Here is a 118,078-nt window from a genome sequence, read left to right on the forward strand (position 1 = left end):
TTACCATTAAAGATCTGAAGACCTGTTCTCCAGCTCTTTTCCTTTCTGGTCCCTCCCACATCTCTGCAAAATTGTATAGAAAATACAGCTTTGCTAATCCAGTGGCTTTCTCCTCTGAGTCTGCAGGACTCTAAGTATGAAACAGAAGCAAGGCAAAACCCAATTATCACATTGATTAAAATCATGGCCCAGTCTCACTGTGTTTACTCATGTGATTAAAATTTCATTGAAATAAGAGAACAGGGGTCAACCAAGGAGTTATCCCACCAATTTCAGTATGTTGTGGATTTTTGCATGGGTATTTACAACTAAACTATGGTTTAACCCCACTGGAACTGGCTGGTCTTATGTACATGTAAATGCAAAAGATGAAATTACAAAAGCAGCAACAACTTGGCCAAATAACTTGGGCCAAAGCAGGAGTGAGGTGTTTTCTAATCCTGCTCGATGGATGAGCAGTGCAGCAAGACATGCTGTGTGTATGGCAAACAGGAGCACAGCCCCAAGCTGGGGGTAGAGGAAGTGTGTACCTGTGGGAGAACCTGCGTGTGTTGTAAATACATTTATTTCCTGACCTAGCAGCAAAACTATGTGTCACCCCACTCTAATGAATACTAGGCAAGCAGTGAAGAAACATATTGCTAATTGTGAAAAAAAACCTTTCACAAAGCAGCAAGTCAGCCATGAGAGGTAAGGGTCCTCAGGCTGAGGGTAAGAAAGGGCAATGACTGGCAACAGTGGCATGGGAAATGCATACCTGATGTGGGGGTTCAGAGCACTGTGACAAAAAATCCTATTATAAAACTCACTTTTTGTCCTAAAGGAGGAAAGAAAAAGGAGTATCTGCCATTTAGAAGCATATTCATTTTAGTAGCCTTCATGCTTTTCAGACATGCCCAATCATTGTGTGGAAATCCTGATGGTATTTTCAGCCCAGAATGAAGCTACAACACACAAAGGAACCAGGCAAACAGGATGCCAGCAAGCCTTGCTAAAGGAAACACCATGTAAATCAGGGAGAGGAGGTCACAATGACTATAGGATGTATTACTTCCATAGCAGGGGCCAGTTCAACCTTTGGCTTGAGAACAAGATTAAGTCTAAGCAACTGTGTTAAATGACATTGTGTAGGGAGGATGTCGTGGGCTAGCCTTCACACATCAAAGGTTACCATCCAAGTCACAGCACAGGAACACAGATCTTTTTACATATCTGACCCATGCCCCAGTTAACCCAATCCCCTGCTCTCAGATGTAGCCCATGACTTAATGCTTGAAGCATTAAGGTTAGGGTTAGGGTTAGTGTTAGGGTTAGGATTAGGATTAGAAAAGGAGGGTCCCCCCTGGTTTCAGCTCACTGACAGTGCAGTGCCAGACTTGATGAAGCGTCTTAGCTAGTTCCCACATTTGTTCATCTAATTAGGGCCACTGGACATCAGAGCATTACATGCACAGGTAGCAGCATGGCAAACCATGAGTCACGCAATGTGTTTGCAGCACTGTAGTATGGAAAACAAACCCAGGAGCATGGTGGAATTATTCGTTGATCCTGTGTGTTGGCAGACTCTTTCAAATAGTTTCTCTTCACTATCAAGTAATAACTCCAAAAAATAAAACAAGATATTCCTATTGGTTGATAATTTTTTTTCCTTCTGTTCAGCCCTGGTCTGTCTGAGTGGCTCTGTCAGACAGAGACCTCATCACTGCCGCTCCCACAGCAACGTCATGGATATCTGACAGCAGCAAAGTTTCCAGCCCTGTCCCATAAACAAGCGGAGTTTTCCAAGCCCTTCCCTGCTTGCACTATGTTCTGAAACAAATCCATAACCAGCAAAGGAAACAATGGCATTGGAGTGGAATCCCTTGGCTTTTACTTCATTTTCTGATGTAAATGGAGCCAGAGGTGTTGAATTGGGTCCCTCTATGATGCTTCCCATGGGATAATGCACAGTTTGCATTTCTCCAAAGCACAACGATTTGGAATAACAGTTGTCAAGGAATTTATTTTGAATGCCCTTTTGAAAACAAATTCCAAAGTGTTGGGGTTTTATTTTTTGGAGGCTGCTGAGTTCTTTTTTAATAAGATTTTTTAACTCTAAGGGCTACAGTTGTAACAAGTTGGTTTTGATCTGTTTACAAATGGGCTTACCTGCTAGAAAAGGCTGTTTCAGTGGAGCACTGACATTCAGGGCCCCTTTGAAAGACACCAGGGACCTAAAGACCATTGATGCTGTCAGATTTCCAAGACTGAATTCCTCCCTATAATATCCAGGCTTGCAGCCAATTTAGCTGGCTTGGAACAGTTGTAGCTTTAAAACATGCTTGATGTGTATTCAGATTTCAAAAAGGAAAAAAAAAAGCCAAACAAACCCAGCATTGCAGTGATTCAGAAAGATACACAGATGATGGAGTGGAGCAACAAAGTCACAGGCAAAGCCAACACAAGCAGAGATGACCTTTCTAAATTCCACAGCACTAATTCTGCTCCTTGGAAAGAGTGCCTGAACCTTTGTACCCCAGCCCAATACAACTATTTCCTTTCTCCATATCTGATTCCCTACATGGCTGCTGTGATACCATAAAAAAACTAGTTTGAAAACACAGTGGGCTATTTATGATTCTTTTTTTTATGAAGACTCACTGTTCTTCAGAAACTGATCATTCATGGATGTTTCTTGGGCAGGAGGCAAAGAGGAGGGAAGATGATTCTCTGGTTAAGTTTGCTCAAAAATTTAGGAGAAATGTTCCCATTGTTACTGACACATTTTTCTGATCTATAGCACACAGAATCCTGAATCCCCTTGCTCATGCAGTGGAGATAAAGGAACACAGCTGAAGTCCTCCCACTACCAGTGGGCATGTAATAAGCTTAGAGGCTCTAAAGCATTTTTATTTAGTATAATGAGTGTTGTTAAACTCAGAATTCAGAGGAACTTAAAACTGCAGGGGAAACATCTTCCGCACATAGATTAGGAAATAGGTACTTTGGACAGAAAAGATCAAGAAGTTTTATCCATGGGAATCCTTTGGAAAAGGCTGTGCCATTTTAATTGTATTGTTGCTACAACAGTAAGCAGAACCATATTGAGACTCTGGGCACTAGACATGGAAAAATATGGATGAAAAGCACTAACAAGCAGTAGTCTTGACTGCAGTCTTAAATTAGTCTGTCCCAGTGGTACCTTTTCACTTACAGGAAATGCCTCCTGAGGTATTTCCCAGGAGAATGAGAGCTGATGGGGAGGGACTGCATAGTTTGTAATGCTCCATGAATGTGTGCGGGGAGGCGGGGGGGGGGGGGGGGAGGCGGGAAGGAGGAAGGGAAGGAGGGGACTGGCTGCCTTTTTTTGTATTTTTAAAGGCAAATCACTACTCTTTCATTTTCCGAAAATGTCTCTTATATATCTTACATTCAAAATTACTTGTAAGGGTTGTTTAAAGACAGAGGAGATGTCATCCCCAAAATTTCACAACTTGTCAAATCTTGTATGCAGAGAGAAAATAAAGATCAGACCACAGAGTACCAGATGGCAAATACAGTACTCCTCATATTTCTTCATAGTTTTAAAAAATCTTTTGACCTTCCAAGACAGTCTGTATGACTGAGATGTGGTGCACTCTCGTCTTCTAAACACATTTATTTAACACTTTGAGTAGTCGTTTGCAGGACTGAACCTGTGACGTGAAAGAGATCAAAATATCTTAATCTGGTTTAGAGTACATTTTCCTCATGTAATATATCCCTTTCAGCACATCTCCAGAGAGGGCTTTATAGGACAGATATTTCTCAAAGTGACAGAACTGTGAAAGTACATGTACTCCTTGGTACATGCTTACCTTGGAATGGTCTCTCAAGAGGATTCTTTCTCAACACAGACTTCTCCATAGACATAAAATTTCTCTACTGTGCAGACAGAAAACTTTCTAAAGAAAACTTCCTACACAACAACTAAAACCTACAAATGGGGGTAGAAAGAGAATGCATTTGGGCCCCTGTTGCTTTTCCTGCCTTCTCTATGATAACTGCTCCTAGAAGCCCCACCATCCCAGCCCACTCCCTGGGTAGACCCCACTCTAGGCAGCACCATTAATGGAGCGCAGCAGGAGCTCGGGCCAGTCTCTGAGGGCTGTTACACACCACTCTGCTCTCTCTGGTATGGCAAAAATCCCCATGAGAGGAGCCTTAAAAGTCTTGGAGTGGGAAACAGAGCGCTCAGGTGCCCTGGTGTGCAGGAAGAGCGGCCTTCCAGAACACACGTGCCCGGCTGTCCCGGCTCCTGTCACTTCTTGGCTCTCCCACCGCGTTTGTCCAGAAAATCGATCTCGTAGCGTCACTTTCTGGGTCGCTCTTTTTCCGTACTAGCTCCGGGCTCCCGGGTAGCGCCCACCGTGGTCATCGCGGCCATTGCGAGCTGGGGCAGGGGCAGCTCCGGGGCGGCCTCAGAACCCCTTCATGTGCCCGAAGGGGGGTCCCGCGGGGCTCCGAGGCTCGGCCGTCCGGCCGCCAGAGCCGCGCTCGGGGCGGGGGCGCCGCGGCCCCGCCCGGCCCTGCCCCGCCCGGCCCCGCTCCGCCCCTCCCCGCGCTCACTCGCCGCCGCTGCTCCGGGACCGAGCGTGGGGCCGCCGCCGCCGGCAGCCACCGGCCAGCAGCCACCGGCCACTGGCCATGGGCCGCGCCGCGCCCCTGCCGCGGGCATGATAGCGCGGCCGCGCCCCGAGCTGCGCCGCGGGCTCCGCGCGGAGCCAGGCAAGTACCGCGGGCGGGACGGGACGCGACGGGACGGGGGCGGGTGTGCCACCGCCGGGGTGGCTGCGCTGCGGGTCGGTGGCGGAGACGTTCAGCTGTCGACGCCGGGGCCGCGGGAGGCTCCGCGGAGGCGGATCGGGAGGCGCTGGATGGGCCGGGGGCGGCGGAGGTGGGGTCCGGTGTGTGCGGAGCCGGGGTCGTGCCTGCGGTCGGGACGGGACTCACGCGGGACTTTGGGAGCGCCGGTGCGGTGAAGCGCGTTCTCAGAATCCCTGCTGCATCCCGCCGCTGATCCAAGGGAGCTGTCGGGAGTGCGTTATGTGTGCTCGTGTCGGGACAGAAGGACAGGCGCGGTACCCTGCCATCGCTGTCTCATCCCTCTGCCTCCCCGGCAGCAGCTGCAGCCGCCCCTGAGGGCAGCTGGCGGCACCGGCTGCGGCCGGACGGGAGTGCCCGGGCTTTACAGAACCGCAACTGTCCTTGGTGATTTTTCAGCTCAACAGAACAAACAACAAAATATCATATTAGCACTAAGGTTAGCCTGAAATAATGGAAAGCGAGAGGGAAAGCTGTAAGCATTTTCTAAAGTGCCAGTTTGAAATTCTCAAATGATTCATCCAACACAAACAGTGTCTGAGTGGAACAATTTTCTTTGCAGGGAGTTTCCACTGGAACAAATAGCAAGTTCTGTTTAAAAAAAAAAAAAAAAAAAATTAAAAATTTGCAGCTAGTTGTAATACTTGTAATGCTTTCCAGGGGCTGGAGTGTGCCCACAGCCAGGTAAATCCTTGTGATCCAGAGTGATGGTTCATCGCAGCTTTTGCTGCCAGTTCTTTAGAGCCACTTGCAGTTTTTACCTATGAGCCCTACCTAAGACAGTGGTGGCTGGGTTTCCGTTTACCTTCTGACGTTATTCCATATTTACAATATTCCTTAACATTCTTTTTGCTAAGCAGACCCCTGCCTATTGATCCCTTTGTGTAACCCGGAGTGTTGCTGTGATGTGGCAACTCTGCATTATCTGCAGACGATGGAAAATGAGGGCATTTAACAGGGTGCTCTTTGCCTCAGCATCACAGCCAGTGTCTCACTTGCACAGCCTGACCACTAGGGCCATGAACACCTCTTCTGCAGGAGCATGAAGCTCTATATAGATTGTATTCCCCAGATGCACAAAGGAGGACCAGGCACTGAACCTCAGCCTTCCACTGATGCCGTTAAGGACCTGGTCATCAGTTTGTCGAGCATGACTTTCAGCTCATTAAGCCACGGGTACTTGATGGGTTATGTACAAATGGGAATGTTCCTGATCATCAGCTGCCAATGCCTCGCCGAGAGCTGGCTCATGCGCAGCTGCAGGGAAGTTCTTGGGTAAACTTCTTGGGCCCCTGGACTGATGCTTTCCTGTGCACAGCTAAAGAGAAGTAAAGTATTTAGTCTGTGAGCCAGAGAGAGGTGTTCAGGACGCTGTTTTGGTCTGCACAGACCTTTTAAACCTACCCCCCGAGACTGCAGCTGACCAGTTTTCTCCAAGATCTCACTGCCTGCACAGGCAATAGCTTTGTTGAAGCACATCTATTTATCGCCCTCTAGTGAGGTTTTAAAAATTAACATAGATTCCTTCCATGAGGAAAATAAATATTAGAGTTTATCGGTTTAAGTAGATTTGGATTTTTTGAGAGTCAGTGGCTTCACGGAATCCCTCTCAAACATGATACCACACTTTGGATGGGTGGATAGCCTAATTTTGGATAGGCATGGAGATGTAATGATAGTGTGTGTGTCTCCCCTGCAGTCACTGGGTTCTCAGCAAAGGTCTTTGCATCAACAGCACTGGATACAGTTCCTTTCTTTTTACCTGTCTTTAAGTGCTGTTGCACTTTAGATTTTGGCTGAACCCAAATGTAGATCACTTGACATGGCTCTGGTCTAGGTGATTGCTTATGCTTCTTGGTGCTCCACCTTTCTTAATTATAATTCAACTGGGCTAGCCCCAGACTTGGGAAGTGGTCTTTTCTTTGCAGAGGAGCTAGCTCCAGGGCTGGAACTCTTTTAGGTTGTAACCCGGGGATGTGATTCAATCACCTCTGCAGTCAGACTGGTTTTACTTCACAGGTATGGGAGATGATGAGAAATGTACCATGAATATGGTTTCTCTTAATTAGCCTGAAGATGTAGCGGGTGCTTGTTCTTCATGACCAGCCATGAGGGTTCTCAGATCCTCTCCTGCTTGTAATGCATAAGGTTCTGATTTGCAGCTCTGATGCAGAGATCCTTGTGGATCCTTTCCTGGTCCCTTGTGGACAGCATTACATCAGCAGCACAGTGTACTCCATCTTCCTGCCTGCCCCAGGTTCACCACCCCTCTGTCACACCAGCACCCTCCAAAACACCCCCAGATTCCTGTATTTGTTCTGTTCACTTTCATCAATATACTACACACTCCTCCACTCTTGCCAGCTGACACCATTCAGCTCTTGCTGGAGCAACAGCTCCCAGCAGATCTGAATACAAACACCTCTGAGAATGCCCCCAGCAGCACTCAGCCACTCAGGCTGTTGCTCACCTGTGTCCTGCATCACCTGTGTGCAGTCACATCTGTGTCACATGCACCTGTCTCAAATGAACACCCTCAGCAGCCTCTGGAGCACCAGCAGTGCATTGGCTGTTGGCAGCACTGCTCAGGGGACACCCTGCAGTGTGTCTGACTGGCGGCTGGCACACACAAGTCACTCAGGGGCCGTACTGAAGTGTGGTGCTGTGGTGCACACTGAGCTACGTCGATGGCTTCTCAGCTAAGTCAGGAAATCTGCCGTGGCAGCTCCCCACCCCTCTGTGTGCTGCTAGTGTGGGACTGACATCTCCTCAAGGCAGTGTCAGCACTGTGGGTGCTGACATCTGACAGAGCAAACAGCCAGTCTGCTTAACAGCACCTTCTCCACTTCAGCCAGAGGCTGGGAGTGTGACAGTCACTGTGGTTTAAAGCAAAGCTAAAAACCAATAGACCCCACTTCTTCTCATCTTCCACTTCTCTGTGTTTCCTCCTGAGGTATCTTAGAGCTGTGGGAAGAGGAACTGGCACAGGGATAGGTGCTCAGCGCCCCTGCACTAGGGATCAGCCCTTCTTTGCTTGTGCACAGTGCTGCCCTCCTCATGTCCCCACAGACCAAATGGCAGGACAGATAAGGACATGAAAGTTTCCAAAACCAGGCATCCATAGTTAGCCCCTCGGAAAACAGCTAGGGTGGCGCCCAGTTTGTGGTATGTGAGAGAGAAACTGAAGCAAAACAGGATGCTTTTGTGATTTAAAACTTATTTTTCATAATTCCTATTTAAAGGCTTGTTTTGGTTTGGTTTTGAAGTTGTCTGCTACATTTATTGGGAAATTTATAACCAAAAGAGCTTTGTGCATGTGTATGTGTGTATGCAGATGTGTATGTGCACATGTCCTTGTGTAGGGATTGCACATGAAGAGGCTGCTATTCAACCTCAGGAAAATTTTCCTCTTGAAAATTAGTAAAACTACTAGATACTAACAGCTAAGTAATGGCAAATATAAATTATATCTATGTAGCTTGTCTGTAAATCTTGCTGGATAATTGTTTTTTGCTCTGAACACCTCAAAATTGGAAAGATTATGTCAAATTATAAAGTGTTTACCAAAGACCCATGAAAATACTCATGACTGGATATATTAGTTTATTCATAAACATGTTAAGATCAAGTAATGGGAAATGGGGCACAACAGACAGATTCTAGGAAGCCTTTGGGGTCATCTGTACTCCATAGTATGTCCTGTATTTAGCCTAGTTTCAGCTGATGCAGTTTTCACACTGTAGATGCTAAGGCAAAAGTGAAAAAGAAATGCTGTGAGAAATTAAAGCAGGGAATAATATATGAATAGAGTAATTGTCTTTAAATTGAATGTTTCTTGGAGTTTTCCACTGCCTGCCCCTTCAGGCTGTACTGGAAATGGAGGCACAGAGAACAACATCTCCAAAAAGCCCCATGGCCACTCTCCAGGTGCTCCTGGGGGCAGGTGAACCTCCATGCTTCTGTGCCTCTGTGCTGCCCCTCTGTCACACAGATCCAACCCCCACAACCCCACCCTGTGCCCTTGCACAGGGCATGAGGGGTCATTATGCTGCTTTAGCCTTACTGGCTGCCAGGGGATGATATACCCACTCTCACCACCCCCATCCTCTGCAGAACACTGGCATTTTATTACTGCCTTCAAGGGAACAAGATTTTCTGCCTTTGTTGTTTCTTTTCCTTGGATCATCTCGGAGTTTCTGCAGTGCCTTGCAGCAGTTGCTGCTGTGGAATAATTATAACAGCCTTGTGCAAGGAACTTTATGTGCATAGAAGTGATTCCACTGTTTGTATTTTCCTACCTCTCATGCCATCAAAGAATGGGACATGTTCTTTAAAGCCACACAACCTGACTTGCATTGGTTCATAGCAAGAGCTTTGTAGTAAAAGAATGTGCATATTTCTTTGCTAGCCTTGGCAAACTCTCCCCTGGCCTCCAGGTTATTTGATCTTCGAGCTTCTCATCAGCTCTGATCAGCTTCTCTCCTCCCCTTTCCCAGTCCACTGGCAGCTCTTCAGGCTGTGTTTTCAAACCTCTCCTTTGCACCTTCTGTTTCACATGGGCTCAGTTCACATAATGCTGCTCCCTTCTGCCTTCCCTTTCTTGACCTTTTCTCAGCAGCTGAGCAATGTCTCCCTCTTGGCCTCTATCACTGCTCAACCCTTAATGCCTTCCTGCAACTCCAAAAACTGGCAAAAAAGTGTGATTGTTCAAGCCAAAATCTACTTTTATTTGCCCAGCTCATGTAACGTTAGACTCTCAGCTCCACTGAAATTCATGATCTTGGGATCCTCATTTGAGGGTAGGATGCCTATTTTTCATTTCAATCAAATGCAGAATTCTGTGGAGTTAAATCCTGCAATTCAGCACAAACCTATCCTGGGGTCTGATAAGAAGTTTGACAGAAAATGCTACTATGAGTGTACCCACAGTGATGCTGATAGGCAGATGAGCAAGCAGCAGAAGGAGGAAAATGCCTTTCATGGTGTGTGCTAGCAGAGATGCTGTTGATTAACCCATTTTTCAGCCAGTCAGCTCTGCGAATGCCATTTAACAACCGCCGAGTCTGTATAATGCTAACGGGATGCTTATAAGGCATAAAGGGATTAATGTTCAGCTCTAATGAAATCCAGATGCACAGAGCTGCCTCTTCTCAAAGCCCTTTCTCTGGCCAAGCTGCAAATAAAATGATTTAATCATTGTAAATAGATGAGAAGCACCATCACTCAACATGAAGCAACATTCACTCAGTACTTAAGCTCACAGGCTCCGAAGGCTGCTGGCAGTGGCCTGGTGGAGGGGCCCACTGACCCTCTGCCTGCAGCAGCATCAGTCATGTGGGGGGAACATGGGACCTTCCTTGGGGAGCACAATTCCTGCAAGTTTGCATGAGGGCTGGGGGAAGCTGGCTTGGAAACCAGCCTCATTCTATCCCTGAGCAAAATCCAGGGCAGTTCTAAAGGTGGTGAGTCTCTGGTCAGTCTCCCAGGGGTGCTGTGGGCCACTGGCACCTTGGCACCTTGCCCTGGGTGTGTGCCTGGGAGAGGTGAGGATTTGTACCAGTGTCAAGTGGAGCTGTACTGTCTGCTCAGGAGACCTGAAGCATTTCTGCCTTGTAAACTGTTTGTGGTTTGCACTTTCTCTTCCTTGTGCAGTTTATATTTTCCTTTATCACGCGCAGACTTGGGTAGTCTGCATTTCAAGCACTGGGAGGTAATCTCAGCCCTGGCAGGGTCTGGACCACCATACTCATGCTCAGAAGCCCTGCATGGAAAGGCTGAAGTAATTCTGCAGCTGAGCAGACCCAGCTGTCTATGAGTTTTTAATTTTTCATGTGGCAGGAGGAGGGGTTTTGAACCAAGAGGCAGAGGGAAAAGGAGTTATTTTAAAGACACTAAGGAATGTGTTACATTTTTCTGTTCCTCAGATTTGGCTTCTCTGCAAGTTTTTCATTTTGCCAAAGCTCAATTCAGTGAACTGTTTATTTGCATTTTTAAAGAAAGAGCATGATTCTTAATTTACTTTGGCCTCATTGATGAATTTTTATCCTGTGAAACCCAGCAAGTTCCCTTCCAATGTTATATATACAACTTCACAACATAAACTTCTACCCCAAAGTACCAACATAAATTAAATGGTCCAAAGGGCTTTATAAAAGTGTACTCCCACTGATTTCCCATGTGAGTAGTATCTGTAGTCACCTTTTATTCACTGATGTCATGCTCATCGTCAGAGCATGCCTCAGCTTAAGGCCAGAGACCATAAATGTGTGTAGAGGTGTGTAGAGATTTTCTTTAGAATTCCTTGTGAGATGTTCCTGGGGTAGCTTTCAGCATTGGTTCAAAGGAAGGAAAGGAATGAGGGAAGAGTCCTGCTATAAAATTATATCAAAACATGTAGGGGCAATCTGTTGTGATGGGTTTTCAGCATATGAAGAAGAATTTCAGGAAAATCCCAACAGATGCCAGATGTTTGGTCTAATCCATTATCAACACATATTTCAAATTTACTTGGCCCCGGACATAAGAATTGTGACAAAACTGTCTGGACTTCGAAGAAAAGGGAAGAAATTTTATAAAACAAGGTTTTACTTTTCCCAGTGCTTTCAATCTCCCTTGCCAGTACTAGAAGGGGGAGGAAGCACTTCATCTAGCATCTGTTCATGTCTTGCCAGGCCAAATGCTCAAAATTCAGAAGTATTTCTGAATCAACATCAATATTTATTGATCTCTTCAATTTCCATCAATTAGTGATTTGCTGTGCTGTGCTAGTGACAGAAAGAGACTTGCATTTGTGTTGTTCAAAGTTTTTCAAATTGATATTGATGCAAAAAATACTTTGTCCAAGTGTATCCTTTGGATGTTCAGGGCGTATTCCTGCTGCAGGTGATATCTAAGAATGACCCTCACCAGCAGTAAACATTGTTCTTGCAGTGCTTTTTTTCCTGTTGTTCCAGAATATACAAACACCCCTCTCCTGCTGAACCTTAAGATTTGCAGAGAAAAGACCGCCTGTGGATGTTCTCAGCAGAGGCTGCCTCTAACTTTTAGAGATTCTGTCCACCAACAGTGTATCAGGGTTGAGAGGCTTGGAAATAGCAGGATATATTTTTATTTTTGTATTCATCAGTTTTCACTTCTCTGTCCGGTTCTGGGACCTCAGGGAACACAGAGCTGCAGGTGGGCACCATGTTTTTTACAGAGGCACAGTTGATGGATGACACCTGTGTTTTGTCTTCCTGCTTAAAGCTTTTGGGCCCCACCTTGCCTGTCTTTGAGTGACAGTTGAGAGTTTTGCTCTTCTTTGGGACCGCGAGCAGTGCTGTGTCATGGGACTGAACATTTGTGCTGTTCTCCAGGCATGGGCATTGCTGGCAAGGCTGTGTTCAGTAGCCAGAAACACAGCCCCAAGCCATGACAAGTTCCAAGTGTCCTTATTTGGGTTCCAGCCCAGTGCCACTTAAGAATATCCCCATTACACCAGCTGCTCAGAAAGACCTGCTTCAGTCAGGAAGACTGGTGCTCTGTGTGGTGACAGTCCCTTCCACACTTTGCAGGATATCCTCCCTCATTGCCATCCACTGCTGGCATTGCTCCAGACTCCGAGGAAGGCACAAGTAATCCATGGCAGCAGGGAAAAAATGTGGCATGGAACAGATTAGTGTGAATTAAGCTAATCCCCAGCCACCTCCCTTTCCACCTCCAAGTGGAAAACCCACTTGGCCTTTGGCAGGCAAGAATTGTTTCTCTCAGTCCCACTTATATGGGACATTTTAAAATAAACCAGCAGGGTTCCATTTCTTGGAAGGAAAAGGAAATGTTTCAAAGTGTGTCCTTGCAAACTGGTTTACTGCCACCAGGCTCTGCATATTTTAAGAAATGTTTTAGTTTGTTTGGAGCTGTGTATTAGCAGTAAGAGCGAGGGAAGCAGTTAGTGAAACATGACAGGAAGATGAAGTTGTGTAAAATGGCTCAGATAAATATTTACACCCAAGTTTCTTAGCTCTGAGTTCACATCAAACCATGGTTCATACAGAGCATGTATTTTGGAGGGTCTTCTCCATTTTGGAGCCTTTTCCCTGTCGGGTCATGCTGGCCTGCCTGCCTGGCGGTGAGCTGGAAGGAAGCTGGTTAGCAATGCCTAGTCATGACCACTATCATGGGAGTATATCTCTGCTATACATGGCATCTTCACAGAATCACAGAATGGGTAAGGCTGGAAGGGACCACATTGGGTCATCTGGTCCATCCTCCCTGCTCAAGCAGGTCATCCTAGAGCACAATGCACAGGATTGTGTGCAGACAGTTCTGGAATATCTCCAGAGAGGGAGACTCCACACCCTCTCGGGGCAATCTGTTCCAGTGCGCACAGAACCTGCACAGTAAAGTTCTTCCTCATGTTCAGATGGAGCTTCCTGTCTTCCAGTTTCTGCCCATTGCCTCTTGTCCTACTGCTCAGCACCACCGAGCAGAGCCTGGGTCCAGCCTCTGACACCCTCCCTTCAGATACTGACAGACATTGATGAGGTCACCTCTCAGTTGTCTCTTCTCAAGGCTGAACAAGCCCGAGTCCCTCAGCCAGTCCTTGTAAATGAGATGATCCAATCTTCTCCCCCTGGCTGAGAACTGTGCAAAGAGGGGGAAGCCAGTGTAGGAAACAAATCACAGCCCAGGGTTTTGTCTTGGTCCTAGAACTCCAAATATTCACCTTTAAGAGACACTTGGAGAAGTGGAGTGTTTTTATCTTATTCTGAGCTGGGCAGGAAACCAAGGCTGAGAAGAAAACACATCTCCTCCAAGGAGGTGACGGCATGATGTAGGAAGGAGTGTAGCTTTTCAAGCCAGTATCAGCCAAGACCAGGCTGGCAGAGTGGCACAGCACCCTGATGAGACTCAAGGCAGGCAACCACAGCGTGCCTGCCTCCCAGTGGGTGCCCTGTGATGGATTTCCCATTTGAGGCAAGGGGGAATGGCTGCAAGACAACAGCTGCTGGAGCCCCTGCTAAAACTGTTCCAGCTTGAGGGGTCATGTTCAAACTGTACAGTTTGCTGAGTGGCAGATGAAGTCTGGGAGCAGGAGTGAAGGAGACAGCAGTCGTGCGGGTGCACTCTTCCCTAAACTCACTTTAAGTCCACATACAATGGCAAGCCAAGGTTTTTTTCAGTTCATGTAACCTAATGCCTGATTCCATTTTATGCACTGAACAATTTCCTCTTCTGTGTCGTTATCTTTCTCTGATGGCATTTTCTAACTAGAAATGCAACAGCAGTCTGACATGGGTACATGGTAGAGCATCCAGTGCTCACATGAACAGAGCAGGAGGCAGCAGTGTCCCACATTATCTCATTAAGAGACTTTCGTAGGCATGCCTCTGCTAATGTAAACTCATTATCGGCTAGAACAGCAGCAGTTGCTTTCACATGGATGGATCCAAGTCCAAGTGATGAATTGTTTCTGTACTCTTAACTGGGTTCTTAAATATTTTTTGAATGCTGCCTGAGAACTAAGTGGCCATGTCCTACATTTATACAGTAACTTTTGCCCTGTTCTAGTAGACCACTGACAACTGTGCTCAGCTGATTACTGGCAGTGATCTGCTATCTGCTCTGACAGCACATGCTGATACTGTGAGGGGAGTATTTGTAGGAACAAAATGTTTCACAACATCCATCCAAGAATAAGAATAATGTTGATGTTGCAGGCTCTGAACAATCTGTGATGCTTCAAATAATCAACGACATTGTGACCCATGTTTTACTCTCTCTCACTGTGTCTTTAGCAACATAAGCCTCCCTAACAGATAAGAATGTCAGCATGAAATGGACTCTGAGTACATGGTTATAAAAATTGGGGTGGTTTTTTTGAAGAGTATATGATACCCTTTCATCACCTTTGCAGCAAAGAAGTGGACTATTTGTCTAATGAGGGGAGAGTGACACTGACAGCTTAATGTTCCACATAAAAGAGTAACAGAGCCTGGCAGCTAAGAGCGTTGGGAGCAGCAAATTTCCCTTGGAAGTGTGAGCTGGGTGCTGCAACCCCACCTTGAAACACTGGAGTTGAAGAAAGCACGGGGTAGTTTCAAAGAAACAGTGTATCAATATTTCTGAAACAAATATTTCAATTTATGTTGTGCAGAAAAATCCCTGTTAAACAATTTTTTTTCATTTCTGAATGGCAACTAAACCAAACAGTGTCATTCCAGAGCTACAGGCATTGCAAACTTTGACCAGCTATTGACAGAAGGAAAACCCACCCTGTGCTAAGCAGGTGTCATTATTTTTCAGCTCCATCCCACCTTAACTATCTGGAGAACAACATTCAAGTGCAGAGGCCAGTGGGGGAAAAAAACCCCACTGCTGCTGGCCAGCTGAGCCGATAGCATAGACCATACATGGATTTGGAATGAAGGGCATTAGACTCACAACCTCCCTGGTGCCAAGAAATACACAGCTAAAATCAGCAGCTCAGAGATGAGTAATGCACAAACATGGTCCAGAGTGTTAGAAGTGTTCAAGCACTTCCAGAGTATGTTGGGTAAATGAGTATCTGTTTCCATGGCACCAAAACAGCACAGAGATCACGCCATGTCCTTCAGCGGTTCTCTGATTCCGTGCCCAGTGAATGAGAGCAAAGCTGACCTCCAGGAAAACACTCCCTAGCTCCTGCATGGAGGAGCACAACGAGGTGCCCTCTTCATCTAGAAACAATGTTCGTGGGCAAGAGCTGCCCAACGCTGCTGGCAGCCAGGTGAGCCTGGCTGGGAGCCACCAGCCCCCCCCTTGGATCCCAGCCAGCTCTGCTTGAGCCCAGCCTTTGGGCAGGAGGATGAAGAGGCTCCAACATCAGACAGAGGACTTGTAATGCTGCTTCTGTGTAGTGAGATGGGAGGGGTTTTTTTGCAAGAAAACCATAGAACTGTAGAGCTTAGAAGCATGCAGGATTCAGAGCACATTTACATGGCACTGGGAGAACACTCAAGGTGTTAGGAGACTCTGTCCTTGTCCAGCTGCCTCTTAAGAAAATGTCACTTACATGGACTGGCCCATACGCAAACTGTTTAAAATGGGGTATACACCTAGGTTCTCCCATGTGGAGAGGGAGCACACAAGCAACTGTTCTACTTTGTATGCCTACTGAAACCAAAGGCAGAACAATTTATTATTCCTTTATTAAATATGCAAATTAAGTATGTTACCCCTGAAATTGTGCCAATTAGTTGTGTCCAATTCCCTCAGTCCAATGCTACTTTCAGAGTGGCCAAAATGATTGCCTTACCTACAGTAAGGGGATTCCGTCATCTCAGTGATGTCCTGCCAAAGGGACGTGACTGGCTAGATTCAAAGAGACTTTGGCTGAGGTCTTGGAAGGCAGTTTTTTGGTTTGCCTAGAGTCTGTTTGGGGTCAGGCAGCTGGACCTCTGGACAGCTGATGATCTCAGCTTTTTTTTGGAGAGATCAAGTATGGGGAGTACCTTGTGTCCTGTAGTCACAGCATTTCACTGGAAACTCACAGTTCTGTCTTTGTTAGACGTCCAGGGGTAGCCCAGTGCCTGCTGGAAGTGGTGCTCTGGGACAGGTCCTCAGACCTCTCAGGAGAGGTGAGGTGTGTGGGCAAAGACAAGGCTGCTTGGAAGGCACTGCTGCCACCATTCAGATACAGTCTGAAACCCTTGCCAGTGGTCAGAAGAAGAGATCCACCAGTACTGACTCCCTGAAATTTATTCTGGGATAAATGCCCTCCTACACTAAAATTCCACCATGTATGTCTTTAGTACCACTTGTACCCCAGAAGAGAGTGGTTTTGGAGTGGACAAAATGATTGCCCTACCTACAGCAAGGTACTGTGTGCCGTGGGATTTGTTGGCACAGAAAATACTATCACAAGCAAGGGTTTATTACAATGCCATTGAAGACGCTGCTGCAATCTGCAATGTCCCTGGCACAGAGGTGCACCAGCTCACCCTGTCTTCATCCGTGACCGCTGCAGCTGGCAGCTGCTGGCGTTTGCCCCCAGGCATCCACACCCATCCTCACTTCCCACCTTAAGATAGTGCATGACTGATGCTTTGCTGCATTATGTTTGTAGGAACATTTTATTCTATTAAGGCACCTCCAGAAGCCAGATGTTCTGTTTTAGTAGGAACTTCCTTTTTTAAAAACAAGCATTTCTGAGCTGATGTTATTTTTATTCAGTTCTCCCTGTGAAACTTCCAAAGACAGATTTTCGCTTGGCAATGTCATAGCAGGGTATGAGGGAGAAATTGCCATCCATCTGCCTCTGTCTACATATGTATATGTACCCAGGGAACCTACTCAGGGAACACTGCTGATACTGCAAAGTGAATATTCATATATTAGGAAATTGCTTTACTAAATCACACTTGCAGGCCCACTCCAGCTCAAGTTACATAATCACACATGCTTTTTCACAAGGTCATCTGTGTTTTGGAGGCTTCTGTTGGACCTGATCAGGCATGGAGTAAGGAGTCTGTGTTGTAGAAAGCTCTAGCCTGTAGGATTCCCACATCTTTTGTTGCAGAAGTCAAAAGGTATAAACTAAATGGGAGATGAAGACGGTGTCCCTTCCCTGACAGCTGGACTCCACACCAGCCTCTGCCATGGATTTCCTTTCTGAACTGTGTTACATCACGTAACCAACTTTTATTTTCTCACACAAACCCCTGGAGACAGACCTGCAGCCATGCTGAGCTTCTGTAGCTCCAGGGAGGGTAAACAGAAGCAAGTACTTCAAACCAGCCCCAGCCAGCCTTCCAGTTTGCTCTGAAAAACCAGACACAATGTGGTGAACACCAGTCATGCAAATTGACTGAAATGGCTCTGTCCTTTGCATTTCTATCACTGATATGAGGATAATACCTTCCTCTGACATCACAAGAATATTAATGTTGTCATAAGGTGCCAAGCTGTAATAGCCTTGTGTCCTCAAAGATGGAACCAGTGAGCTCACATGCAATGAATGTCTTCTGTGTTCAGCACAGACCTTGAAAAGTATACAATTAACAAAAGGAACAAATTTTCCCCATAGGGCCTCTCCCTCATCAACCAGCAATCATGATTTCTTTTATTCTTAGAATTTTTCATATTTTGTAACATTCAGAAGTCAAAAGATCAGTAAGTCTCAATATGCTCTGAACTCCCTGGCACTTAAAGCTCTAACATAGGCAAATGCTGAAATTAGAAATGAGCCATGGGACAGATTTTCCCATGCTTACTAATCAAGAGTCACTGATGTAAGGATTTCTCTCCCAGGCTAAAATCTGTCATCTTTCTCCGGCACAAAATTTATTTAGCAAATAAAAGGAGACCTGTGACCTCTGTATATGTTGACTTGGATAGTTATCATTTCTAACTCTCAGGTCTCACCATTACAGTCACCCCACTTCTGTGTTATATAAGATGCTGTGGCTGTTAAAAAAGACACAAATGTCTTGAGGTTAGGCTGCCTGGAGAGGGGCCTAGTAACAGCCTGTTTGCTGAGCCTGTGAGTCATGGAAAATGAAAATAGAGAAAAATCTACTAAGGAGCCTCATCCATTCCTCCAGCTGATGAAGTATGACTCCCTAGAGTATTACATGCTCTTCATATCTTTGTCTGGTCCAGTTTTAAATTGTATTTCTATACCTTTCCCTAACAAACTATTCCATGGTATGAATGTTTGGAAGTTTTTCTTGAACTTCGTACTTTGGGTTTTTTCCTCTGTTTATTCATATAATTACTTTGAGATTTGGCTGTGAAAACATAAATGTGAGAGTTGAGCAGTGTTTTAATGATCAGGAAGGGAAGGGAGGTGTCTGACAGCACAGATCATGGCTTTCAGTGCTGAGGTTTCATGACTATTAGCTAGACAAAAAGAAAATTTGTAGAGTGCAATGAGCAGCAGGTCTGTTTCCAAGGTGGCCAGGCTAACTTGAATATCTTTTTGTCTTGCAGAAGATGAAGCCCATTGTCCAAAGAAGACGATCTACCTCATCTGCCATTACCAAAGCCCTTGGCAAATCAAAGTCCCATTCCAGGTAGAGGAAATACCTTTCTGACTCCTGTTTCCATCTTTCTGCCTATACAGACTGAAATCAAACTGGTTTTCAAATTCATTTAACAATGTTGAGGGCAATTTGGTCCTGCAGCAGAGGCAGGCGGGGGCAGGTGGAGAGGGACGAAGCACCAGACAGACGTGGTGGGTTGCAGGACATGGGCTGCATTTAGCACCCCTGAGGAGCATCCTGGCATTCCACCTCAGCATTTCCCTGTGCAGCCACCCCCAGCTTACTTACTGCCAGAGCCCTCTGCAGCCCTTGCTCCATCTGCTGGACTGCCAGGGGGAGGGACAGCCCTGAGAATTGCCTCTGGCTCAGCTACAGGTACACCTGGGCAGGTTAGGGGGCTGGAGCTGCTTCTGGAGGTGGAGGGAGTGGTGGGAGGCATGCCCAGACCCTGATAGCCCTGTGCAGGATGGCATCAGCTCAGGATGTTTGTTGGAAGAGCCGCCAGACCCAGACATGCTCCAGGACAGCCATGTCCTTGTCAGAGGACAGCAGCTTTCCCTTACAACCAGCTGGGGTAGTGGAAAGCTGCCTTCCTTGCCTGCATCTCCATCGAGTCTCTGCTGATGCTTTGCTCCTGCAGTGTGAAGCACTGGGAATGTCAGCAGTCAGGGAGCCACATGCCAGACATGTACATCTTCTGCTGAAACTCTTAAGTGTGCTTACTTAGCCCTGAGCTGAGCACCTCAGTTCCAACAGTGGGAGCTGAGTCCTCCTCGACCTCATCCCCTCTTCCTCCTGCAGCACTGTGTCGCTGCTAGAGACAAATAAGGGGATACCATGGTCCTTTCTGCCTTGCTCTGATAGCAGTCTTGTAAATAACATTTCCTGAGGGATTTTTTTAGTTTGATTTTTTTCTTTCTTTGTAAGAAAGAGATGATAAAGCTGAACTGATTGACATTTTGATCTGGACCAGCCCTCCCGAAGAATATCCCTTTTGTATCACACCATTGGTGATCGATGCACAGTACATCCTGCTTCTCTGGAATGAGTGGGGGGGGTCAGTTGAGACTGGATCATTTAATATAAAGGGCAGGACTGATTTTCATTTGGTTGTCATTTGACAAAGTTATGTGACTTTTTTGTCCTTCCTCCCACCCACTCTAAATTGCACTAGGGGAAAAAAAAAGTGAGGAAGAGAAACAAATTCTTGACTTTATTTGGCTGGAGAACATCCTTGTGAGGGAGGGAAGCTTTAAATGTTTCTTGTGATGTATTGCTATGGAGGGAGCTGGTCCAATGCCATCTTTGCTTAGGCCACCAGAGCATCAGTGAGATTTTTTTGCTATCCTGCTGTTGTGTTTATAAAGCTGGGTAATCTTCCAGCTTTAGGAAATCCACTGCTAGGATTGTAAGATGCCATGGCTCCCATTGCTCAGCTGATAGACATGGAGACCTTTTAATACCATATCTGAAGGTTATTTAGCTTCTCACTTGTTACTCCACAGCTGCATAAGCCAAGGATTCACTTGTTGGTGGCTGTGGAGAGGTGAGGAGGAAAGAGGTAATTTCTGTTTGCCAGAGTGCAGGTGTTCCTGTGACTGGGGGATGATTTTAGTAAAGCAACTACTGGCTCGTTTTAACCTCACTCCTGTGAAATCAAATGAGTTCAGTTATGATGCCAGTGGAAACTGAGTTAAGACCAACAATGTCAAAAATACTACGCTTAGAGCTCGTGTGGTTTTTTGTTTGTGTAGAGTGCCCTCAGACTAGAGAGTAGAGCAGTAGAGGGTAGAGCAGAATTGCTGAGGGGTGAAGGGAAGGCAAGTATTCTTGCCTGCAAGCAAGATACACATTTTTGTCTGTGTGTAGAGACAGGAGGATCTCTGTTAGTTTTTTTCTGTGTCAATCTAAGGCTAGGTTCACTAATTAAATCTAATTAAATCAGGGTTAGGTACATGAACACACTGTGTGAACATGAACATGAACTCTTCCATGTTCACGCAGCACATCCCACGTGCTGAGACCCAGAAATGGCTGTGGGAGCTGTTGTGTGCCAGCTGACCTGAGCCCAGAGCAGTGCTCAGGAGGTGCTCAGTGGGGGTGCTGAGGTACAAGCGAGGAGATTGCGCTTGGCAGAGCTCTTCCAGCTGAGGACAGTATAGGGAGAGGGTCTGGTTCAGTCCCCATTGTTGACTGCAGTCAACATGCAAAAACCCTCAGGGTTTTCTGGAAATGGTGAGCACCTGCATGAATCCCAGTGGAAACAAGAAGCTGGATGGCAGCCAGGCAAGCCAGAATCAGATGTCTGGAATTAGAGGAGTACATGCAGTTCATTTTCTTTATGCTGCAACTCTTGTGCTGACAAATTGTTCCGTTTGGATGGAAAACATGCGCAGTAAGGGCAGTGCCCCCCACGCCCAGCTGAGCCACGCCATGAGCTTTCCATGTTCAAGTTGTAGCTCACACACATGTGCAGGAAGTAAGTCTTTTACCTGAGTGAGAAATTACTCACAAACTACTATTTCAGCAGCTTAACATCACAAGATTTGGTGTGGGCATTTAGGCAATTTTCCATCTGTCTGAGGCTGGTAAAGTTAATTGTGCAGAGTTAGGTGAATGTGGGTCATAATAGAGAGCAGTAGGGGCTGGGAGAAGCACGGGGCTATCAGGCTCCTCCAAAACAGATGCCTGTGTCCAATCACAAACCCTTCTATGAAAAGCTTCTGACAAAGTCTTGTGATTTTTCTTACTCCTCCAGGGAAACTATTCTTTCCTCCTCCCATTCAGACAATGGGCTGCCAAGTGGGGTGTTCAGCAGCCCAGGCTCCGCCTTCATCCTGGACGAGCGAGTACAGCTAACCGTGGGCCTGCAGACCCAGGAAAGACACCTGATTTTGTTCAGTGATATGCTGGTCATTGCCAAGTCCAAGTAAGAGGAATTCCCACTCATTCCTTTTCCCAAGTAGGTGCTGTTGAAGCTAGGCTCAGTACATGGTGGGATTTCTGGGGCTGTCCTGTGCAGAGCCAGGTGTTGGACTCAATGATCATGTGGGTACCTTCCAAGTTTTGAGATTCTGTGATTCTATGAGACTCTGATCTATTTGTGGAGCACCTAGCAGCCTCCAAAACAATGCTTCTTTAGAAATGTGAATCTGAAATGTGGCATTTCCCTCTTCCACTTTTACAAATTCTTCTTGGTATTAGTGTTTCACTCCATTTGTCTGAAGGGAAAGGTTGTGTAATCAGTTTTGCCCTTTCCCTTATTAAGTTGCTTGAAGATACATCATGAGGGCAAGAGGTAGAAGGACAAAACTGATTGTCAGTCTGACTCCTTCTGCCACGTATAGATGAAGAGCTGTCACTGCAAGACTGGAAGGGTGCATGATCAGACTCTGGAGGTCTAGATGTTGGTCTCTGGCCTAAGGAATTAATAATTTCCATTGTAGATCCTCCTCCAGCCTGAAGCTGAAAAAGCAAGTGCATCTGAGTGAAGTGTGGACCGGCACCTGTCTCAGTGAAGTGACAGAGAAAAAGATGAGTCCCGAGAACTCATTTGTCATCGGCTGGCCTATCACCAACTATGTTGTCACCTTCAGGTATCTTATCAGACATCAGACCTCCCTCTGCATCCCAGTAGCTACTCAGGTCTCCCATGTGTCAAGTGAAACAATGACTGAGGCTAAAGGGCCCATTTCCTTTTCCATTTCCTTACCTTGAAACCTGGGTAACCTGTGCTGGCAGCAAAAGCTTCTAGGAATGGCAGACATTGGGAAGGAAATACTAGGAGAAAGAAAATAGCAATTAGAGGTCACTGCAAAAATAACGAGGTGAGATAACTCCAACTTCACAGAAAGGGATTTGTCCCTTATCTGGACACTCACCAGTATGACAGGAAACGTGGTCCATTTTGTTGCTGGGATTTTTTTGTTACTATTATTTTTATTATTTGTTGAAATAGAACAGAAGAAGGGAAGGACTGTGCTTTTGTTCCAGGGCTTTGCAGGAAACAACTTTGACTTACAGCCATATATAAACGAAATTGGGTAGAGTTTCAGAAGGCTGTTACCCATTCAGCACTTGTTTGATGATCTGCCTCCCTTTTTGTCTTCAGCTCAGCTGATGTGAAGGAACGATGGCTGTCAGTGTTACTGTGGTAAGTGATCCTCCTTTCACCCTCCTTCTGGGTGGTTCCTCTATAGGCCTTAGAGAAATTTGCATGTCAAATTGTGCTCTGATTTTCAGCATGTTAAGTATCTAAGTACTGTTTGAAAAATCCACCTTTGAAACCTGAATATAGATGCCCCTGGGAGAGTGCAAAATTGGTGTTAACAGTTGGGAAAAAAGGGGTCCATCAGAAGATAATATTGTTGGAGCATCCTTTTTCCTTTGGAATTGGAGGTTGACTTTGCTAATCACTGTGGAACTGTCAAAAGTGTTACTGATTCTTCAGATGTTTTTTGATTTGAACTAAAATTTTTATTACATTGTATCTAGAGGCTACAGTTCTTTCTTTTTCCTTTTATGTTTTGTATGTTGCTTCCACTAACACCCAGACAAAAGTGCTTATATAGGAACAAAGAGGGGAAGAAATCTTCTGATTTATGGAGAGCAGTAGTGATCTTGAGGGAACACTGGAAGGTACTATGCAGGACACATCTATCTGCACTGAAGTACTGCATGTGGGGGGAGTGTTAGTCTTTGGGCTGCAGGTGGATAAAGAAGTCAGTAAGAGAGTGTGACTGCACTATGAACATTACATTCATATATGTCATAATTAATCTGTATTTATTACAGTGCCAAGGAGGATGTCCCATCCAAATTTTAGGGTCCTTCTCAAATTTGGTTGGGAAATTATATGCCTTCCCCTTTTCTTTGACTTTCAGGCATATCAATGAGGTAAAACAAAATGAGTATCTGAAGAATCTGACCCTTCAGATCTTTGTGCTGGATGATGACAACTGTTCTTCCGTAAGTAAGGCAAAGAACCTGCTCATCAGATCAGGAGTACACAGGGGTCTGTGGAGTAGGGGAGGGAAGGCAGGGCTGTGCTGGTATTCCAGTTTTAAATTCAAGTCCCACCTAAAAAGATTTAGAGGGTGTGCATCTGGGTATCCGCATCCTTCCCACTGGAAGCCCATTTGGAGGGTTTGAGAAATGAGGAGGTAGCCACACCCTTACCAAAGAGCACTGAATTCTTAAGATTATTCTTCACCTCTGACTTCTTTTCTCTTTTCTTTTTGCTTCACTTCAAAATTCATGACAGTTTGTGGCTGAGTGCCCAGTCAATTCCTATTTCCAGTGCTATGAGTTGAGGATATTGATCACGGAGTCACTGGTGTGTTGTCCTGAACTAATTTACTGGAATGTGTCCCAGTCTAGCATACATTTCTTGGCTTTGTGCCGAGCTTGGTGGGCCACATTTGCCTCCTGGGTATTCTTCCCTCAAAGAGTGACCCTGGACACTCATGGTTGATGAGCATTACCATGTTCAATATTCACCTTTTTGAGTGACAGTGGCACTGTAATCAGTCAAACACTGATGGGATCAAATACAGCATTTGAGCACCATCCGCCTCCTGTGATTTCTGCTGGATGAAATCTTTGGATGGTATAATAGACCCATGACAGAAGAAGTAGTGGAGAATAGCTTTTGTGTTGTATAGCCATCATCCTTTCTGGTGTAGTTCAAATTCATACAGCTCATCCAACCATCATCATTTAGTAAAGGCAGTCATTAGACAGAGATGTGACATTTTCCCCAGATTTTCAAGCTACGAGAAACTATAACCAAACTTCTCACCTTTGTATTAGCTTCCTGTATTTTCTCGGTTTGCCTTTCTAGACTACTGCAGTCAATGTGTCCAATGTGGAAACTGCAGAGAGTGTGATGAAGAAGACCCTTCTACAGCTTGGGCTCCCTGTAAGTGGCAGTTGCCAGATCTTAGCTAAAGATGCTGGCAGCATCTGGTTTACAGGATAGTGTGGTGTGGACAAGCCTAGATTTGCTGTCTTTTGCTTTCTGAGTGGAGGGCAACCTCATGGACCCTCACTCTGGCCCCTCTCAACTAACATTTTTCTCTTCTCTGTTCCTTATCCAACAGGGCAGGACCAGTGAACACCACCTTTGGGTGGTCTCAGGAAAAGATGAGCCTGCTTACCCTCTCATTGGTAAGAGCCCTCCCATATTGAGCATCATTTTGGTACTTAATACTGGCACCAGAGGGACAAGTGATAAATGATACTTTGTGTGTGGCAGAGAAACATCACAAACATTGCACTCTTCACTTAAAAAGCAATGGTAGGGACATTGTTGCTGATGGGAGGTGTGACACCAAGCTGCTCTGAGATGTCACTTGGCTTTTATGGTGTCAGCATCCACATTTAATCAAAGCACGGTGACATCTTTGAAAGACTTCACACTTACCTCCGTTTTCCACGCAAATCTGTGCATTTCTGGGTGGGAGCCCATCACACTTTTCAGCAGATGCTCCAAGTAAATAGGAGATCTTTAGGCTGGTCTAAGAAGTACCTTCTTTGCAGCAGATATGAAGCAGGGGTAGGACATGCCTCAAAGCCTGATTCAAACCCTCTGGCTGCTGGTATGAGCTTGCAGGGCTACAGGCTTGGAAGGCTGGTCATACTGTCCTGCTCAGCTTTGCAGTTATCTCCTCACAGGCAGAGCAGGAGGTCAGGGGCAGCCTCATCCCATCTTTTCTGTCTGTGATAGAGGTGTCCACTGATGTCTGTCAGAGCATCTCCTGGCACTTCCCAAGCCCTTTGCCTTTGGGCTCTGTCAGAACCAAACAAATTGCTGCAGTCATTCAGCAAGAGTGTGTTAGATCTAGAGGAAAGCACTTCAGCAACTGAAAGAAGCAGAATTTTTAGATGGTCTATTGGTGACTTACAAGTCTTTAGTTAGGAAGCTAACATGTTTATCCTACTTTTTTGGTACTTACGTATTTTTCATTGCATTTCAGTTCACAAATAATGAGACTGCTTTCCACACAAAACGTTGCATCATATTGAAAACCCAGTTTGTTGCATATGGGTTGTTATCTTCTGAACTGCTACCTTAATCCAATACTAAACTGACCTCACAAACACATGGCCCACTAGCATCAATGCCTTTGCAGGCTGTTTATTTGTAAACTTTATTTTTTAACAATTTGTGTTTAGGTTTTAGAAACTCCTCAGGCTTGAGGGAGAGTAGGTGTGTATATGGGGGACTTGAGGACAATAAAAATAGAGAAGAGTGCTAGAGATCTGTAGGGGATGATTTCAGAAACAGAAGAAACAGTTTAAAATAAACCACTGAATTTTGTCTGTTAAATGCTAAGCGTTCATCATGGTGATCATCAGTGCTGGAATTTTCCAATAACAATAAGAGTTTTTAGCATAGCTCTGCATCTTTGCTTGCTCTTTACACAACTCTGCTCAACAGGGCACGAGCATCCCTTCAGCATCGCCTTGAGCTGTCTCCGGGACTCTGCTGACCAGCAACAAAGAACCAACAATAACACTCTCCTGGCTGATGGGACAGAGGCTTCCTTCCTTACTCAGCTCCCAAAGGAAAAACAGTGTCAATTTGTCCTGAAACCCAGACTCCAAGCTCTGATGCAGCTGAGGAGAGGTAGGGGCTGCAGGAGTGTGATATAGGCAGATAGAGACTTTACTGCTCTCCAGTGCAGTGCTGAACTCTTCCTGGCATCACACACGTATCCCAGAGTTGCTCTCATACCTGAATGTAATGTAAAGAGGAGGAGATTGCAGAGAGGTGACATTTCTCTGAGCAAATGTTCAGACTTAGCTTTCAGTCTTTCATTAGTCTTTAACTGCAAGTCATTGTAATAGAATCATAGAAAATGCTGAGTTGGAAGAGAACCATCAGTATCATTGAGTCCTGGCCCTGGACAGGACACCCCAAAAACCCCACCATCTGCCTGAGCGCTTATTGAAGTCAGAGAGCCTTGATGCTGTGACCACTTCCCTGGAGAGCCTGTTCCAGTGTTCAACCACCCTCTGGGTAAAGAACCTTTCCCTGAGATCTAACCTAAACCTCCCTGACTCAGCTTCATGCCATTTTTTCAAGTCCTTTCACTGGTCACAAGAGTGAAGAAATTCTTACACTGCAGAGACAGCGAGGTTCCCTGAAGAATGATGATTGAGAGTTTTGCTGATGGTTGAGAGATGAACAAGTGGTTTCACTGCCATATGTTGTCTAACCATCCCCATTAAGAGTGCAGTTAATAAACAGGTGAGGGTAGAAAGTCCTTGTTTTGCTGGGAACTCTGCCTCCACTCTAGATTACTCACTGGCCAGCAGGAGGACAGACAGGCCTGTAATGAAAGTCTGTGTTTTCTTTCAGAGTCACTGCAGAAACACACCAAGAGGAAGAAGTCCTTGATTGACTGGGCCCTGCGCCGCAGCACCAGCACCCCCACGGGCAGCCCTCCGTCACAGTCCCCTACCACACCACGGAAGCTCTTCGGCCTGTCCCTGTCTTCTGTCTGTCCTGACGGAATCCTTCCCAAGCCAATCATGGTAAGCAGCAGCCTGGACTGCTTGTCTTGACATAAACTTGATGTGTTTAACCCAAAATTTAAAGCCACTTGCCATATTTATGAGGACTGAATGAGGAAGAGGACCATTGTTTACTTGTGATTCAGATTCAGCTCAGTAACAAGGTTGGGAACAACCCTCTCCTGGGTAATCCCTATCACTTCATTCACAGATGTCTGTCCTGTTTCAATGGGTGTCTCCAACCAGGTCATCTCCAGCTGACAAGGGTAATGTCAGTGGATCCTGCCATGCTACATAGCCTAGACCTCACTCACTGCAAGAGTCCCCTGGGCTCACACTTGTCACAGGATAAGCATGTCCACATGAACTGTATCTGCAACTTGGCTGTCAGGTTCTTGTCCCTGATTAGATCAGGATAAATCTCTTGTATTGTTTTCTTCCCGTTACTGACTTGGTCTTATGCTAATTACATTACAAGACATGATGTATAATATACACAAACAAGAGGGTAAAGTGTTAGGCTCTTAAGTACAACTGGGTTTTCTCCTAGGATATGCTGCTCCTCTTGTACCATGAAGGTCCTTCTACTAGGGGCATTTTCAGACGTTCTGCCAATGCCAAGACTTGCAAGGAATTGAAAGAGAAGCTGAACTCTGGAGATGATGTTCAGGTAGATGGAGAGTCAGTCTTTGTGGCTGCAGCAGTCATCACGGTATGTTTGGCCAAGTAACTCAGCTGTCTGGGCTAATGGTACCTTCCTTCTTTAAGGAAGCAATGAGTCTTTATGGGTAGAGAGGATTTCAGGGGAACAGAAAGCATTTTCCAGCAAGGAATGTTTTCACCTGATGGCTTGGGGTGTCTTTGTACACAGAGGTATCTGCCCAACACAGTGATGCTGGTTTTCACATGCAGACATGTGCAGCCCCTCAGGATGGGGCTTCCTTTGGCACCTCCCTGTACCAAACCACCTCCAGCAGGAAATACAGTGATGTCCACCTGTAAGATAGCCATGATGTCTGTACAGTGCCAAATAACCTGAGAGATGCTGCACTGACATATGCATAAAACCCTTTGGTGGCAGCAGCACAGATGTTCTCTGTCATTTCTGAATGCAGAGAAGACGCTGCAGAAGGTTTGGGAGGACTCGTACCATTTGAGTGCAGATGCTCTGCAACCCCCAAAAACAGGTCAAAGGAGCTGACCTGTGCTCTCTGGACCCCAAGCCTTCACCCTCTGATCAACCAGCAGGCACAAAGGAAAGCAGCTGCTAAATCCAAGCAGAGGGGTTGTGGGTGGGGGATGAAGCTTGTGATAAGCCCCATGTTTCAGTAAGGAAAAGCCTGTATTTTGCACTGGCAATTAAATCTGGTCAGAATAATTTAGGCACCAAAGTATCCAAAAAACATCTCCTTGTTCTTGCTGGCCTGATATTCAGGCACTTTCCAACACAAGACATACATTGAGTTGTTGAATGGTCCCCTGAGAAAAACCAGCAGTCCTCCTAGCTGAGAAATGTTTCAGAGAGATCTGTGCGGAGCCTCAGGGCTGAGTCCTCTGCTGGAGTGGAGGTCAGTCCTACTCTGGAGAAGGGGCAAAACAGGAGGACTGCCTGTTCATCCTGCAGTGCTGCCATGGAAGAGTCTGAGGAGGACAGCTTGGTGGGCGTGGCATGGGAGAATAAACATGTTTGTGTCATGTCTTGTTTTATCTTGTGTTTTATATGAATAAACAGTGACTATATGCATTGTGAAACTGAAACCAGGAATTCAAAACTGACCAGACTGCTCTACATATATATATTTAATTCAGGATTTTCTCCGAAATATACCTGACAGTGTTCTATCCTCAGACATGCACGGACTGTGGATGGAAGCTGTGGACACAGAAAATCGGGCACATAAGATTGAAGCTATAAAAAGGTTTGTAAAAGACTTTGTTAAAGTTTCTTTTGGTGGGAAAAGGGGGAGCATATGACGCTAAGAATAGCCTTCGTTTTCTGGGAGATTACTGGAAATGCTCCAGGCCACAGTGGAGGAGCTATTGCTGATTGCCATTGTCACTGATCAGAAAATTTTCTTTTCAAGGGTCTGTTTTGAACATCATTAACATTTCTGACCCCAGAAAAGTCATTAAAAAATTCTTTTCTGATGATTAGTTCAAATTACCAGAACAAGTAAACTGAAAAAGCACAGTAATTCAGCCACCAGGAGTGCATCAATGGTAGCAGAATTAGATCTTCAATGACAGTAACTTTATTCTTATGTGCACAAAATGAGGCTGATCATCATATTGGCAGTTAGAAGAAACAGCCCTGTCAAGGTGGTGACCAGGACCTTGAAAACAGCTTTACTGCCTTGAAACTGCTGCCACGAGCAAGAACAGTTTATCAGCCTCCTGTTGGATATCCAGTATATTCAACCACAGCTCAGCTCAGTTTTTGAACCTTACTGTTTAGCCTGGGCCTTCTTTCTCCATGGTCTCCATAGCACAGGACACGGCAGTGGCATGGTCTGGCACGCTGCTGGCCTGGAGCTGTCTCCTGTCTCCTCTGGGCAGTCCCTGTTTTTTCAAGGCATTGTGGGTTCCCTCCCATGTGCTCTGAACCCAAGTCCTTTGTCCCTCTAGCTCTGTGACCAGAGCAGGTGGGCAATATGGATGCAGAGTTGTGGCTCTCACATGAGTTGGTAGAGGGGAGTGACACAGACTCACCTTATTATCAAATGGGGATGTCTCAGGCTGGGTACAAAGGGGCAGAAGGGAGCAAAGCTTTGGGATGTAACTTCTGGTATTCAAAGAGCAGATGTTTGTGAACAGCACTGTTTTCCTTTGTTCCCACCCCCTGAATAGTCTAGTCAACCAGCTTCCAGAGGCCAACCTCATCTTACTCAGACACCTCTTTGGAGTCCTCCATCATATTGAGCAGAATTCCGGAGTGAATCAGATGAATGCCTTTAACCTGGCTCTTTGCATAGCACCCAATATGCTGTGGCTACCAAGTCCCACTGGGCCTGAAGAGGAGAGCCGGTCCACAAAGAAGGTAATCTTCCATAGGTTTGGCCTCACCTCTGTGTGCCCCTTTCACTGCTTTTTATGGGCACTGCCTTTTGTTGTCTAAGGAAGGCATAGGGCCAGTGACAGTGCTGGCTGAGTGGCATCCAGGCCCCATCCTTTCCCCTGTGCAGCTGTGCCCATGCCGGGAGGGGTTTAGCTCCTCAGACTGTCCAGGGTGAACAGGGAAGTGGTGGTTGCTTTACCAGATGAACTGCCTATATGGTCAAGCAAGCACAAGAAAATTGGAGCAGTTGAAGTTGGACACTGCCACCTCAGCTGGGACAAAGTAAGCAATGAGCATGACAGTGCACCAGAAAGGAGGAAGGCTTGCTTGTAGCTTCTGAGGTGTAAGCAATAGTGAGGAAAATTGTAGAATGTGCTATACCTGGCTCACAGTACCAGTTCACATAGTTCATATTCTTGCCTCAGGTGTTCATACAGATGCACTACCACATTAATAACAGCTTCTTGAGGAAATTACACCTTTGAAAAAAAATGAGAACAATCTGGGTATGATTTTACTTGCTGTAAATGGCTGGCTCTACTTTCATGAAACTGAATCTGTGAATTCCTGTCTTTGCCAGGTGGCCTTGTTAGTGCAGTTTCTGATTGAAAACTCGGGAGAGATTTTTGGGGGTGATATTGCTTCCTTGTTCCAAAGACCTGACAAAAAGAAGTCCAAAAACTCAGCAGAATCTCTGGGTAAGTTGGTGGTAGCAAATCTTCCAGAAATATTTAAAATCTTTTAATAGGTAAAGTCCTCAGACAAAAGAGTTTGCTTTACCTTCATGTTTCTTCTAAGGAAAAGCACTGAAAACCAGTTGTGTTTTCAAGCATAGGCAGGAAGAGATAGCAAAGCAGAAGGCTGAGGTGCAGAACCTCCAGTGTGTCCCCAGGGACTGCTGTCTTTCTCTGTGGCTGCTGTTAAACCTACTCTAGCCATTGCAAGAATTTCGTGTAGCCATAGCACTGCCATGTCCCAGCAGTCTTTTTATTTTCCAGGTTAGTTCTGTAAAGCTAAACCACATGGTTTGTATGGAGAGTTGTCTCTGTTATCTATCCTGTGAATACAGGCCAGTGGTGAAAACTTAGGTCATCAAGCCAGCCAGAATTTTTTTATTATTGCCTGTGAGAATAATGGATCATCTTTGTTTTTCCATGGGCTTGATACAATTTCCCTGTTTTAGTTGTGAGGTACTTTATATATGGCAACGAATTAATTTGTGTCCTCTGCCCCAGACATAGGTTTGGCTCAGCATGATGATTCCTCTGATGAGCTGGAGTTTTCCATTTGTGATCCAGAAGGGCCAAAGCACCACCTGGAATCTGAAACAGATGCCATGTTTGAACCACCCAGCAGCTTGTTACTTGATGAGGATCAGGAAGACTGGGACTTGTTCAGTGAGATCACAGCCTGCTACCAAAGCAAAGCCCGGACCAATGCCAGTGCAGACAGCTATGAGCTCCTGGAGGAGGATGGCTCCTTCTGTTCCCTCGGTTCCATACGCTCGCTCAGCCCAGCCAGGGACCGGTGCTCCTCAGAGCCCAGCGTCTGCCTCAGCTCCCAGCTGCCTGCACAGAGCCATGAGCCAGTGGCCCGCCAGTCCAGCTGCGATGCCACCATCATGAGCAGCCACACAGACTACATCCACAGGCTCAGGCAGCTGCAGATGGAGAGCCAGAAGCTGATTGATGAAGGCCTAAGCCCTGGGGTTAATATGGCCAGGCAGAACTTGTGGCAATCACCTCAGACCACCTCCAGGGTGAAGCAGCTCAACCTTCAGAAGTCCAGCCTGTCCAACAGGTCCAGCTTCTCCAGCCTGTCCTCTACCACCACCTCCCCTTCTGCCTCCTCACTCAGCTCCTTAGACAGTGCTTTCTCCTACTGCTCAGAGTCATCAGCAATTAGTCCCACAGATGTCTCATCCCTGCCATTCATGTTTGGCACTTCTGCTAGGCTTCATGCTGTGTCTCCCACGGCTACCAAAAGGTCCCAAAAAGAGTGGCACAAATCCTTCACATCTCCTGTGCCTTTACATCTGTGCAATCTGGACAGTTTTCAGAAGGATGAACCCAAGGCTGGAGAGAACAGTCATTGCTCTGGAGAGCAGAAAAGTTTTCCATGTGTGAGCACAGCTGCCATGGGAAGTCCATTCACTGACATTGACTGGGAAGAAGAGGAGAGACAGCTGAGTTGTTCAGGGTGCCCTGGCCCAGGGCTCAGGAGCCAGGATTGTACCAAAGAGTTTGAACAACACCCTGAGTTCCCAGCTGCCAGCCCATCCAGCGAGACATCCCCACAGGTCAGCCACCAGCAGCACAGGGAGAAGACAGTGAAGAACATAGAAATCAAAGGCATTGATGACTGCCCTCTGAGCCAGGAAAGCCTGAAGCGCACCAAGATAACTTTTTATGTGGCCCCAAATAAAGAAAGCTCTTGGGGGTCTCAAGTGGGAGAAGAGGAGAGATCTGTGACAAACACCGGCAGCAGAGACCCACCCAGCAGCAGCAGTGAGCAGAGCCTGTCCAAGAGCTTGCAGACTGTGAGAGTCCACATCCCCCAGACAGTTTTCTATGGGCAGAACACCCCCCTTGTCCTGCAGTCCATCTCCAGGCGCTACCACCATAAACCAACAGTCCCATCCCTGCAGGCCGAGCACAGAGAAAGCCCCCAAAGTGCCTCTGCTCCCAAGGAGCTGGAGAGACAACCAGTGGAAATGGCGCAGGCGCCACCCCAGAGCAAGGGCTTTGACACATTCAGCCACACCATCCGCATCATCCTCCCTGACTCCATCCGAAACACCATCAAGGAGTATTTCAAGCACGATGAAACCGAGCCCTGTCCCCCAGCAGAGGTGGAAGCAGTGGAGAAGGAACTCCTCCGGAGCAGGGTGGAGTGGCTCAGGAGCCAGCCTCTGGCAGAGGTGACTGCAGAGGAGCATGACACAGCAGTGTTTGCAGAAGAGACATTTGTTTAAGGTGATGGAGATGGAGAAACTAAATATTTGTGTATGTGCAACAGAAAATATTCTGTAATATATGATCAGGATGTGTATGTAATGATGGGGTTCAATACTCATTGGGGGGGGGGGGGGGGGGGAGGGGCTGTGTTTTCTTTTTGCCCTTTTCTGATGGCAGAGACCACACTGGCTGGGTGTGTAGTGGACTGAATACCACCAGACTCTCCCTGTCCATGAATTAGCTGACCTGTATAGGGCCTGACTCCATTTTTTTTTATAGCAGGAAAAGAGAAATGTTGCTTTATTTTCTCCAGTCAGCTGCTGATGTGTGTGGATGACTGGACAACTGGGGCAGCTACTGCTCCTTAAGAATTAGTTAAAAATCTTTACACTTGCACAAAACCCACCATTATTCACTGTTCATCACCACCATTCATCCAAAGGAAAATCCTTCACCTCCATTCCAGAAATCACTGCTGCTTCACTCTGCTCATCTGTTTTGTCTGTTGTGATCTAGCTCACAGCCCACATCTGTTACTTGTTGAGGCTGGGTTCCAAAATCAGCAGCTGGAGCCCAGAGTCCAAAGTCCAGCATTCACTGACAGACAGCATATGTAACATTTTAAACCCAAGATTGCTTTTTTCTGGAATTAATTTTGCAGTGATTGTTTCTTTCTCGTACCTTCCCCAAAGTTAGCATTTGACAGAGACACAGTTACTATAAAGGATTTTAGTACTGTCACTTTGACAGGGCTATGAATGTTCTTCAGTGTCCTCTGGGAGTAGCTCAGTAGCTAGGAGTTTCAGTCCTAGTGAAAGTTGACAATATTCTGTCAATGCTGATGCCCCTTTCTAGAGGCAGTGTGGATGAGGCAACTAATCAAATTCCTAGTCATGCTGAGAGGGACTTGAGCAGGGCTTGGTTTTAGCATGAGGTCAAGGAGTTGTGGAAGTTGTCAGGAATGATGTGCAGTAGATGCTGAAGCAAAGTCACATCTGGCCAGAAAGCTGTCAGTCCATACAGTGAAACTGTCCAGGCTTCATCACAGATGCTGGCTCAGAGAAACATTGAGTTCCCACTCAGCAGAGAATGTGGCCCAGTGCGCTCCAGCAGAATTGAGTTTGGGGAAATTCCAGGCAGGGATGCGCTAAGCAGGCTGCTGGTAAGGACCAAAGAGATGCAGCTAGTGGACTCCTGGAGCATCCCTATGATTCCATTCAAAACCATGCTCAGAAGTGCCACAGACTTAGTGGGACTTGTTAGAGGGTTGTAACACTGCCAGCTGAGCTCTAAAAAGATGCTGAGAGCACCACATTAGTTTAACAGGTTGTTTTAAGAAAAGAGTGGGAAAAGTCTCAAAGGTTAAAAGGTTTGGGATGGTTCATTTGAAAGTTACGTGAGAGTTTTCTATGGTGGTATCTGTCAGAGAGACAATCCTTTTACTCAGTGAACAGTGAACTGGTGAAGGAGAAGAGAAATACATGAATCCTAATGACTGAAAGGTAGTGCTTGTGGAGTAAGTACCCCTGCAAGCTGCTGAGTGTCTGCAAATAGCCAGAGCTGGAGCTGCATGACAGCTGCCATGGTTCAGTCCTTGCACAGAGGGGAAAGCCACCTGTGTAAAGTTATCTAATGTCAGATCCTCCACTCATCTGCCAGGTGCCTCTGAGAGTCAGTGACAGAAACCTGGCCCAGTACTCCAAATTCACATTATCAAATACTAGGGCAAGGGAAAAGGGGGGAAGCCTAGAGCCCACTTTCCAAGGTGTATACAGTTTGTTTTGTTAGATGAAGGGTGTTTAACTATCAGATGTGGCACAATCTGTCCCAGGTCACCTTTGTGGCCCTTGTATAATGAAAGGTGTATATAATCTTAACACAACTCCACCACCACTATAATCTTCCTCACACAAGAACAGCAACAAGGCATCCACAGTCTTTTTCCAGTTGTAACTGTTTTAATAAAAGACACACAAGTTGTCATTGTGGTGTTGTCACCTTTTCTCTCCTTGCTCTTGCTCCCCTCACCCCTGTGTCAGGATGGTACCATTTGCACTGAACTGCTGTAAAACACACTCACCTCCCAGCCCAGGTCTGCCAGGTTGGCCATACTGCCAAGAAGCCTTCTGCCAGCACCTCAGTCTAGGCCTTACTCCTGTCTTTTCAAGGTGAAACAGCACTAAATATTATAAGAAAAGTCTGCCTGTTCTTGGAAAAGAGATTATTCTGTATTCTAAACATGCTAACAGATTGTAAATTCAGTGGCTGGGCTCAGGTCAAACAAAGGGGACCTGAACCAAATGCAGAGTAAGAGCTCACAATTTGCATCACCTAAAAGGAACACAAGAAACTTAGTTTATAGAAACACTGGGAGAGGCAGGAAAAAAACACACAGTTTTCCTTGCCTCATCTTAGGCTGCCTGAGCACAGTTCCCTGGGTAGCTGCTCTAACCCAGTTCTGTATTAAGCATTTTCCTTTATTTAAAACAAAACAAAACCCTGCAAAACGTAGTACAAACCAGAGTTCTGGGCTTGGAAATTTACAGCACTCCTTTTCCATGAGCTAGGCAATAATGCAACTCAGAGACCAGTCTTGAAAATGTTCCACAGCCCCCAGCATGCTCATAACAAGAAATAAATACAAAGACACTTGGTTGGCTTTCTGCTCCAGAAAGGCCACATTTTCCCTTAATGTACAGCCCTGAGACACAAATAGGTTTCCCTTCTTTCTCTGCCCTTTTGCAGACCATTTAGACCACGTTGGCCTGTCACATACTGAAAGCCCCACTCACTGCCCCATCGGGTGCAGGCTCTCGGGAAGTCGTGTTACACGGTCACCACACAGGAAGTGAGGCGCCTTCAGGGCCTGCTCCCAGTACAGACCAAGGCCAAACAAGTCCAGGTCACTTGCCTTGAAGAGAAATTACTCATGCAGTTCAGCCTCATCTTATTTCTGCTCAGGATATATGATTTCTTTCCTTATCCTGCAGGCTGACAGAAACATAACAGAAGAGCCCGAGGCAGCTGTAGTTTACTTTAACCTTTTCAGTTCTATTTCTGATGATTCAACAGTCAGGAAAGGCAATCTTCTAAGACATATTCTCCCTCATCCTTTGCAGGTAGCTAGCTCCCTTGTGCAGAGGGCTCTCCATTATCCCATGGCACCTTCAATGGGACAGACAGCCCCACCAAAGAGTAGCACGGGCTACTTTGACTCTGTGCATTTCAATAGTAACAGCTTGTCCTAGAAACTCTTTCTTCAAAGGTCACCTACACTCTGAAGAGGAAAACAGCAGTCATTCAACCCTTCTGAGCCAGAAGCTGCTCCCTCCCGTGCCATCCTGCCAGGATGTGTGCAGAGAGCTGAGATCTTGCAGCAGCAGCCTGGGGTCCAGCTTCAAGCTCACAACAAGGTGGGGACCGAGGAGTGGGACTGCAAAGCTCTAGATCACCTTTGCAAGTGGCAGCATCAGGAAGGGGAGAGACTTGAAGTGCTACTGAAGGTGGTGGCTTAACTGCTTTCATTTAATCCATATTTATTCTCTTTGCTTTTTCACAGTAAACCTGGGACAAGTTGTAGGAGAAGGGATTTGGGAGAAACAGGCACAGCCTGGAAGACTTTTCTGATGTATGACAAAGCAAAGGGCTACCCTGTGACATGCCAGTCACAAGCCTGAAGCCCTAGTACATCACCACATCCGTGGTCCCCAAACAAGGCTGGGGCCCTGAAAAAAATCCACCCTGCTGCCTTCACCTCTTACAGCACATGGTTCTGGCCCACGCCAGGAAACCCTTCCTGCAGGTACCCCTCTGCTAAGAATAAAATTCTGACATGGATAAAAATTTGTATCGATTTTTGCATGAAGGATCAGAGAGGAAGACAAGGCCTACTGCGGGGATTCAGGGTGTCACTCATCACCTGTGCCTGAGCCCACAGGGACACCAGGCCATGCCGGGAGGGGCAGGGGTGGTGCCAGCAGTAGGAAGGCATGGAGGTGCCCAGAGACCATCAGACACAGACGGCAGTCGTGGCTTCCCGAGACAGGCCCAGCCACCGGCCAGCGCGAGAGGAAGGAGGGACGGGCACAGCGCAGCAGCCCCGCCGCCACCGCGCCCTCCTCCTCCTCCTCCTCCTCTTCTTCCTCCTCCTCCTCCTCCTCCTCCTCGCAGCCGCCCCCGCCCCGCCAGTGCCCCCTGGCGCCGCAGCGCCGCACAGCAGCCCCGCGGCCCAGGCCCCGAGGTTACTCCGAGATTTCGTCAATCACAGAATCGTAGAGTCATAGAACACGCTGAATTGGAAGGGACTCATCAGGATCATCGAGTCCAACTCCTGGCCCTCTGCAGGACATACCAAAAATGCCATAATGTGCCCGGGAGTATTGTCCAAACCATTTTTGAACTCAGTCAGGGTGGGTGCTGTGACCACTGCCCTAGGGAGCCTGTTCCAGTGCCCAACCACCCTCTGGGTGAAGAACCGTTTCCTGACATCTAACTTAAACCTCCCCTGACTCAGCTTCATGCCGTTTCCTTGAGTCCCATCACTGGTCATGAGAGTGAAGAGATTGGTACCTGCCCCTCCACTTCCCCTCGTGAAGACGTTGAGGAGCACAATGAGGTCTGACCTCAGCCTCCTCCAGGCTCAACAAACCAAGTGACCTCAGTGCTCCTTGTAAGACTTCCCCTCCAGACCTTTCATCGTCCTCATGGTCCTGCTCTGGACAAACAAACTCTAACAAAAAAATGTCTTTTTTATATTCAGTGCCCAAAACTACATGCAGTATTCCAGGTGAGGCCCCACCAGTGCTGAGTACAGCAGGACAATCACCTCCTTTGATCAGCTGGCAGTGCTGCGCTTAATGCAGCCAACCAGATTTCCGGCCAACTCATTCTATTCCAGCCAGGCTCATGGTACCACAATAGTGCATCTTGTAGGTCTAAAAGCCTCATTATTACAATTTTATTTGACATGTGTGATAGTACAGCAGTAAGAAAATTTAACCTTTGGAGATAGTGGCTGCTCCTGGCACAGAACAATTCAGGAACCCATAACATCTCAAGTTCATTGAAGTGGTTCCTGCTTACAGGAACTGTCAGCACACAAATGTCCTCAGTATGCTCTTGCTGACCAAACTCAAGTCACCTACATCATCAAGCCCATCAGTACACTGACTTGCAAACAGCAATCTCTTCTTAAGCTTCCCAAATTGGGAAAAGTCTGCTCCATTTTTAAAGAGCCAAGCCTTGCAAAATTCTCAGCAGTTACTCAGAATAGCAGAATTCTTAAATTTCAAAGGAGAAAGAGAGTCACATACAGCAGAGATGTTTACTGACACCCACCCAGGGAAATATAAAGCCACACACTTTAATCCAGTTGCATTTAGCAGAGCATTTAGGCACTTAAAATACATACCAAAGACCCTATTAAGCATTGTGCCTTGTTTAAATAAGAGATTTGCCAAACACGCCTTTTATACTGAATCAGACCTCTATTGGTCTACTGCAAGCCAGCCACAAAAAGCAATAGTGTCAACCAAAAGCTGAATACCCTGCCACGCTAACTGTGGGTGTAAGCTGTGCAGCAACCGTTTCCAGTTACTGTTTGCTTTGCTTTCCAACCTCCAGCTGCCTCCTCATGTCCGACACATCCATGGGGACCCGCACTGTCAGACCATCCATCGACTTCTTAATGCACACCTGGCAGCCAAGGCGCGATCTGAGAAGAAAACATGAAGTGAGGCTCCTCTGTTCCCAAAGTAAAGGGAGAAGTTCCCCACCCACACTGGGATGTCTGGTCCAGGATGGGTTTTCACTAAAGCTCCTGTTAAACATCTCCTGTGCCTCAAAGGAAGGCAGCTCTCAAGGCACAACTATAACACAGAACAAGCTCCATTCCCTTGGAAATAGGTGCCACATAGTGAGAATCTGCCTCAGAGGCTTGAGGATCTACTGCCATCAGCAGGGAGGCTTACGTGTCAGTGAGCCCGTATGCCAAGTCCAGCATGTCTAGCTCTTCATCTGAGATGGCATCAAGCTTTTGGAAGGTGTCCCTGTCGAAGATGAGGTGACAGGTAGAGCAGGCTAATGTCCCTTCACACGCACCTGGTGGAGAAACAAGGGAATGACAGCAAATCAGGAAAAATAAGGGGGCGAGAGAGACCATCTTTAGGAACACTGTGAGGAAACGCCCTTTAACAGATCTGCAGCACATCAAAAGAGATGCTAGGAAACACAACAGATGTTTCCAGCCTGCCTCTTCTCTGGGAGAATTACAGTCAGTTTTAAAATTTTTACATCAGCTCTATCCAGCCAAATGCATTGACAGAGGCTGCTGGAATGCCAGTGGTGACTGTGTGAGGTTACAATGCCATCTCAGCATGGTGAGCCACCCAGCAAACAGACGGTGGGGAAGAGAAGCTTGTTTATGGTCTTGGCAAAACACAGTGGCATATGTACTGTTGCACTATTCCTAAAAACCCATTGGTCCTAACAGCACATGTACATATCCTTCTGGAACACCTACCAAACCCATCAATGGCCAAGTTTTGATTGACTACCACTTCCAGCAAACTCTCCCCTTCTTTGGCTGTGGTCGTAAGTCGCTCTCCATCCCGATTTATAAAATGCACGGTCACCTGATCCTCAGAGCTGCAAGACAAATTTGCAAAAATCAGAGGAGTCCACCCTTTTCTGCACATCCACGATTGAAGTCTTTTGGCTGAGTGCTAGAGACATGGTATGTAGAGGAAATGTGCACGCAAACACTTTCTCAAAGGATTACACCATGCACATCAGAAAAAATTCAAATTATCAATTCTCAGTGGCAGACAAATCTCAGTTGCCCCAAAATATTTCCCACTTCATCAAACAGCCCTCAGAATAAATGTCTATCTGTGCACAAACAAGTGCTGGTGCTCTGCACGTGCTGCCTCTGCTTGGGCTGGCTGGCAGAGGGAGCACGTGTAGGCAGGCAGAGCATTTTCAAGTCCCAGGCCTGGGATGTTAATCCTGGGTAGAGTGATGCAGTAACAAGCAAAGTGCTCAGGATCAGATGCTAATCCTGCTAGAAGGGCTGTTGTCATTCATGTTTTGTTTCCCCTTCCCTTCCCACAGGGATTACTTGATGATTATTCCTTTTCTGCTGCTTTTTCTTCCATGAAGTGCCCACTCCTTTCCTTACCTCCATCACAGGGAGCCTTCTTGTGGCAAGACATGCTCAGCCCCAGCTTACAGAGCTGCAGGGATGAGTAACATCCTCTGAGTTGATGTGATCCATGTTCAGGAAAAATTACTAGTTACTTTGACAGCCTGCAACATTTAATCTGGCCAAGAGTTAGGAACATGGCCATCAGCTTCTCTTAATGATAACTTGCAGAAAGGGAACCTACAAATGAGAGGGAAACAGCATCCATTTCATCTCCTCCTGACCAGGCTCTCACACCAGTCTGGAGAAGGCTGCTACCCTGACAGCAGTGTTCAGAATTTCTCACCAAGACAGTATATTCTGAGACTGTCATATAGCTCTCAAATAATGAGAGCTGACTGTCTGCAGAGACTGCTGGATCAAAAAATCCCCAAAGACATCTGCATATTTATCGACAGAAAACTTAATTCCTGTTATCCTCGAGGCACATAAAGCTTCAGCCAACATAGTTGCAGGAGAATCTCTGCACCAACCTCCCACAAATCTAGTTCCCTACAGTTCCTCTGAGTTCCAACCTTGCTTTGGCTGTTGCTGCCAGTTACACGGGCCCCAAGGCAGCCAAGTTGCAGCCAGGGACAGCACACAGAGTATCCAGTTAGGTAAAAGGAAGGACAGATGCTATTGTGAGACACCCTGCATGACTCTGGATAAGCCTGGGTGCAGAGTTCACTCTTCTCAAGAGCAGGGATGATGCCAAGCACTTCTGACCACAATGCAGAGAGCACCTTCAAGGAGCTTCCCCTCTTTGCTGGCTGAAGGGAATATTTAAGGTATTTGGCTGTGTTGCCAGTATTGGTGCCTCTGTTGGGTGCATAAACTCAGTCTGATGACTCCCTGTTTTCACTGTTCAGTCCAGTAACAGACTGACTTGCATACTGGTCTCTTTGTCTTTATATCCCTCAAATCAGTCCCAGGCTTAAGTCTCTTCTGAAAGACACCTGCTTGTGGGTACCCAAAGCTGGAAACAAAGTCTTCAGCTTTTTATTTTATTTACTTTTGAATTCTTTTGTTGGTGTTTTCAAAATGATGAAAAAATTCCTTTCACGTTTTTTTAAGTAATTTTGAACCAGGATTTAAAAAAAACCCACCAAAATTTGTTGGACTAAATTTTGCTTCATTTAGGCTGAACTATTTTACAATGGCATTACTGTCACAGGATACATGGTTAAAGCTTTGGAAAGATCTTACCAGGATGTGATAAACTCAACACTGCAAATTCAGTGTATACCAACTGATTATTCCCTTTTAAAAAATAAAATCTCAAACCTTTCGTGATACACGAAAATAGTGAAGGAGGTTTCAAGAAAGTAGTTCTTCCCCCTGTCAATGTTTTCCCTAAAAGATACTTTCCAAGGCCATACAAACCAGCAAGATGCCTACAAGTACGGCCAGAGATAACTTCACAAGCAACAAACCAATTAGGAAGAAATCCCATTGATAATGAGTCTTCATAAATCCCACCAAGCAGGATTATCACTATGACTTTTCTCTAAGATCAGATGGCAAAATGGTTTATTGTATTTTATGTGATGTTGGTTGGATCTCTCTCTCAATGCCTAGCAGATTACAGTCTGGCCCAGATCATACCAGTCTAGGAGATCTACAAATTGCATTTATTTTACTATCTTTTCCTGAACTATCCCTAAAGTAGAGAGAGGAAAGGCTGGCAGGGAGCCTGCAGTAGTTCCTGCAGTGGAAATGGGCCAAAGGACACTTGGGCCTCTTTGTCACCTTCGCAAGCTGGTTCCCAGCCACTAGCTGTGGCCCCCACAGGTCTGGAGGCAGGGACTAGCACCTCTGAGAGGTCCCCACAGCTCCAGGGACAGGAAGCAGCACCTCTCAGGCTGGGTCCTGGCACCACATTCCTCCCACGCCATGGCTACACTGGCATCTTTCCTCTCCCTGTGATGGGGCAAGGCAGAGGTGCATGCCCGTCCCTTCGGATGCAGCAAGGTAGCATGTGACTCACCTTGATTCCCCAGGGGCATCCTGGAACCCATTCGTGGAGCTGAAGCCTCTTTCTGACCACCACTTTGCTGGGCTGTGGTGCTGCTCAGTGACACCACAGAGGTAAATGAGGCGAATTTTGCTCACGTTCAGTCCACTCCACAAGGGCCGCATGAGCCCCAAGATGCTGTGAGCCATCCTACTGCTGTGGGCCCCACTCCGTGTCTCCTGAGCTGTCCTTTGGTGCAAGGACAGCTTGATTAGGGACTTAAAAGTACAGCTGGGGAGGATGGAAGGGGAAGGAAAGAAAAAAAAAAAGAAAAGAGTAGGACAGCCTCCCTGGGGGCGGAGGGGGGGCGGAGGGAGGGAGGAGGGAGGGGAAGCAGGAAGGAAAGATGGACAAAGGGATTGTGCCTGGGTCTTGCTGCAGTCCAGCCAATCAGGGTTGAACTGGTTGAAGCACAGTAACATGCGAAGAAGCATCACCTCCACATGCCAGTTTCCAAGCAATGCTCACTTTGTTCTTACAGACTTCCCTTACGAGCCAGAACTAAATCCAATTTCAGAAAAAACATTCATTGTAATGTCTAATCATACAAGGAGTTGCAAGTTGAAGGCTGGAAGAACAGACAGGCAGGAGTGCTGATGACTGCTGCCTTGAGGAGAGAGGGGCACACCAGTTCCTACAAAATAGGGTGAAAGCAGGACACAAGAATTCTGTTCCTGACAATATGCCATCCAACCATATCATTGCCTTACCCAATAGAGCAGGCTCCCGCCTCTAAAATGTGAATATTCACTTACTTCACATGATGGTGGTAAGAAGCAGCCACACTTAGCTCGTTTACTAAACTCCCTGCTGAAAAGTACCATAAAGGTGCAGGAAAGTATCATTCATTTCATGCTAAGTGATAATCGATGCTAGTAAGTTTTGAAGCCTTGCAGAAGAAAACTCTTAACTTATTCCCAGAAACACGGTCACTGGTTTAGTCCACCCTCCTCTACAGAGTAAATCAATATGAACCCGAGGGGCAAAAATACAACAGCAAAGACAGTTTCAGTTCTTGGTTTCTGTGGAGTTAGGGAACAGCTCCCACCTCAAGAGCCTGAATGGCTCCTTCCACCAAATTAACAGCTCACCATTTGGTAGGATGCCTGTTTTAATCAAGTTTTTTTAATGCAGTACCATATTAGTAGCTACTATAAGCAAAAAAAAAAAGTTGATACTGGACTCGCTAATCAATCTGTACAGGGGAAAAAACTACAGCATAAGAAAATGTCTGCCTCAACAGACACACACAGACAGCGGATTCATAGTTCTGAAGATAACCAGAACGTTTTGGCTTTTTGCTCCAAAATGAAAATTTTCCAGCCAAAGCTTTCAGGTTGGAAGGGTTGGAAAGGGGTGCTTAAGCTTTCTGAAAAAAGCATCAAAGACATCAAGGAATGCAAGTATTTTCCATAAGACGGGAGGAAAATGTATTCTTCAGTTCAAAGGCAAGTGTCCAAGCATTCAAACACACCCCTCAGGCAGCTCCAGTGGAGACAAATTCATGGGCAATACATAAAGGATTAAAAAACAAAAAAAAAATCTCTTCAGAGGAAAACATATTTCTAAAATCACCTGTCTGCTTCCCTGTGTTCACTTTGCATATGGTAGAGCAGCACACAGAATCACTTCTTTCTGCCTCCCCTGTTTCCTGAGTGGACAGTACTGCTCCCACAAGGTGACACACATAGGAGGAACATACAGGGCTTGACTATGGAGGGACATGAGCTGAAGTAGTGCAGAGTCCTATTTGCAGGGCATCACTGACCAAAGTCTTGCTCCTTTTGCTGAACATGGGTGACACTTCCCAGCTCAATATGCGATAAACTTGACTACCAGCAATCACAGCCTCACAGAACCCTCATGCCAGTCCCTGCTTGTCCTACAAATGTTTGGGTTGGGTTTTTTTTTCTGATGTAGGATTTGCCCCTTAGGTTTCATTCAGGCCAACAGCTTTGGGCACAGGGGGGGTGGGCTGAACACTGACTATCTCTAGGATTTTAATCCAAATTGAGTGCTATCCCCAATTCACTGAGAGGTGACCATGGGTGTCCCTGAGAGCAGCAGGGCACTGGCAAAATGCCAAAGCAGGGATGCCATGTAGCAGGCATGGGTGCACATCAGACGGCCCAGCCATGCCCAGGATCACTGGGACTTCTCTGCAATCCTACTCCTCAAAACCAGTTTATGTAAAAATTCCTCATTTCAAATCATTTGCAGAATATCCTTCAAAGGCTTCCCTCCCCATCCTTGTTTGTATCACAGAGGAGAGCTGTCAGTGAGGCCAGCAGTCTGTTTTAGCTGAACGCAGCTCTGGCTAGTGTCCCTACTCTGTGGCCCCTCACTCTCAGGTCAACTTTTCCAGGTGGTTTGCTCTCTCCTACAAGCTGCCCCAAACGCCTCAGACTGCAAAGTCAAATTTTTGAGCTCCATCTCACCCCCAAACATAAAACCACTCTGTGCAGCCTCTGCAGCTAAGAGACTCTGACCAGTTCCACCTTTGCTTTTCAGGCACTACAGAGATGCAGCAGGCAGCCCAGTTCTCTCTCAGTCATTTCCACAGAAAGAAAGCAAAGCTTGCTGTGAGAGACACAAGGAGAAGGGCCACAGCACATAAAACCACAAAGCATCTTATCTTCCCAGAAAACCTTGAGTTGAGAGAGATACATTAGATATATGCACAGCAGTTTCCACAGCAAGGACATTTGTGTGTTTGTCTGGCACTGACTTCTCTCCTTGCCAGGAACTCAGAGCACAGCAAGTGACAGGTCAATGTCACCTGATGGAAGAGAGGCCAATGCAAAGAGGGAAGTCAGGGAGACGAGGTGCAGCAAAGGGGACAACTGCTCCCTGGTGAAAGCAAAACAATTCTGCTGGGGCAGGAGAGAATCAGGCCCTTACAGATTTTGGATAGTCTGTTTTAAGGTCTTTGAAATACTGAGAAAGGGTAGAAGCAAGATCTCCTTTCCAGAGCAAATCATTGTTCATTTAGCCAAGGCCACAAAAATAGAAAGCTTTGCAAATAACCACCCCTCCCACAAAAAACCAAACAAACCAACTAAAAGCCCAAACCAAATAACCAACTAAGCAAAAATACCACTGCTTTGAAAAAGAAACCTCAAAATGTTGCTTCACAGGTCAGCATATATTTTATGAGCAGGCCAGACACAGCTGAAGAGAACCCTTAGCTCTGTTTCAAAAATGGTTTGGCAGAAACCAAGTTCCCAGCAGTGCACACAGGCACATTGCCCCCCACCTCCCCGGTTTCTTGCCAGCAGGCCACACTATCAGTGCAGTGGCTATGCCTGCACATCCAGTCACGTGTTGGCACATGCTGGTAAGGAAGTGGGTTTCTAGCTTGAAATACATTGTCCAATATCTTCTGTACTACACACCAAAGAGTTTGGCCCTCCCTCCCCCTAGTCTAGGGACTCTCATGCAAATATCCAAACACCTATGAGCTGCCATTAACTCCACCTCAGCCCCAATTTCTGCACAAAGAAGTAAACACAGTAAGCACTGTCCTAATACAACCAAAAGTTACACAACACCTTTGCAGCCCTCCACAGTGAGAAGCATACTTGGATTTTTGATATACCAAACCCAGCTCTTCTGACCACTGTTAGAGTTTCTTGCCAGCAAACAGACCTGCCCTGGCTCAGTTACTGCCCATGGTATTAGGTGTAGACAGAGACAAGCTCATGCTGTTCCCATGGGGGAAGTCTCAGGGACTGTAGTCAGAACAGCAGGCACACAGACCTGGGAATAATGAAGATTTCCAGAAGGCAGCCTTCATTAATTGGAAAAGCAAGAACAGCTTACCCCTCCCCTCCTACCAAGCCCACTGCCTCACAAATACTCCTGCAGAGAAGCAGATATGGGCTGCTTGCTGACACAGAACTAAAGCACTGAAAAAAACTAAAATTCCCCTTTCCCACTGTCACTTTAAAAACCCATCGACCACCTGTCCTGTTTCAGACCAAGTTGCTAATAAAAGCAAACAGAACAACTTGGACTGGTTTGACTTTTTGGAAGCCCACAAGCCCAGATTGCTTCTGCTGCCTCAAAAGAGATGCACTGAGCACAGACCCGGGGCAAAGTGTTCATGCAAGTGAGCTCGAGTCGCAGATACTGCCTCTGAGGCTGGGGGCTTGGGGAGAAGACTGTAAACATGCCTCAGTTTCTACATCTCTCAAACAAAACTGTTTGCCTCATTCTAATCTTCCCTAGATGTCCAGCAACCTTCTGAGAATGACCAAAAGGAGCAAGAACCATATTCTCACCACTGGAAGCAGGAGGGCAGAAATGCAATCAGAGATGGGCTGACACTGCAACAAGAAAGCACAGTGAATTCACAACAGGGCTTCTGGACAGCAGCCACTTCTGACAATGCAGCTGCTGCCTGGCTGGGTGAAGGCCACTGAGAAGTTACAGTGCCCCAGCCAAGACCTTCACTTGCACATGCTTCTCCTTCAAGCATCCAGTCAAGGATGCTTCAAAGATGGATGGGAGTGCAATACTGCTGCATGTGGGGTATAAACAGCCTTCACCATAACCTCCCAGCTCAAGAGCAGTTTTTTTCACACCCCCTTCAGTCAAGCTTGTGGACTCAAGACCAATCCTGGCCTGCATTTTGTTAAAGGATAATGCACAACCACAGGCTATAGCAATCATGGGGGCTTGTAATTTTTCAATTAGCTCTACTCACCAGAAAGCTGTGTATTAACAGCTGCTCTAGTGAGTAGAGCAAGTGTATTCTGACCAGAAGCTGAAGATACAGTCCCTTCTACAAGCATCCAGTACTACTTTTTGCAGTTTCAGCACTACTCTTTCTCTAGTATCTCCTTATTCTTTCCTCCACTTTTTGCTATACCCTCCTCATCCTGACATCTGTCCTGAAAAGCTCCATCTTGAAATTGCTAGTAATGTTTAGAGACCCATTACCTGGAGCTAGATATTTATTTAGGCATTGGACAGAGGGACCTGCTCCCTTTTCTACAAACTGTGCTTAGAACTGCAAGCCCTGAAAGACAAAAGCCAGCCTCAGCCTAGCATTTCATACAATGAGGCCCAGACCTTTTTTTACAGAATGCCTTGGGCTGGAAGGCATAAAGATCATCTAGTTCCAATCCCCTGACCAAGGGCAAGGATGCCACCCACCAGACCAGGTTGCTCAGGGCCTCATCCAACCTGGCCTTGAACATTTCCAGGGATGCAGCATTTTTCTTACAGAAGTTATTTTTCTGCAAGGGAGACTTTAACATCACATGTGGCATCAATTTGCATATGGGTATGCAACAGTTATGGGTTGTCATCAGTCACAGCGGAATTCTGTTCTCTGCCCATTGTCACATGCTCTGAGACTACATGCCCTGGTATAAGACATTTAAACTATATAGCCAAGGTTGAGTTATGCATAGCTGCAAAGCTGGCAGGGAACAAAACAGTCACACTGATGGTACAGGGCAAACAAGCCATGCCTCAGGTGCTCTCTGCTTTCTCATTGAAGAATGCCTTTGTAGGTGCTCAAGCAGCTGCCATACAACTGCCTACAATTATCATACCTTACCCTGTACATTGCATTACCAAGCTTAGGATGGTGGAAAAATGCTTGTGCTTCCCTGCAAACATATTATCCTGAGCAAGCAACTAATAAGCTCTTCATCTACCTAGAGAAATCCCTACAGGACTTTCCTGCATCAAAACAAATCAGCATTTGGAGATCACGCCCTTGCAATTCCCTGCTTTAGAAAGAGCAAACAAGAGAAGGAGGAAGCAAACTGAGTCTCATTTCTGCAGTTACTTTGTCCTACTTGGAGTCAGTGCATCTCAGGCCAAATGAATTAGTCTACCAAACAGATTGAGCTCAATGAAAATTTTACTCTACAGTTACTTTGTCTTTTCTTTAGAGTTCTTAAAAAATTGCACTGCTTAATAAAGCAACATTGCAGAATCTGCAAAAAGACAGTGTTTCTAGTCCCCCAGCCTTCTAAGACCCTTTTATGCTCTAGTCTGCCCCTGTCCCACACAAAAAAGCAGCTGGGCTCCAAACATATGTAGATATAGCCTAAACTGGATCTCAAACATCCCAGGCAGACTAGCAAATCCAACAGAAGCTGTTTACAGAAAGTAGAGGTTAAATGCAAATTTCTGATTCTAAACTACAGAATGCCTTACAACAAACTAGAAGAAGAGGGTAGTGTGGATTTTTTTTTAACAACATGGTCCTGTACAGAAGCAGCCTTCAGCCTTCAATGCTTTGCACTTCATTTCTTCAAAGACAAACTGAATATAGATATACCCAAATAGAGAATTACTAAGCCTCAAGCCTCTAAGGTACTGTCCATTGAGAAATGTCTTGGTTTGAAAGACAGGTGTCTGCCAAGGAAGGCAGGAGTCTCCCTTGAAATTAAAAATGCAACCCCCTTCCCTCCAAATTATTATAATTTTTAAATTAAGGGGCTTTCAGGCAAAGATATGAGGAATAGGAATAACAATTCTTTACCTATATATATATATATATATATATGACAAGGCAAACAAACAACAATAACTGTGCCAGCAACAACAAACAGAGCCAGAATCCAGTCCCAGCCTTCTCGGCTGTCAGGCCCTTTCCCCTCGGGTGCAGTTCCGCTCGCAGCCGGCAGGGGCGCTGGCGGCTCCCGGTGAGCAGGGCAGGTGCGATGGTTCCCCCGCGGCTGCAGGGGGCGCTCCGGAGCGAGCTCGGGGAGCACGCGGCACCGGTGCCCTGGGATCCCGGGAAGGGATGGAACAAAGGCTTCACAAACCCCTGGGCAGCTGATCCCAGTGTCCGGCCAGACCCCTGGGAACAGCAGGCTGGAATGGCAGGGAGGAGCACGAATCCCTGGGTGGCAGAGGAGATGTATGGAACTCCAGAGCTGCGGTGGGAACCCCCGGAGGTCTGGGCAGGCAGGGTGTGCAGGGCTACAGAGTAGCGAAGGCTCAAAGCAACGGCGGGGGCAGGACGGTCGCAGCCTGGCTCCCAGCGGGGCAGGGAAAGGCGGGCTTGGGAATCCCGGGGTCTCTCCCTGAGGCACCTGAGCAGATGGTGAAAAGGTCCCTCTTTTAGTGAGGTGGGGTGTTAGGGTCCCAGTGTAACAGCCGCTCCAGTGAGCAGGCTCCACTCAAGGTAGAAGGAAGGCAGCCGAAAAAGCAGAAGCCTGCAGCACTGTCGAACTCCCTCCACAACGATGGCAGTCTCCCTCTGAGAGCAACAGCCCACAAGCCCAGGTGAAATAGAGTAGCCCGTTGGACCCCTCCCTCTGTGGCCAGGTCTTTTGTTTCTCCCAAGCACCCAGCAATCTGTCGCCCTGGCAACATATATGGGAAAATTCTTTAACCGAAAAAAGACAACAGAAGGGGAACTCCCAAAACCCCAACCAGAAGCAAGGGCACTAGAAACAGCAGGAACAGAATCAGCCTTTCCAGACCAGTGCAGCCTTTGACTGAAGGCTGCTGTAGGATTAAAGGAGACATGCAATTCTTCCAGTGCTCTTTCCTGGCAGGAAGGAACAAAGACTCACCTGTAGAAACTGGATCCAAACCACGCCTGGCGAGGATTGCAGAAGCTTCTATTGCTCCACACTTCATGTTTTGTTTATAGAAAAGTTCAGGTCTCTTCCCCAGCACCAGATCTCTGAGCACTAACATGTTCCAATGAAATCTCCACCTTACTCTGCAGTGCAGCAACCATTAGGCAGAGATTCTGTGAGGCCCCTCTTCACAACCACAGAGAGCAGCTGCAAATAAAGATCACACAGTTCATTAGCAGAAAGGTGGCAGCAGCCACTCTTCCACTGCTGGAACCCATCCCGAGACACTGGGAAACAGGTAGAGAGCCACAGCAAGGCAGCTGTGGAAGCAAACTGCAGAAATCCTCAGCAGAGGCTGAGAGCAGGACAGATTTGTCAGGGTGTCGGTGCAAGCAGCAGCACCAAGGCCCAGCCACCCTCTCCACGCTAACCTGGATGCACACGGGCCTGGGCACGGCACAGCAGGCGCCCACCCACAGCACCTCCTCCCCCTCCATCTGGCCAGCCCATTTGCAAGTTGAACATTTACACTCAGTGCCTCCATGGAGAAATGTCAAATCCAGTAGTGGCTCCAGCTGGGCAGCCGGCGGGGCTGGGGAGGAGGAAGGGGTTGTTATTGAAGCAGTTCCTTTTCAGGTGCAAGTAAGATCTCCTTATGTTCTAGAGAGCTACCAGGCTGACCTCTGGGCACCGCAAGGCAGATCTGCTCAGCTACGAGACACAGCACTGGACTTAAAGCAAACCTTAAGTAACCAGCCAGACACAAATCTGCTGAATTTCTCTGAACTTTATTGGCACTTTAGGAAGAACAAGGTACGGATTTTAACAACTCCTCTGAACAGGAAAAACATGTCTTAATCAAGGTTCTCTCTGCAGATAAGCACGTGGACCCGTGAATTACTCCACAACCTTAAGGAAATGATGTTTTATTATAATCCAGTACAACAACTGGTCAAAAACCTTCAACATAATTTACAGTAACAAAAAATAAAACAAGAAAAAATAAGCCAGGCAAACATTTGATAAAGTACTTCCCTCCCCCCACCCCCAAGAGGAGTAGTTATCCAATTAAACTGGAACATGAAGAGAAGAACAATTCACTGTATTCTAACAAATAAAAAATGTGTCTACAATCTCACCATAATACTGAAAGCTTCTTACATTAGTTTTCTTGCAAAATATCATCTTTATTACACAGTATACATTTCCAAGGGAAGGAGGACCATAAACATACCCTCCATCCCTTGACTAATATTTTCTAATTGTGCATAGCTAGAAATATTGAAATCAAATATCATTAGATACCACTGGAATATAATACTGGTTAAAAAGAAGGCAGGGCTGAAACAACTACAAAGAGTTAGGTGGACTCACTGGCACAAGCCGTTCTATTCCTATATTGGACCATGTGGAACTAGAACGTTTAAAAAACCGTATGAACAGAAGTCATGCCAACATCATAATACATGAGAGCTCAGCAGTGTTGTGTGACCCATCAAAGCAGAAAAGGTTTACTGGTTTATATTTGAACACATATTCCAGGCACCATACGTCAGCTTGTTAAGAAATTATTAAAATGTTATATAGGCTTTTCTCCCCTCAAATGCATCAATAGTTGCCATGGACAGAGCAAAGTGCTGAGAACCAGCTTTAAAGCACCAAAACAGAAGTTTAAAAGTTGTCTGTTACCCAGTAACGAGACTCACGCAGAGGCAATGCCAATCACCTTCAGTACAGAAATACGCAAATACGTTCTGACAAATTTAACTGCAATCTTCCATTTGTGACTTTCATAGTACTGAGGCATATTTTTCTTGGCCAATAAAAAGCTTGCCATGTCATGTGCCCCCCCAAAAGCACTCTGTGTGCGGGGGCGAGAAGGAGGCTCCCACATGACACACCTGGATGTTTAAGAGCATAGCTTAGCGTGTTGCTTCTAACAGAGGTTGGCTGGTATTTGTATGAATCACCACACAGACTTGTATTGCTTTCAAAAAAATAACACAGCACTGGTGAGGTTGTTTCCAGCCATCAAGGAATTCTTGAGGAAATACTGCAGTTTGTTAACACTATCATGAACATTTCTTTTTTGGCACAGTTCCCCTTTGCCCTTTTTCATACACTAGGGAGCTGAAAATGCTCCAGTTTTCAGATGTTTTCCTTCTATCATCATTACCAGTAACATCATACAAAAGGAGAATCAACAAAACTGAGCAAGTGACAAAATTTGGGATTATGCTAGGCAAGAAAATAAATCCCAGGCTAGCCTAATGACTTCCTATAGGGATAGGCTAATCCAAGGAAGGCAAAACAAAGGAGGACTTCACTTTAGGTGGAACCCATTTTTAAGATGACACTTCTGAAGGTTAACAGTTCCTTTTATGAGGGATCAAGGCAACATCCAATTCAACCCTGAGCATACGTGGCTATTTCCTCCACAGAAATGGCAGGGAGGATTCTGGGTAGCTACAGCATAGACAGCTTGGATGACAGGAGGTGATGGTTATTACAATAACTGGCACAAGCAGCTCTCAGGACCAGTCTCACAACCATTTGTACCCCATTTCTAAGAGAAACCCTTCTGTTCTCAAAGCTACAAAAGGCCAAAGCATCCTCCCGGGGAAGGAAAAGCACTTGAGCCAGGGATGTGGCAGACTGCTAGTGAGGATTAAGAAAGCAATTGGACAAGTGCCTCAGGATCCTCTCCCCTCAAATGCTGCTTGAAGCCAGGAAGACAGATGCAGTCTTGTACATGACCCAGATAAGAGAGTAGTTTTTGGTCCCCAGCTGCTGATCACTTTTTATGATTGCATCTAGTTTAAACTAAAGGTATCTGAGCTACAGTAGATCTATACACAGTCATAAGGCACCAACTATGTGCTAAAAAGGCCTCTTATGGAAAAACCTGAAATCTTGTTCACATAACTAGAAAAGTATCTGTTCAGCAAGGGAAAATACAGCTACAGGAGTTTTTAGTCTTTTACATTTCTGCCTCCCACTTCAGGTTTTCATTAGCAAAACCAAAAAGGAAGGCTGTGTACTTTAGCTATCTCTGCCTCACTGGTTACATTCAAGTCAGACAAATGATAGTGAACAAAGCCATTGACCAGAGACAAAACCTCTGGAAAGCGGGGAATTCGAGGCTTCAAACCACACTGTATCAGTGGAAATACTCCAAAGGCCTCCTCATTATTAGGAAATTCAAAGGTCCATCATTAAGCAACAAAAGGTAACACCAGCAGGAACACCACAGAATCTGTTTGGTCTGCTTATTTTTGTAGGACAAAAGCTTTGGTCTTTTAGAGAGAAAGTCCATATTTTACTTTCAATCCTTCTTCCTAAGCTCCAGTCTCCCCTTTTTAACTACATGATTCAGACTCTGTGTTAAGTCAGAATTTCAGACCCTGGCTATTAAGCTTAATCCTGAAGCTTGCACAGGTTAGTAGGAAGGCACAGTGTCACTGTCAGCTCTTGACTGTATATAATGCAGTACAAGTATCTGCTGGTCTCCCCACACAACAGGAGAAGACACAGCCATCTCAGTGGGCAATACCAAACCCAACACAGTGAGACTTTACCCCAAGCCAAACAACTTCAGATTTGCCCCAATGCATGTTTGCTTTCCCAAGCTACCCTAGGCAGACGCAATTACTATTTTTCTTCTGTCACTTAACTCCAGCATTTGCCCAAAACTTGATAAATAAGACCATGGTCACTCTTCTGTAGTGGTTCCAGCATAGCACGATTATGAGTGAATGATGGGAGAGGATGGGGAAGAGGGGAGAAGAGAGTGCAGGGCAGCAGGTGCAGGGGAGAGTTTACATGGACTCAAACTCGTCAATGCGCTGCTTGGTGTTACCCTGCCGAATCTGACGGAGGGTCTTGTACTTGTCTCGGCCTAGACGCATGTTCTCAGCGTGGATCATATCATTTGCTGTCTTCTTGGTTTCATCCCGAGCATTTGCCAGCTCTGAGGAAAGAGCCTTTGGAGGAGGGGAAACAGACAGCAACAAGTTAGTACATGCCAGAGACTCAAAGCTGGAGATGGAGATTTCCTGCTGATCCTCGTAAAGACTCAATATCAATAGAGACAGGAAACAGACAAGCTCCAGTGTATTCTTCTGGGCAACCTACTCTAGCAGACCTTGCTTGAGCAAAGAAGTGGGATTAGATAATCTTATGGAGGCCACTCCAACCTAAACAGATCTATGATTTTGTGGAAGTTGCTAATACTTCTCCCTAACATTTGAAGGTAGAAAACATCAGGCAATCTGTCACCCTATTTATCTTTACCTAACACAGTTAAGAACGAGTGTCTCCAATGTCTGTACTTTAAAAGAATGGCCATTTGGAGGGATCCCTGACTACAACAGGAGCATCTTGCAGAATTTGAGGAAGTACTAGTTTTCCACCAGAAAAGAAACTTGCTGTAGAAGATAAAGTGCACCTCTACCCCTCTGTCTGTATGTAGCCACCACAGTACAATGCAGAATAAGCAAAGCCTGGTGCAAGTCAGGCAGCACAACTGAATGCTTGCAACTGAACACCAGAACACTGGAGTTCCTTACAAGAAGATGGTGCAGTACTGCTGTCTCTAGTGGGCTACTCCCAGGGTTTTGCAATGCAACCCAGACTCAACAGTTAGAGACAGCTTCTTGATAGAAATCAGACCAAGTTCTTCAATTCATTGCAGCCAGGGCTATGAACAGCTGTCAGATGGTTGGCAATACTCACACAAAGCATACTACATCTGACAGATGCTACTTGTTGGCACTGCTTCAAAATACTTCACTACTTTCAGTGAAATGGAAGTCAAGAGCCAGGAGACAAGATCTGCCTCTCTACTCAATGGTTAAGCAGCTATCTGGCAAGATCATTATCATCTCTCTTTCCTGCTTCTCCCCTCATTTTTAAAATAACAGTAATACCTTCCAGCTGCAATAAATATTGAGAAAAGTAGAAGCAGCACCCAGACACACACACACACACACTCTGCTGCCATCTTCTTACCTTCAAGTGTTTCTGGACCCGCTCATTCTTCTCTGCTTCAGTGGTGCGCTCCTCCTCACTGCGGTCCTTGATGGTGGCCTCTGATCGTAACTCAGCACTGGCTTCTGCCGCATTCTCATCCTGCTCATCATCATGCTCATTCTCAGAGTGCATGGGTTCAGTGACATGAGGGGTGCTCATGGCAGTCTTCAACTCCTCTTTGGTCTTTTCTAGGTCCTCCTGCACCCTCTGTGCCTGCAGTAGGATATGCCACAGTGAGTCAGTCAGTATAATCCTGAGTGCCTGAGACTTCTCACAGAAGCACCATTTGGTGCTTGTTACAGAAAATCTTGCACCTCTGAAGGGGTATATTCCAAAGCTACTCAGCCACCGCCACTTGAAAAATTCTCTGCTGGGTAACACTTCAGAGATTTGAAGAATGGTTACAGTTAATAGAAAATGGGCTACAGGCCTAATTAGTCAAAAATTGCTACATGGAGTTAGAATAAGTCACCCATTCCATGGAGAAAACCAAAGCTGCATATTTACAATAGCCTCAAGCTTGCAGGATTTGAGTCTCATGTGGAATCTAGTGCAGGAGTTTGGGTTACAACCCAGAACAAAGAGCAATTCCACAAAAAATATGCCATTTGCTCAGACTGCTTTACCTTATACTGCCACTCCTGTGCCTCGCTCTCTTTCTTCTGCCTGGCCAGCTCCAGCTGTGTGATCCTAGCTGTGAGTTCTGCCATTTCAGCAGCCTGCAGAAGAAAGGCTTTTAGTGGAAACAAAACCCAGGGTACTTGCTAAGTGAAGCATTTTGTCCAAGTCCTGAGTGAAAACACATCTTTTCAGCAAGAAGCAAGCCTTCCTGTTAACTTCAGTTCCACCAATACCTCCATGATGAAAGAGGAAAGGAAGTCAAAAAAGTTTTGCAATTAGTTGTGGTTAGGGTTTTGTTTGGTTGTTGGGTTGGTTCTTTTTCGTTCTCCCCAAAACAGAGCTACAAAACTCAGTTCTTTGAATCCAAACCACAGAAGGCAACAATTTTCTCATTATCACATACAAAAAAGGGCAAAAAGAAATACAAATCTACTGTACAAATACACTTGTATTTATGTATCTGTTCATCTACTTGAGGCTAAAAATTAAAAAACCTATGAATATAGTGCCTCACTATATTCATAGCCTGGTTTGCTTCAAAAGCTTAGATGTTTCCCCTTTCACTAGTTTCCCTACTTGATTTTTAGTTCACAAACTTACCAACTGTTCTTGGGTCTTTTGTTGATCATGGGATGCTCTCAATAGGGCCTCCTTTGCCTCTTCTGCTTCTCTACGTTCCTTAGCCAGTTTCTCTGCTTCCTCCTGAGCTCGTTTTCTCTCCTGTTCCAGCTCCAGAGCTCTGCGGGTCTGTTCTTCCAATTCTGAAAAATAGGGGAGCACATTTCAAGACAGATCAAGTAAAGAATGGCAGTAGAAGAAGAAAGTCTGTCTGGACAAAGGTTTTACTTCAGAGGGACAGGTAAATGAGGGACACAAGCAACTGTCTCCTTTCCTCTCCTTCACGTTTTACCTGGAGCTGAAGACTAAAAGTCAGGCCCACCCCCAATGGATTTGTGGGGAAGCACCCATCCCAAAATTACATACCTAAGGGCAGAGAAGAATCCAGTATTTTGCTTGGGCAACACCACACTAACTCTAGCCAAGCAATTAGATAGTACATCACCACAGCAATGGCTGGTGTGATCCCTGCTACATTTTTTGACTCCTTCCTCTACAGACATGCTGGGATAAAGCTTCCAGCCAGCACAGGAACAATGGCAAAGTACTTCCGCTGCCAAGAGAGACATCCTGGCTGTTACTCATTTCTTTAATGCAAATCTTTTTCAGCAGCTGCATATGGAGGGCTTACATTCAGCTTAAGGAGGCTAAACCAGGGCCCTAACACCAGTTAGCACACAATACTGGAGAGACAAATTACTCAGAGATGCTCATAGCTTTACTACTTGAACTGTTCTCACTCAGACTTTTCATCATCTAAGGAAACACTGAAAGACTTCCTGTTACCTTGCTGAGCTTTCTTGGTTTGCTCCTCAATTTGTTTGAGTCTCTCCATCAGCTCCTCCTTCTCACGCTCAATCTTCTCCTTCTCCTTTTCTGCCAACTCCCTCTTCTTCTTTTCATTCTCCAGCAGGGCTCTGATGGAAGGAAGTCACAATGTAATTTGAAATCAACCAGCACCCAGATTGGAGCACTTAGTAGCAAACACACAAAAAGAGCACACACAAGATATGCCCTACAGCACCCAGATAATGAGCTTTACTCCAGATGTAACCCTTTATAGAAGTGCAAATTAAAAAGCTCTACTGGCATTCATCTCAATGACAAGCTCATAATAGCAGTGTTATAAGGGAAATCTCCACATTTCAAGGTCTGTATTAGTCCCATGAAACGGACAGACAAACCTTTAAGTCCAAGAAAGTAATGGTGAGTCACATTTGTGATGAGTACCATTACTATCAACTCATTAGACCTACTGAAGCAGAAAACAACCTGCTCTATTTTTGGCTCAAGCAGATTAAGGTGCTGCCAGCCATTTATCTAGCACATGATGCTACTTCTGCAGTGATTAGTCACACCCAGGTTACTGAGAACCCTACCAACCTTTCCATCTGTTTCTGATGTTTCTCTTCCCGAGCCTGTGCCTTCATCTGCTGCACCTCAATGGTGTCTGGTTTACGTCTGCGCATGTAGAGCTCGTGGTTCCCCATGCAAAGTGCCAAGATTCGTTTGTTAATCCGTAACCGAGGGGCATAGAATACAAAGTCCTTGGGACAAGAAAAAGGCAGCATTAGACCTGTTCTTTCAGCATAAGAAGCCCCTTGTGTATGCACTATGCTCCCAAGACCCTGAGCTTTTTAGAGTTGCCAGCCAGCTTTTCTTAATAATGTCTAATTAATTGGTGGTGGCAGTTAGACACTTCTTTTTGGAATGGATTTCAACCTGACAAACACACCCAGGGTAGAAGCACCCAATGCATCATTGCAGTGTGCTGGGTTTCACTGTAACACATCCCTAGCAGCAAGCACACAGCATCTTAGCATCACCATTTCATTACAAACAGCAGCAGGGCTGGTTTTTCAGGCACACCAAGTCCCTGGCTTCTCCCACCTTCCTTCCCACTTCAATAATCTATACAATAGCCTGGCCATCCACATCGAATGTAATGTCTTGGCTTATGCCAGAAAGGGTGTTAAATGTTACAACCAATGGATGAATAACTTTGTTCTGTTAAAAAAGGAGCAACAGCAGCAGGGAAATGCTTCCAAGCAGCAATGCAACAGGAATGACCGAAAGAACAGAAGGCATTGGCTAGCACAGGGAATTATTAGGCCTTAAAGATGAAAGCAATTACATTCAATATAAATTTGCAAGGAAAACAACGTCTAGCCTACCCTACAAAGTGACCTAAAGCTTCTGCTTTAAGTTGGATGAAAACCTGCAAAAGATCATCCCACACACTACTAAAGCCAACACATTGCAAAAGAAGCATCCACGGCTAAGAGAACTACCCCAGATGCCTAGCTGTGTTATCAGAGAATCTGAACAGTCTTGAGTGAATCAGAAACCCTAAGCAAGGAGCTACTCCCTGCCACTGACCGTAAAAGCTTAAGCTTATACTAAATTTCTACCCTCTTAGCCAGAAAAAAAATCATAATTATCACTTTACTGCCCTGAACAGGTCTCCCTGCTCACAACAGTGTTAAGGCTATTGATAAAAAAATACTGTGCAAAAAAACCCAAAAAGCCCCCCAAAAACCCCCCAAAAACCCACAGAAATTGTTCAGCTAAGAAGCTGAATGTTTAATAGCTTAATATGAATGTTGCTTCTTACTGGTGCTTTCTTGTCAATAGGCTTAATAACAAATTTCTTGTCATTGAATGAGATATTTCTGATCTCACTCCAAGGGAATCCAATTTTTGGTGTTAGCCTGCAGAAATGGGAAGCAAGAAGAAATAAGAGAGTGCAAAGTCATTCCAAATTCTTGACTTAGAATATAAAGCTCAAAATTATACCAAATCCACCCTCATATTTCAGTGCTCTTATGATAGTTGAAATCAGCAGACAAAATTAGTCATGAAGATGAAATATAAACATAAGAAGCAGTTTTTCAATCCCACTTTTTTTGGTTTTTTAAATGAAAAACAGAACTGGAGAATGCATCTATGGCAGGAAGACTAGGGGTACGAGTGAAACTATCTTGGAAAGATTTGCCAATTTCTTGTATTTGTTGGTCTAAAGAAGTACATTTTATGGATTATTCTAGCAATGTCAAAAACACAGCCAGGAATTATACAGAAATTGTGGAGTTTAGTCAAAGATTTGAATTCCAGGAGAGATTGATTTTGAATGACTTTATATTGTAAAGGAGCTGAAGGCAATGATGAAGAGAGAGGGGTTTTTTACCTATCATTCTGCTCATAAATGTTGAGTCCAAGAGCATCTACACCCAGCCAGAGCTCAGAGCCTTTCTTGTTCTTAATGCTGAAGTAGTTCACGCCATACATTTCCAGATCCTGTGCAATTTTCAGGTACTCCAAGACAGCATCTTCTCTGCAGCATGTAAAAAGAAAGCAGATATTCTTCTTTGAGTCTTTAAGCCATTAGAGCAAGAAGGTGCTATCTTCCCACATGGAGAGAGCAGCAACAAGCTGGCAAAGGTTCTAAGCATCACCCTAGTAGATAATTACAAACTCTGCAAACTCAGTCTTGTTTTACTAAGAACAGCCAGCTGATGTGGACCAGCAAGTGCAGAGGCATGTGAACCTTGTTACTCAGAGCAAAATAACCTAAAGAATGCTAACTTATCCTGAAGCAAGTCACAGATTTTTGTATGCATTCATACATTACACACTAACACTACTTTAAATACAGCAGTTTCACACTGCATCAGTTACCTTATCATTCCTCGATGTTCCTCATGCCACACCTGGATCCTCTCCTCCCACTGGTCCTTGTTAAGCTTGTGCTGCTCCAAAACCCTAGAAAGAGCATACGTGGGATGTTTAAAACCAAGCACTACATATAGGCACACACACAATCACATCACTCTATACTAATGCTTCATAAAATACTCCATTAGCATGAGAGATCCCCACAAAAATATTTCAAGAGACACAGTTTTATTAAAAGGCTAGACAGACACACAATGGTCAGTATTCAGATTTCTAACAAATGAAAGATTTTTTTCAGTTTTTCTTCTCATTGTAGCGTATTTTGTTTTGGAGCTTCTCTCACTACTTCTGATTAGGGTTTCAGAGTAGCAATACGAAGCTTAAGGTTAAAGCTCTTAATTAATTGAATACTAATCTAAATGCTCAGAGTGGCACAAGGCTATATTTTATTCTGAGCATTGCAATCAAAACACCCCCTACACTTAAAAAATAATTTTTAAAAATCACAAATCCTTTAAGACAGAGAATGTCTAAGACTATGCAGGTTCACTTGCCTTTGTGGGAGCAGTTTATCACTAGCAAGGTAGCCAGACTTGTGCACATCTTTGTTGAAGTCTCCATACTTGGACTGGACAGCATAAGAAGCCAGAAGGACAGCTGTTTCTGGAGGACAATAAATGTCATCATTCAGAATTGCCTCCTTCACTTGGAGAAAGAAAAGGCGCTGTGTGATGTCCTGGATCAGCTCTTCTGCCACATCTTCTGGGTAGAACTTGGCCCGGAATTTGAAAAGCAGGGGGCTTTCTTTACGTACATCCTGTGCTGTTACCTGGAACAGAGTTAGCAGATTTTATAGCCTATATACCAAGTGAAGGGGAGCAGTTTACAAACAGGAAGACAAGCATGCACTGGAAAAAAAATTTCTCCTTTCCAATGCAGAAGGGGGTGGGCAAAAAAACAAGGATTTTCAATTACTTACTGCTAAAATACCTCATCACTTCTCCCCACTGGACTTACACAAGGCAGTAGTTAAGACCAGTGGTAGCTAAGTTACTTTCCAGGTTTCTCCCCAGCCAAGATGCTCACATGAGCACCACATCAACATTTTACCAGGAAGGGCAACAGATCTGGCCAGGTAACAAACAGAGCTTGATGCAGGACCAGGTCAGATACCACAACTCCTCATACCCTGGGGAGGGAGTGTGTGGACACCACAATACCAATTCACTGATCTTGCAGTACTTGAGGTACATGGATAGGCAAGAACAGATCCCTGACAGAAGTATGGAGACTGAATTTGCCCCTGCACTCCCAGAGAAGAGAACAAGGACAAGCAAAATCTTGGAGCAAACATACCTTTTTGTTCAATTTTAGCCATGTTGAGAAACCCTTGGTGTCTTGATACTGAAGTCCAAAAAACCAGACCTCTCGCAAACCAATTGTCTTGACAACCTGAAAGAGAGATGATTAGCAAGATCCTCAGATGGACTGAATTTAGGTAGTGGTTTGGTCCAAGATACTCATTACTGTTTATCTTCTGTGAGATAAGAATTAGGAGAAATGCAAAGCAGGCACCAAACTTGAAAGAATATAAAGAAGTTTATTAACAGACCTAAAAGAGGAAAAAAAAAAAATACCACACCTTCAGAACTCTTCTCCTCCCCCCACCTTCCTCCCTTCTCCCACTGACAATGTAAAAAGACAACCCTTTAGATGTTCAGTCTGTTTACCACTTCCATAATAACCCTGTTCAGTCCATTTAGAAAGAGAAGTCTCTTCTTGCTCATGTTATGAAAACATCATCACAACGAGACAGCCGCCCACTTCCAAATATTGTTCAGTCCATTTAGGAAGAGGAGTCTCTCTGCCTGCGTGTGAGTCCTTTACCCCGACTTGCAGCTTTTCCCACAACTGCTTTCAAGGGTCCACTCTTGAAGTTTTTTGGGGTACAATTTTAAGGTTGAGCCGTTCAGAAACAAAAACAGAGGCCCTTCTCCTTCCCTGGGAGCAAAGGGTCTTCATCATCTTCATCATTAGGACTATCTCTGGGAGCATTTCTAGGAACTGAGGTTTTCTCCTTTCTCATTTGGAGCAAAAGTCCTCATCTGGTCCATCTCTAGGAACTGAGGTTTTCTCCTTTCCCGTTTGGAGCAAAAGTCCTCATCTGGTCCATCTCTCCCTGTCCAAACTTATGAAATTACAGCTGCGTCAGCATCTGCCTATCTCAGCGCAGGTGCTTTTGCTCACGAGCTGAACACTCCACCCCCCATATCTTCATGAAATTACAACAGGATACTCTGATATATCATAGCTTCACAACAGAATTTCAGCTTTAAGCATCTCCTCTGTCTCTTCCCTCAGGTTTTCAGCTCTTCACAGCACTAAAAGGGTTAATCTCACCTCGGCCTTGCAGCTGGAATGTGGCTTATCAAAGTGGAGAGGGGAGGGAGCTGAGCCGCTCCGGCTGCCCACAGCAAGGCAGTGGGGGGGTTCCATGGCTGGAACAGGGCCCATCGGCTCCAGGATGGCCGTGGCTTGGCCCAGCCTGGCCCAAGCAGGGCCTGGGCCGGGCCCACTGGCCCCCGCACGGAGCCCGCAGCCACCTGTCCCAGCACCGGAAACGAGAGAGCGTTTCTGCCTCAGGGTTTCTCTTCTTAAGTGTGGATCACAGAGGCAGTCACAACTTTAAGTGGCTTAAAGAATTGTCCATATTCAAACTGGCCAGCTGATAGGTTCTGTCAGATCACAGAGGAAGCTGTAAGCACCCCTTTGCAGAACATCACTTCTGGGACTATGCTTGCTAACCCATGACAATTTACCAGTGGCTGGGAACACGTTAGAGGTAAGTTCAGACAAAGATAATGCCCTGGCCACCAGCCTCTCCTGCTGCAGTGAACAGAAAGATGATTTGGCATCTAAGAGGTCTTAAGTGGATGTGTGTAATATTCTTTCTTCTCCTTCAGCTCTTTAAGGCTTGTTGCTATTTATAAACAACAGATTTTTTTCAGCTACTTGTAAGCCAACATGTATAGCCAAAATACAATGCAACAGCTCTGACAGGTTTGTAACTGCCAGGAATCAGGAAGACAGCTCCATTTTCAGGTACACCCCTCACTTATTATGCAAATGTACTATTCCTGGGCAAGTCATTAATCACCCTGCTAGGTTGTGCTACTTTAAGATTTGCTCCTACTCCACTGATAGCTATGGACAGGCCTTTCATACAGCTCTTTACTGAGTAGCACCATTAAGAGGAAGTGCAGTGGGTAAATCCATATGCTATCCCTTGTGCCAGGACAAAGAGCCACCACAGACATTAGCTACACCACTATGTAAGCTCTCTCTGTAGTTCCCTAGCATACCAGGCATGCTATGTAAATAAGAAGGCTTTAAAGACATGCTGTGACAAGAGACAAGAGCCTCATGGTGGGGCAGCAAGACTACTGCAGTACAGTGCCACTGTTGGTTAAAAGGAGGGGGAAGTTTCTCCAAACCCTGTTTGCTATCAAGACATCACCCTTTGTGCCCTAAAATGCCTGGGACATGCCACAGGGTGCAGCAAGTCTACACAGTGAAGTTCCCCCACATCTCTCCTGAAGACGCAGGAGTTGGTCTCATACCGGCAAACAAGGCACCTACTGGTCACCTCCATTACTGGACAAGAAAGGGGAAGGAAGAAGACATCTGTCTTAAGGTTGACGTGGTTCCTAAAGTACAACACTGTCAGCTGTTTTCACATACCATTCAACACGGGCTTGCTGAGAGCTTCCCCCTTAGAAAGGGGCTAACAACTAGATGCAGAGACTGAGACTTGCCCTGTGAAAACCAGCTGCCCAATTGCCCAGGTCAATTGATATAATTTTGTAGTGCCCGAAGGTACACTCTGTTCCCTTCTGATGTGGTCTCTACTTTGGCAAGATACATCACCAAAGACATAGGTTCCCCACAAACACATCCCTAATTAAATTGTTTAGGGCTTGGATCAGACATTTCTTCTGGCCTTTCAAAAGCAGCATTAGGGCCTTTGTTCCTTTCAGGCAGAAAAACCAAATGCAGTTTTCAGCAGAGGCATGCAATTGGTGGCACGCACAAAGACAAAACCTACACTAGGTCATGTAGTCTATATACATCATCCCACTGGGGTTCCTGTAGTTATTCAACCTGTCCTTGCTTGAACATGAACTGGAGAGGTGGACTAGAGCCCCTGCAGATTCAGGGGAATGTAGGTCACCTCTGCATCACACAGCAGGATGCACATGGCTAATGAGGCTTCTGGAGAAGAATCAGAGTTTGCTATGTACAGGCAGTTTTGGTCACTGCAATATAGGAAAGATATTAATCTCTAATATTAAGGTATTAGAGAGGGTCCAAAGGAGGTAAATGAAGACGAAGGGCCTTGAGGGGAAGCCCTATGAGAAGCAGCTGAAGGCACTTGGTCCATTCAGCCTGGAGAAGAGGAGACTGAGGGGGGACCTCATCACAGTCTACAACTTCCTCATGAGGGGAAGAGGAGGGGTAGACACTGATCACTTCCCTGTGGTGACCAGTGACCAAACCCAAGGGAATGGCCTGAAGTTGTCAAGGAAGGTTTAGGTTGGATACCAGGAAAAAGTCTTCACTCAGAAGGTGGTTGGGCACTGGAACTGGTTCCCCAGGGAAGTGGTCACAGCATCACGCTTGACAATTCAAGAAACATTTGGACAACACTCTCAGGCACATGGGGTGATTCTTGAGGATGGTCCTGTGCAGGGCCAGGAGTTAGACTCGATCCTTGTGGGTGCCTTCCAACTCAGCATATTCTGTGAGCCTGTGATTAGAAGCAGATGGCTCAAGGAGGGGAAGAAAGGCTGTCCTAGAGCCCAAGGACAGCTCTGTTCTTGGAAGCATTAACATATGAATGGGATAGAAGCTCCTCACTCTGACTGCGTGGGTCTGCTTTCCTCTCTTCCACTCGACAGCAGCTTATGCCTGGGAATTCAACAGGCTGGACTGCCAGCAAGCAGCTGAAAGGCTCCACACTGTGGTCCCACACAAAAGGACTTTTATTCCACAGCAGAGGCCTGCACAGCAATAGCAGAGACAACAACAAGCTGGACAGAGAAGAGCGGAGACAGCACAGCACTCACCATCACGCTCCCAAGCTGCCACTGAACTAAGGCAGGGAGGATAGTCCTCCTCCCTCCACAGCTTTAGCAGGCTATTTATTTCCATTTAGCAAGGGAAAAAGCATGGAGAAGAAACAGCTTTCTACAGCTGCAAGGAATCTGGCTGGCAGCAGCATAATTATGTCTGGGGGTGTATAGCATTCAGAGCCCTAATGAACTGTGAGATGTTCCAAAAAGCAGACAGCTACTGGTAGTGGCTAAGGCTGGAGAAGGGCTGGCACAAAGAATGGGAGAATTAAAAGTACGGTTTAACACAGACCACAATACTTAAATGTCTAAAATCTACACTCTCATCGGGAGAGCAACATCTTTCATTCATGCCAGGGAGAGCATTAAGTCAGTCCCTGGGTCTTGTTTAGAATGCTGGATAAGGCTCAGTTTACAGTGGGCAACAGAGCAGCCTTAAAATCCAGCTGTCCCGTGGTACCTTGACTAGCTACTACAAAGCTCTTAATTAAGTACTACCTTTAGCTTAAAATTCTACTCAGTAAGCCATACTGACATAGGGAAAAAGGTGCCTTTCTGGTGACTCACTTCATCCTCTGCAGAAAGTCTAAGCACACATTAGTACGGGTTTTTTACTTAGGTTCAGAGAAGAAACAGAAGATCTTTCAGGTAACCTTTTCTCTCACTCCTTCTTACTCCACGTGTTTTAGGTCTGCATGATAATTCCTGTCCTTCCCCTCAGCACTCACTCATCTCCCTCTGAACTATGTTCTTGCCATTGGGTGCTGCTCCACAGCAGAAGAGGGAGCCAGAAGCAGCCTCTTAAATGCAGATTTTAGCATCAAGATAATGATTAAAAATGGCTGTTATTCTCAGCCCAGGGAACACATGACCACACTGGCAAACAAGTACAGATCCTGATGAAAGCACTATTTACACGCAGGCAAGACCAAAACACGCAAGCAGAGGAAAAGGCATTCCACTTGGATCGAGTTCCTGCACCAAAGGCCAAATCATCTCAGGCTATAACATGGTACAAGTGCCTTGAGTGTTGCCCTAGTTAAAGATGAGGTAGGTCTCTCTCCCCTTCTATGACAGGCATGTCGAGTACATCTGAGAGAAAACTGCCAGCTAACCTTATTGCTGGAGGAGCTCTGAACTGGTGCCACACATGCAGTTTCATATGCCAGTCAAAAACTACTTAGAATGTGGTCTTCCAGGTAACTTAGTACCCAAGATAGGCTCCACCTACAGCCCAAATATTCAACTGTTCTCCCTCCATTTAACTGATGGATATACTTCTAATTTTCCCTTCCAAAGTGCTAAAATGCCAGAGTGCTAAACAACAGGATCTTCAAGTTTTTGAACTTATTGCAGTTTGCCAGTGACCTCTTTAGCAACAAGCAGTCCATTTTTGGTTGGAACTACTGCTTTTCTAAAAGTCAGAAAGTTTCCACATATTCCTGTGAAATTTGAAACACATTTTCATACCACTCAACCACAAGCCTTCATTACAGGAACAAGAGTTCTGGGGTTTGCTGGGGGAACCAGCCACTGTCCTGAGACTTGCTGCTTTCTACCATCAAACTACCTTAGTGAGTTTTCATTTCAGTGCTTTCACCCAGTGGAACAAGTGTTCCAGAGCCATTTCCTATATGTTTAAATGCTGTTAGGTAGGACCCTACCAAGGCTAAAGGTTTCTCTTACACTGACCCTCCTCACAAAGCTTAGTTTGCAGGCCACGAGACACCAACCACCTTTATTCCAAACACGGCTCAACTCAGATGTAGTTAGTCAAAATTCAAGAGGGGCTTGGTCAGCTCATGCTGTAAGCTTAAGCAAACACGAAAGAAGTCTGACAAACTGGTACTCTACAAAACCACAAAATTCACTGCAGCAGATAAGCAAGAAGGAAGCTGCTAAGCATTACCAAGGTTTCTTAGCTGCATGACTACCTTGGAGGCCATGCAGCTAGAAAAACAAGGCAAGACAAGCCAGGGCACACAAACTCAGAATCTTAGGAGATCTGGCTCTTCATGAAATCTGAAAGAACCTTAAGAATTAAAAAGAAAATGAAACAAAAATAACCCTCTCAACACACATTCCACTATCTATAAAACTTAATGCTGAACATAAAATACAGCATCAGTGACTAGGTTTAAAGTGTGCAGAGACATGCTTATTGTTGTAATTTTAACGCATAGATAAGTGCACTTTTCTCTTACAAGCTTAGTCTTGACCCCAAAAGCTCACAAAAATGAGCAAAAGCATCTTAGGAAGGTTAAACACATGTTTTTAAAGTTTGAAGTGATAGCTATTTTAGTTTCTTAGGTCACATTTTCTTTAACCCGTGACTTGTCTTCATGTCTCTTAATTGGACAGAAATCACCTCTTTAAGGAGATTGGATGTTCAATGATTCAAGCTAGAATCAATTTACCCAAAACAAGGAAGTTTGAGAGGCAAAAGACTGTAGGGACACAATTTCAAAGCCATCCACAGCAACAAGCAACTAAGAAGTTTCACCAGACAACAGATTAATCTTTTATGTGTAGAAGACGTACAATGCAAAGCACTGCTTAGGTTTACTTGCTACTCTCCAGACCAGCTGCACTTCAGTCCAATACAGAAAAGGGTCAAAGGAGGAAAACAAGTAACTATCACTGTTGCAGTGCCTGTGCTCTGCATCCCCAGGAAAGCAATATTTCAAGGTACCTGTGAAGCAATCAGGCCTGCGGGATAAGCAGCATCCCTGACACGCATAGCCCTTCCTTGAGCTCTTCTTTTAATCCATCACTGGCAGCTGAGGAATGGGAGCAAAGTTACCGTTCTTGCTAGCGAGCCAGTAAGCACTGGAGTTCAGCAACTGATGTTATGAGGTACATCAGCAGAGCTACAGAAGACAGAGAGTACAGTCCTGTCTCATTTAATCCAGGTTTTGCCCATGCACACAAGCCTAAGATATTTAAGCTAAAGCTGCACAGTTACAAGACTAGGGAATAGGAAGAGCTCTAGTACCAATCATGATGTTACTGCATATATATATCAGTTCGGGGGTATTTCTACAGCCAGCACCTTGGGGCAGAAACTACTTCCTACAAAGCAGTGAAGCATCTGCATTGTTCTGTCACTACAAAAATTCACTTTGAAATTTAACCAAGCAGGAAGGAGGAAGACAGGAACATTTCTACTTCATGCCCATTCATCTATTATTACTATGGAACTTTAGATTCAAGTGTTTTTCTCCTCATTCAGCTAAAGCCTAGCTACAAGCTTTCCAAAAGTCTTCTGAATCCTGTTCAGAGTGGGTTGGAATTGTGTGGCATAATGAATACATTTATCTACCTTTATACACACTAGGTGGTGCCTAAATGTTACTGAGTAAAGCCAGAAAATTGTACCGAGGCAGCCATGCAGCTAGAAAGCTTGGTAATGCTTAGCAGCTTCCTTCTTGCTTAACTCAGAACTGACAGTTCAAAGTGAAAGGGAACCCTAGGGCAAAAATATGCTGGATATCTTAAAATTTTTCTGTACAAGAGTCAAAAATCAGGTTTCACACCAGGAGGTCAATGTCCTGCAACAGCAAAACCATATGTCTGCTTTGTAGAGGAGCTCTCCCGTCCCTCAAAAAAGCACTGATGAAAGCAGCTCTTTTTTTAGAACCAGCATCATGCAGAAAATACTAGATTATCATCCGGTCCAGGGACACAACATGGCTTAAGGGAGCTAGAAAATAAACAGAAGTAACTTTGTTGTTGTGCACCCCATCATGGGACCCCAGAAACCTAAGGATAGACACTGAGGCAGAGTGAACAATGACCAGCCAGAGAGCAGTCACAGTGTCAGCAGGGACAATAGCACTGGACTATCCCTTTACAGGAAGCAATACACACAAACAGCTCAGTCACATGAAACATACTGGATATGTAACAGCTGACAATATATTTAAAGGTCCATCCCTTTCCTAAAGGGAGCAAGTTTAATGTCAACCAGACCTTTTAAAAATAGCAAATGCTTAAAACTAGCTTCAGACACATTTTTTCCCCCATTTCCAACTTCACCTACAAATCCAATTTAGGTGAAGTAAACACTGCCTCAACTTAGAAACTCAGTTCTGTAACAGCATTTGTTTTCTCCCTTGGCAAAGTGTTTACTGTGGAAAAAGCAAAACAAAACTTCTGTTTAGACAGGTGCTGTGTGAAACACACTGAAGGGAGGAAAACGTGCAGCTGTCCAAGAGCATGACAAGGGAGTGAAATCAATTACTAGACATGAAGAGCTGCTATACTGGAAACATGACTGGATGCTTCTCAGAGACAAACTGATGAAGCCCAAGTCTGCTACCAATGTCAGTTTGCAGCAGAAGCCACAGATGACCTAGAGCTGACTGAAAATATCATGTGCAGATTAAAAATGTTACTGATGTGAGTAGTACCATTTCTTAGCACTTGGTGCTTTGCTTGGATAATAGCAGAAGCCAGATATTGAAAAATAATCATGGGAAGCATCCACATGAAGAACACCTCCTTCAAAAAAAAAAACCAAAAAAAAACCAGTTCATTTTTTGATGAACTTGAGGACATGTCACATGGGCTTCATTGTTAAACACTCTCATGAACTAACTGTGGCTGAGTTCCATGTTGCACACATGGATTCTGGACAGAACTTGGCTTTCACTTCTATCAATCCAAACCACACAGGGCTAAAATATGCAGGAGCTACTACACAGTAAGACATAGATGGCTGAGAACTACACTGCAATTCAGAACTTTTTTGAAAGCCTTTCTACTTTTCCGATTATGAAAGGTTGCTCTTTTACTAAACCTTCGAATCTCACTCCATTCCCTCCATTTCAGGGCTGGGCTGTAAAGAGCAATATATCATCTAGTGTCGAATCATCCAGCTGAGTACAAGAGAAAACAGTAGTTCGTGGTTAAAGATCTAAAAAAAATTAAAATCTAAATTATATTTGCTGTCCCCAAATGAAATAGCTGACTTCAACGGGTGAATCAGCCCTTAATTTTCTCTCTTCCTTATGATAGGTACTATGTAGAGCTAACCCCAGAATGCTTAGCTCTACTGAACCACACCCAAATCTCTGACATATCTGGTCTGGCAGTTCCTTCATCTTGTCATTAGTCCAAGATTCAATTTGCATTTCTTTGAGCTATGAACTTACTGTTCCCATTTTTCTCCAAGGAGCAAATCCATGGCCAATTACAGCAGAGAAACACAGTGGAGCCTGTCAAAGTTTCAACTGCTGCAGCTGATAATGTCTGTCATCTGCTGCTGGAGCTTTGGGCTGCACATGCCTCCCTGCTTCTGTTTGGGCCAAAGCAGGAGGAAGTTCGCCTAGCCAGTGAATGCAGGGGAAGGCTGAAGTACCCCATGCAGACAGCCCAACACAGTATGGTACATCACTGCTCTTAAGGTTTCCCTCAGGGCCTGATGGGAGTACAGAATCACTTCACCTGCACTTAAAAGTTGCAGCAGCATTTGAAACCCAGCTAAGCCTCGCCTGATTTAAAGACCAACAGCCCTCTGGAATCACTTACACACTGCTTGCAGGTAAGTCAACCTAGCTTACTAGGTCCCCCATAAGACTTTTCTTATAAACTAAGACTGCAGATATCTACTGCTTTCCAATTACCATTATTACGAGCCATAGCACCAATTCAGTCCACTAGAAGAATAGCTCCTAAAATGTTCTTGGAGATTAAAAAATGCAGTAGTTTTGGGGAAAAAAAAGTACAATTTCTTACTGTGCTGTGTTCTCTTGAAGCTATTATATACAGTGACACTCAACCTTTGAAGTCCTTTAGAAATTATTTGCTGTTGCCTCAATAGAATTACGATGTTTTTACCAACTTTATATCTTCTGCAGCTCCATCACTTACCTGATCAAAGAGTTGCTTCCCTGTGGTGTTGGGCTGGATGGCAAACTCCAGCTCAGCATCCATGGTGGTAACACGCACACTGATCTGGAAGACAGAAAAATGCATCATTACAACACATGCTCTAAGTGATGCTACCCAATAACAAGAACTAACATCTGCCCAGGACCAGGAAGCAGGTCTCAAGCCTCCAGGAACTTCACTGCTAGCAGTCACAAAGTCATCTGCTCCGCCATCATGGTACTCACAGTTTTCCTGTAGAATATAACTTTCCTATTTTGCAGTGTGTTTATCCTCTCTGGTCCTACAAATATTCACACGTACTGACACACATGACAGCCATTTATATTTTATGAAGTTTAATTTCCAAAGTAGAGCATTCTGTTGTCTTTCACAAAAGTAGAGATGTTCCAAAACTTGGTGCACACAAGAAGCCATCCAACCCTTTTGTTTGGAGGGCGAACATCAAGGAAGTTCCCAGAAGCATTAACAACTCAGGCCGCTACAGAAGGCTGGTCAATAATAACAATACGCTTCCAGTCTTTTTGAGTATTTGGAGAAGTTATAAGGCACAATCCCTGACATGCTCCAAGGGCTGTGGGAATGAAGCAGACAGGATGTAAGGATGCTCTCACAAGCTAACACAAAAAGGCTGCATGCTGAACATGAGAACACTTCCCATAGCAGTAGAGCTGCCAATACTGCTTTCCAATTCTTTCAGGGAGATGAAAGACCTCTAAAGACTGCAGAAATTGTTTAGGTGTTATTTAAAATTGCAATCAAGATTTCATTACTATACTAGCCTTAGATGCAAGACCATGAATAGTCTTCCAGAAGAAATGTTATATGATGCACTATTTTGACAGGACTATCTCACCATCACATTTTTACTTGTGACATGAAAGTGGCCAAGGGACTGCAGCAAGGGAGTTTGCAGCTTCATCCCACAGAAGCAGGAAGACATACACACACATTTCATTTCTCATGAAGCACGTTAAACAGCAGAGGCATTTCACCTCAAATGCTAATGTAAAACATTGCTGATCCCATTCAAAACTCCTGATAATTACTGGGAAACATGATTTAGATGCCTGGGGCTAGACAGAAACAGTCCTGGTCTGAAAGCAGATGCCTTAACTTTAGGCCAGGGAAAGTGAGGTCTCTTGAGTACACCAAGCTGCCTGAGAATCCAATTCTATTTGCATGCCTATCAATTGAAAAAGGTAAAGATATTTCACAACTTTTGAACACAACATGTACATATTAAAACAGCTTTATTTAAAATATTTTTCCATCAAAGCAAAAGTTCAAGGCTTGAAGTTGTACAGACAAGATACTCACAGTGCACGAAACCCCAGCACACAGTCCTTGCATTAACAGTTCTCTCTCTTGCCAACAGTCATTCACCTCAGATCAACAAATCCTAATTTTTTGTTCTTCAGTGCAATCAATCCTATTAGTACACTCCACCAGGCTTCCAGTGGTGAGGGGTGGAGGGAATTACACTGTGAACAGCTTTAAGAACAACTCAAAGTCATATTTAGACTATAAGCTAACTGCATGACACAGGAGACCAGAAAAGCAAGAGTAAGCAAAGAAATATTCAAGGAACCACATAATACTGATATAATCACAGACGGTTCTGATTCCTGTATTTCTACCAAGAATATGTACCGATTTCACATCTTGTTTACTAAGAAACCAGACTTCAAGAGAGCTAGAACCAGGGGTTTTTCCCCTATAAGCAAGACGTGTTCTGCTAGTTAAATATAGGTAAGTGCCAAAAAGAGAGACCGCTAACTACATCCAAATACTTTTTGAGGTTTCCCAAAAAGCCTGCTTCAGACTAGGCACACCACTATTTTGTATTTGATATCCTCCTGAGATAAACCTAAAGGCTTTCTTGTTTTAAGTTAAGCTAAAAATTTGGTAAGGTTAAAGGTAGGCTTAGCACAGCTAAGCTGAAGTACACATAAGTTGAAGTTCTAGTTGTTTCATGCAAAAGGAATGCTATTTAGACATTACAAGAACAAAGATATCATGAACAAGTATATCAGGAATAAGTCGGTTTTGAAGCCCTCTAAACCTCCTGACACAATGATGCCAAACTAAGGCAAAACCATCCCACCACAGTAGTAGCAAGGAAAGAACAAATGACCTAAGCTTGTAAAAACGAAGCTCTTTTTAAAATTAGCAGCTTTCAATAGCATGCAGATGCCTTAAGTTCTCTTAGTACATACCTTCCCAAAAATTATTCACTTCAAATCCTAAACCTTGACAATGGGCTAATTTCACAGTGCATTGGTGAAACAAGAATCTGGCCACTTCCTAGAAGGGCTGAATGCTCCTCAAAACAGCTTTGCTACTTACACTTGGAAGCAAACTCTTCTAGCAGAAAGAGTGCTGGCTTGTAAGCCTGATTTGCCGTGCACACCCACCAGGTGAGAGCAAAGCTGTTCATAAGCTACACTCAGGTATAAGAAGGGTTACATTAAATGAGCCATTAAGTTACACGTTGCATTTTGTTAGCTTTGGAGTATTTCCTGTTCACCTAAATCATTAATGTATCAGCTACCGTGAAAGAAAAATAGTCTTTTCGCTGCACTCTTTATGGACAAAGCATAGTTGCTACTCTTACCAGATATCATCTGCACAGGTGATTGAGGGCCAAATATCTGAGCACCAGAAAACTGAACATAATCATTCATAATTCATGCAGAATATTTATCAAGACTCACATCTTTGTTAGCACAATAAAATAAGGCCCCATGCTGGAACCAGCAAAATTCCTTCACTGTCAGTCACTTAATGCCCTTAAGCTATCTGATCTGATATCATCCTTCAATTAATACATTCAATAGGAAGATTTACACATTTCCCCTCCTGCCCCCAGAAACCCCCTGTGCTCAAGATGAGTAGCAACCTAAGGTTTAGGAGCAGCAATGTCTTGAATGGGTTTGCACTTGCAACTTCAGCCTGATCTAAGACAGCAGAAGCTAAGATACCACAGGAAATAGGCTTGTGCTTTGGAGAACCACACCCCAGTAGTGCTGCTTCCCCAAGCTGAACACGGTTTTAACACATTCAACAGCACACTGCTGTGAACTGTCAGCAGAACGAGCCGAGGAGAGCACATCCTGGGCTGTGCCAGTGACATTTTAACCATTAGTTAGTTTGAACCATCAGTGGTAATTTAATACTTGGCTGAGAAGCTAGTTTGCTATAAAACTGAGCTTTGTTAAGGCTCATTGGTGTGAAAACAACACACAAAGAATTTTTTTCCCCACACGCTACCAAGCCAGGGTGGTTTTGTTTTTCCAGTTCACAACAGCTGGCTCAAAGTGAGGTTTCTACCATTTCAGATGGTGGGAGGCACTGATCTTAATGTGCTCTGTCTGCAGCTCAAACAAACTACAGGAACAGATCTACAGACTGCTATAATCTGTACCAGACAAGTACATGCCAGGCACTGCATGTTTACCTTCTTCCTCCTCATTCATTTAAAGTCTCACTTAAGTAAAACCACCTTACTAAGGTATTCATAGCTGAGTACCGACCAATACAAATGTTACATACAGGAATAAAAATGCTACAGCAAAACAAAGCCAACATAATTTAGACTCATAATTTAAACTTTAGATCGTAATTTAGACTCATTTGCTTCGTTCCTTCAGAGTTACTCTGCCAAAGCACTTTTAAACCATTTATCAATCTAGTTTACTACCAGTGCTTATTCTAAGACAAGCCTCAAGATTCATCAGCATTAAGCTTTTAGATTTTGTATTTCTAAACCATCTCAAAAGGTTTTCCTAGATTTGAGGGCTGGCATAAGCCTTGGCATGCTTATAATTTGGGTTGCAAACAGAAAAAAATGTCAATAAGGTATCCAACTTTGGACTGCTGAGCATATACAAATTTAGCTCTTTCAGTCCAGACAGGTAAGGTGCGCACTGCTGAGAGGTGTGCAAGAGAAAGACATGGCACACCAGTGATTCAACCACAACAACTACAATGGCAGCACTCATCCCCAAGTATACTACATGCCTATTCCAAATATTCTGTTACTAAACATCTATCAAACTTTCAACTCTCAGGAGGTGTTTTTAGAATGCTTACTGGATTTCATCAACAGATTTAGCAAAAATACTATCCTAAGGCAGTAATTTGTACTCAAACTCTGTTTAAAGCAATTAATTGCATTTTTTCATCATAGCATTTACAATATATCCGCTGCAGCACACAAATATTTGCAAGTCTCTAATTCTACTTGGATCTTAAACTAAGAAGTTTATTGTAGTAGGTGGCCTCTAGTCTTTTGTCTTTCCATCATCATTTAATATACTCTCATACAAACACCTAGTAACACTATATGAAATGCTTCCAGATGCCATTTTGCACATTACAAGAACACTCAACTATCACATTTCAAATTTATACTCACCAAATTTAAAAAGCATTCAGAAAAAAAAAGTGCTCATATTTAACTGATTCCTTTCATAACAGCTACAGGAAAGAGATAGAAAACTAGTAACCCTTCCTCTTCTCTATTTGGGGAATTACCATAGTTCCACCACTCCAAGTACTGCTAAAGCTTGCCACTGCCAGAGCATATTAAAGAGCTTCCTGCTGCCAAGGACAGTATTGTCAAGTGCGATACCTCCTGCACAGACAGAACCTCTTGCATGGAAAGAGATACTCTTCCAGCCCCAAAGCAGCTGCAGCCAAAGAAAGCTCCCTTTGACTAGCAAAAGCTTTCCAAAGGTACAAGCCACCCCTACCCACCTCCTCCCATGCTGTTCAGCAGTCTACAAGAGACACACTTAATAGACAGTGGTACCAGGTACCTATCTGCAGCATCTTTTCAGGTATTTTAGTATTGCCCATATACCTTCAAGTCTCACTTTCTACCCCACTGAGATTCCAAACAATTTTACTAGCAGCAGTAATTGTATCTTCAAGGTCTCCGAATAAGCCCTTCTAATAGTGTGCTATAACAACTTCCTGAGATGAAAATGTGTAGCTGCATATGGCAGGACAAACAGGAAGGACTGATACTGTCACGCTCAGTAACGGATGTATTGCTTGTGCTAATGCCCCAGTGCATTGAACAGCATGAGAGGTAGAAAAGACAATTCTGTTTGTCATAAGTTGAGACAGGAATAGAGTACTAGGAAATTCATGTCAGAATAATAAGTAGAGTCAGCACAACAGAGTATCGACCTCTACAAAACCCTGACCCTGAGCTAAAGCTTCTTTCCTCCCTGCATTTCCTGTATGTGAGAAAGCTGTTATACCCTGCTGGGCTGTAGGCTTCAAGCTTCAGGTATTCCCTGCTTCCCAGGTTAAAGGCAACAAGTGGACTATTTCTGGAGAAAGTAATATAGGGAAAACTTGTACTTTTTTGCAAATTTGACTGTTACAGAACAGAAGCAAGCTCAATGAAAAAGACATTCCAGACCAACCTGTACAGCCTCTGCACTAAAAGGAACCAGTTTACCCAGCAGTTACTACACGTAAAGATACTAGACCAATACCATGCACCAGTTCCAACAGGTCTGACCAGGGAAGCACATCAAATCCAGCCAGAGTTGCATGAACTAAGATCTCATAAAGCACCTTAATAACCTAAAAACCTGCTCAGTTTTGGCTTTTAGCAAGATTAGCAGCAATATGGTAAGTTTAACCAAAAAGTGTCCCCCTGTTCCTCAGAACGGGCAAGTGAATTCTGGAGTATGAGTGCTCTGCAGCGCTTCACTTTCCTTCCCCGCGCACTGGTCAGCCAACATGGGCCCACTGCGAGGACAGCAGAGCTTTGCATTGCCTCAGGGGGGAATCAGAGGTGATGCCCCACACCTCCAGCACCAGCCATACTCACAGACATCTGGCTCCTTCCCGAACGCCAGCACCCCACTGAAACAGCCCTGGGTCCTCTGTGTCAGGGTGAGGCTGGGATTGGGTCATGTGAAAGCGCTTGCAATTTCTCAAAGGATTACACTTAATTAACCAAGCCCCCTTCCAGCAGTCTTAAAGGGCCTTTTCATACCTCTAAGCTCATCAGGGAACAGAACAGTAGCAGGGACACCCCAGGAACCACATTGTAGGTACCAGAGAGGTTAACCCTCCCAGCAGCTCCTGGGAGCTTTCCAGCTCTCTCTACCATCCCCATCCTGCTCTGCTGGGGACACAGCACTTCTCATTTGACTGGAGCACTGGGCAGGCAGTAAGTCCACAGACGGCATCCCATCCCACCCCACTATTTGAATAAAGCTACCACCCGAGGAGAACACTTGCCATGGTACTTCTGGTACCAGTGAGCCGGAAGTAGTAGCCACATCCTATAGAGTATGTGGCTTTCTTTTGGTACCTAAGTATATCCTGTAGCAGGAATGCACCTTTTAAAGCATGCCTAATGATTTTAGCATGGAGCCTGAAGACAGAGAGCAGTGAAGGGGCAGCTACTACTACCCAGCTTCATAAAGCTGCTCTCCTGTGAGCACCAGCAAGCCTGGCCAAGGAAGAATTCAGGCTAAATCTAACTAAATTTTTGCTCCCATGGTCTTATTCCTTCCTTGTGAGGGAGCAGGGCACCAAGCCAGCTTGGATTCAGAAGCTGCTGTGGAGCCACACCTGAGCACAGTCACACTAGAGCTGTATCCCCACCACCAGCAATTGCTCTTAGTCTCCAGAAAAACCAGATGGCTCATGTGGGCAACAAACCACAGCACCCACACAGCTTCAGTAGCCATGCTGCTGAGGACAGGAAGAGGAAGCAAGCCAGAGCACCAGCCTGCAAGACCAAGAAAGTTCACAGCTTTGAGAAATCTGCTTGCAGAAACTGGATGGAGAAAGGGTGGAGGCACCAGCACCTAAGAAAGGGTGGAAGCACCAGTGTCTGGGCAGACATGCCCTGTGACAACTGGGGCATTCAATACCTCACTGCACCAGAGACACCAAGGGATGCTGCCAGTGCTTGCCCATAGCTTCCAGCAAAACTCACCCTCATAGCACCAATTTATAAACATGGGGTAGGGGGGAAACCTAGTTACAGCACCATCAGCCATTAAAAAGATACGCTTTCCTATGTGGAGCTTGGTAGGGCAGAGAATTTCTGCTTTACCTAACAAAGCAGTTCAAAATAGACCAATTCTGTGCCATGCCAACTGCATTTCTGTAACAGGTTTCTGACAGGGTTTACAGCAGTCTTATATGCAGTGGTTGAAATCCTAGCCCTGTTCTTGAAAAGGGTGAAGAGAAGAAACTGGCTGAGGTGATTAATGAGATTAGCTCACTTGGTTAGAGCATGGCGCTAATAACATACAAGGTTGCAATTTCAATCCCCATACACACCATTCACTTGAGGGTTGGACTTGATGATCTTTGTGGGTCCCTTCAAACACAGAACATTCTCTGTGTGTGTGTGTCTGTAACTAAAAATCTGGTACAAAATATAATGCTAAAGCAGTTTCAAAAAAGGAAACCAAGTTATTTATTCTAATATAATCCCTGTCATACTGTAGTGTCAGAGCCCCAGTGTATTTGTTTGACTGTTAATCTCAAAATACTCTCCTGTGTTAATTTGTACTGCTCATCTCACAGTGATGAGAAGGAAAATAAAATTCTTCCATACAGCAAGTGGTAATCAGGAATGCTCCCATTTAAAAAAGAAAAAAAAAAATCAGTTTCCTTGATGGCAGCTTGCTGTTGTTGAAAAGGCAATGCCTACAGAGCACAGCAACACAGCAGTACTTTGTTGCTTATCTGGTTCTCAAGACCAAGTGTGAGAAGCCACAACCTTCCTGTTTAAGTCCTCTGCACATGATTGATACCTGGTATTCAGAGAGGCCTGAGCAGAGGATCACTAAGTGGAGTTGGACGGGATTGTCCTTGCAGGACATGTTTAGCAGTCCAGAGATCAGTTATTCATATCTAGTCAGGGAGTCTACTTCAGACAACCTATATAAACTACAGATTCCGTTTTTCTCTCAAGTGGTGGAAAATCAGATTTATTACCCTCAAGGACAGTTTCTTTAAAAAATAAGGTCTTCAAACCACATTCACAGAGTTCACAAGAAAACTTCGAAAAAGCCTATTCCTCATGCAAAGGGTCTCTTGTTTGCAGTTGCCTTACTTTAGATGCCTTCACTCGCTAACATGGCCCCAGCTTTGCAGCTTTCTCACAATCAATGTTTCACTGCTCTGGAGACACCTTCCTGCATCAGTACCAGCGAGCATACACTCATAAGAGCACTGCACAAGCATGCACAGCCAGGGCTGTGCCAATGCTGGCTCCATAGGGCTGGAGAACTCCACATTTTAGAACTCGGGAGGTATCATTTACCCAATTTAATCAGTGATCTGATTTGGGCAGGCAACCTTTTCAGGAATAGAAGTTCTACTTTATGAAAAGACTACTACTAAGTTATTAATTCAAAACAATTATTAAAATTCCTCTACCACCTACACAGCATGGCTTCCAAAATCATTAATGTTTCCAGGTTACAACTACTTAAATGTAATTCTTCATTTTTCAACCAGTCACATCCCACCAGTGGTGTTTGAACACCATGGCTACTAGCAGCTTGCCATCATCTCCAGAGGGCAAACAAGTTTAAGTTAGAGGAAAGGAGTTGCAAGATGAGAGTACTAAGCCAGTAAAAGCAGCCAGGGGTGGATCCCCACGTTTACAGTCAAGTCCAGATACTTGTATGCCACTTATTACACTACTTACTCCCAACCTTGTGCAATGGATCAACTCCTGTATTCTTGCCATTTCCTTTTCCATAAATAGATTCTTCATGCACCTCCCTTTGCCTTCCTGTAGCTGTTCCAAGTAATTAACATTGCCGTTTTCTGTTTCTTTAGAGACAGTTAGAAGAAGACCTTGGAATAACTATTTTTGTACCTGTTGTTTGAGCTGCTTAGAGAGAACATCCTTTACTAGTCAAAACCCAGAAGGAAATTAAAATATCATGGGGAAAACCCCCAACCCGTTTTCCGCAACATCTGGATCAGGAGGTAAAACTTGAAGCAAAACATAGCAATGTGTAGTTGCCATCATTCAACTTTTACAATCTGTGCAGCTTTGGGTTTTGTTTTGGGCAGAGGTTGCTTGTTTTGTAAACAGCTTTTTTTTGTGCCTGTTAGAAGGGCTTTTCTCTGGAGAAATATACACACCTATTACAGCCTCTACACACTAATAGTAGGGTTTGCAGTTGTACTTCACATGTCAGAGCTTAACCATATCCCTTGCTAAAGCTCTTCAACCTAAGAGCAGTTAGCAGGCAGTGGGCATGTTTGAATGCCAGCAGTAGTATGGGTGACATTCCTCACAGCTATTGTGTGCTCCTCCCAGGCAATCCTACTCACAGGTTACAAACAAGTATTTTGTGCCACCCGCCTTATGTTGTAGACCGAACAAAGGTGTTACAATCCTGGCTGTGACTGAAGTCACTCAACCAGCAAAACAGTCCCTGCACTCTCTCCCACCATCAGAAGCACTTCAGATTTTCTGAGAAGGCTCTTAGATGGCAACTTCCCCCCCCCAACCTCCCCTTAGTCCAGTTCTTCCCTTTCCATCCTCAAGCCAAGGAATTTCCCAGAACCATTTAACGGTTGCAAAGACCCAGTTCTAGGGGCTGATCAATCAAGACGAGTAGCCAAGACATGTTCCCAAAGAGCCAATCAGCTTTCCAAACATAGCATCCAGTGAATGTCTGCCAAAATCACAAGCACGTACTTCACTGGAAGGAGCTCAAAGCAAAATCAAGACAGGATGCTAACAAGACAAGTGTGACCTGCATTGAGGCATCACATGTACAGTAAGTACTTGAAGTTCATGAGCTAACAGACTAAATACTCAGTTCCTACATAAAGGTCTCTAAATTTGCCTGCAGTTAAGAATTGTTTCAGAGGCAACTTGGAATTTAGGGTAAATAAAATCACTACACTCCAACACTCTGCTAATCATTAAAGACACTTTCCACAGGGAAGAAAGCATGAAGATAACTGCTGTGACCAAGCTCTTCCTTCTAAAGGACTCGTGTTTAGATAAAAAGTCAGAGCAAGCTTATCTGTTTCACATGCTTCTCTCTGTCCTTCAACCAAGAGACTCCTAGCAGTTTAACTCTGTTACAGAGAGGGGAGCTGAACACAGGGCTGCCTGTTCTAGGCACCCAGAGCATGGCCTGGGTGTGGCACATCAAGTTCTTGGCCAGCTCACAGACCTCACTGAACCTCTGAACAATGGCCAGACTTCTAGGAGCTAGAACACAGTCTTACTGTGGGATCTGACTGCCCAGACTATGAGCCATCCCTCCAAATTTAACTACACACACAGTCAAGCATGAGCTAGAGCTGTTTCATCATCCTGTGATTTTCAGTTTTATCATTTCCAGCATGCTAGACAAATCCTGCAACTTCCTTTCAGTACAGGGTCTCATTTAAGCTGGCTGCATTTTCATATATATTTAAGTCATAGTTCCGTAAAACACAGGATTTCCCCTAAATGGCTCAGTTCTACACTTCTTTTTAATATTCAGTTTCCCCACCCATATTTGCTTCCCTCACCACCGACCTATTTTAGATTTTAAATAGTTCTGGTTGGGACTGTCCACAGTTTATAAAAGACCAGCTTGTGATTGCTGAAGTATACTTGGTTATTTCAAGCTCCATCTTAGTTCAAGCATTTGAGCTTTCCTAATATAGAGGAGAGTAGCTATACCACCATGACACAGAACCCCATGTTCCAAAAGGTTCCTGAAGGGGTACAGACCTGCACAGGAGCTGAGGAGAGCAGTGCCAGCACATGCAGTGTCTGTATCCACCACCATGGGAAGCCATCCTGAACAACCTGCACCTTCCCAATCACTTCTCAGGGTTCATATTTGTACTCCACAACTACACCACAAGTAGGAATTCAAAAGGATGAATCAGGGCGGGAATAACTCTTCTGTTATTTTCTCGAGCAGAATCATTTCATTGGTCCTGTTCACTACATTTACACAGGGGCACTGCTACAGGCCATAGAAGAGAAAGGGCAAGATGGCTTTTCGGGGACAAGATGGACCAAACTATTGAACCACTCTTATTCCTCGCTCCCAGGCATACCTGCTGTATCCTTTGCAGCAGCTCTGATACACAACCCCTCACTGCGATTCACCCCTCATCAAGCCACATATACACATGCCATTAACCCTGTTTTCTGTTGAACTACGGAACAGAACTGACGCAAAACTTTACAGTGGCAGCAAACCATCAAAGCTCTCAAGCAAGCAACCAAGTTGATTTAGTTCATTCAAGGCTGCAATTAAATCCACACTCTTGAGTTCACATTCATACACTGTTTGAAGTTGGGCTATTTTAGAAAGAAGGCCTGATAAACTTCAGCTAACACCTGAGACCTAGATGCATTGATGAAGACATTGCTGAATGCCCAGGAATGTTAGTGGTCAAGTAACACTAACATAAATGGACTTCTTGCATCAAGTGCGCAAGAGTAATTTCCTTACATGATTTGCAGTTTCAATATCTAGATCCTTTATTCTCCTCTACAAACAGATATGTTATGGACTATCTTTATGTAGCCAAACATGCAGATAAGCCAAACTCTTAGTGGTCTTCCTAAAGCTGCAGGTCAAAACTGAGAAACACAACTGGGTAGTAGGAAGAGAAATAGCCAGATGCTGAGTACACCTCCTGAATAGGTCAACATACATGTGGATATAACCTAAAAAAGCAAACAGTAAAACTCACTAGACTAAGGCAAGGCAGGGAGCCTGAAAACCAACCTTCTGCAAAGAACACTCAAAAGTCAACTTCAGAGTTAAGCTCTTACCCAGACCTCCTGTGTAGGGTTGCTTTATGTTTTCAGGTTTTTCCATATGCTAAGGTACAGCAGCATAGGGTTTGCAGACATGAATTAAACTTTGATCAAAGTCAGGGGCTCCTTCAATGTTCCTGCATGCAGATACCTTACCCCTAACAGCAAATTTCCAGAACACTGGGAGCAGTAAGAGCAGCTAACTACTCTTTCTCAGGCTTGTTGTGGAAATGGATCGATCCACATTAATGCATCTACTCACCCATCTTTCTCTAAGGGAATGGCAGACCAACAAAATCACTTCGTTTATAAGACTGACTGAATCCTCTCAGATCCCAATTATTTTCAAATCCTTCCCAACACTGCCAAATCAAAGCTGTCAGTAGAATATGGTAAAAGCATGTAATGGGCAAGTCCTCTATGCCAAACTTTTCTGAGTCCAGAGCATCTGCACATAGCAATTTGTAAAAAGACAAGGAAAAACTTGAAAAGACAGAGCAATGCAGCAGATGGTCCAAGGGGTTCTACAGAGGAAAAAAAAGAGACACTCACCAAATACTTTTTTGCAATATGAAAGACACATTCAAAGCTTAGCCATGGGAGAAGTGGCTGGTCACCTCTGACTAAGATACATTTGGTGCTTAAGGACAGAAGAGACTTTGCACAGAGGTGAATCAAGTCCAGAGCAAGCAACAAAGCCTATGTATTAAATCTGTCAGAACTAGAAGCAGCAAAAGAGAAGGACAGCCTTCTGTCAGATTTTTACTTGGTTATTTAGCATTTGTCAGAACAAACACTAAGATAGTATTGTATTTCCTGTGCATGATGCTAAAGCAAGTACTGTTCAGATTGCTCTGATCTTTTAGTGATTTGGAAGTTAGTTAGTCCTTCTATTTGCTCTGTCTTTTGGTAGATTCAAGACAACACTATGCTGATACATTCTTACAGCTGAAGATGCTGACATGGACCCCCTTTCAAAAAAAGATCTCTACCCTAAACTGCTGGGTGTGCAAAACGGTACTCAAACTGAGCATAATACACCACATTGCATCTTGCCATCACCCTTCAATTTGAGATATTAGTAACAAACCACAGAGCAAGATAAAGGGAAGAAAAACCCTAAGCTGGGGGTTTTTGAGATTTAACGCATTTCCACATGTATGTCAACACAGAACCTCAGGTATACAGTGCAGAGGACAACGGTGTCTATAGATTTCACAAAGCTCAAAATACATGCTGCAGCAAGTCATTACAAGTAGAGTAAGAAAATTAATTTTCAGGAACTTGCTGCTTCCCAGTTTGTCATGGCTGGGTCAGAATACTATCCAGTTTCAGGTGCAGTCTAGTGTTTTAAGCAAACCAAAAAATACTAAGTCAATACTTGGTTTTTTTCAATACCAACTTCAGGTAAGAGAGGTTCCCCAACAGTTTTTTGAAGTGAAGGACTAACACAGCAACAAAGAAAGTATGTCACCTCAATATTATAGCACAGAAAAAGCTGCAGTCCAGCTTCTGTAACAAAATCAGCACAATGGACCTGCAGGCTGGAGGACTAAGACATCACTTACCAAAATGTTTTCTTGGTTTAGTGATAAAGCATTTTATGGTGTTGAATAAGAACACTCTCTAAGCCTTCCGCAGTCCCAACCACGGACTTGGAGCTTTCTGACATTTTAAGGAATACGAGTCTTTTCTGACCCCGTTGTTCAAGTTACTAGTAACCTTAAAGTTTTTGAGGCACCTCACAAAATGAGGAGAATGTCTAACACTTCATACAGCATAGACAGTTGTCTAGGGGATTGTGAATAGTGAAGGGATAGAACATAATCATTTTACTGCTCTCTGCTTCCAGTATTTCATCAATGCAAACAAATCCACATGTTGAGTGTGTCTTAGTGAAAATTACAGATACTGCAACAAAAATCCAGTTGCTCAAAAAGCACATTTTCAGTAATAGAAGAAGCCAGGTTTCTCAACTTTAGGCAAGCTCAGATCCTGATTTTCAACTGTAGGAGGGTAACTGTAGCCAGAGAACACTGAATACAGACAGACACTGCATTCAATACATCTCAGCTAAAGCTTTCATTATCTATCCAAAGAAACAAATGAAGTTAATCAGTCACTTTTTCAAAAGCAGTTTTATGTTTCCTTAATATTGAGATGCATGTAGGAACAAATGAAATAAACAGATGCTGGCAAAACAGTTATGATGCTTAAGCTTTCAATCTCATCTCACAGACCACAGACAGTTCTTAACATTTGGATGTAACATACAGTAGTAACAAACACCCTAGAGAAGCAACACCCTTCTTACGCCTGCTGTGCAGTGTCTCCATTCATGCCTGCTATCAAAACTTAGAGGATCATATGAATACAAGGAGTAATATAATCTAGTGACATCCCTGAAGGATAACTTTGCTGATTTTAAAAACAAAACACACACAAACCATACACCAAACCAAACATGTCACAATTTTGCATGTTTTTATTGCTTAGACACCAAGTAGTCTATTGTCTCAGCTGGGCTATAAGCTACAATATAAGCAAGTTTTTTTCAATCCTTCCAGCTTTCCAGGCAATTTTGCTTTCTTGAAGATCTGTTTTAGCGGTCAGAGAGTAATTAGATTAACCAAGTTAGTGGGTGCTATCGAAAGGCATTTAAAGGACATTAAAGTATTTAAAAGATAGTGCATTCATCAGGCACAGCCAACATGGGCTCATGAAGGGAAAGTCCTAACTAATTTGGTATCCTTCTACAATAAGGTCACCCACCAAACGGATGAAGGAAAGGTGGTGAATATAGTTTTTCAGTGTTTTAGTAAAGCTATTGATACTGTCTCTCACAGCATCCTTCTGGACAAGTTGTTCAACTGCAAGACAAGGATGTTCAACGTGTGCTGGATGAAGAACCAGTGGCAGCAGGGCTCAGAGGGCTGCAGGGAATGAGGCCGAGTCTGGCTGGCAACCAGTCACCAGTGGTGTTCCTCAGGTCTCCTTAATAAGGCCAGTGCAGTTCAGTATTTTTATTGATGATCTGGATTGCAGGAGTTGAATGCACCATTAGCAAATGTACTGACAATACCAGCACTGGGTGTGCTGTTGATTCTCTCAAGGGATACAAGGTCTTGCAAAGACATCTAGATAAATCAGAGCATGATTGATCAGTGGCATAAAATTTGAAAGGAACAAATGCCAGATTCTGCACCTGGAGCAGAGTAATACCAGGCACAAGTCCAAATTGGGAGAGGAGTTGCTGGAGAGGAGCCCTGCAAAAAGGGATCTGGGAGTGCTGGTCAGCAGCAAGCTCAAGAGGAGCCAGCACTGTGCCCTTGTACACAAGAGGGCAAAACACACCCTCGAGGGCATCAAACACAGCAAAAACAGCCAGTCAAAAGACGTTATCTTCATTAAAGTGTCTACTTAATGATCTGTAAGCAGATCCTTACTTTTAATACATACGTACAAATCCCTTCTTCTCTATCATTTCTAATAGGGCTGTTTTCATATAAGAAGATGTATTGGACCATCAAGTGTTGGGTGGGTTTTGCATTACCACTCTTTTACTGAGCAACCTGATATTGCTTGAATTTGTCAGCAATGGAACTGCCTTACTTCTTACAGTGTGCCTTCAGAACCATTTGCTGACATTCTGCAAGTCCTGTAGACGACAATTGTCAGGAAGATGTCGAGTTCTGGATTTTAACAGAGAAAAAAAATATACACAACCAAAACCCTCTTTTCCATCCAGAAAGCTGCCAGAAAAGACATTCAGCATATTGATGAATTAAATTTTTTTTTGCCCTCTGAGTACACTATTCTGGAAAAGTGAATTTAAAAAATAAAATCGATGCCATATTTATATTCTTAGAGATATTATGAATGAAAAGCCACACCTCTGGGGGATGGAAGCTATCAAGCATCCTGACATTTCATCCTAATAATTTCTCTGGCAGCTCAGTTTTTGCAGCGTAACCAAGCACAATGGAATTCTGGGCTAAATCTTTCTTTGCCATAGCTTTTCAACTGTACTGTACAGTTGAAAAGCTATGGCAAGGAAAGATTTAGCCCAGAATTCCATTAGTTAGCCTAGAATTCTATGCTTTATTAGCCTATGTTATATAAAACCAAATATATTTATTAAGTGCTGTGACTAATTGATTGATCAGACTGCAATGGCAGGCTTTTCCTGTACTAAGTCACTTCACCACCATAACTAGATTCCCAATTGAGAGAGAAAAAATGCTCTGACAAGGGCCTACAAAGGAAAATAGTACAAATCAGTGATATACAGACAGATAAGAATGGTTCATGGCTGCAGAAAGTCATCAGTTTACAGCTGGACTCAACGGTCTTTTCCAACCAAACTGATTCTATCTCAAGATTCTGTCTCATGCGATGGCAGAATAACAGTTCTCCGATATTTTGCATGGAAAATTCTCCAATATCAATTTAACACCCCCACTCGCCCCCCCCAAGAAAAGACAACGAAAAATACAGCAAGAAAGTTTTTACAGTATTCACTCTCCAGAACAGTAAAATTCAGTCTCCCGAGAAGCCTTCCTCTAGGAAACAAACAAGTTGACTAAGAACTAGAAATTTGCAAGAATACAGATCAGTCTGGACCATGAATACCATGGCACTTAATTCACTGCTTCAGGTACTCTTTCTGAACTCTTCTGAGATTTCATTTTACTCTACACAGAATTACAGCTGGCAAAGAAAGGAGTGTCTCTTCCCCCTTCTAGTCCATCATCTCATTCTTGCCTAATTGCTTGTTTCTCTACAGAGCTGATCAGATTCAGAGCTTTTTCATTCATTCCTCCTTTACAGGCACTCCTGTGCCCTTGTCCATAGCTATTCATCAACCAGCAACAGCCAGAAGGACAGAGGCCTAGCATGGCCAAGTACTCCTATTCCTTAGGCTGGCAATAAGATGACAACTGATCATTCTTTCATCCACAGTTCGTATTTTTCAAGAGGTTCCTCAGAACAACTACTGGAGCTTCAGAGATGTTAGAACAACTAGGAAAAAGCATTCTGCAGGACTCATGCCTTTAAAAACATCTTCAAAGAGTGTTTTTTTCCCATTTAAGTTCAACAAGTTGCTATACAAAGGAGAGGAGTTTCTGACTGCCCCACTATTCCACTGGAGGATCACACACTGATAGAAGTGAATATATCCTTTCACAGCTGCACAGGAAGGAAGCAGCACCAGATCAACTACCTATTGATAGCCACAGTTGCTGCAGCCATAATTGTCTCTTGTCAATGTTAAGGTCCAAACCTCTGCAATTTCAGGTTCTAAACCCCTGAGCAGCTGTAGACGGTCTTGTGGTCTTATAACTACCAAGCCTGCCACTGACTGTCTCTACCTACCTCCCCACCAAGTATTTGCTTTAAACATTACTTTAAGAGCCAGCATTAGCTACTGGAGTCAGAAGGGTGGGTTTTATGCCCAAAACTTCCAAAACACTTGAATGCTCCTCCTAAAAACAACCACAGGAATGTTACAAAGAGATGTGCTTTAAAGAGTAGCCTTCCATCAACCTAGAGACTTCAGCCTAGTTTGGAAGTTTCAGACAAAAACAAACTCTTAATTCAGTATTATTGGCTGCACTATGCAAATACCTGCTGTTCTCAAATACCCCTAGAGAAAAGCAAGCAATTAACTGGCTGCTTACTATTGCTTTTAATTTACATCAGTTAATTGCCCTGGATTATTCCTGGGAAGAGAGAGATTTACTCTTTTCCAATAGTGTGACTACAGCAGCAGAGACTCCTCACTGGAATTGGTTTCTGGTATAACCACTTAGCAAACAGACAAAAGGGAAACGGGACTCTGGAATGATAGGGATCCAAGGAGTTGAAATCTTGGAGCTCTTTTCAAACAAACCCCATTGTAGTCCTCAGAACAGTGATTAAGCACAGATAACAGCTTTATTGTGCAAATTAAGGGAGGCCCTCTTGCTGCACAGAAGGGGGGGGGGAAATTAAGTCAGCCAAATAAGGTTGCTTAAGCCACACCGAGCCAGGAAAGAGTCCAGGAGATGACGCAGCCAGAGGAAGCTTTTAGTCAGTTTCCTTCATACCCTGGAGCAAAGCCAGAGCCACCTCTGTGGAGGAAGAGGGGCTTCTCTGTGGAGTAGCCATTGATCAGCAGGGACATGGCCAGGCCGCAGCCCCAGCAGGGTGCCGTCCCCCTGCACACCCAGGGTCACAAGCAGAAGGTGTTTGAATCCTTCAGTTTCAGTTCATCAGCTGTATTTCAAGCAGCTACTAGGGACTTAGTGAGCTCTTTGTAGGAGATTTTTGCTTCAGACTAGACATACATAAAAAAACTCAAACAAGCTTCCTCTAGAGGCAGAGATGCCATTTCCTGTCAAAATAAAGGAGTCCATATTAAGACATCTTATGAACCATCCTCATGAGAAAAGCAAGAATGGTAATTAAACTTCAGAGGTGACTAATCAGAGAAGGTAGAATCACCCCAAGGAAAGGGCTGCAATCCCCTGAAGGTTCAAAAAAGATGCTGCCTGTAAACGTTATGGTGACAGGATATTTGCAAGAAGCAAGTGATGATGAGCCCGTGATAGCAGGCACCCTGTTCCCCACAGGATTCTTACGGCAGAAGCAGCAGCCCTAAAGCTCCCTTTGGGCCCCTTTTATTGGGTGCACCTCACCAACCTGTCTCTTGCTCAACTGCCTCAGGCAACAAATCAAGAGGGCAAAAATTAAATAAAGGACTCAACTAACACATTTAATCTTCTAAAACCACGGGTATGATAAGCACTCTTAGATGTAACACTGTCACGTCGAAGTTTTATGAACTGGATCATGACTGCCAATTCAGATCAGGCACTTGGAACAGTTCTTGCTCACAACAGTGTAAAGCCACCATAACTGATGGGTTTTGCCCGGTCAGGTGCAGGGCTTACCGTAAGAAGAGAAAGGAAGATTTTACCAGTATATAAAAACAAAGTGAATGCTAGTTTATCACCAATGGTATACTTTAAAATCTCTGTTTAACTTTAATATAGAAGGCCTAAAAGTACAAAATAGAAGCTTTTGCTCACTTTCAGGCTTAATTGCTTCATCTGACATGAAGTAAAACCTTGCTATTCTTGCAGAACCTAGAAATCAAGCTGTTGAACAGAATACAAGCTAGGGTGTAAAGGCCTTTCCTGTTTTGCAAAATCCCATGGTAGGTATAAAGCTACAGATAATTCACTGCTTTACCAGTTTCAGTAGTTTACCTGATTCCACTGTAAACTCAGCATGTTTTAGCTATTGTTGCTTCTGAAGTACAAAGTCATCTGAAATTCACCAACAGGGGAAACACTTCTGTATGAAGAAAGGTCTTTGGGAGCATTCAAACACACCTCTTTACGGCAAGTCATATTATCTGATGGCGTTAGAAGAAACATATGAGTTTGCCTAACAAGTTAGCACACATGTCAAACTTGGACCAGTGTCACCAAGCTTCCCAAGTTATGCTGAGTGAGGAAAGGAAGAGGTAACACCAAAGGGTCAGTCATGAAATAAGACAGAAGGCATCTAGAATGCTTCCAGTGTTCCTTCATAGTACAACAGGACCAAGAGAGAAGTGCCCATCCATTAAAGTCAGTTTTCATCACTATCCACCCTTCCCCCTTCAAGACATCTAGCAAATTCCACAAGCGGGGGGGAAGGGGGGAAGAAAATTATCACCCCAACAAGTGTAGCATTCTACTCAGAGTTGCCATCTTGTTGCAGCATTTGGTAGCAAGTAGCTACACACACAAGAAACTGATTAACCAGAGTGTTCTCCCGCTATCTACCTCAATCTCTTACTTTTCTTCTAACCAGAACCTTGAAGCTCCGAAGAACAAAGGGAAAAAAGCTTCTAGGACCTTTCAAGTCCTGCTGGGAATTAGGACCATCAATTCAAACTACAGACAGGGTACCTAAGGATCCTGGTAACTATTACTACATTTAGCTTCAAACTAAGGTATAATAAAGTTTGGACTGGTACCTTTTCCCTTATTACTTCCTAAAACCTTCTGTGTTCACAAGATTAGCATTGATTAAAAACCCTTCTCTACAAAGAGTAAAGGCTATGTTACCTAAAACAGAACTGCCCAAGTCCTAGTGACAGGACTGTTGAATGCACACCTCACATGTGATGAATGCTCACGTTTCAAGTTCAGTGGCCTACCCATTCACAAAGCCACAAAGTAAGTACATGCATAGGCAAAATAGTCAATGAATTCCAATACAGAAGCCTTGCTTTTTCTAACCACTAAAAAATAAAGTATCATCCCATTAAATAGGCATGACTGTTTAAAAAAAATTTTTTTAAAAATCACTTTCCCCTTCACTCCTCCAACTAATATGTTTCTTTTAATACTAAAATTCAAGTGATTAACTATGGGGCTTAGACAAGCCACCAGTGCGACAGCTGATTCGCTTCTATCAGGATTTGGAATAGCATGACTTGCAGCACTGCCCAGCCTGAAGCGGCTCAGTGAGAAACCAGAGCGCCCATCAGTCAGGGAGCGATCAGAGCCCACTCACAGCAAATAAACAGACTGCTCACAACTGGAGGAGAGACTTTTCAGAGCTTGACAACGGCTCATTTTTAGCACTCAACTACTTCCACCCTCTGCAATACAAAGCATGGGGAGAATTATGTGCCGTTTTTTGTGTCTGCTTTAAGTGTTCATACCTCACAAACTTTCCAGAACACAAAAAATTTAAATCAGAGTTGTATCACTAAATAGAACAGTGAAGGTTTCCTGTTGTGAGCATGGCAGGATCAGCATGCTGATGCATGATGGACTTTCTACACAGCCTACAAGGCCTCCAGCAACCAAACCCCCCCATTACATGTCACAACAGCAAATCATGTGCACTAGTTCAAAGGTTACCAGAGTTAATCTTGGATTCTTATTAATAGTGCTACACAGCCTAGTGTCACTCATAGCAAACCTCACATAACAAAATGGAAATCTCCAGCTACATGTGCTAACATTTAGCCTAGCTTGAGGAGGTGTAGAGGCTCAGAACTCAACAGGTTTTGCTGCTTAAGCCACGCAGCAGCATGTTTCTGTAAGCCTGGTGAGATGAATGATAAGAGCTACCAACCAAGTAGTTTTGACACAAATGCTTTTCCTGCCCAGCCAGAACTGTTCCCTGGAACATTTCCTCCATCTGTCTTCTTCACAATGGATTTATTTTTGTGATGAAGCCCACATAAACCTACATCTAACTGCCCAGGTTTCACCCACATTTGACCTTGATTTTTTTCCTTGATTGAGGAAAGTCTCTTGCATTTTACTGTTTTGTTAATTAAGTAGCTATTAACAAATCTTAAGCTAGCACACTAGTAGTCATGTTTATGTCACATGAAGAACTGATTACACAGTTATGCCAGCATATCCTGTTCCTGAAAACCAAAGATCAAGAAATAATGTTTAAAATATTATTTCAGTTGGGTCTGTAACTAGAGCAGATCGGGCAGGAAACCAAAGGCTGATACAGCAGCAGGCCTGCAGCTCTGTACTGCAACAGGCACAGACAGTGGAACGGCTTTCTGCAGAATCTGCAATGTACAGTACAAAGCATTACAGCAAAACACTTGCATTTCTCTATCTGCTCTTAAAAGCTCTGAAAGCAGAACTGCTCTGTCAAAACCAGAACTGCTCTGTCAAAACCAGAAAGCAACAGACTGAGAAGGTGAATCCATCCTAGGGTGTGTCTGCAGAGGCTGAAATGAGCACCTCGCAGCCAGCGTTCACATTCAGCCTGGTGCTGGGAACCCCGCCCCACAAGCCTCTACTACTTGTTCAGGATTTCTTGGCCGATCCACACTGAAAAAAGTCACTCATCACGACTGTAAACTCTCTGGCTAAAAGGTCTCAACTGCACTTTACACTAAAGTCTCCTAACTTGTGCTATTTCCATTAATCTCACTGAACTTGTTGCCTGTATCTTAGCTTTTTTAGTAACTAAATCTTAACTAATCATCACTAATGTTTGATGGAAGGCCTTTCTAAAGCTTAAGAAAATACTGTCTTAACCGTGAAGTGGCTTAAGTTTGATATCCTTTAAGATGTCGATGTTTAAATAATAATCATCATCTAGCTATCCATGCTATCAGAGAGAAGGCATTTAAGACACCAAGAAAAGTAGCTATCAGTCAAATAAGCATTCAATATCTGCTTTAAAGTGAAAAAAAGAAACTATTAAAAGAAAATCACGGTCGATTTCATTTCAATTTCTTTTTGCACACGAGTGAGTTTTTGTTTGGGATTGGTTTTTTTTCTCTCCTTTAAGTAAACCACAGACTCTTAGCTTAAACATTAGATTTTCTTAGGCCATTTCGGATCACTCCAGTACGGAAACATCCAGAGACTTCCACCCTGCTCCTTCCTGTTTTATCAATGAAGGGCTGGGACCGATTCTTTTACTCCAACCAGGAGAAATTAAATGGAAAAACCCCATGCTCCTCGTTAACGAACTCCTGCTGCGAGGAGAGTCAAGTACAGACTTGACTAGACTTTCTGAAGTACTAAAATCTCTTCAGCCAAGAAATACCTCGAGTCAAGCTGGGACAAGGCTCCCTGGCAACCCAAACTGACTAATTGCAAGTTGTGAAAACCCCAACTTCTCCTCTTCAGGGAACGCATGAGGCGGCCATAGCAATCACCCGCTCCCACCAGGCTCTCGAAAGCCTCGCCCCGCTTCCCCCCCCGGGTTCGGGCGCACACGCGGGCGGCGCCGCCGCCGCCGCGCTCCGCCGGACATTTTAGGGCGGAGAGGCGGCCCCGCCGCGCCGAGACCCCGCGGTCCAGGCGGGGCCCCGGCCCGGCCCCTCGCGCGGGGAAGCCGCGGCCGGCGGGGAGCGGCCGGGGAGGGGAGCGCAACATGGAGGGGCGGGTGGGAGGCTCCGCTCCCCGGGGCTCCCTCGTGCCCCTCGCCGCTCCCTCTGGACCGGCCGCCACCGGCCGGGGCGCAGCCGAGCCCAGGCGGGAGGAGCACCCAGGCCGCGCCTGCCTGGTCCCGCGCACCCGCCCGGACCCCGCGGCGGGGCCTCCCTTCTGCCCCGCGCCGGCGGCACCCACCGTTTTCGGCATCTTCCCGGCGGGCTGGGCACGGCCGTCGCTCTTTCTGCGCCGGTGGGGATCCGTACGGGCTCCGCGCTGCTTCTAACGGGACTCCGCGCCGCGCCTCTCCACCCGGCCAGGCCCCGCCCGGCCCCGCCCGGCCGCCTCCGGCAGGGATGGAACCGCGGCGCCCCCGCCCCGGGAAGGCCGAGCCGGGCGGTCTCTGCCGAGCGGCCCGGGAGGGGCGCGGCTGCGGGGGCTGTGGGGGCTGCGGTACACTCCCACCGGTGCAAAAGCCAAGGGCTTCTAGAGTCCGTAAACTAGTGCCTAGACAGCCCCGATCACAGAAGCTTATGCGCGGATTAGTGTCACTGGGATTTCTGGTCCTTGATAAAAGCATTATTTAAGAAAATAATGCTATTTTCTCGGCGATTGCACTGTTCAAAGTAAGACCTGTGACCAATGCTGTCCCTCGTGCAGCCAGAGCCGTGTGCGCACAGGTGCAGCTCAGCGTGCTGCTCAGCCCAGGCTCCTCGGCCCGTGGTGTGGCCGGTCAGTGTGCTGTTTGGTACAAGGTTTTCACAGCCATCTGTTTGACTAAAAAGCACACTTCCAGCTTGTACGGAAAATCACGCTATGAAAAGCCAATGTCCATAACAGAGACAGAGGAGTCCTGTAATTTTATTCGAATGAAGGGAGTGAGTCCACTGGGGCACACACCCACAAGGCTTCCTCTCTCGAGGTTTTGGAGGGCGCAGCCTCCTTCAATCCTAAACTCCCGCCCGCATGTTGCCATCTTCGTTTCCCCCTTGCCTGAGGTACTAGGAAGGTACAGCCTTCCCGAACCGCCTACCACATATGCCCCCTTGAACTTGTCGTTTTGCCCCGAAGTTCAGAAATTCAAGCTTGTGGAGACCCATTTGTCTGTTTCAAGAGCCAGGCTGTCTGGGCTCTGCAACAAACCTGCTGCCCAAAGTCAGTAGAGACATTAAGACCCATTTCAAAGATGTTAACACCCATACCTTCACCCATCGAATTGTTTCTAAAGACATTAGCACACATCTTTCCTCTCAAGTTCCAGTGCTTCAAAAGCCCAAGGGACTGCGGCTCCCTGAAGCTTGGCAAGCCACGTCTGGTCTTCAAGGCTTCTCTAAGGCCACAACCATAATCACACAATATAAATGAGCAATCAAATTCGTGGATGAAAATAGTGGCGGACCAGCGGCAGGCCATCCACCAAAGCTTCTCCTGCCGTCTCTGTTTTGCAACGACTGATGGAGATAATCAAGGTTCAGCATTTTCAAGCGGATTTAAAGAAGCTGTCTCATCTCATTTGGGACTTTGAACAACTTTCAAACAGCAGACTAAGTCCTATATTCTCCCAGGAAACAAGAAGTCATTCTTTTTAAAGTGAACAGTGTCAAGAAGAGGGAAATTAAATAAATTTAATGTCTTATTTTTAAAGAAAAGTAGGTACATATAGGGTTTTTTTTCTTGATTTTGTGTCTTCTTGTCAAATCAATTAAACATTTTTGTCTGGCATGAGATGGAAACAGGGTCCAGGTGCTTTGTTTGCTTCCTCTGAATATGCAGGTTTCACTTAAGCTAGAATCTCTATGCTGTGCCTACACAGGAAAAAACTTAATTGGATTGATGCAAACTGGTGTAAGTTTTCTGCACAGAAAGTCACAAGGTGCCCAAGAGGCTGTTTTACAAAGTTTTCTTCCTTTTCTGTTTCCTTTTTATATTGAGACTTCCTTACACTAGGTCAAGCAAGACTAGTCCATAAAAGAGTTCCACTTATTTCCTACCAGAATAGATACTGACAGAAGACATACAGAATAAAAAGTCACTTGCTTGTGATTTTTTGCCAGGTTTGGATCCAGCAATGTTTGGTGTGAGCTTTCTTCCTGAATTCAAGTGACTCTGTGGAGACTTCTTTCATGCTAGCAATATATGATGGGGAGAGCCCAATTCTGCTTCTATTGGAACTTCTATACCAACACTCCTTTGTAAGACTTAGTTAACTGCTTGGAGAATTCCATTAATATTTTTTTGCAAAGGTGATAAAACTTTAGACAATAAAAGTCTAGCTATTTCCTTGCCAAATTTAAGGGACCATAGTTTAACATCCAGGGACCTAAGATATTCTTCGCAGTGCTAATGACAGGAGTGCTAATGATGCAAATGAAGCCCCATGCCAGTGAAACAATCAGATCCAAAGCAACTGTATTCCCAATTACAGTGTGCCAGGCATTGGCCATGTCCACAGAAAGTCATAAACCCCATGTCGAACAGTCCCAAACCGTCTGAAGGGCCAAGACAAAGCTTCAGCATAATATACACTTGTTTCTGACCCCAGCCACTTCTCTTGTCCTTCTTCCCTATTATTCATATCAATAGCCAAACAAAATACCATTCATGTCACTTCAAAAGACAAGAGTATCCTGTGACAGGCACGAGTCTCTACACTTCACTTTCCCTCCTGCTTCTTCTTTTCCCCTTCCCCTTCACTGTTGAGGTGGAGAACTAGGCATCTGAAATTTGAACCACATGGTGCTCCAGCCAAAGTTCCATGATGAATTCCTGCAGCAGAAGTGCTGCACCAAGACCTGACCTTCCCCACGGACCTCTCCCTTGCCAGATGCTGAGGAGGGATGGTGTCATCCAGCAGCCTTTTCCTGAGTCCTCCCTGCCTGGCCATGTGTGAGAACAACCACATCAGTGGATTCCTTGAGAATTGCAGGCAGGGGTTACACGTCCCTCTGACTTCAGGATGAAATTCCAAGGGGTAAAAGTATCAGCCAATTAAAAGTTCTTCTTGCAGGAGGCTGAAGAAACGTGTAACATTACCGAGTGTCTCAAAAATGCTGTTACTTCCAGAGTGTTCAGATCCCAAATAATATTAAAGTGCTTCAGAATTAGATTACACCGGCATGACATTAAGCATTCTCCTGGGAAGAAGTCTGGTATTTCACTGGGGATTTATTGTCTTGGTTTTATTTTCATCAAGCTTTTGTAGTAGCTTCTTTTAAGCAGAAGGAGCACTTAAATTATTTTGTCTGACACACCAGAGTTATTTAGTATGAGCATTTAAACAAGGGGCTATTTCATCAGCATATAGGTTTTTTGACTAAATGAGGGGTAACTTGAGCTCTCCTTTGCATGGCTTTGACAGAGGATAGAAGTCAAAGGTGTTTCATACTAGAGGTGTATTTCAGAGGGCTGAAATTTAGTTTGATTCACATAAGTAAACAAAGGCACAAAATGAAATTGTTACCATAGTATGAGAACTACACCTTCGTCACACAGTAGTCCTCAATTGACTCTATTTAAAATTAACCAGTCTGGTTCTGAGCTCTTCTTTGAATAGCAGCTAAACTTCTTTCTCCTGCTCTTACTGCTTTCCTTCTGCTCAGACATTAATGCCTATAGGTTCACAACGAGTTGCTCTCAGTGATGATCTTGGATCTTTTTAGTGTTTAATTATATTTAGGGGTAAAAGCATCTTTCCTCCCAAACAAATACTGTCACTCCTTTCACACCTTTATGTCTTGAGAAGTGGGGTAATCTTTTGCAGTGATTCTCAAGGGGGAAGTATGAGAGGGGTAAAGGGGAGAGCCTACCATATTCAGGAAGGCAGGATTTGAAAAGGCCGGAAACAATTCCATTCCCATGCAGCTGCAGTGACAGGGCAGAAGCTGATGGGGCTACTGGATGTGTGAAGGCCACTGGATGTGTGAACCCATTTACCTGATCCCCTTTCCACCTCAAGAAAAGAAACTCCCAGCTCCCGGCTTGTCCATTCACCAGGGCAGAAATAACTGAAACTGGCTGGAAATCCCAGGGATTTGTGTCTGCCAGATGCTTTGTAAAGCCCTAGTTCCTCATTCCCTCTGGCATATAAATCCCCCACTGGCAGTGACACCCCTGCAAGGAACACGGAGAAGGCTTTACTAGGAACAATGACTCACTGTATGGCCCACACCACTCATCTCTTCCTGTATGTCTGGGATGTGCAGGGAATATGCTCTTTGTGCAGGGGCAGATTAAGAGAAGGGTTTCAAACCAGACAAAAGGTGTGCAATGAATGGAATGATCATATGAAAAAGATGTAAGAACAACCCATCTGCTAGAATTGTCTCATCTTCATTTTTTCTTTGTTTGTACCATATGGGAACAAACACTCAGGCTTTCTACATCTTGTACTGCTTGTAGCAATGTGGGGAACAAAGGGAAATCCAATGGATATTCTGGGACTTTACTCCAAATATTTACAACCCAAATAACAGATAACATCACTAGGAAGGACAAAACGATTAATGGGAATATATTTTGCCAGTTTGTGTGAAAGGTACTGATGTAGAAATGCTCTTAAATCTGTGTAGAATTGGAACAATGTGAGGTTTGGAGACTGATCCTGGCACCTTCTCCTTAGACCAAGGAGGTGGAGTAAATCCCACTGCGCTGTTCCACCTCAAACTAGTGAAGAAAAATTATTCATGTGGGTGATGGGAAGAATAAAAGTAGGGCTTTCAGTTTTAGAAAAATGTATCTAATCTAAAAAGTATCTCCACTGGTATTTATTCTGATAGGTTTGATGGTCTGATGTGTATCCAAAAGGAAACATGCTTACTCATATGTATCTTTCAGAGGCCATTTACAATAATCATGATCAGCTAAAAATATGCTGGAAGCAAAAGGTAAAAAACCTACTTTACCCATTGCATTTTATCCCCTTGAGGCATGTTAAACTTTCCTATCTGACCATTCAGGAGCCACTCTGGCAGTTACACTCTCACCACCAGAGACTTTAATGCTGGGACCAAAGCCCCTTCTCAACAGGCAGTTCCAGTGACCTGGTAGGGGCCCCACTTGACTCCCTACACACCCCACTCTCAGACAGCCAGGCAAGTTTTCCGTACCAGCTTGACCCCAGGTTTCCCACAGCAGAGTCCTAGGCCTCCAGTTCTTTTAAGTAATTTTATCATGGTGCAGCAACAAAATCACATGGTTTGACATGGTGCCTCCAGGGAGGGACCCTGAACAAAGGACTCCCTGCACTTTTACATCCTCACAGTCTGTGCTGATGATAGCCTGGGATCTTCTGAGTCATCGTCTCCTGCTGTGTCTCTGAGTGTCCGGTCATCTGGCTGGCACCACAGGTCCTCATGCCATTGTGCAAAGGGCCAGTGCCAGTCCATGGCCTCCTGTCTCAGAGCTCAATCCTCAGCCTGCACTGGAGTCTGCACATTGAGCTGTCTGCACTAAATGTGTTCCTCAACAGGCAGTCCACAAAACCTGTGGGATATCCACCAGACCTCTCTTGACCAGCAAAGCCTCACTTTAACAAACCATAAGGAAAAAAACCTTAAATCTCCAAAACCTAACAAAACATGATGCTCTGCTCTTCATCCACCTTCCTTTCTTAACAGGACAATATAAAGTTTGTAAACATAAAATCCAGCAATTTTTTAAATTCAATAGGGCTCAGACCACCAAGAGTTTACATGCAGCACTAATAGGCTTTGCTGCAGAACAGGAGGTGATCTGTAGTCTTCAGCCAAGATCTTCACAGTTTCAGTGCCCCAAAGAAACAGCTTCTCTGACAGTTTTCTCCTCTCTTCCTCCTCTCTCCTGCTCTGCCTCCTTCTCAGTTGGCTGGTGTGGAGCCAAGATGATGGTACTGGTGTGATGACCATGTAGGGCCACTGCCTTTCTGACTCAGAGATTGGGAACTTGGAGGCTGTAACAAAAGCCACCAGGCATTTCCTTCCATGCCTGCCAGAGAATGGGAGTGGCCAGTCCAACCTCCAGGGCTGAGTACCAGGCTCCAGATGATTCTGATACAGGTGACCACTGCATAGGAGTCTGTCTGGAAGGCATCCATTTACTCTGGGGTTTTCTGAAGGTATAAACATTTAAAAATCAGGAATAATTGTATATAGAATCATTCCTAGATGGTGAAAAGGGCCAAAGAAGGACCAAACCCAGTGTTACTGAGCAAGAACCAGGGAGAAGCCACTTCTGAGAGAGTCATGCAGACTGGTCATGCAGTTTCACTATTTAAAATTAAACCACTCCCAAAGGCATGTGGGTCGCCAACACTCGCAATGAGCTGTAATAGCAGGAACCTCCAGCTGCAAACAAAATCCAGTTACCCAAGGAGATAGTGGAGGCAGTAGTGTCCTCTAGATTAGAAACAGACACTAGCAGATAGCTCTCCTTGGTCCTACAAGCTGTGCCAGTGGGTGACTGGATGATTTTATATTCCTTTTGACTAGCTATGAAAGTAATATAGTAAGATTGGCTATCTTGGAGGGGGCTGACAAGGCAACAATGCAAATTCTGTATTTTATGTGAATAGTTTATAAATAAATATGTCTACACATTATCTAAATTCTTAATTTAAGAGACTTGTTTCCTGGATAATTTCTTTGGAGCTGTCAATGCAAAGAGTTTATTTTTAAAGTCTTTTGTGGTTTTACAGTTCAAGTACTTCAGAGCTCTGCTAGCATCAAGAGCCAGAGAGGCAGATAGCAGGACAAGAATAACAGCTGTTTTTCTTGTCCAGCTGTTTTCTTTACAATACATAGAAAGGGAAAAACTGCACAACAGTCTGATCCAAATCCCACCAACTGCAAAGCTGCAGAACAGATGCAGATTAATATGGAGTCTCATTCTCCATATCTTAATACTTTGTGTCATCAGACACAGTAATGGTCTAAAATATGCCCCTCTACTTGGAAAGTGTCCATGTGCTCATGTTGCATAGGTGTTGAGACCAGCTGAAAAGTCAGGGTCATGTATTTTCACTCTGCACATGTAGAAATACACCCTGTACCAGTGTACAAATAGTTGTTAAAAAGTTTTCACACATCCCCATCATCACTACCTCTAGCTCTCCTGGGGATTACCAGCTTCTCAGCTACCAAACTGCATGAGCAAGTCACATTTACGTTAGCTTTTTAATTCAGACCAGGAGTTTGGTTTTGAAGTTAATTTCCTAATTCAGTGCATTTTGTTTCCCATCTGGTGCAGTCTCATACCTGGTGAACTGAATTCCTTTTGGATGTGCTCCAGAAGTGTATCTATCATGTTCCAGATATTGGGAAGCATTCAGTTAATTGGACCAGAACAGAGCAACTCCAAAATAATCTCACTGTGACGCGCATTAAGTGTTACTGTTAAATATTCAGCAGCAGCTCTTTTGTTTTCCATATCTGCTCTTATTATACCACACTACTTGTTAATGTAGGCATGTTTACCTGTCAAAATGATCCAGACTTTCTTGTGTGTCTATTGAACCTGTTCAAACATTTTTCAGCAAGATAGATTTTAATCAGGGTGACAGAAGTAAGTTAGGGACCAAGGAGACATGCAGATTTACTGGCACCTCTGTGGGGACAGTAACCTCCAAAGAAGACAGTCTCAAATGCAGCCAGAATAGCACCTTCAGCCCCAGACCATTCCTGGGAGACATGGGTGGGTTTAACACCAAACTGCGGTTTTGGCGTTGGCTTCAAAATTCTTCTTCTCCCTTCTACAAAATGCCCTAGGTTCACCCATTAATTAAGGCTTCACTGATTAACAACAAATTCCTCCTGGAACAAGAGGAGTGCATCTCCCAGAGGTTTCACCCTTCAGTCAGCCCCTACTCCCACTCAACTATCCCTGACACTGTGATTTAAAAACCTTCTCTCCCTTACACACAGAGCAACCACTTATGATCTAACTTTCTTCTGCTTCTCCAGGGCTCCAAGACTGACTCTGTGCTCCAGGCATTCCAGCTCCTACAGAGCAGAATCAGAGCAGGGGTGTGGTTCTCAGTCTCAACACTAATATTAAGTCAATTCTCCCCACTGTACTGAAATTTGGTCAAGTGAATCAATGCATTGGAAAATAGGGCTCAGAAAGTCATAAAAAGGGAAAACTGGTCCATGTTTCCAGGTAGTGGCATGTAATGTGGAAGATGATCTCAGCACTAACCATTTCAGATAAATGACCCTTTACCAGTTCTTTCCATTTATGCCTCAGCTCCATTCATTTTTGCCTGTGACTTAGATCTATTTTTGGAAACCTTAAAAATATACAGGGAGTTGCCAGCCGTTTTTATTCCAATGCAGGAACATTTTATACAGAAGGCATTACTGCTAGCTCTTGCTCAAATAGCAGGTTTTTTCAAGGTGAACACCAAGCCCTGATATATAGCAATGTCATCTAGGTAAGCGTTGCATCTGTTTGTGTGCTAGAACCTGAAGTGGACTCAAACGCAGAACTTCATTGTGCAGAAGCTGCCTAGAGCAGGAGCCTAATCTGGGAATGCTGATGCTACCTCTCCCACTCAGCTGGTACAAGTGAAGGGAATTCCCTCCCACCCTGTTAACATCACAGGGTGTGATATGCAGTCCGGGTTACATGACTGAGAGAGACGTGCATGCCTGGGCAAGCCTAACTACACACACACACACTGCACCCAGCTTTTTTTTCCCTACGGTGAAACACGATGATGCACTACACAGAACACACCACCCAGCCCAGACAGATGAAGGCATGAGAGATTACATCATTTATTTTTCTTAGGTTTTTACTAAACACATGGCATCTCTGATCATGCAGAGAACTAAGGGATTTAGGATAGTTGTACAAGCAGACTGAGTGGGTAAGAGGAATTACAGGTGGATAGATAGATAGATAGATAGATAGATAGATAGATAGACAGACAGATGATAGATCACAGATTGATATAGACATATAGATACATACTGTTTTCTTGGCTGTTCTCTGTCACAGAACTTTCTGTCTTCAGCAACAGACACAAAGAAGCAGACAGTCCCAATCATGTCTGTTCTGTTCCAGGAGAATTCTTCTGTCTTCATAAGGAACACAGACTTCTACTTTTAAAACACAGCCATAATTTTTTGCTTTGTCTTACAATTTTTTTCTCTCAATCCATTTCTGTTTCTTCATTCTTAAGAGAAGAAAATACCCTGAGTTAAAATGACAAGGATAAAAGCCTCTAATGTCAAAATTAGTTTTTTAAGCCCAAACATATTCTGAGAAGATCCCCAAGCTCAGGAATCTTCCCCTTTCCCCACCATACCTATTCCTTTCATTTTCCTGATGATAGGGCCTCAGCACCATGAGTTTGCTTGGGTTTGGAGCCAATCTGCTCCAGAGAGGTTTTCAGTCATACAGAGAAACTGGGACAGGCCCTGTCCTGGATTTGGCATGCAGACCCTGTCGCTACCACCAGAGACAGTGGAGGATAGAATTATAAACTGAACACACTTTGCCATAGAGCTCCAAGGGCTTCCACTGGCTGACCTTAGTATTTAATTTCCTGCAGTGTGGTTGGCACTGTCAGAAAATATGAAGTTGGATAATTAACTTTGCTTTAAAGACAGAAATACGTACTAGGTGGTTTCTTGAAAGTCCATTCCTGTTTTCTATTAACCCTATTACCTGATGCATTTGTAGGAGTTGAATGCTTCCAGAGGCATAAGTATAGGAACAGGATGGTGTAAGGTAGGACAGAAGAGCACAGTATAGCACAGCACAGAGGCAAACTTGTTCTTATCATTGGTCATCATGTCCTCAAGTCAATGTTTACAATGATACAATTTATAGTAAACATACAGTAAAATATAGTATAGTATAGTAAAGACATAGTAAAAATATAATTTATAATAAAGATTTCAGGCAATGTCAATTCAGTAATTATTTCATTTCAGCAACACAGACAACAAGATCCACTTCCATATTAACCAACACATGGTCAGGCACCACCTCCACAGCCTGCCCAAGGTAATTTGAGCTTTCTTGGAACAAAATTTAAACCCTGTATTGCTCCACTACAACATAAAAAAATGGTGAAGTATGTCACCAGACCACACTGTATTTCATTAATCCACCTCTGGGCTGATGCCTTCTCCCTGAGAAAATGGATTGCTTTGAAAGAATGGCTCATTTATCTCATGAGGAATTACTGCAAGTTGTTCAGTCTTGCCTCAATTTCTCAGTCAATGCTTAATTACTGGGATGCTGTTAGTCTTAATTAACTATTGCAATACACTCCAAGGCCCAAAAGCAAAAAAGATTATTAGCTTCCCAGGATTCATTTGGTATTATGAGTAATCTGAGGGATTGACAGGGAATCTGCCTTTTATCTTATTAGACAAATCACTGGTCCCTGAGAAACTGTGGGGATCTTACGACAGGAAAGCGTTAAAAATACTGTCAAAAACTCTGCTAAGGACTTGCAGGAATCACAAGAAGAGATTTCATATGCTGTATCTTTGCCTAAGCTCTTGGATGCAGGGAGCTGATCCACTCCCTTTGCCCCAGCATTGCTGCTATTGGTAAATAAACAGGGAATATAAAGCCTGTTTCTCTGGACAAATAAAAGACACAAGGCAAGAAGAAGAAAATCGATACTGATTTTTGCAGGGTTGGCTTAGAAGTGCTGAGTAGCTCCTTGTATTTCAGAATACAAGTGGTGTTACTTTAACTTCACCATTCTGCACAGTTAGAGCCCAGTCCACCTAAGTCTGATGGCTGGTATCAATATTGTACAACAGGACAAGGAGATACCAAAACAATGCAATGTTCACCCTGTACAAGCTCCATTCCTTGTGTAAAAGCCTTGAGCCTGACTTTTTGGTCTTTTTCATTCCAGACAGAAGAACCTGTACCTTAGATACATATAAAACATGTCGAAAAACCAGCGCCCACCTACTTTTCTGGGTTGCTGAGCAGTTGATCTCCCAAGGTATTCCTTGGCTTTGCATGACTTGGTCCACTTCTCCCGTGGATGCAGACAAAACCAGTGACTTGAAGACGTGCAGACTGCTGACACTTAACTTCAAACAGAATAAAATTAGGAAGCTGTTTCGCCTACCACAGTCACAGAAAACTCTGTTTTCCTCAGGCCTTCTGCTCCTTTCCGTGAAGATGCAGATGGTCTTGAAATTATATAGGCTGGAGGAATTCCTGTACTATGTGATAGATCACATACCCTGCTTGTCAGCATTAAAATGTAGCAGACATCCCCTTCCCTTGCCTCAAAACCTACATGGACTAACCTACTGCATAAGTCCCACAGCTCACCCTGCCATGCTTGTTCAGTCCCTGCCCCAGGCCTCTGCATGTCCACAGCAGACCAAAACAAAAATACACCCATAAACGACAAAGCTTAAAAAATCAACACCTTCCCTAAGTTCCTCTCAAGTTACTTCACATGGACCATTTCTTGGGCCTGGCATTAATTTTTTATCTGTCCACTTACCATGTGCATCTTGTCTATTGACTTCAGGGAACATAAAAGATCAAGTGTGAGGACAAAATATATGTTCAAATTACCTGAATCTATGCCAAACCATAGATGTGAACTGTGTCAGTTTCCCTTCAGTTGAATTTTCTGGCAATTTCCATTTGAAAGAATTTAGAGGAAGTAGACCAACGAAAAGGTATTTATTTTCTTTTAGAAGATTTTTTTTCACACAAGATGTGTTTCTGTGAACACTAATACTGGATTGCTACAGTTCTGTATCGCAGACAGTAAACTTTTCATCTGAAGCAGACAGGACATTTCTCTCTGATTAGCTAGGGCATTTTGAGTTTTGCTGACTTCATGCTTTAATGCTAAAACACTTCAGCAGAGATGAGAATCTATAGGTATGTGGGTCTATAGGTGATGTCTGATCTCTCTTCCTGGAAAAAAAAAAGCAGAAATGTTTTTTAATAAATTTGAACCGGAAAAAAGAGCCACCTCTGGACTGGCTCTTTGTATCACCAGGCAAATTTGTTTCTGGTCTGATACTTAGAGTCCTAAATCTGGCTTTACTGCCCTGCTGAATGACTGCTCTTCCACATGCTCTTTCACTTCGATTTTGCCTAGTTTTTCCCAATAAATGGAGTCAAAATTTCCAGGGTGATATACCCTGGCTATAAGCAGAGATAATCCTGTACAGACCAGTGGGAATCAAGCACACTTTGCTCCTCTCTCAAATATATTATAACCTAAACTTCCATCAGTTCTACTTTGTCATCTTTACTGATCTTCTGCGTACATCATTTTGTATTTGTCATAAGGAATTCAGTAGTCTCATAAATCCCAATTATACTACATCACAGTATTGTGTTGTTTTTATCTCACCCAGACCCAGGAAACATGGCATCACATCACGCCATGAAACCAAAATGGGAAGCATTTAGCAGCAAAAACTAACCATATCAAAAATCACCTGAAAAATACCTGCTATGCAGAGCAGTGAAGCAGCCTGCAGTGTGTAAGCACCAAGTGAAGAGCAGTCTAGTGTAGAAAGTCATCCTTGTGTTGTGGAAATGAAATCGGACTCAACCCATGACCCAAACTTCCTCCTGCACAAACAGGGATCAATATCCTAGAAGTACACAAACCAGTATCTTAGATGAACATTCACACCTCACAAAGCTCCACAGGTACCCATCCCCCGACCCCAAAGCTGTGACCCCCCCACCTTGCTGCCATCTCCCCTCTCACTGTGCAGGCCACAGTTTTTCATATGACTCAGCAAAAATCCCAGAGACAGGATAACTGCACAATAGATTTGGCAAGTTCAGTGTTCAGAAGAAGGATCTCCTCTCCTGCCTTGCCAAGCCCACCCGATTACTTCAGCCCACTAATGACACACAGAATTACAGAAGTTAATTCAAGGCCTCGACACCCCACAGCTCTCACAACAGTGCCTGAGCAACTTTGCTGTCCTGGTGCCTTGCTTGCAGCACAGCTGGGTGTAAGTGTGTGAGGTCCTGATGTTGTCATTAGAACCTAACACCTGACTTCACTGGATGCAGGGTCCTGGCATAGCTGTGCATAAATTCATTTCAGTTCCTACTGTTGCACCCTGCAGCATTGGGAATGAAGAGCAAACTACTTAATGAGAAATAATCATCTTGCATATATAGCTTTGGAAAGAGCTCAGCAGGCTAAAGAATTGAATGGCTTGGTTCTCCTATCCAAAAATAGCTCATGGGGAACAGCCCAGTTTTGTATTCCAGTAAGTCCAAGTGACAGTAAACACAGCAAAATTTATACATTATTTTACTTTTTGTCTAGTAAACTGCAAGACCATTTTGTTTCTTTTTAATGTCAGTCCCAAGTGTGCTTTATTTATTATACTTGCTTGTATTCTTCACTAGGTTGACTCGCTTCAGACTTTTCAAGTTTCCTTTATGGTAAAACAAATCTAATATTCTGATACTATCTAGAGGCATAGGATTGTCTTAAACCCAGATTAAGACAGTACATTTTATTCTGTAGAACAGAGGTTCATTTAATCTCAGTGTCTCATTTTCCTTACATATAACATGAAAACACTGATTTCTCATGTTTCAATGACAAAAAGTTACACTGTAATTACTGATGTTTGCCAGGCAGTTGGCAGGTGTGCAAGGGAGGTTATGAGTCCAAATGATTACATGGTACAGCACAGAAGTTTTTTACCTTGTTTAGGAAAACCCCCAGATTTTTGCAGATATCCCCCTGTGGTCATGTGAAAGTCTGCCCAAAGAGATTGCACCAGAAGGGTGTGCGGTGAAATCAGCCTAGCTATTATCCTTCCCTGAGAAGTTAGGGGAGCCCATCTCTCTGAACCCGATTCTGTTCTTCCTTACAGTGGTGCAGACTGAGTGCAGTGATTCAGGATTAACTGTAACTGAGACACAAATATGACTTGTTGGGTCAAATTCCAGGATAGTTTGTGTATCTAGGTTCCAAAGAGCTTGGCTCCTCACTTTCCAGGAATTGATTTAATGTTCAAAAATGAAGGAAGAACATTTCACTGGCAATATCTGCTATATTGAGAGGAAGCTTCACCTTTCAAAATTATCAAATTAATTTCATGTTGTACTCTTTTATATAATCCACAGCTTTTGACTTAACTGCCTTGTATGTAGAGTGGTTTGGAATGAAAGAGGGTATAATATAAAAAGTAGATGCCTGGTAATGATGTACTGATGTGATTTTGGTGAGAGGCTTCCCTGTGTTTGTCCTCAGATAAGAACATTTCATGTATTTCAGCTCTGCCTCTAAAGTAATCATAGTTCAAGGCATTAATATTTCATGAGGCATAAACGGTTCCCCTTTAGGAAAAGTAGAAGCAGTTTTTCCTGTTTGTGAAATTTCCACATTGCCAAGAACAAGAAAGCTTTCGAAACACTATCTTTGCTGCTCGCAGAGCTTCACTGCCTTATAGGGTCTGAATCCCCTGGATTCACGCTGGGGGCGGGCTGGGAATGCTGGCTTTTCCTCCTTCTGGGTGATTCTGGGAGGCCTGCAAATGATGTCATGGTACATTTTAGGCTACAATAACAGGAAATCATCAAGTGTTTACACTGGCAGACTGGGCTGTGATGTGATTTTCCTCCTCTTCCTCTCTGCCCCCCCACCCACCTCACCCCTGACATTGACTTCCTTGATATATCTGCTTCCTCTGATTAAAATACTACAAGGTGGCGACACTGAAGGAGGAAAAAGGAAAGTGGGGGAGGGAGACAGAACGGCATATTTTAAAAAAGCATGATTCCCCTCAAATCACTGACACAGAGCACAATCCTCCCTCTCTGGCCCTGCACACACTGTGTTAGTGCAGTGGCTCACAAACACGTCAGAAACTGGCCTGCTGAGGAACTGGAGGATGGACCGCTCCCAGCTGAGACATGAAAAAGAAACTCTCCCCTCCCTAGCACAGATGAGTCACAGAAAAGATCTCCCTGGAAAAGTTTTGCTTCTGAATTTTCCTGCCACACAGGCACATCTGAAAATATATGGCATGTGTTGATGGATTCCAAGGAGGTGAAGGCCACATTTTCAGGGCTTGGGTCAGAGCAAGGATGCAAGTGACCTTTAGCCAGAGACTGTACCAAAATCTGTGGCAAACATCAGTTTTCAGTTTCAGTTTCAGAGGTGAGAGAGGATGCTAGGGTTCAGGTCCTGTTTGCACCAGTGATGCACAGTATGAATGTTAGATATTGTGTCCTTTCCAACCAGTTAATACAAAGGCAAGAAGGAGGAAGATGTAAGGTGGTATCTGTAAGACAAGGGATTCCAATGAGGTAAAAGAGACTAATTGGCTCCAGGGCAGTTCACGTTTCCATGAAGGGTACAGCACGGCTATACTGGCATTAGCTCAGTCCGTTAGAGTGTGGTGCTAATAACATCAAGGTTGTGGGGTTGATCCCCAATGGACCATCAACTTAAGAGGTGGACTCAGTGACCCTTGTGGGTCCCTTCCAACTCAGAATATTCTGTAATTCTGTGGTATACTTCCAGTTCATTGCTATTACACTGGGCTAGCAGAGTGCACACAAGCAGCTCCAAATTGGAGGAATATTAAGGCATACCTGGAAGGGGCTAACTCTAGAGCAGATATCAGCATGGCTGGAGCTTATGGAGGATGTGCCATTCACAGCAATGTGGAAGGAAGTCTGAGATGAGAAAGACTGCGAATATTGAAGAAGTTTTCTGTAAATGAAAATGTATAAAAGAAGCACACATCGGGGGTCTCAGTGCCCTCAGTTGGAGGACCATGACTGCAAGAATGATCAACTCCCAGTTGACCCTGAAATTGTGCAGGATCTGCTGCTCCAGATGGATCTCCACAAACCTATGGGACCTGATGGGATTCATCCAAGAATCCTCAAAGAGCTGCTGATAGCATTGCACAGCCTCTCTCGATGATTTTTGAGTGTCTTGGGAATTCAGAGAGGTCTCAGCTGACTGGAAGCTGGTGAACGTTGTCCTGATTTTGAAGAAAGGCAAGAAGGAGGACCCCGGAAACTGCAGGCCTGTCAGTCTCACTTCAGTGCCCATGGAAAACATTATTCTGGGAAGTATTGAAAAACACCTGGAGAGCAATGCAAGCATCGGTCACAGCCCACATGGCTTCATGAGGGGGAAGTCTTGATTGTCAAACATGTTTCATTCTGTGACAGAGTAACCCACCTAGTTGATCTAGGAAGCCAGTTGATGTAATCTTTCTGGGCTTCAACAAAGCTTTTGATACAGTCTCTCACAGCATCCTTCTGGACAAAATCTCCAGCATATAGCTGAATAACCGTGCTACAGGATGGGTGAGCAACTGGCTCACAGGATGGTCACAAAGAGTTAGAGTGAATGGGGTAGTATCAAGCTGGTGACCGGTCACTAATGGGGTTCCACAGGGCTCCATCCTTGGCCCAGTTCTCTTGAACATCTTCATTAGCAACTTGGACACAGGACTCGAAGGAATACTAAGTAACCTTGCCAATGATACTAAATTGTGAGCAGCTGTTGACTCCCTCCAAGGCAGGGAGGCCCTGCAGAGAGTCCTCCACAAATTAGAGAGGTGGGCAATCACCAACTGTATGAAGTTTAACAAGGACCAGATTCTGTACTTGGACAGGGCAACCATGGTTGTATGTGTAGACTGGGGAACCAGAGGCTGGAGACCAGTGCTGCAGAAAGGGACCTGGGCATCCTGGACAATGGCAAGTTGAATGTGAGTCAGCAGTGCCCTGGCATCCAGGAGGGCCAACTGTGTCCTGGGGCCATCAGGCACAGCATCACCAGCTGGTCAAGTGAGGGATTGTCCCGCTCTGCTCTGCACTGGCACAGCCCCACCTTGAGTAATGTGTGCAGTTTTGGGCACCGCAATATAAAAAGGACATTAATTTATTAGAGAGGGTTCAGAGAAGAACTACAGGATGGGGAACGGTCTGAAAGGGAAGCTTTATGAGGAGTGGCTGAGGTCATTTGGTTTGTTCAGCCTGGAGAAGAGGAGATTGGGGGGACGCTTCATTGTGGTCTTCAATATCTTCACGAGGGCAAGTGGAGGGGGAGGTACTGATCTCTTCACTCTTGTGACGAGTGACACGACACAAGGAAATGGCATGAAGCTGACCCATGAGGGTCCCTTCCAACTCAGCATATTCTATGATTCAATGATTCTATAAGTCTAGACAGGAACAAGGTAGGAAGGGAGAGAGTAGCAAATAATTTTATTTCTTTTGTCTATTTCTCTCCATTTATGCAACATCAGCAACACTGACAGTTTAAATCATGCTGAGAAATCTCCCAAATAGAGATAAGCCTGAGACACTCACTAAAGTAAAACTACTAGGATATGGGAAGTCCTTCTCAGAGTGCCATGGCCCTGTTCAGCACATTTAGAAATTGGAGGTCTCCAGTTCATAAAGCTCAAGAACAGACTAACAGGAAAAAAATACAGTCAGAGGCACTTACGCCTTGTATCCATGATGCAACTGTAAAGTGCAATTTATAGCAGTTAGCAGAGGGAACAGGAACCATGAAGATATGATTTCACCACTCTAAGTTACTCAAACAGTTATCCACGGTCAGTGACAAGCTGATACAAACTGCATTAAAACCTCTGGTGCTTTGGCTTCAGTATTATTACTAATGATGTTATTACCTGAGGCATCCAGTTAGGGCTGTGAGAGAAAGACCACTGCAGCAATGCTCACACATTTATTATCTTCCATCATGAGTCTTAGGATAAATAGGAAGCTTTTGCCCCAAACAGGTATCTGGGATCTTAAGCCCACTTAAATAGGTACTTCACTCCCAGACACACTTAAAATGAAGCACAATCTCAAATGCTTTGCTGAATGAGGGGTTGAGGCTTTCCTCTCTTTAATAATCCCAAAGATAAATTGTAAGGGTTCACCCACTGGTAAGTTGTGCAGACCAATTAGCTCATCTTTGGGAACCAGTATAAAGATGAAGTCCTGTGCACACCAATTATTATTATTTAATATACCTCCAAGACACATATTAAATATACCTCCAATGTGAAAGGAGAGAATTGTTCACTCTGTCACGAGCTTTTTAACAGACAAAAAGCAATAGCCTAAATCTACAACCTGATCTATGCTATGAAGCCTGGCTATATACTGGCTATCAAGAACTACATGAATAGATATGGATATGATTATTAATACTGCTAACACAGAAGGCACAAATGGTCAACTTTGTGCAAGGCTGGGGTGGGGGAAGGATATCTGCTTCATATTTTACTCCCAAATAAATGGTGGGATGGAGATTTATTTCAAAGGAAGCGAAGGAAATAGTAGATTAAAATCAACCTCAGTACATCATCCCTGTCTCCTTCTTAGATAGTGACAAAGGTGGCATCACTGAGAATGACTTCTGCAGTTTGGCAGCCAGGATGGAGGGTGGCTACAATTAAGGCCTTGGTGAGGATTATGAGAAAGTCTCACTCCTCACCAGTTTCCACCAGTGCTCCTCTGCAGGCAGCAGTAGGCTGAAAGAAGGATACTCAGAATCTTAGGTAGGAAAGATTTAGCCTTACTGCAAGCAGCTGTTTTTTGGGCACGTTCTGCAGGCTGAAAACAGGTTTGTTCAACATGTGGTAGCATCACAGCAGTTACAAGCTGCCTGGCCACAGCAAGTGGACAGGCCCTCCCATACACACACACTCTCCATCATTCAATCACCAAGGATTTTCCATCACCTCTTTGCAAACATTGTGGGATCATAACGAAAACCTTTTTGGACAACCTCGATGACATCAAATCTAACTGTATCCAGAAGAGCAATGCAACAATTGCACAGAAGCAGGAAAAGGCAGAAGTATCTGGAAGAGGCACCTCAGTGAGCAAAATCTTTAAAGCATGACCATTTGAGAGACAGCATATGTCTTGAGGGTACTTGTTCTTGAGTCCTGAGGAACATTCAGATTTGGGAACTTTCATTCACATCCTGCTTATGTCAAATGTATTTGCTTTCTGTGAGTCAGAGCCTGGGCCTTTACCAGGCTCTGACTTCACCACGCAAAACTGAATTTCCCTATGCTGCTGAGTCACACTGGCAATTGACAGGCTGTGCAGATTGGCTCTGCGGATGCAGGCTGGAAGATTGTGTGAGTGTGCTGCACCAAACTCTAAATTTTCCATACCCTGGGGGTCCAAGAAAGTCACCGCCTGCACCGGCACAACAAGTTTTCATCAGTCATGGTGCTGGCAGTATTCAGGGTGGGTAAGAATATGGATTATTTCTCTGAAAGTGCCCTGACTGTCAGATATTACAGCTGGTGATGGGGTCAGCAGCTCTGACCCAGGAAGAGATGACCGGTCCGGGGAGATGGTCCCGAAAGGAATCGCCTTCCTGAGGCCCGGCGTCTTCCCTCAGCTGCTGGCAGGAGGGCCCTTGCAGAGACTGTCAGCTCTTTAGTGATTGTCAGCTCGTGATTCCAGCTCAGCTCTGCAGGGCAGCCTCCAGGCCAAGCCAGACCAGAGAGAGAGACGAGAGGCTCGTGTGGCTGGTTGTGCACAAAGGTAGCTTTATTGTCGGTCCGCGGTCCGTACTCCAGCGAAGGGGAAAGCCAGGGACGAGAACTCCTCCCCACAGGGGCAGAGGCCTTAGCTTTTATAGGGATACAGGGGATGGGTGAAGGCCAATGGGTTACAAAGGATCTGCATAGGGTCTCCTAAAGGATTGTGGGTCTGTCTTTTCTCGCCGTGACCACAGAAGTGGTTGCCTTTCCAGGGAGTCCTGCTGGGCGATTACAAAATCTCTTATCTCAGCAGAGATCCCTCCAGGGCAGGGGCTGGGCATACCCCACAGTCAGAGACCCCTCTCATCCATTTAATGGCTACAGTAACTCTGACATACTTTCCCTTCTGTGAGCAGTATCTGCCTCTACTGTAGCCTTTGTAGGGGAGAAGAGAAGCAGTGGATCAGGTTTGGCTCTTCCCATAATGAAACATTTGACCAAGAGATCTCTTGAAGGGACTTAAGGCTTTGTTCCAGACTGGGACAGGTTGGGTCTAATAACTGCACCATGTTCAAAGCACAGAGAGCACAGATGGATGCTATGGAGTTAACATGGTTAAAATCACTGGAAATTCAGCCCACTGAATGCAGACAATATTAAGAAAACAGAAGAGAGGGACAGGAGTGCTGAACTTCTAATTGCTTTCAGGATGTCACTGGCTGGGAAGCAAGTAGGAGGTAATATTATCTAACAGTGATGAATGGCCACAGTGAGCAGTCCTCTACCTCAGTTCAAACCCTGCTCACCTCACAAGCTCTGCAACTGTGCTGGAAGTCACAAGACCAAATTGCATCAGCTAATTTGCTGCCACTCTGTCGCTGTTATCCCCAGAGAGATGGCGAAAATCATGACATAAGTCCAGGTCAGATGATATGGCCGAAGCAAGAGCTAAGACTCCTTTAATGCCAAAAGCCCATCTTTTATAGTATGCATCGCAAAAGAGAAATTACATGATTGGCCCCTTGGCTAGCCACCCACCACAGTGAGTGGCTGAGCAGTATAACCACCCATTTCAAAATATTATTCTCACAAGACTGAAAACAATTCCACTGTTCTCACAACAGCCTGCACCTGTGGATAGTTTACCAAACCGTCTTTCTCTGTTTCTCAGCTAAAGCATGAGAAAGGAAAAACTTCACAAATGCTTCAGCAGATGGAAAATTCCTCTGCTCCTGCCTTTTAGCATCCACACCACTCTGTGGCAAAAGGGGTAGGGAGATGGAGCTGCAAATTAATGCAAGAAAAGGATATGGGACACAGAACAGTTGGCTACCTGGGTCAGGCTTCTACTTGCAGTAGTAGCAAAGTACCTCACTTTGTGCAGTTATGCCCCAAAATCTCATTTGAACAAGAAAGCTGATAGCCAGTATAGCTCATTTTGTCTTGCTGCAGAAGGCTTGATTCGTCCTCTCTGCTGCTCCTGATGAACAGACAATGCTAGTCTGGAAGTGCTTGGCTGGCATGGGAAGGCACAAAACTCACTTCTTTAGAAACCTAGTTAGGAAATCAAGCTCACAAGGAAGTGCCAAAGGGTCTAAGGGTCTAGCAGACACCTCATGACCATGAATTTATTTAGCAGGCTGGGCATCAAAAGCAGCTTAGTCCTTAACCCACTGTGAGACAATTTGTGTTAAATACGTTATTTTTAACTGAAAGAGGACAGAGTTTTAGAATACAGTAAGAATAAAAGCATTGGGGGTGAATGTAGCAAACTAGGAAGATGGTGACTTCTAAGCACAAAGTGCATTACGTGGTTGGTTAAGGAAACCACACAGCTAAAAATCACATCTGTGGACCCAATGCAATCCATTTTTATGCCATTGCTCTCACCTACTCCTAGGTTGGATATCAAGAAAAAGCTTTTCACCCAGAGGGTGGTTGAGCACTGGAACAGGCTCTCCAGGGTGGTGGTCACAGCACCAAGCCCGTCTGAGTTCAAGATGCATTTGGATAATGATCTCAGGCACATGATGGGATTCTTGGGGTGTCCTGTGCAGGGCTAAGAGCTGGATTCAGTGATCTTTGTGGGTCCCTTCCAACTCAGCATATTCTGTAATTCTATAATTACCAGCTCCCCATCAGGGCCAAAGGAGCCAGTCATAAGCACAGATAAGCCTAAGTCCCTTCCTTTCCTGGGCTGCACTGGAGTAATCAGGGAACCGTACCACAAACTGCTCTCATAATGGGTAATACCAGCAGGCAGCAGTGCTTTTCCCTTACCATTCATTAAACCAAAATGTCTCATAGTGCTCCTCTTGCTTGGGAAACATGCAACTAAGAGACTCCATGAGACAGAAGTGTGGTCTAGAGATGGGAAGGACTCTCACCTTCCTGGCAAAGATGTATTGCCAAGCACAGGCCCCATTTCCCCATAACTTCTGCACTGTATGAAGCTGTGTTGATGTTTTCCAGAGACAAGCTCCTCATGCTACCACACTGGGGAGTGCTGGGAAAATGAAAAAGGAGGAGGAGCTGTATTTATTACATGCTGATTCACAGGTCAGTTCAAGTTAGCAGGACTGGTCAGCATGTGCGAAGTAATTTTTTACTGAAAAATCCGAAGCCATTTTGCAAGAATGTGTTCTTTTTACTGATACTTTCATTATAGGAGGCAAAAGTGCTCTTTGTCATATGGTTTAGTGTCATATGATAGTCCTGCAAGGACCAGGGAGGTGGACTTGATGATCTTTATGGATCCCTTCTAACTTGAGATGTTCTATGGTTCTATGAAAAGTGGGGATTTTTTCACTTTCTAACAGATAAAGATAGAAAGATTTTCATGAGCTAAAAATGCCTCATTACATCTTTCTTATTTTGGACATTATATCTGTATCAACACATTGTATCTTCATGTTAAACATGTAGATGTTTTCTCTTCTTTTGTCTTTATTGCAACCAAATGGTTTTACTCAATCAAAATGTCTCATTGTGGTCTTATCAAAGTGATTGCTTCACTCTGGATGTAACAGGTGATCACTGGTCTGTGTGACCCTGGTAAACCATCACTGGATGTGATCCTAATAGGGGCCTGCAGATTCACTCCTCGTCAGCACAGATCTGCCTCATGATGAGAGGAATCTTGGCTGAATCTGGTGGCCATTTCTGGGTATGCCCTGTTCAGCACACCTCACCTGGTACTGTGTAGCTAGGCCCTGGCTGATGAGGACCCTGCTCCAGCAGTTTTGGTTTGGTGCTTGGATTCTGGCTCACTGACTGACCTTCCAGGTATTGCTGGCCCCCACTGCATCCTGACAATCTGATTCTTAAGATATATCCAGTTTCTGATTTTTTATTCTGATTCAAAATAAAAGCATGTTACCAACTGTCATTGCCTCTCCAACTTCTCATGGGCTTTGTGTTTGCAATGTTTTTTCTTTCACTTTAGACAAAAACTAATTCATTATAATTGTACTGGACTAGAGGGAAGCTACCTCATGTTTCAATAAAAATAAAGCAGTATTAGAATGCTATTGTGAACAGAAAAATCATACATGTAGACAAAACTTAATCAAAACGAAATCAAAATACAACCTTAATGAAATTTAAACACTTAAATGTTATTGTATACTGAATTTTTTACTTCCTAAACAAAATAATCTTAGAACATCATCCTGCTGTACAAATAATGTGATGTAGGTTTTTTTATCCCTCAAAAACTTTAGTTATTTTAAAATTAAACATACATAATGAGACTATTCAGTTAAAAGAGAAATATTCCTAATCTATATCTATCCCTCAAGAAAGTAAATTACATTAAAATGGTATTGAGTAGTGTAGATTATGTACTTCTTTTTGAACAACAAAAACACATAGATATTTTGGCTAGTAGCCCAGTGACCTTGTTACATTGTAGGTTTAGGGGGTTCTGAGGTTCTGGTTGGGACGGCCGGATGTAGACGGTGACGGATGGAGACGAGAGATCTCTATAGGCAGGTCTTGGGACACAGCCGGTTTATTGTAAAGGGCGTGGGTATTGGGGCACTGCTCAGAGCTGGTAGACTCAGCTCTGAGCAGGCCCAAGAGAGCAAGAGAGTGAACGGGTGAGAGAGAGAGAGAGAGAGTAGGAGCAAGAGTAGAAGTGGAAGAGAGGAATGAATAGAAGAGAGAAAGAATAGAAGTGAGAATGAGAATGAGAATGAGAATGTCTGAAGTCCTGGTTACAATACAATAAATCATCTTCTGCACTGAATATTCTAATTGTCACTAACCAGTCTAATACAAGATACAAATCCTATAGCATTTACATACAGCCTATAAGAGTTCTTATATTACCATAGAGTGTTACATCTTAACTTCTAAAAACTACTCTTTGGACCCCTTCTGCTGAGCTAGTAGGGTCTGCTCTGACCCTTGGACCTGTTTGCAAGCAGAGGGTATTGTTCCATCAAGAGGGGATTACTTCAGTGGCCATACCATTGTTTTCTAGTTGTTCAGTAACTAAGACCTGGTATTTCAAAAGTGGCTTTCATTTCGATGTTGCCTGTAGTTTTCATATTCCCAAAATCTTTTGTCAGGCAATCATATTTCCAAGGCTTTCCTGTTTCATCTTCCCCAACATTACATAAAAATCAAGAACTGGTGAAGGGCCCTGAGGGGAACCTGTATAAGGAGGGCTGAGGTCACTTGGACTGTTCTCCCTGGAGGAGACTGAGGGGAGACCTCATCGGCTTACAACTTCCTCATGAGGAGGAGCAGGCACCGATCTCTTCCCTTTGGTGACCAGTGACAAGACCCAAGGGAATGGCCTGACATTGTGTTAGG

General features: G+C 44.6%; 3 protein-coding genes across 4 annotated transcripts; 1 reads left to right on the forward strand and 2 right to left on the reverse strand.

Moving 5' to 3' along the window:
- The first annotated feature begins 4,607 nt into the window (after positions 1-4,607).
- On the forward strand, positions 4,608-35,360 carry LOC125333282 (rho GTPase-activating protein 20-like). The gene is made up of 15 exons (XM_048319120.1): positions 4,608-4,746; positions 18,793-18,875; positions 21,604-21,774; positions 22,292-22,441; positions 22,957-22,998; positions 23,729-23,813; positions 24,688-24,765; positions 24,947-25,013; positions 26,287-26,475; positions 27,211-27,386; positions 27,916-28,077; positions 29,175-29,284; positions 30,213-30,402; positions 31,001-31,118; positions 31,656-35,360. The coding sequence occupies exons 2-15, from the start codon at positions 18,796-18,798 to the stop codon at positions 33,392-33,394; spliced, it is 3,357 nt and encodes a 1,118-aa protein (XP_048175077.1). The 5' UTR covers positions 4,608-4,746; positions 18,793-18,795; the 3' UTR covers positions 33,395-35,360.
- A 2,498-nt stretch (positions 35,361-37,858) lies between these two features.
- On the reverse strand, positions 37,859-43,008 carry LOC125333325. Its single transcript, XM_048319188.1, has 4 exons — positions 42,548-43,008; positions 39,898-40,022; positions 39,347-39,476; positions 37,859-39,090 (listed from the first exon to the last, which is right to left on the reverse strand). The coding sequence occupies exons 1-4, from the start codon at positions 43,006-43,008 to the stop codon at positions 38,970-38,972; spliced, it is 837 nt and encodes a 278-aa protein (XP_048175145.1). The 3' UTR covers positions 37,859-38,969.
- A 7,894-nt stretch (positions 43,009-50,902) lies between these two features.
- Positions 50,903-94,133, reverse strand: MSN (moesin). 2 transcript variants are annotated; one of them, XM_048318913.1, is made up of 13 exons: positions 93,999-94,133; positions 71,082-71,165; positions 61,432-61,527; positions 60,630-60,904; positions 60,079-60,162; positions 59,588-59,734; positions 59,015-59,111; positions 57,784-57,947; positions 57,187-57,317; positions 56,383-56,543; positions 55,788-55,880; positions 55,141-55,374; positions 50,903-54,113 (listed from the first exon to the last, which is right to left on the reverse strand). In XM_048318913.1, the coding sequence occupies exons 1-13, from the start codon at positions 94,008-94,010 to the stop codon at positions 53,949-53,951; spliced, it is 1,743 nt and encodes a 580-aa protein (XP_048174870.1). In that variant the 5' UTR covers positions 94,011-94,133; the 3' UTR covers positions 50,903-53,948. The 2 variants fall into 2 exon arrangements, with proteins under 2 accessions (XP_048174870.1, XP_048174871.1); XM_048318914.1 differs by lacking the exon at positions 93,999-94,133 and adding an exon at positions 76,954-76,974.
- Between the last annotated feature and the right edge of the window lie 23,945 nt (positions 94,134-118,078).

This window comes from Corvus hawaiiensis, chromosome 14 (assembly GCF_020740725.1).
Source record: "Corvus hawaiiensis isolate bCorHaw1 chromosome 14, bCorHaw1.pri.cur, whole genome shotgun sequence".
Lineage (NCBI taxonomy): Eukaryota > Metazoa > Chordata > Aves > Passeriformes > Corvidae > Corvus > Corvus hawaiiensis.

Bases quoted from the DNA above. Each gene is read 5' to 3' on its own strand.
- LOC125333282 (XM_048319120.1), top strand. From the start codon at position 18,796: ATGAAGCCCATTGTCCAAAGAAGACGATCTACCTCATCTGCCATTACC. The intron at 28,078-29,174 runs GTATGTTTGGCC...TATTTAATTCAG, and splicing joins TGGCTGCAGCAGTCATCACG to GATTTTCTCCGAAATATACC. The intron at 30,403-31,000 runs GTAATCTTCCAT...TGTCTTTGCCAG, and splicing joins AGAGCCGGTCCACAAAGAAG to GTGGCCTTGTTAGTGCAGTT.
- LOC125333325 (XM_048319188.1), bottom strand. From the start codon at position 43,008: ATGCTTCTTCGCATGTTACTGTGCTTCAACCAGTTCAACCCTGATTGG. The intron at 40,023-42,547 runs GTGAGTCACATG...TTTGTCTTGCAG, and splicing joins GATGCCCCTGGGGAATCAAG to CTCTGAGGATCAGGTGACCG. The intron at 39,091-39,346 runs GTAAGCCTCCCT...TTTTCTTCTCAG, and splicing joins GCATACGGGCTCACTGACAC to ATCGCGCCTTGGCTGCCAGG.
- MSN (XM_048318913.1), bottom strand. The intron at 56,544-57,186 runs GTAACAGGAAGT...CCTATTTTTCAG, and splicing joins AACCAAGAAAGCTCAGCAAG to AATTGGAAGAACAGACCCGC. The intron at 55,881-56,382 runs GTAAGTTTGTGA...TTTCTTCTGCAG, and splicing joins AAAAGACCCAAGAACAGTTG to GCTGCTGAAATGGCAGAACT.